The 129,264-nt window shown below is 44.3% G+C and overlaps 2 protein-coding genes across 2 annotated transcripts; one reads left to right on the top strand and one right to left on the bottom strand.

Moving 5' to 3' along the window:
* The first annotated feature begins 7,589 nt into the window (after window positions 1–7,589).
* On the top strand, window positions 7,590–123,179 carry gpatch8 (G patch domain containing 8). The gene is given in 9 exon segments (XM_039739999.1): window positions 7,590–7,696; window positions 42,326–42,400; window positions 57,576–57,648; window positions 96,160–96,227; window positions 98,735–98,821; window positions 108,188–108,331; window positions 113,426–113,556; window positions 118,355–120,423; window positions 120,426–123,179. Coding segments are annotated over 9 exon segments (4,395 nt in total). The 5' UTR covers window positions 7,590–7,651; the 3' UTR covers window positions 122,129–123,179.
* A 267-nt stretch (window positions 123,180–123,446) lies between these two features.
* On the bottom strand, window positions 123,447–126,836 carry gosr2 (golgi SNAP receptor complex member 2). The gene is made up of 6 exons (XM_039740000.1): window positions 126,643–126,836; window positions 125,312–125,376; window positions 124,830–124,938; window positions 124,567–124,699; window positions 124,200–124,340; window positions 123,447–124,093 (listed from the first exon to the last, which is right to left on the bottom strand). Exons 1-6 carry the CDS (start codon window positions 126,669–126,671, stop codon window positions 123,932–123,934), a joined length of 639 nt encoding a protein of 212 aa, XP_039595934.1. The 5' UTR covers window positions 126,672–126,836; the 3' UTR covers window positions 123,447–123,931.
* Between the last annotated feature and the right edge of the window lie 2,428 nt (window positions 126,837–129,264).

Raw genomic sequence — 129,264 nt, 5'->3', positions numbered from 1 at the left:
AGAGTCGAATATCAAAGAAAAAGGACAGGAGGACAGAAAAAAATAAAAAGGGGAACACAAGACCACCATAAAAGAGAAGACAAGAGAGGCATGAAAAGGTTTGGGTTTCCACCCCTTATATTTGGCAGAAAAAAAAAATGTAGTAACCGAGACAAAGAGCCGACTTCCAGGAATATCAGGGAGAGCAAACACGAAGCCACGAGGTTCAAGGGGCTGCTTGTAGAGCTTACAGAGGGAGGGGCAGATCTGGGGAAGGTGGCACCATTGGTTCTCTTCTCTGCACTCAAATGTGGCACTTGGTGCCACGGCTCACCTGCCAAGTTGGTTTGCCTGCCTAAGGTAAAGTCATCCCTGATGGAGGATCGCAGGAATCATCAGGTAGGGGGGTCCTTTCATCGGATTGGCTGGCCCAGCGCTGACTCAGCTGTGGAATGACCAATAGGGGGAGGTGGCTTGATGGCCGAGGTCTCCGGGACTCTAAACAAATCTAAATCATATTATGGGATATCATCTACTGTTAAATTCTGCTACATACTTGTAAATTCTTGTTTTTTTACTGTATTGAGGATTTGTTCTGTTCTGTGTATTGTGTTGTATTGTATGGACCCCCCACTGCACACCCAACCTACCTGGTGAGGGGTCTCTCTTTGAACTGCCTTTCCCGAGGTTTCTTCCATTTTTCCCTACAAGGTTTTTTTGGGAGTTTTTCCTTGTCTTCTCGGAGAGTCAAGGCTGGGGGGCTGTCAAGAGGCAGGGCCTGTTAAAGCCCATTGCGGCACTTCCTGTGTGATTTTGGGCTATACAAAAATAAACTGTATTGTATTGAAGGTTCCCATAATTGTTTTTCTTTCCATTTATATAGCGCTCAGCAATTGCAGGTTAAGGGCCCAACAGAGCAGAGTCACCTTCCAGTTGCCAGTGCAGATCCCTAACCTCAGAGCCACCACTCCGCCTAAGCTCAGTGGCCAGCAAAATGGAGAAATGACCAGGGGCCTCATGAATAAACGGTGCGTATGCACAAAAAAGGTTGCATACGAGCATTTCCACGTTAAAATCGCGATGTATAAAACCTAAACTCGGCGTAAAGCCGCACACATTTCCACGGTAGCTCACACCCTGTCGTATGCAAGTTCTCTGCTTGGTTTTGCAGACTGGCGGCACCCGGCGTCAAAGCAGTGCTACTGTTCCTATGTGGTTTCCCTTTCTTTTTTAGATCCCTGACACAGCTTTATAAATACACTGAAACTAGCCGCATAGTGTTTATTAGTTTAAGGCATCTGACTGTAATTAACTTGTAATAATGATCCACAGAATGGCCAAACTATTCTAAATACCATAGCTGCTTTAGCGTTGTTACTCTCACTGCACCTTCTTCTTCTTCTTCTTTCAGCTGCTCCCATTAGGTGTTGCCACAGCGGATCATCTTTTCTCCATATTCCTCTCACTGCACCACTCAGAGTATTTAAATCACTGTACCTGAGTGTGAATCACAGCAGAAGCTGATTGGAAAGAGAATTATCGGGATACAGCATCAAGCACACACTGCCTCGGCCATGCGCACAGTCTAATTGAACTGCTCCCATACAGCAAACACTTCAGAGCCTTTCCTGTACGGACCTCGCGGTTCACAAAGAGTTTCATCCCAAGAGCTCTAAACACACTCAGTCAGTCCATCTGGTGCTCCTCGTAGACCTGTTGGTACTTAAGTCCAATCACCTCACTGTAAACTTGAGATACAGTTAGAATATTACACAACCTGCGCCACTTTATGATCCGTGTATTTACATATGATGACGAGATCATTTTAAGAGGAAATGCAGCAAAATATGTCTATTATATTATACAGATAAAACTTGAACTTCATTTAAATAATCTGTATTGTTAATAATTAAACATGCCAGGACACGGTGCTGCAGTGCTAGCGAGGATCTGGCACTCCGTTCACGGATTGTTCCTGCCTCGCGTTGTATTCTTGCTGGTGCTGACGCGACACTGGAAGGATAGATGGATAGAATAATTAAACACGTACTACGAAGATATTTCAATGACCCTTAAAAGTTTTGAAGAATCGGCATTCTAAGTTTACAAATGGCTTAACGTCCATTACAGAGCTGATTGTGTGGCGATTGGGTATTTGGAGAAAGAAAAGGAAGGACAGGAATTGGAGGTTAGTACGTTTGAGAGAGACAGGACTGCTGCAATAAAGTATCTCATCGAAGATCGTGCAGCAGAATCTTGTGTGAGACATTAACAATCACTGCGCCACCGTGTGCCCATGTTTAATAACGTGCTTTAACTCCTATCATCATGAAAATGATATCACGTATACATCTCAGTATTGTAATTAGTCAGAGAGCTGTAATATCACGAATGTCATGGATTCTGTGTCCTGTTGGAGGAAGAGAGCCGGTTTAAGAAGCACGTAGTGATTCACACTCATAGAGCACATTGAAGATCAAATACAAAACAAAGCATTTAACGTGTGACTTTAGTTACGATGGGATTTGAGAAACTAGTACATTAAATGATTTTAAGATGAAGTTTATGATGTTCTACTTTAATGACAAACTACATGATTAAAGTGGAAATTTCGAGATTAAAGTTGACATTTTGTGCTTTTTTCCCACTGTGTGCCTATTTTTTTTTCTCTGTGCCCTAATAAGCTTTCATACGACTCTCAGACGGTGGGCTACGACTCACCTTTTCACGGAGACTTTGATATCTGACCACTTCTTATTTATTTCAGGCACTGTGTGGCTTCGTGAACTTCAGCTTTCGAGTTTCTCCAACACTCTATGTCACTCGATCAACTTCCTTTTGCTGTTTATTCCACTGTTTAAACCAACAAATAGTACGTTTTTCTTTGAGTCCATTTGGTATTCTCTGAAATTCTTCTATTCCCACCCTGTACTTTTGCCATTGCCTTTTCACAGAAGGCTGAGCTTAAGGGCTATTTATATTGATTTGCAAATTCAAAGAGGCGTAATTCTGGGAGGAGTTTGGTTGAGACAGCAGGCACGTGCGTTACTTTTCACGCTCTACCGGGATTTATGGAGCAGAAAAACGTGGAAGTTGGCATTCGCACAGATTTATGCATCTGGATTTTTTTGTGCGTAAGCACATTTCTGCTTTTGTCCGTACGCCATGTTATAGTGTGAATTCTGCGCACAGCGTTATGCATGAGGCCCCTGGACACTTCCTAGAGCTACAGTAGCTGTCTGGCCAAACTGACCAATCAGGAGAGAGGAGCTTTGGTAAGACCCAATGGGTCACTCTGGCTGAGCTCCTGTGTGGAGGTGGGAGAAACTTCTAGAAGGACAAGCATCAGCGCAGCACTCCACTGATCGGGGCTTTATGACAGATCGGACAGAACGGAGCAAGAGCGACGTTTGGGGGTGGCAAGTGGGGCAACCGTGCCAGGCCCTGTGCCTAAGGGGGCCCTGCTTTTGAGATCTGCATGTCCTGTTTGAGCAGATTTGTCAAGTTATATTTTGATGAAGTTCACGTGTTATCTTGCAAAAATTTAGCTGAATACTGTAATGAGAAAATCCGGTGTATGTTAACATTATTTTTATTAAATTCGTGTGCAAGTTTATACAGTCCACACATAGCGGTAAAAGCATTTGACATGACCGGCCCATGCCTAGTCTTGGTCAGCCCTAGGCAATGCACACCACTAAGGCCACCTCTGGATCTGTGCCTCCCCTCAGTAAAAGGTACAGGGCAGCCTGTCTGGAGTTGGCCAATGGGCACCTGAAGGACTCTCAGACCGCGAGAAACAACGCCTGGTGGTCCGATGAAACCAAAATTGAACCGCTGGGCCTCCATTCCAAGCATCACGTCTCTTAGCCAGTGAAGAATGGCAGCAGTGGCAGCAGCGTGCCATGGAGATGTTTTTCAGCAACAGGGACTGAGAATAGTCAGCATTGGCGGGAAGCTGAATGGAGCAAAGAGCAAATCTCGCTTGAAGAAGGGGCCTGAGTTCCCTCAAAAGCCAGCATATTGTAATCTTTGTAGTTAGCCAATAAATGGGGTCATTTTGTTTGACTTCTCATTACGTTCATAACGGCTAACATGGCACAACACTGTAGTACTATTGTCATTTTGGTGCTATTTTATCTTTGTTCAAGTTGCTCCTGTTTATTATCTGCTTTGTTGTCAGAGCCTTTGTTATGTTCCTTGTGTTTTGTGGGTGGTTCCCCAAGAGGCGGGACAACCTGCCAATCACTGCCAGGAATTATGGGAGACTCTCTGTATCGATAGGGCAGAGGGCAGTTCATTTCAGATGCACTAGGACAGGGGTCGCCAAGTCCAGTCCTGGAGGACCACCGTGGCTGCAGCTTTTCATTCTAACCCTTTTTTAATGAGTGCCCTGATTGTGCTGCTAATTAACTTCTTGTGAATTCATTTTAATTGAATTGCTTTTCTAAGATTTGTTCCCTTGAATTTCTTCATCGTTCCTCTGAATTTTTCATTTCTTTTCTTAAATGGCACCCAAACAAATGAAATGTGAAGTGAGGGAGCCAACAGAAGACCACCTAAGTGAGGGCCTCAGACTCCAACCAGATGCCTAATGAGGCGCCAATTCTTGTCGTTAATTAAACGCGTTCTTTAATTTCGTGGCTTGTTGCTGCTCTCGTGGTGCATTAGCAGACATTTCTGTAATTGTGGATTTTCTCTTTTCTAAGAGCTGATCGACATTCCTTTCTTTATTTTCAGATATTGTATGATGGGCACCAGTTGTTTTGGCTCATTTTGTATCTCGTTATTGTTTGGCTGCTAATTAAAGAAAAAGAAACAATTAAGGGGTCTGAGTCTTCAAGAACGAGTCAATTAGAATGAATTCAAAAGAAGTTACTTAGCAGCAAAAACGGGTCACTCATTAAGAAAAGGGTGAGAATGAAAACCTGCAACCACGGTGGTCCTCCAGGACTGGACTTGGTGACCCCTGCTCTAGGGAGTTCTTGGCGAGTTTCGGAGTGTTTGCTGTGCCTTATTGTGATTTCTTGATGTTCTCACCTTCTGCTCTGTGTTTTGATCTCATTTAGGAATTGTGATTTAGTCCAATTGGATCACCTTGTATGTTAGGCAACTCCATTATCGCCTGATGCGCTCTACAGAACTTATGCTGCACAAACTTTTGGTGAAAAATAATTCTTTCATTTTTATGAAGATCCTGGATTTTCCTTCTCAATAGCCAGGTTTGGATGGTCTAGTGGCCATTTTTGGAAGTGCTTTTTGAAATTGATGTGCCTTGGGACTCCCAGTCATAAGAGGAGAGCCATCAAGACTGAGAGGTCACACCTCAATAGTGCGGTAGAAGTAAGACATCGTTGGTTGGTAAGTGGCATAGAAGCAATAAGTGTGTGAGCCTTCGTGTGTCTCGAGGACACCGGTACGTTGTTAGTGCCAGGGAGCAAGTCCCTAAGTGGAGCACTATGCAATGACTGGCAGTTGGGCATCACTCATATGTAATTGTGTGAACAGATCTGTGTGTGTGTGTGTGTGTGTGTGTTAATCTTAAGGTGAGAGAGTAGACCAATCTAGTAACAAACATGTTGAGTCTCACCTATCCTTCGATAACATAGTGTGACCAGTAGGGGGCATTGCAGCACCCCAAACCTCAAGAACAACCACGCCACACAGGTCCCGGGTTCAAGTTAAACAGGTTTATTAAGCTACGTACCTAACAACAAGGTCCTTATACGTTGTTCCTTCCCAAATATTTTCTGCTCCTCTCCCTTTCTCTCCCTTATTCCTCCACTCCTCCCAGGCGAGTGTTGTCCAGCTCCTCTCCTGACTCAGACTCACCTTCATCTTAAACCCAGGAGTACTTCCGGTGCTAAGGCATAGCCTACTGGAAACACTTCTGGGTCGAGCGGACGTTCCTGAAATTAGGGGTCACAAATCTGCACAGCACCCTCTGGTGGCACCTCTGGAACACATTAACTCTTTCAGGGCTGATGTTGACTTTTGTCAAAATTCAGGGGTAGAGGACAGTAATGGGCTGTTAACTGTGAAAACTCGCCCTTATGTTTTAGTTCAACTCTGTTTGGTTCAAGGAAAGTTACGTAGCTTTCTTGATTTGACCTCAATTCCCTGTGCATGCAGGAGTAGTGAAGAGCAACCAGCCTCTAAAATGGCATTGACATCTGGCGAGAGACTAAAACAGACGTGCAAAGCAAAATACTCCATGGACTTTTCACATACTGTATTATCGCTGAATCGGACTCTGACTTTTCGGACTCTGAGTTTGATGGAAGTGTTCTGGAGATAGATATCGAAAATGAAAGTGAGGGACCAGCATCGGCCTATCGGTTCCCAGCTGGTCGTGTAGCAGCATGTGCCTAGGAGGACCACCACTTATGATGGCAAGAGATACAAAACATATTGCATCACACTGCGTCTACTACCATTGCCCACCTGCTGTGTGAAGACAAAGAGGTAGCCGGCCCACAGCCACTGCTGCCAAAGATGCCAAACATGTGCCAACAGCCAGTGCAAGTGAATCCAGTGCATTGGGTGCTTTTCAGAAAAAATATTCAGCCCTCGAAGAGTTAAAGCTGTCCCATGGGACTACAGTTCCCAGCATGCCTTGGGGGTGTCCATAGAGGTAGCAGCACCCAGGGATGCTGCCATCTAATGTATCGGAGGAGCATGCAGCTCTGACCAGTTGTCTCCCCGGTACGACTGTCATACTAGCTTCATAGCTGGATATCATTAATTGACCTGACCCTGCTGGGACATCAGCATACCCAGATCCAAACTGGCATCTTCTGCCATCTTCCTGGCTAGGGTAGGGAACACCCTGTCTTTCCTCTTGAGCTTTCAATGGGATGGCCTCCAGTCCAGGTATGGAACCTTGCCCAATTCTGGCTGGAATGCCCCACCCAAATTGTGTCATTCTTTTTACAGTAGACATCACAGTTAAATAAAAGAAAATGAACACACATATTGTGGGCCACATCTTCACACTGTAGGACTATAATTCCACACATCCTTCAATTTTCTGATCTCCTTCCACTTTCAAATCAAAGGCAGTAACCAACCATGGAGGGGACTGCCAGTCAATTGTAGGGCACATCAGCTTACAAGTCCAGTTGCAGGGGTATTATTAAACCCAGCTGCAAGTTTTTGGAATATTGGAGAAAAACTGGCATATCCAAAGACAAAATCCTCACTAAATGGGGAGAATGTGCACGCAAGAGAGTGTCCAGACCAGAATCTGAACCTAGGACTGTGGAGTTGTCTGGTAGCAGGACTAGCACTTGTGCCCCTCGTTTTAAAGTGAAACAATTTAAATATTTTTGTTGTACGTTGCTTGTAACAGCAATAAAGACAATGACATTGAAGGTACTGTACGACAAATAAAGTAATGCCATGCACATTAACTTCTTTTTTTATTGGCTAATACAGTTGTCAATCACTAGTCTCCCGTAGGCTCATTGGCCAGCTCTCCACTTGTGTTTTGATCATTTGCAAAGGCGCAAGGTTTTCTACTAGCGGACTTCAGCGCCAATCAAGGAGTGTGCCTCTCGCTCATTGGTTGAAGGCTCAGACACTACCGTCGGAAGGCGGGGCATTAGGAACTGGCAGGTCGAGCAAGCAAAGGAGGGACGACGACAAGAAGAAGCTGAAGCAAGAAAGGAAAATGGCTGATAGGTTTTCGCGTTTCAACGAAGATCGTGATTTCCAGGTAAAAACGAAAACGGGCAACTGTGCCAAAAGCGATTTTGGTAAACCCGCCGCTGAGTAGGCGGGAGGTGTGGGCGAAAAGGACGACGCCTCGGCTGTAGCGCGAGTTGGCGTTTCAAGCGCTGTTCCTCTCCTTTATAGTGGAGCTTTGGGAAAGGCCTTGTCGCTGCAGAACTGGACAGCTACAGTTCAGCAGCAAATCCTACGCCTGTCCGAGGCCCTGAGACCGCCAGCCACAGTCACACTGTGCGCTCCATCCAGTTGAGATAAAACGCTCCACGCGAGAAGGGGACGAAGAGTCCCCGGCGCGCATAGCCAGGGGGCACCTGGCGCGTCCTCACGTACCATTCGCACGTCTCTCGCGCCTTCGTTTTGTTTGCGGTCACTTGTGTCGACTTGCGTCCCGTGGGTGGGTATGGTAATGCAGCCAAACACCGAGCCTCCGTGTGGATTGCGGGTGTTGCTCCCCGCACGGCACCGGCTTGCCAGATCGTGTCCTGCCTTCTCTTTGCGTCTTGATTTTCAACTCCGCGAGTTCACATCCACACCGTGCTCTGCCATCGATTAAATAAATCAGTCAATCAGTGAATCAATCAATAAATAAATCAAATACAGCAATCGGCAGACACGCCTGGAGGGATTCGTGCACCATCTAAATAACGTAAACGAACTTGAATCTGCGCCTGCCGCTGCATATCTGTGCATTTCTAGCGTGTAGTCTTCGCTGTATTCCTGCGTTACGTCTGTCATAGTCAGGGAGGCCGATTCCTGGTCTCCAACTTCATTGATCAATACTTTGTAAACGTATAATATTTGCATGTAGTGGACATAATCTGCAGAATTTAAAAAAGAGTGCAGCCCTTTTAGTGGTTTTACCAAAAACTCGTCCCTGTGTTTCATTCCCCCATCCTCCGGTGAACTCTTAAGTCCCAATTTGCGGTATCATTTATGATTCAATAGTAAAGATATTGTCATTACATGCATTGTGTTCTTATTAACCGTGTTTTACATTAAGGAGCCTGAACGTGATGTCAAAAACAAATAATTCCTCTCAAAAACAGCAATCTCTTAGGTTTGTGTCCAGGGGAGTGCGGTGATCACAAGATTTAGTCTTTTTAAGAATCCTTAGCCTCTTAGAGTTTGGGATGGCAGCTTTTCTGTTGTCTCTCTTTAATGTTAGAACAAGGAACAATGCAGCTCTGCCTTTCCTTTCCTAATACTGGTGTGCTGATTGTGATCTAACAGGAGTTTGTTTCCTCTGGTTGGTTTCGGACAGGCATTTGTTTGGCAACAAGATGGCATTGGTTTGAATCATTGGTGTCTTTCACTGGAATTTTATTTATTTTTTTTTGTTTGGATGAAAACGATTAGTCAGAAAAGCAGAGTCAATCGAAGAAAAACCTGTGCAGTTATCAAATGTGAGATTTCTGAAAGCATTAAGCGCTACACACATTGTTAACTGACTTAAGAGTGATCACTTAACGTATGAGTGTTTTTCATAACTCATCATTGCTAAAGTGACGTGCCAAATCCTCCGTAATCCACAAAGCGTGCCTCCTTGTTAAGCACCAAGTGCTTCTTGAACTGCCTTTCTCTTGGTCAGCATCATCAGAAAGAACGCATTCATTTCATTTTTTGGCAGTTCTCTGGAAATTTTAGAATATTAAGATTTATACTTGATTTGATGTTCTATTTTTAATGCATACCTGTAGTGACTCCCCAGAGGACGCGTAAAGAACAGCCCATTGCAGCACATTAGCAAACCCAGAGCTTGGTGGAGTAGCCATTACACTCCTGCTTTAACAGAATTAATTTGTTTAGTTTATTGAATTCAAAGCCTGCATTTCCCCGTATTCCTCCTCTAGGGAGATGGGTACTGCCTCCAGTCCTGGCCCCCTCTCTTGAATTCCGCTGCTCGGCGTTTTTATTTCTCTTCTCTGTTTCATCCCACTTTTGTTTCTTCCTGCAGTTGGATGTTAAGCTGCTTGACTCCGTAAACAACAGTACTGTGTCGTCCGTCTCCTCTAGAAGAAGAATAAGCTCTTCTTTAAAATAAATAGAAAGGAGTGTGTTATTATTTCACAGCCATTTTTGCGTTTCTTTTAGAATCTGTAGATGCCCCATTTTGTGAACGTTTATACGCTTTTACGTAATTGTTCAAGTTGTATTTTTGTGTGTACTTGGCTGTTAAGGCTTCTATTTCTATTTAGTTTGTCTCATGGAATCAATAACATGGATATCCTGATAATACGTATAGGAGCAGAGAAGTTTCCAGAATACAAATAAGGTCCTCATGAACTTGAGCAGTGATTTTAAACTTTCACATCAATAATTGGGCAGGAGCAAATCGGCCTGAGAACGACACAAGATCTTGTGACTGCGTAAAGGACGCTGGTAAAGCTGCTTTAGAAGTTCATTCCCCGACTTGTGCCTTTTTCTAATTTTGACTTTCCCTATTAAATGAAGTTCTGTATTTTAATTCATTCTATTTTTATCGTGGTGATGGGATGCATTTTGGTCAGTCATGCAAGTAAGAATGTTGCTGTACTTTGTATATCCAAATGCTGCCACTACTGCCAGGCTAATCAGTTTAAATTACAGAGTAAGAGAGGGCAGTGGAGAATTCAGAGGAAATTAAAAGACGTTGTTCTAAATAGTATAAAATAATCTCACATCTAAATGCATATGAAATGGGTAGAGGTAAAGAGTGAATTGTGTGGAGTAATAAAGGAATAAGCGACAAATGCTGTTTTTCAATACGACGTCTGTAGTGGTGTTAGTTTTCTCTGTCAGTTATTAGAAGCGGGTACAGACAAGACTCGGAAGAAGCACAGTGCCGCCTACTTGCCTTCAGACATGTGTCTCCATCTGCACTACTCTTTAACAGCCCATAAATGGCCCTTTCTGGCTAAAAAGCTTTGTTCTGATTAACTAAACATGTTGGTGAGACGTTGATTTTTCTGGGCTGCGGTGCCATCACATTGGTCTGTTAGTGAAAATTGTCTTTCCTGAGGTTGTCTGCAAATAGCTGAGAGTGTCCGTAAGTCAGTGTGTCCATCTAGGTCATGTAGCTGCATATATTTGTGCAGTTTTATTTCACTCAACAATACTAATTAATAATTCTTTGCATTTATATAGCGCTTTTCTCACTACTCAAAGCGCTCAGCAGTTGTAGGTTAAGGGCCCAACAGAGCAGAGTCCCCTTTTTTTGGCATTCACAGGATTCGAACCGGCAACCTTCCGATTGCCAGTGTAATCACAGAGCAGTTCGCATTTATACACACAAATTGAAAATGTTCAGCTTGGAACTGCAACATTTAAAGAATACAGAAAAGGACTTGTTTGGTATTTTGGTTGCAGAGACAGAAAAAGACTTATTGGCTGCTCTTGCCTGTCTTCACGTTTTAACACTAAGAGTCATGTCACCACTCTGCCACTCAGCCAAGAATTACGTCATTCAGCGAGAGTGTATTTTCAGTCAACATGCGATGCATTTTGCTGAGCAGCTTCTGGGATGGGGCTAACAAAGTAGTAGTTTCTATCCATTCCTAAAATGACAGATGAAGAGGATTTTTGTGGAAACACTCAAAAAAAAGTAGCACCTGTGTTACTTACTTCTGTACATCATAAAGTCGCTTGTTAATCGATAGGATTCATAATTTTAGGAAGCTTACTGTCTGGGTTGTGAACGGCAGTGTCTCTGACCAGAAGGCCCTACAACAGATCGTGCACACTGCATTACAGATCATTGGGACCTGTCTGCCCTCCATTAAAGACGTCTTTATAAAGCAGTGCATCCACAAAGCCCACAGTATTGTGAAGGAACGTTCTCACCGCGTCTTTGTCCCACTTCCGCCTGGCAGAAGGTACAGTAGCATCCAAACCAGGTTTGCCAGCTTGTACCACACCGTCTGCTGCTTGGTGGTTCAGACTCTGGACCCCTCATAGCTTATTTATATGCCTCTTCATACTGTTGTTTTGTATGTTATTATTAGCTGTTTATCTTTTACTAGTTATTTCAATCAAGCTATTTATGTAGCACCTTTCACACATGAAATGTAGCTCAAAGAATAAAAAGAAATAAAACCACAGACTATACAGTAGGCAATCAGAGATGCTGCTAAAAGACATTTATATAAAATAAACTGACAGAGACTAAGGTAATAGGGGCTGTCGAAAATAGATAGATAGATAGATAGATGTGTAACTAAACAGACGCTTTGTGACACAAGGAAGTGATTCAGCTTCTCTAATTGCTACTGGTAGTGTATTTCATAGTTTTGGTGCATAATGCCTAAATTCTGCCTACCCACTATGTTTCTTGTTAGGTCCGAGTATGTGGAGAACCTTAGAATTGAGGGATCTTGGAGAGTAAATAGTAAAATAGTTCAAGATATTACAGTCTGTTCACATTTATTTGTATATAGTTCAATATCGCTCTTTACCTGTCTTGCACTTGTCCTGTGATTTTTATTTATATATATATATATATATATATATATATATATAGGTTATGGACATCCGACCTACGACTTACGAACAGGCCACAGTAACTGCCGCTCCGTCATCTTCGGCCTGGGGACGCTGCAAGCAGTGGCTGGGAGGGGGCGATTTCGCTGCTTGCGCAGTGTAGTGTCCCTCGGGTGGCTCCCGGCTGCAAGCGGTTTCACTGGCCCACCATACACGGCCGCCCAGTTCGTTCTCGGTGGGCGGCTGGTCTTGCTGCAAGCGGTGACCCGGTTGTGGCTGAATGGAGGCTGTTGAGGGTGAGCGGGGCGGCGGGGGGGGTAGCACTGTAGTGTGCATTGGATGGCTGCCTGTTGAATGGGGCGATTCACTACCGCCTTTGGCCGCACCCTGTTCGTTCTCGGTGGGCGGGCGCTGCAGGCAGCATACTGTAGTGGAGGTGACTGTGTGGTGGGCTGGTGATGAACCCCCCCTCGCTGCCCCCATTCATCGTCAATAGCAAGCCTGCTTGTTACGCACATAGCAGGAAGTTGTCTCTTGTCAGTACATCAGACGTGTTGACGACAGGTGCCTTCCTGCTGTGAAAGCGAGTACAGTGCTGTGCAGAAGAGCTCATCTTAACCGTTTGTCTTCACCCTTCAACAATGAAACACAAATCTGATGATACAGTAAAGAAGAGAAAAACCATCACCATGGAAAATAAAGTAGAAATAATAAAAAGGTCAGAGAGACGTGAAACTCCATCATTCATTGGCAGAGCACTTGGTTACAGTCGGTCAACAATAGCATTTATTCAAATAATGGACCTGTTCTGACTTACGTACAAATCTAACTTGAGTACAAACCTACAGTCCCTAACTCGTACGTAACCCGGGGACCGCCTGTATATATTATATTATTATATATATTATATACACACACACACACACACACACACACACACACATATATATATATATATATATATATATAATGTGTGTGTGTGTATAATGTATGTTGTACTGCTGTACTGGGGAATGTCATTTTGTGCCACCTTATGCTGCAATACTTTTTGCGCCAGTTGACTTGACTGACCCTATTTGCAGACCACTAGAAGCAAAGTCCTAATAACGTAAGGCGACATTTTAAGACCAAGGGCTGCAAGGCGAGTTCTTCTCAGTTGTTTTAGTTGCAGTGAAGCCTTGGAGCCCGGTTTTCCTTTCGGTGCCTTGTTTGCCCGTCCCAGGTTTTTAGTCCATTTCCGTTTGTGATGATCTTGTAGACTGCGAGTAGCTTGCTAGGCATATCTGTGTGTGATGATGTCTCATTTGTAGCATTTGTATTTCAGACTCTTCTGTGATGAACATAATAAATATTACAATATGAATAAATACAATATTACAATATTCTGCACCACCACAATGTCAGTTCCTACTGTTTGTTTCTGTATTTTCTTGCTTTGTAATTACAATTTTTATTACTTACATTTGAGTGTAGTCGACTGTGATCAGCCTGGAGGTGATTTGACAGTTTGAATGTTAATTAAGCTGGGCAAATAAATCCTAAAAATAATAAATTCCTAAATATCATTTCTGGTTTCCCAGTGGTGATGGTGTAATTTAGTGGCCGATTTGCTGCTTTATTTTTTTATTTGAAAGGTTTAAGGGAGGAAGTTGTTTGTTCTTGCGTCGGTGCCTTGAGTTAACTAAAACATGGCGCGGTTCAGTTTGGCCTCGGCTCAACTCTGCTGCAGAGGGCTGAATGCCCAAAGTAAGGAAGACGCCTTTCGGAAGTTCTAATTGGATCCTTTCGGCTGCTTCCTTGTTTTCATTCCAACGCCAGTGTAGAAGATTTATATTAAAATGATGAGATATGGCAAAGGTGGACAGTCCACTTCATCTGGTTCTTTAATATGTTGCTGTTGAGTGAAGATAAAATGCAAACTTACGTTGAACTTGAGATGGTTTGTGTAAGTAGCTGAGAGGTGCTTTGGGCAGCACGTTGCTGTGTCATTAATGCATTTACGCTTCTTCTCTACTTGAACCTGCTACAGCGTCAGGCCCTGCCTAGTTAGTGTTTTAGCTTCTTCTTTAAATGTGGAATTTTGTTCCCAACCAGAAGAGCTTCAATGAAGGCATCGTGACCTTGTGGTCTGCTTATAGGGTTACACAAGAGACGAGGCTGCAGTTGAAGGTGGTTTCTCTCTTGGCCCTTTTTGCGCACTCCTCCTGGTTGTCTGAACTGGTTTTGTGCAGTTCTCAGTGTTGGAGTCGCAGAATTTAAACCAAGTGCAGTCTGAGCTAAAGGTGGTGTTCATCATGAGTGTGACACGCCAGTGTGCTGGCAGATGTGAATAATGTAATATAGCACTGAAAAAAATAAATGAGCCATTTTTAATGGTTAGATTGCAATATAAATTAATTGTCGCTGAAGTATCGGAGTACTCTACTCTATCTTGGTGGTGGTTTAAGTATGCATATATTTAACGTGTTTTATAATGTTGGAGCGAGGCTTCCAGACAGGTTCCTGTTCCATGTGTTAGTGGAAAAGCAGCTTCACTCAAATTCTTCATTTGGCTTGAAATCCGATGTCATAGGTGGGCAGCTGATGGTGAAAAATGAGACAGAAACCAGACATGTCTCCGTTTTCTGTGTACTTGCCTTTTGATTCACCACTAGATTGGCTTTTCGATTTTCCTCTTGACCTCTTGTGTCCATAATGTCAGCCTGCACCGACTCACATTTACCTGCTGGTTAGGAAATGTTTTATGCTCAAAGCCTTCCCTTGCTGGAGACTTTTTCTCCGTCGTATGAACATTGCCAAGGAGATTTTGAACAGTAGCTCTAGTTTGCAGCATCGTCCATTTTGTGAGCGTTAACTCTGTGGGGACTTTTGTTGAACAGAAGTGGAGTTAAAGGGTAACGGTAGAAAAGGCATTAAAGATTCCAGCAGAGGTGCACTTCTTACAAGTGGCACGGCAGTCTGATTCCTTCAGCAGAATGTCAAATGAGCAAATGGATTTTGGGCCTGAAGGCCATTTACCTTCTTAGCACGCCATTGTCTCGCACCCTGCCTTGGCTTGGCTGATGTGCATTTTAATTCAGTGGGGCCTTCATTTGATAGCTTATGTATTCAAGGCATTAGAAATGTTAGAGCGATACAATGATTATTTACCTCAGGGATGGAAATACATTGTCTATTTCCCATGTGTAGCTGCTTGACCGAGATGTTAATGAGTGTGTTTCCTTGTGAAATATAAAAGAGTTGGCAGAGGTAAGATTTATAGTTTAGAAGATGGATAATAGCAATCGAGGGCAGTATGGTGGCGCAGAGAGTAGTGCTACTAACCCGGAGATTCGTGGCCTTGAGTTTGAATCCTGCATCCTGATGTTATTTGCTGGAGCTTACAGGGCCTCCTGGGTTTTCCTCCGCAGGGTCGTTTTTTCCTTGCATGTATTTGCTAAGATATTTGGTGAGTTTAAAATGGTCCTGGCAAGGGTTGTTTTGTGCCTCGTTTCCTGCTGCAACCTGAATTTGATTAAGCAGGTCTGAGAATGTTAACCATGATGACAACCAGAAAGAGAAGAAGCTCATAATCTGAAAGTGTCGGCTGAATTGTTTCTTTGATGGACTCAAAAAAAAAAAAAAAAAAAAAAGTGAAGCTCTAAAAGCAGAAATCTCTCAAGTAGCCTACTGATCCTGTCCATTATGCATTTCTGTTGTGACAAGTACTCTTGACCTGAAATTCAACTGGAATATCCTGGACAGACTGAAGGGACCACTGGGCCAGAAGCTGCAAGACCAGCAGGCTGGCTTCCATTAAGATGCACCGATGCATGCCGATCAGACAGCAGCTCTGTGCATCCTAGTCGAACCTGCCACTCGGCATTAGTGTTGCTGACTACAAGAAGATATTTGAGAGTTTGGGCATGGGAGGCCATAGAAGTTTCTATGGTGAGGATGCAAAGTCTGCTTGTGGCTGTGGATTGGGTCATGAAAGAACACTGCCAGCCAAATGGGAAATGAAATCCAGTGGAGGTATTGGAGCCTGAATGACAACCGTGATTTACTGTCCCATAGAGGAAAAGAGGAAGACCTAAACGAAGGTTTATGGATGTGGTGAGAAAGGACATGCAGGTGATGGGTGTGACAGAGCAGGATGACGAGGACAGAAGGATATGGAAGAAGAGGATCTGCTGGGGCAACCCTGACGGGAGCAGCCGAAAGAAGAAGAAGATGAAGAAGCGGACAACAAATGCAGAAGCCTTCAGACCTGCAGACTCACTTCAGGAGCTACTCGGTGTGCAAGGGGAAAGACGGACAGAATTCTAGCCTGACTAGTAGCATCTTTATTTTATTTTATTAATTAGATGAACTGTCACCAGCTACATGAAAATGGGCATTTGAGCAAATGAACAGTAATCATCCAGCATCTTGCAGGAGCACAGTGCCAGTTGTCCCTCTTTCTCTGCTACTGTTCCCATGTTTTAGTGTCCTAATTGTCGTTTATCCCCGAGCCCTTCACATAAACACATAGCAGTGCAGGGTCGATGTTGATTTCCTAGAATTAAAATAAACAAGTGTAAATGAAAGACGACTTGCCTGCAGTGTGTGCCATTCTCCTCCCATTCCCCCAGCTGCTCCGAGCAAGTAGACAGGGCTGGCCTCTTGTCAAAATGCGTTGTTGCCTTGAGCCATTACTGCCTTGTTCAGTTCGAGTTTCAGGGGAGCTTCATGTGAAAGTTGATAAGTGGGAAAGCCACCTGTTGGTTCGGCTGGCCGAGCGCACACGTAACAAAGCACCTTTAGGCGTATGTGCGATCACTTGCTCTCGTGTTTGGGAAATCTGTGATACTGTGGCGAGTTATTTTATTGTTGTCGCCACAGTCTGCTCACGTCCAGTAACAACATATTTTTAAGGGTCATGTGCTGGTTGTTTGCGCCTGTGTGAAGTGCTGTCACTGCATTTCCTCAAAGCAGCGCTAGAGTCGGGGATACTCTGAGCAGAGGTGACTTCTAAGCTAAGCAGCACATTTGCACTTCTCTTCTGTGCTGTATATAGATTCTGTCTGTCAGGAGTTTTGCTTGGTAGTTATCACATTAATATTTTTGCATTTATATTATAGCTAATGTTACTTGTATAATCCACTAGTAAGAAAACTATTTTAAAAAGTATACAATTTTTAGACGAACGTTTTATCGATAGGAAATATGCTTTCAAAAAATACTGTGTTGTAACGTAAAATAAGCACCTGGTGAACAGCAGGGCCTTTGTTATCAGGTGAATTTCACACCAGCATTAACCCATGACATTAAGTCTTCTGTTCCCCTTGCATAATACGAAACTGTCCCATTTTTGCTTACGCATGCAAATATTAGTGGATTTTATTTATTTATTTTTTTTAAAGAAACTAGGGGGCTTTACCCCCCTGCTTGCTTTACTCGCCAACCCCTGGGCAGGCGCTACACACTAGCCTCTTCATGGCTCTGCCACTCTCGTATGGAGATTGTTATTTTCATGGGAATTGTTACATATGCATAATAGAACTAACTATTATACATTACAGAAAGTAATTAACCATATCAAACAGTAAAACGGAATAATTTGAAAGTAAATTATGTTTTATGGTGTGTTAGAGGTATTCGTTACGCAATACGATTTCGTTCTGTTTGGTTTTGAAATTAACATGCAAGTAATTTTTCAACTTACACTTTTACCGCAAAATTTCATGAAAAGTACATTTTTTGAATTCCATTTTTTGTCAATGTCACATTGAATTTTAATTCTGTGTTTGACTTTCATTGTGACAATGCGACATATAACTGCCCGTGATTGAATTTTGTTTCTTTCTCTCTATTAAATAAAACAACTTTTTCAAATGTTTGATTCTGAGATTCGTTCATTGCCTTTGCAAAAGCTATTCTACGGGAAACTTTTAACATTTTAATATGAGTGGCATATCAGGATCTCCTTTGGTGTCTCATGTTAAGATTACCTTTCTTGTCACCTGTTCAAATTTTACACGTCAGAATAGTTCATCCAATTTTCAATGCAGCTCCTCTTATCCCATTACATAGCCCATCACTCGGACATCAATTACTCAATTACATTACGATACGTCCTTCTGTCAACAGTAATTCGGCCGGTGGAAGACCAGACGGTGTTAATGGTTGTCGATATTCTTCATGATATTGTAAGTTGATGATTTCATCTTCCACACCATCACCACCAACTGTTTCAGCAGAGTCTATTGATACAAATTTAACAAATTTGACATTTTTATGTTAATTCATTTCACTTCATCATTTCTCGCTGCTATGATTGCCCGTGTACTCATTTTATCTGTTGATAACCCTTCGTGATGAAATTCTTCAATAACATTTGGACGTAATACGTCTTCTTTGGTTGGGGAGCTTAAAGTGATGAAAATGTTAAAATTGATAAGAGCTGAGAGTGCAGGAACTGAGTCTGACAAAAGCGTTCACACGAATGAGAGGTGAGAGGACCGCGGGCCGTGAACTGGAAATGTGGAGAGGAAGGCGGGACTTGAAAACCTCTCATGACCAAAGTCTCATCTCCTCCCACGATTTTTTATATAATAGAGAGATATAAAGCACTGGTGTCTTTACTGTTAAGCTTATTATTAATCGGTGTGTGAATATTCCATCCCATCTTGAGCTGATATTCATTTAGGTCAGTTGGTCTGTGTTGCCATGCGCCTCGTTGACGGGTGTGAGGGGTTTAATGGTTTACTGCTGGCATTCTGGGATTGGAGTGCAGTGTCTGAGATGCTGCGGTTTGGTGTCTTCACAAGTCTGAATCTGTCAGGCTCAGGTGGCACAGGTGCAGCTTAGATGTGCCTGCATTTCAGTTAAAGGGAAACAAAGAAAATGGACACAGTTTCAGTTTATGCCAACCAAAATGTAAACTTTTAAGTATGCATATTGTCACTATACACTACCAATTTTATTGTGTGTGTTTGTTTATCGTGTACTGCGTTGTTAAACTTACGTGCATAAATATAAGCACAGTTGAGGCAGGTGGAGATGTGAGGACCCAGAGAATGTATAAAGAACAAAAGCTTCAGTCTCCTCGTAGTTCGCTGATAGTTTGTCACCTCGAGTGAGTCTTAATTGTTGTAAAACTGAGGCAAGGAGTGAGAATTGGGAACAGCTCGAAACATAGCTGTTGGCACATGTTCATAGTGCTGCTGTGGTCGTAGCCATTTTCAGATTTACACATCTTCAGTAAGGGCCTACTCCTGGAAACGGAACAGAGCAGCGTAAAAGGAGGCTCTCCGCAAGTGCCGGTATCCCCACCCTGTGTTCATTTCAAGCAGGTTGGACCTCATTTCTCCAAGTCAATAAATAAATAAAGACGCAAGGGATTAGTTCTTTGAACATCAGCAATCGCACTACAACCAGGTTTGGAAAAGATGGTGGAAAATAAAACTCCAAAGTGCAATAAAAACAAGCGGGACAAGTCATAGTTTGTGGGCTGTGGTTCTACAGGGTGGTCCAGATCTAATTATGCAGATCCAGATTGTCTGCATGACTTTGATTTATGTGGAGACGATTACAGTTCGGTGCGAAGATGATTCTTCATGTCGTCCGTTCGCACACTTCTCAATGGTCCGGGATTTTACAGGTGATTTTGTATGTAATAAACTTAAGTTCTAGCGTAATGAAAATTGCATGATTAGATCTGGACCACCCTATATATAACTAACAAGTGGTGCCGTTTGAAAGACATTCTGCGTCATGCTACAAGGATATTAAATCCAACCAATGGCCACCACTGATTGTTAGTCACAAAACACTAATGTGAGTGTACTGCCGAAAGAGGGGGTCACAGGGTGGTGGTATGGGACCACCACAGCCCACGAAAAGAGACCACGACAAGGGTGTTGAAGCAGGCCCAGCACATCTCTGGCTCTGCTCTTCCCCCAGTAGACCCCGACACACTGACGGCTGCAGTTCTTTGAGACCCTGCTCACCCTGGGCACAGGCTGGATTCTGTACTCCACGCTAGCTGGTATCAGCGCTTACTCCTCTTGTTTCAAAATAGTTTTTACCTTCTGCAGTCCGTCTTCTCAATAATGTGCGTCACAGTTAGGGTAAGTAAACTCTATAATAACACACATTAAACATCCCACAATATGCTGCCTGCTAGTACTGGAAGTCTTCTCTATTTGTACTTTCTTGCACCTGTTTTGTTATATTGTACATGTGTGACCTGTATGCACAAAAGAATAAATACAGAATCTTTAATACATCAAAAGGTCAGGCTGCCAGAAAACAAAGAAAGAAGAAAAAAAAAAATAAGACATGAAGGAATATCAGAAACTGCAACCAGGGAAAAAATAAAAACAGTTAAAAGAAAAACTGAAGTCCAGCACAAGCTCTCTTTCCCCACTTTTATTTCAGTATGAAATCAGTGAAGGGCAAATTAAGTAGGCTTGGAAATGCGCAAAGAAAAAATACTGAAAATGAGCAAGAAAGTGAAGAACTGAATGAATATTTCACCCAGTTAGTTAGTGTGAAAAAAAAATATTAAAAATGGGGAGGTGCAAACAGAATCAAACACAAGCTCTGTGCTTAAAACCATGAAAATACAAGAGTCATATGTGATTTATATGCCAAGTGCATTCAAGACACAGCAAACCCCCAGGGCCTGATGGGATTTTTAGCACTAGTGCGGGCAGAAATGAAAGACGACTTTCATAAGCCTTCAGTGAGGCTATTCCAGCAGTCCACACATACTGAAGAACTCCAGTCCACTAGAGGGAGGGAAGGCAGAATGGAGCTCAGTAATTAAGAGATTTCTGTCTTGTGTAAGACTGTGGAAAACGTCATCAGAAATAAAGGAGATGACAACTAAATAACGGCTGGCATGGAAACATCAAGCCACTCTGTTAGGACATTTTACAGTTTACAACATATTTAGTTTTATAAATCCTTTGACACTGAAGGTCAGTTCCGAAGTTCAAAACCCATGATCATCACCGTAAACTCGTACATCAGTTAAATAATTTAGCCTCAAACCCAATTTTACAACTGGAGATAAGGAAAAAGGTTGAGCTGGTTGGTTCAATCCTTCAAACTGTTTTCCTGATGATATTGAATCTGATTGTGGAGTGAAGTTGTTAAATTTGCAAGTGACATCAAAATTGAGAGATAGAAAAATTGGAGTGGTCTCCCCTCGACTTTCTCGTGTACTCTGATATGGGGATGGATTTTTGAGGAGTAAACTGCAAGACAATGGTTATTTTTAAACGATTGTTTTTAACTTCACTCCTCTGTCTGTCTGTTTGGGTCAAATCTTGCAACTGATTTTAAACCCACTTTTGGTGTAGCAAATTTCTTCAGATTTTTCATACATGTTTAGTATTTGACAATACAGTAATCGTCAAGAGCGATGCAATCACTTAACTAATTTCGCCGTAATCGATGGTTATGCGATTCCAATTAACAAACACACCCCAAAGACGGAGAGCAAGTATAGTGAGATATCGGAGCATACGAGTGAGAGATGCGTCGGATCGCCCCCGCTTGCCTCTTCCAGTGAGTGGCGTCGGTAAATCTGCAGGCCGACTTTACTCGTTTACTCATGTGAAGAGTAGCCTTGATGATCACGGTGAGGACGTACTTCCGTAAGCTTGCCGTTGTGTATATATATATTTTTTTTTCACAGCGACCAATTGCTAATCCTATAAGAGTCTGAACAGAAAAATAACGACCAAATATAATTATTTTTAGTATTCAAATAATTTTGCAAAGAAGATGTATCTTTATTTAATATTTAAGATTTAGCTTTTATTTAAAGCTTGAATACTTTTAAATGATGAAAGAAAAATCATTTGCAAAATACTGAAAAACTAAAAAATATATTTAAAAAATTAAGTAAAATGATTTTATTTACTTTAGTTATAAATGCACTAAAAAAGAAAAACAAATTTTTCTTTAACCCCAATTTTCGTGGTTAATAAAATCGTGGGGCACACACAAATGAATTTATTCAAACAATTTTTGAAACTTGTTTAGCATATGAGGAATTACAATTTTTTAAATATATTTTATGATAAAAGTAGCTATTCTGTTAATTGAAAGAATTAATTGTGTGCCCCACTATTTTATTTAGTCACATATAACCACGAAAATTGGGGTTAAAGAAAAATTTGTTTTTCTTTTTTAGTGCATTTATAACTAAAGTAAATCGTTTTACTTACATTTTTTTATAATCTTTACATTAAAGAACCATTAACAACAAATCAAATTGATACTATATGAACAATTATTATAAAAGTAAAGTTGAATAAAAGAGACTCTGCAGCTGCCTGAATGAAAGGTAAAGTGCCACGTCTGGTTAACGGAAATGGCCCAAAGTTGATATAAATCTCCATTTTGTACCTAATACTTGTATGCAAAATTTGGTTGACTGAAGTGAAAGCGTCCTCAAGTTATATTTACACACACACACAGACATAATTCCAAAAATTGAATTTTCAGACTCATGGAAGTCTAAAACGTTGAGATTCATCAAAATCTCAAAATGGAGTTTTTAGTGGATTCCAATGCTTTCCCTACACTTCATATGCGAGAAAGTAAAAAAGGGATTTTCAAAGGCCTAGAACAATCCTCAGACTTCGGCGAATGCTTAGAATTCAAGTGCACAGTGAGACCTGCAGACGAGTGCCGCATTAGCTATAAATACAATATTAAGAGGTTGGCCTACAGGAAACGAAACATCCAAAACATTGAATACAAACTAAACAACTTTAGGCTCAAACTGTAGGTGGCGCTAGTGGGACTTCACCTGGAGTGCTCTGTTATTCCGATCACCACCTCACTAAAAGTCAGAGCAGCTGGGAAACCAAAGAGCAAAGTGCATCTGGGGACTGAACGGCTCGACTGTGGACATCATAGTTTGAAAAGCTGAGGGAATTAAACCTGTTCTGTGTTGAACAAAGAATGCTGTTTGGGGACTTCATTTAGAAGTTCAGAATTCTTACATTTATTGATCTAGTTAACCGAGTAGAATTCCTTTGGTTAAATAAGGAATCGGGAGAGTTCTTAATACAACGGTGTCATGGCCGTTTGAAGCAAACTACCAAGTTATTGAGAGGTTTTGAAAGTTATCTTAATGAAACAACTAAGATATTGGCTCACCAAACCAGCAACACATATGGATTAGATTGCGTTTTTCATTGTCTTCAGCTTCTTTTCCTGGTATCTCATCAGAAGTGGGCTTCTATTCATTTTTCAAAAATAAAACACCTTCTTGAAACTGTACGTTTGCTAGAACATTTCAAAGGGTTGTATGTTTATCCTTCACTTACGTGACTACATGTAGGCTGTTTTAGATTAGATTTGGATAGATGAACGTGATTACTGCCATGGGGAAATGCATACAACAGAAGAAATATAAAAAAAAAAAAAACAAGAATACAGACTCACAGGACAGCTAATACAGTCAATCAATTGATCGATAAGTAAATAAGTTATTTACATATCGATTACCTTGAGTGGAAGTATCAAATTTCCTGATAGCAGTGAACAGAAAAGACCCACAGAGGCGCTTCTTGGCACACCTTTTGAAAGTGAAGAACTTGGACATGGCTTCCTTTTATAGGCTCCAAGTCACCACTGAATTTACTTACCAGCCTCATGAGGAGCACATCTGCCTGTTCTCGGAGGCTTATGGGTCAGCCAGGCAGGCCATCAGGGCTGTGCTTGACGTTAGAACCTCCAGGTAGGACTGACTGATTCTATAGGCCAGCAAGGGTTTTTCTCTCTCTAATGTCACAGTACTCTCTCTTTTTTTTTTTTTTTTTTTAATTTTATTGTAATCATTCCATACAAATATGTCAATGTTTACAAAAAATAGGATTGAAAACAAATCAAACCCCACCCCGTCACAGTGCTCTTTTGTCTCGATGTGACTGAAGTATTTTATTTTCCTTTTGTTTTTCTGTGCTGATATATTGTAAGCTTTACTTTTTTCATGCAGTGCCTTATTATGACTCCCCTGTGAAGTTTGAGTACTTCATGAAAATGGTGTGTTGTGTTGCAGACAGATTACCTCCTAAGAAAGGAAGTCCAAGTGGTGATATTCCTCATCACTCTGTGCAGGTTTAATACTTGACAGACACAGCTGACCCTCCGCCCTCCCCTGCCAAGGTCTATGTTTAGACTGGGATTTTTATGGTCTCTTTCCATTTGTCGTAGCAGTTCTCCAGCCCCAGTGCCACATAATTACAGAAAGTAACTGTGTTTGTTCCTGAAGCGTCTGTGACACAGTAATTACAGTATATTCATACCCTGAAGAGATGTTGCTGGGACATCTTTGTTGTCATTAAAGGAGCTGCGCAGATGCCATGTCTACTGAGCTCTTTGCTGACTCACGAAAGCTGCTATGTTTGAGGACTTTGTGAGTCCTGGAGATACATTGGACTTTTTTAGGCGGAAACCTCCTGCTCCGAGACTGGCTTGTCACATCTGATAGGGTTGGATGTGCTTGGCTCCTCTGCCTCACATTCCCTGCCTGGCTTTTTAAAGAAAGCACTTGGACATGCAATCTGACGGCTTCCTCATTAGCACAGTCATTTTCTCTCTAGGTGCCTTTGAGGCGCAGGATGTGTTTTATTTCGGTGGCGTTAAAGCACAAAATCTGACCCTGTCCCCTTAATTACCGGAAATAGTCCTGGTGGGCTGTGATGCCTGCAGGTTGTTGTTAAACCAAACCTTAAAGCAGAGGTAGATTCTTTATTATAATAAAACTCCTTTGTGGTTTCATTAAATGAGTTTGTTTTTTTGTAAGTTTTGTTTTGTCAGAGTGGTGGCTAAATGAGCAGGTAGGTTAGACGGTTCTTCCTTTAATGTGCAGTCATCCGTCCCTCACCACCCCATGGAAACCATTCCCTCTACAGACGAATAGAATTTATGTGTAATGCTAAACCATATAAAAAATAATATATAATATACTAGCTGTGTAAGCCTGTGTTTTAAAAAGTCTGGGCTCCCAGAAACCATGGATTCTGGCACTTCAATCAATCGCATCGGTTGTTCCTTAGCGGCTAAGCGAGGTTCTCTCTCCTCTGAGGTTTCGTTTTGCCGACGTGCTCACCTCCATTATCTATTAGTGGCTAAGCGAGTTTCTCTTTTCTCTGTGGTTTCACTACGGCGATTCACTTCATGCTGCAGCCTTGCACTTCTGGGCCAGACAGACAGACAGACAGACAGACGCACTTCCATGCATGGACGATTTTATATATATATAAAATAGAGAGAGAGAGAGATCTATATCTACATATCTATATCTATATATATATATATATACTGTAGATATTGTAAAGGCCAGCCCAGACACAGACAGGCATAGGACACAGGTTCAAAGCACACAAGAGTTTTTATTTTTATTTTTCCCTGTGGGAAATGCCTTCCTTGTCGCCACTTGTGAAACACAGATCCCAAAACACAAGCAAACCTCTACACAGTACTCTTCTTCTCCTCTTTCTCATTCTCCTTTTTCCTCCAGCCAAGCTTCTTCTCCCTCCTCCCCTCTCTCTCTCTCTCTCTCTATCTATATCTATATATATATATATATATATATATATATATATATATATATATATATATATATATATATATATATATATATATATATATATATATATATATCTTATATCTATATCTATATATATATATATCTATATATATATATATATATCTATATATATATATCTATAAATATAATATATATATATATATATATAATATATAATAGAGAGAGAGATGTATGGATAGATAGATTAGAGAATTACCACTGAACTGTTTTTTTATTCTTAGTGTCTGATTAGTTTATAACTGTGCTTTTTTTTGTTTTGCCAATTTTAGGTTAAAAATACAGGGCCATCTTGTGTGCCACTGCAGTATCAGCTTACTAATTAAATGGAGGTCAGCCAGTGTCCATTATCTGACTGTTTAGCGGTGACTAATGTGAGAAATGAAGATGTATTATCAGTGCCGCAGCAGCTCAGAGTTCTCTAGGAGCCATGACTTCAAACTCTCACTGATTGTGCCAAGAATCGCAGTCGTACCTGCAGACCATATTGCGTATAACTAAGCACTCTTTATCTCCAGAAGCGACATCACCCACTACATTGGTTTATGATAGCATAGAGTTACACCTCTGATTTCAGTGTCGACCAACACAACTTTAGGTGGGATCATTTTGCTGAATGACGGAGTCTTAAAGGAGCTTTCAGGAGGTTCTGACCTTCTCTTGAGAGTTTGACTTTTACTGACCATCCATCTCTTTGTATTGCAGTCCCACCACTGTCCCTTAGTGGCAGCGTATCTGTACACTGGTCCTTGGTCTGCCTGCTTCAAATGCGTTTTACCAGTGAAGCCTTGAGAACACTGTAGTCAGCCTGTGTCTTCAGTTGGCTGACGTGTCTCAGCTTTATCCCATTTCCCTTAAAGCCCTTCCTCAGTCTGGTCAGTTTTAGAAGGGCCTTTCTCCAGCGCTGCTTCAGTTTATCAAGTACATTTTAGCTTATAGCGCCGAGTTGTTTTTCATTTCAGACATGAAACTTGTTTACTTGTAGTGGCATCTTCTATCCAGATTGGTAAAGTATCACTGTGGCTTCCCCACGTTCACACTATGGGCTCATTTATACTTCACGCTCAGAACACGTACGCGCCAGCATCATGGCTGCCACGCATTCCCAGTGTTCATTTGACGCATCCTCTGAGCTGGTCCTCAGAAATGAACACGACTCGTGTACGAGTTGCAGTACCACCAAGAAGTCGGGTGGGGTTGGCGTGGTGCGCAGTGTGATAAAGGTTGGAATGTGACATCAGAGTCTCTGGTTACTATCTACATGTGACAGAAAGCTGCTTTACGGATCCTATGAGATCGTGGTGTGCGCTTCTATGTTTGATGAATGGTTTGATGTGGTGAAGCAAAATGACGACATAAAGATGTATTTGTGGTGCTTTGATATTCAAGCGTCGCATATTCCCGATCGTAATGACATGACACATTTTAAAACTCTCACATACCATCTTCTGTGCCATTTTTTTTTTTTTGCAGCTTCACAACAGCAACATAGTGTATAGCGCTGTATTTGAGCCACAGAGAAAAACAAAATGAAGGATGCGGTGAAAATGTGTATTTTGTGAGTAAAGTGGAAATTTCGGCTTTAATCTCGAAATATCCATTTTAACCTCGTAGTTTGTTATTAAAGCAGACCGTTGTAAACGTCATCCCAGTTTTTAATCGCTACGAGCGTCTTGGACCTGACAGCAGCGGAAAGCAGCAATAGATGGCCACACAGAACACATTACAGTTACGATATTCCAACTCTCTGCTCATTTAGAATCTTTATTTTTATACCTGATATCACTCTCATGATGAAATGCATTAAAGTATGCATGTTACATTTATAGATAAATTGTTAATTTTGCTCAAATAATGCATAATGTTAATAATTACACACATGGGGGTGACACGGTGGCGAAGCAGTAGCGCTGCTGTCTCGCAGGGAGTCACGTCGCTGGTATTCCTTGCTTGGAGTTTCCATGTTTTCCTGCTGGCTTTCCTTCCAAAGTCATGCAGATTTGGGGATTTGGTGCTGCTAAAATGACTCCAGTGTATGTGAGTGCTTGTATGCACCTTGTGATGAGCTGATGTCTCGTCCAGGGATTGTTTCTGCCTCGTGCCCAATGCTTGCTGTAATGGACACATCCCTGGATTGATGGATTTAATCGTTAAACATCCTTTTAAGAGATATTGCGGTAAGGTGTCCTCAGAGTCTAATGGGTGTTCCAGGCAATTCACAGCACAGCGAAGCCGAACCTGTTCTCACCGTGATGATATCTTGCACTGCCACCTAGTGGATTCCTCCAGATTTACGTAAAGTACGTGTGCAGTATAAACAGTCAAAGGCTAGCGTAGTAGGAGCGGCCGCTGGAGCATGCGTCACATTAAGTATAAGCCTGGCCTAAAGGTGTTCATGTCATATTTTTTTTTGGTCCTCGGAGGTGCTTTAAAAGGTCATATTCATAACTTTTAACAGTTATGAATAACAGTAATATTTTCAAAAAATTTCACTCAGGATTTATAAAAAAAGTCAGGGCACTCACTGAGTCTGCACTCGTTAGGGTCCCTACTAGTGCTGGGCGATATGGAAAAATCCTATATCACGATATGGATTATTTTATATCACAATAACGATATATATCACGATATACCACCCACAATAAAGTACGTTTCCAGTTATTCTCTGAAAAGTTTGACAAAAATATCATTGCATACTTTTTTTTGCAACTTTATTTTGAAGTGACATTTAACTGAACTGTCACAAAACCACAAGATGGGAGTTTCTTTGCGAAAAAGTTTATTTTTATTCTTGATTATCACTTATATAAAGGGTAGAGTATGCATTGCATAGCGACAAGACATTATCATTCTTTTGTCATAGCCTATTTAATGCAATATTTTCTTTAGTAATTGATAAAATTAGGTTAGAAACGATAGAAACGATAGAAGAGAAATAGGACGATAGACACTTTTCTATCGTCCCCACGATATATATCGTCATATCGCCCAGCACCAGTCCCTACTGACCTTTATAGACATGAAGACTCAAGTAAGACCCCTGTTTTAGTTCTCTTTGGCACCAGTGATCCTTCTGCATTGCTACATGGAAGCAATCAATGGGTTGGTGTAGCATTAAGGTGGCTTTCTTCTTATCTGCCCAATAGAAAATTCAAAATGAGCTGTGGTAGCCCTGTATCTTCCACTTCCATCATAAATGATGGCGTACCTCAAGGTTCTGGCCTGGATCCCTTCTTGCTTTCTGTTTGTACCGTGCTACCCTTAGGCTTTATGATCAGATAGCGTGACATTCATTTTCCTTGCTATGCCGACGATCCCACATCTTTATTTAGCTTTGGCCCGTAATAATTCAGGTAGTTGTGCCGTGCTTCATGACTGTATTATTCAACATTAAGAACTGGATGTCTTTTAATTTCCTTCAGCTAAGACAGAAGTGCTTATTATGGGTGATTGACAAAATGCCAATTTGGTTAAAGATTCAATCAATCAATCAACATTTATTTATATAGCACATATTCATACAAAAAAATGTAGCTCAAAGTGCTTTACAAAATGAATAGAAAAATAGAAGACACAATAAAAAATAAACATAAGTCAACATGAATTAACATAGAATAAGTAAGATTCCCTATTTAGCTCTCAACTTTAATACTGTGGCCAGAAGTGTGGTGTTCTATTGGACTCTATTTGAAAGTTAAACTTTGAGTTTCATGTTACAAAAACTGGTTCAGTCTTGTTTTTATCATTTAAGCATTATTGCTAAAGTCAGACTCGTATTGGGTTTCAGGGACAATGAGAAATTAATTGATGCTTTTATTACTTCGCATTACCTGTAACTCCTTGTTCTCAACCCTCAGCAAAACCAGTTTGTCCAGGCTGTAATTGGTGCAGAAGGCTGCGGCCATCAAGACTCCTCGCCAGGTCTAAATGCTCTGCACATATCACCCCTGTTTTAGCTTCATTACATTTGCTACCAGCTAGTTATAGGATCCAGTTTAAGGTCCTACTTTTAACTTGCAAAGCTCTGAATGGTCTGTTAACTCTTTGAGGGCTTTGAGTATTTGTTCCAAAAAAGTCAAGTTTTCTGTAAAGCACACAAAGCAATTGTTTCACACATAAATCAACATAAAACGTCTGTTGCTACGTGCTGTGACTGTTGTTGGCGCATGTTCGGCATCGCAGCAGGTGAGTAACGGTAGCGGTCGCAGTGTGACACAATGTGCTTTTACCTCTTGTCATCATAAGTGGTGGACCTCCCAGGCGAATGCTACACGAAAGCGTTCAGCACCACGATGAGCTGGGGGCCGATCAGATGATGCTGGTACCTCACTTTCAGTTTTTGATATCCATCTCCAGATCACTTACATCAAACTCTTGAGTCCGATAAGTAAGATGCCTGTTCAACTAAATTACGACGAAACGTCCATGGACTATTTTGCTTTGCACATTCACTTTGGTCTCTCGCCAAGTGCCGATGCCATTTCAGAGGTTGTGCAGGGAATTGAGGTGAGATGAGCAAAGCTATGGAACTTCTAGCAAAGAGAGTCCAACTAAAACGTAAGGGCGAGTTTTGTCACAGTTTAGAGCTGATTACCGTCCTCTACCCCCGGATTTTGACAAAAGTCGACAGCAGCCCCTGAAAGATTTAAAGATAATATTGAGCTTTTATCATACAGGTCATCAGACTAGTGCTTTGTTATGGCCCTCAAACTCTGGAATGGCCTCCCTCGACATTAGAACGTCTAATTATATAACTACATTTAAATCTCGATTTTAAAAAACATTATTTTAGACCAGCATTTCTTTCTTGTCAGTTTATTTTTATATCTTTTTATCATGTGTTTCATTTATATATCTGTTTTTTATAATGGTTTGCTGATTGTATTCCCTTTTTGGTTGGTTATCTAATTTTATAGAAAATATTGCATAATTTTTTTTTTTATTCTTCTGTTGGAAAACACTTGGTGCATCTCAGTTAAAACCGTGCTCTAGAAATCAATGATGTTCTCTTGAAAGCCCAGTAGCATAATGCTGTGACTGGCTTTGTGCTGCGTGTCCACATCTGGTGGTCATTTTTACTCCTCACAGCATCCAGTTTTTGTTCTGACCTCTCATTTTCTTTCGATGTGACTTTGCCATCTTCTTCAGAAACCCCCCGATGTTCCATCCAGCTTCACCATTTTATTTATTTACACTTCCTTTAAAATCCTGGGAGTTAACATTGCCACAATATTACACTCTTATTACTTGTTCTAACTTAACTCCCACATATCAGTCTTATTAATTCAGCAGCAAGTGTGAATAACTTTTGAAAAATCTGCTTTAACCCTAGCAATCCGTCTTTGTCTGAGGCAAGGTGAATATGAGTGGGGTTTGTTTTGAACAGATGAGTATCTTTCATTTTGTCATCTGAAAAAGAAAAAAAAAAGTGGGAGAGATAGAAGTTGGTGGGATCATGTACATGACGAGCCACATTAGGACCCGCGCGCAGCCGTGCAACAGGTGACACTTCGGCACCACTCTAGTTTAAATGCCCCCCGAGTTGTCCTTGCAATATGGAGGACTTGCTTGCAGGGTTGGATGAAGGTTAACTGTCATACCCAGGAAGGAGCATTTGCAGGTTAAGGGCCTCGTTCAAAGGCCCAGTGGAGTGGAGTCATTTCTGCCATTTACAGGATTCGAACCGTCAACCTTCTGACTGCCGGTGCGGATCCCTGGCCTCAGGGCCACCTCTCCGCCTATCAGGATAAAGAGTTAAATTCACTTGAGGGAGAAACAAAGTTTCATCCATCCATGACGGTTTACGGAAATTTCGCCTCCATGAGATTTCTCCCCCACCCCAGTAATTTCTAATACCCACACCCAGATGTTTTGAGTGTTGGAAGTTTCTAGAAAAAATAAAGTAAATAATCGTTCTCGGCGTTCAAAACTGACTTTCCTAGTTTAAACATTTTTGTAGCAAAATAATAAAGTTAGCAATAGTGCATCACTTAAATGAAACGCTCTGTAAACATATATACATTTTCATTTCAATTAAATGAATCCAAACAATTTTACAAAAACTAGCCAACCCGCGGCGTACCATACGCCGTATAATCAGGCCGGTTTTTTAATGATTTTTAAGCAGAGGGAGAAATTTAACATTTGAAAAATCGGTAATGTAATAAATCAGCAAGAAAAGCAACATTATAACAATGCACGGAACGAACCAACACACAATCGTTTGTGACTGAAAACTGGCGGACCACCATCGCTCATGTGCCCACCTCCAACTCGTCACTTGAGTCGTTGTCATCTTTGCACAGTCCAGATGCACCTGTGACTCACGTAGACTTTTCGTGTTCCTGCAGGAGCATCTAAGAAGACGCATGCGAATTGCTGTATGTAGTGTGTAAAACAGTTTGCTATGGTGCACGCGGTCGTGCGTTGTAACAGAAAACTCGGTTTTTAAAGACCTTGTGTTTTAACCTCCGTTGTAAAGGATTGTTTTAAGGATCCCATGGGATACCCCTCACAAACCGTTTTACACGCTGCATGTGGCGATTCACCTCCGCGAGAAACACGCCTCTCTGAACAGTCAACGTAGCTCGGAGGTGCCAGGAGTTGGTGGGCGTGGCTCCTTCCCGTGTGCGCCATAGGTATCTGTCTTGTCGGCGGCTCAGTGAATCCACGCTCCTTCTGGTGTGCTTTCCGTGGTTGTCTTGCCTTAGTGAATTTTATATATATAGGTTATCAAATGCCGTTGTGAAAAAACATACATGAAATACAATTACAGTGGTATCGCGGTATACGTCTGCTTTGGAATAAGTCCAACTTGGTATATGTCCTGTTTGGAATACGACTCGCGTGCTAGAACACCGCGCGTGCGCTACCCTTGTTTACCCCTCTCGAGTGTCAGTACGCCAGTTGCTAGCATTCAGTGAACAACCCACACTATGACTCTCTGTGAATTTTCACGTGATTTCGTGTAAATTTGAATTGATTGTTGAAAAGTATGGAGGTGGCATGCATATGCGGGACTTGGCTGCTGCATACCGTATGCCGAGAACGACGGTATCTACGATTGTGAAAAACAAAGACGTCATTAAAAAGTAAAGTGAGGTTACATTTTCATTTATTTCATCAAATTGCTTTTGTATTTATGTATGTTTAGTATTAAGCAGTGTTTAAATTATTTTATATAACCCCATCAATGTATAATATGCCAGTAACAATAGGATTTTTTTTTTTATGGGAACGGATTAATCATTTTCCCTTTATTTCTTATGGGAAAAATTCATTTGGTATACGTCCAGTTTGGTGTAAGTCAAAGGATCTGGAATAAATTAAGGACGTATACCGAGGTACCTCTGTATGTACTAAATTAATATCTTTGTAATTTTAATGTTCACAAAATTAGAACTCAAAGTTGTATGCGATGCCTCTGAGGTAATCAGTTACATTACAATTTTCTAAATTTTGGTCTATTCCTTTGATTCTAGCAGAAATTGGAGCGGGTTGGTCAGTGAATGACTGACTTCTTGTTTCTCTGATTGGCTGGATTACCGGCAGTTAGTTGTGTGATTTCGAAATTATGCAAACCTTGTTGTTTTTTTTAAAGTATCAATGAATCTGTAAATATTTGGGAATATCGTAGCACAAGTTTCCTGAAATCCCCTGTGCCATCCTTCCCTCGTGATTGTTTGTACGTTGCTGATCGTTCAGTTTCCGTTCATAAACATTCCATAATTCAATTGAAAAAATTGGTAAATACCGACCTCTCCGTTGTCATTTTTCAATATATGTCTCTTCAAAGTAGCTTGCAATATAGTGGGGGGGTAATGGAATTACCAGGGGCGAAATGTGGGGGGCAACTTATCCGGACGGCATTCATGACAGCGGCCAAACTCTACCATAAGAGGAAGCCGTGTGTGCAGGATATTCGCGGTGAGAGCTGCACTGCCTGTCCATTTCCTGCTGGATTAGTAAATCAGGCCTTTTAAAGTCCTTTGTTTTCTGCCTGCACAAGTGTTTTTATTGATGAGCAGGACGGACACCTGCTTATTTCGTAAAACATTTAAATCAACTTGGCATTTTTGTGGTCAGAGCAATAAGATGACTGCTTGATTATGTCTTTAGGGTTTGGGTAGTGACACGGCTAGTGGACTTGAGGCTAAACATAAGTTTAAAGCACAGCTGAGCGTTTTATGAGATGTGTGTTTCATTTTGGACACACAGATCTGATTTGTATCAATATATGTGTACGAATTGTTTTAAAATTGTTCCGTTTGTATCGGAAGATAAACAGCCAGTCTCGGTGGCTGTGACTTGTGTATTTATTTTGAATACTTGTCAGTTTCTTCATTTACTTGATTTCCAGGCTGTGAAGTGTGGCGCTCCCACTCTCCCATCACTCCTCCTTTGTTGTCAGCGTTCTGCGTCACAGTGCCCGCCCCATGCCCTTGTTGCTTATTTTTTCTTCTTTGGTGGGAGGAAGAACCTCTTTGGCATGTTATGGAATGGGTACAGCTAATCCTAACTTGTTTTAATAAGTGGGATGTCAGAACACTGTGTATTTGCATTGCATTATAGGTAATGAGAGTGAGAGCTGCTGGCAGGCATTTCCTTTGGGAGTGACGGGGATCGTGTCAGGTTTAAGTTTTGATGCTTTCCATGTAAGGCATGTCGTATTTAAGGATGCCTTTGCAAACATCCTGCCACTCTTCAGTCACTGGATCTGTCACCTCAAATGAATCGCAGAGCGGAACCAATTATAGGATTGCTCCTGAATTTGAAATCTAATTTTTGGCAGTCAATTGAAGTAAAGAACACCAGAAAAAGAACAGAAACGTGCGGGCAACTAAGTAAAGAAACCAACCCACTGCTGCAGTGTGCCTCCCTTTGAAAGTTCACAGCCTCTTAATGGTTCACTTTAGATTGGGATACTGCAGTGACGTTTTAAATAGGAACGTGAACACCGCCATCCTGTATCTTTTACATTGTAGTGTAGTGTCGGCACGACTTCATTTAGGGGTCCGTGCTCAGAGTTGTGACTTGCATACCATTTTTAACCTCCTTGCTACCCACAGCCACAGGAGTCTCACGGTGGTTTTCTGTTTGATGTGATCAAGACTCTTGAGCTGTGACCATTTCCGACGTTAATCATCTGTACTTCAGAGCGCATGCACTCGGTCACAGTGCATGTAAATTGGGGGTTTGGGGGATTTTCAACTTTATTGTGGGTGTATCTCGTAAAATCTCAGATGATGACACTCTTAACCATTTTTATGCTATCAACCACCCTCCCCAACCCACTTTGATAGTTTTCATTTTCCACTTTTTGTCCACTTTGTTCCCACTTCTCACACAAATGTATGTGGAGGGCTTCTAGGTGAATGTTACAGGCAAAAAAAAGAATAAATAATAAGAATTCATCCCTTGGTCTCTTCTAAAACTTTGAGCTGCTAAAACACATTTTGCTGGAACTCCCAGCATATTTGAGTTTCTGCACTTCCTGTAAATGTGAATAAATGTGCATCTCATATCATATCCTGTAAAGGTGAATGGAAAGGCCGTTGGTCCAGATGGCATACCTGTGGAAGCATGGAGGTGTTTAGGAGAGATGGCAGTGGAGTTTTTAACCAGATTGTTTAATGGAATCTTGGAAAGTGAGAGGATGATGAGGAGTGGAGAAGAAGTGGACTGGTGGGCCGATATTTAAGAATAAGGGTGATGTGCAGGATTGCAGTAACTACAGGAGGAATAAAACTGATGAGCCACAGCATGAAGTTATGGGAAAGAGTAGTGGAAGGTCAGTTAAGAAGTGAGGTGATGATGAGTGAGCAGCAGGATGGGGTCATGACAGGAAAGAGCACCACAGATGAGATGTTTGCTCTGAGGATGTTGATGGTGAAGTCAAGAGAAGAGCAGAAGGAGTTGCATTGCGTCTTTGTGGACCTGGAGAAAGAAAATGACAGGGGCCTCGATGGGAGCAACCACCCGGTATCTCATAAACGGAACTGTGTTTAAACTCTATTCAGAAGAGTCCACACCCATTGTAATACGAAGGAAACAAAAATGAGAGAGACGTTATCTCTTCCACCTTTTCACTTCTAATGGTACTCAAAAACATTAATTAATCGAAGCGTACACAGAAGACGCCAAAAAACTCAAGATCTAGGTCTAACGGTATTTGATCTGCGTACGTGATAAGCCGCTGCTATCTCAGAATCTGCAATAAAGTCCTGTCCAATTATTTTAGAAAATAGTTCAGCTGCGAATTTCACTCGGTTTGGACTTTCTCGATTCTCAGGTAGACCTTTGATTCTAATATTATTCCTTTTGCTTCCATCTTCCAAAGCAGCAAGTCTGTCTTCGAGTTTTTTGCATTCGGAGCTGGCAGTTGTTGCTTTTTCTTCAGCACTGGCAGCTAGATTTTTGGCTGATTCAATCCGAGTCGTGAATGTCTCCTTGAGGTCCTCCAGTTGATCAGCAAGTGTGCTCACTTTAGATGATGTTTCCTGAATGTGCTCTTCAATTTTACCCACCATATCTTTAAAGACTGCCTCAAAGCGAATACATATGCGTTCCTCCAAGTCTTTATTATCCTGCTGCCGCTCCTGTCGCAGCTTCTCATTTGCTTTTTCCCTTGCCTTCTCGCTTTTCTTTATCTTTCTTTATCTCTTGCTTGAGCTCAGCGATCATCACCTTCAGTTCAGACAGATCATTTCTGCTTTTGTGCACCGTAGGTGAGGCTGTGGGCTCTATTGCAGCCAGTGTTCACGGCTTGCGTAAAGTAGTTGAGAGCGCGGACTACAAGGCCTTTTCCAGTTTCAGATGATCTTCTCCATTTGGCGAGCTATCGTGACGTGCATCACTCACACTCGTACATTCGCTCCCAACTGGAGACAATGCAGCGGACCGTGGTCCTGAGGGGTCTGGGCTTTCGCCCATCTGATCCAGGTCAGTCTCTGAAAGGCTGTATCTTGAGCTTGAACTTGGGCTTGCCGATCTGAGCTTGGATGTCGCTTTAGTTTTCGTTTCTTTCTGAACCCCTTTCTTGTTGGCCATGTTTATATACGGTGGGTACGGAAAGTACCCTCCTTGAACCGTCACCTTATCGTGGTGAAGGGGTTTGCGTGTCCCAATGATCCTAGGAGCTATGTTGTCCGGGGCTTTATGCCCCTGGTAGGGCCACCCAAGGCAAACTGGTCCTAGGTGAGGGATGAGACAAAGAGCGGTTCAACAAACCTCCAATGAAGAGCAAAACTTTGGACAACGTTTTCCCTTGCCCGACGCTGGTCACCGGGCCCCCTCTGGAGCCAGGCCTGGAGGTGGGGCTCGATGGGGAGCGCCTGGTGGCCGGGCCTGCACCCGTGGGGCTCGGCCGGGCACAGCCCAAAGAGGTAACGTGGGTCCTCCTCCCCATGGGCTCACCACCTATGGGAGGGGCCAAGGAGGTTGGGTGCAGTGTGAGTTGGGTGGTGGCCGAAGGCGGGGACCTTGGCGGTCTGATCCTCGGCTACAGAAACTGGCTCTTGGGACGTGGAATGTCACCTCTCTGAAGGGGAAGGAGCCTGAGCTAGTGCGCGAGGTCGAGAGGTTCCGCTAGATATAGTCGGACTCACCTCGACGCACAGCTTGGACTCTGGAACCGATCTCCTTGAGAGGGGCTGGACTCTCTACCACTCTGGAGTTGCCCCGTGAGGCGCCAGCAGGTGTGGGCATACTTATTGCCCCCACTGAGCCTGTGCATTGGGGTTTACCCCGTGGACAGAGGGTGGCCTCCCTCCGCCGGGTGGGGAAGGGTCCTGACTGTTGTTTGTGCGTATGCCGAACAGCAGTTTGGAGTATCCACCCTTTTGGAGTCTCTGGAGGGTTGCTAGAGGGCATACCTTCTGGGATTCCCTCGTTTTGCTGGGAGACTTCAATGCTCACGGGGCAATGACAGTGAGACCTGGAAGGGCGTGATTGGGAGGAATGGCCCCGATCTGAACCCGAGCGGTGTTTTGTTATTGGACTTCTGTGCTCGCCACGGATTGTCCATAACAACACCATGTTCAAGCATAAGGGTGTTCATATGTGCACTTGGCACCAGGACACCCTAGGCCTCAGGTCGATGATCGACTTTGTGGTCGTGTCCGGACTTGCGCCATATGTCTTGGACACTCGGGTGAAGAGAGGGGCGGAGCTGTCAACTGATCACCACCTGGTGGTGAGTTGGCTTCGATGGTGGGGGAAGATGCCGGTCAGACCTGGTAGGCCCAAACGTGTTGTGAGGGTCTGCTGGGAACGGCTGGCAGAGTCCCCTGTCAGAAGTAGCTTCAACTCCCACCTCCGCAGAACTTCAACCACGCCCCGAGGGAGGTGGGGACATTGAGTCCAATGGGCCATGTTCCGTGCCTCTATTGTTGAGGCGGCTGACCGGAGCTGTGGCCGCAAGGTGGTCGGTGCCTGTCGTGGCGGCAATCCCCAACCCGTTGGTGGACACCGCGTGAGGGATGCCGCAAGCTGAAGAAGGAGTCCTATAGGACTTTTTGTCCTGTGGGTCTCTGGAGGCAGCTGATAGGTACCGCAGGCCAAGCGAACGGCTTGGTTGTTGCTGAGGCAAAACTCGGGCATGGGAGGAGTTTGGAGAGGCCATGGAGAACGACTTTGGACGGCTTCGAGGAGATTCTGGTCCACCGTCCGCGTCTCAGGAGGGGAAGCAGTGCAGTGTCAACACCGTATATGGTGGGGATGGTGCGCTGCTGACCTCACTTCGACGTTAGGGTCGGTGGGAGGAGTACTTCAAGACCTCCTCAATCCCACTAACATGCCTTCCACGAGGAAGCAGAGCCTGGGGACTCTGAGGTGGGCTCTCCCATCTCTGGGACTGAAGTCACCGAGGTGGTCAAAAACTCCTTGGTGGCAGGGCCCGGGGTGGATGAGATACGCCCGAGTTCCTTAAGGCTCTGGATGTTGTAGGACTGTCTTGGTTGACACGCCTCTGCAACATCGCATGGACATCGGGACAGTGCCTCTGGATTGGCAGACCGGGGTGGTGGTCCCCTCTTTAAAAGGGGACCGGAGGGTGTGTTCCAACTATAGAGGGATCACACTCCTCAGCCTCCCTGGAAAAGTCTATTCGGGGTTCTGGAGAGGAGGGTCCGTCGGATAGTCGAACCTCGGATTCAGGAGGAACAGTGTGGTTTTCGTCCTGGTCGCGGAACAGTGGACCAGCTCTTCACCCTTAGCAGAGTCCTGGAGGGTGCATGGGAGTTTGCCCGACCGGTCTACATGTGTTTTGTGGACTTGGAAAAGGCATTCGACCGTGTCCCTCGGGAATCCTGTGGGGGTGCTCGGGAGTATGGGGTACCGGACCCCTGATAAGAGCTGTTCGGTCTCTGTACAACCGTGTCAGAGCTTGGTCCGCATTGCCGGCAGTAAGTCGAGCCCGTTTCCAGTGAGAGTTGGACTCCGCCAGGGCTGCCCTTTGTCACCGATTCTGTTCATAACTTTTATGGACAGAATTTCTAGTCGCAGCCAGGGTGTTGAAGGGGTCCGTTTGGTGGACTCAGGATTGGGTCACTGCTTTTGCAGATGATGTTGTCCTGTTTGCTTCATCAGGCCGTGATCTTCAGCTCTCTCTGGAGTGGTTTGCAGCTGAGATGAGAATCAGCACCTCCAAATCCGAGAGCATGGTCCTCAGCCGGAAAAGGGTGGAGTGCCCTCTCAGGGTTGGGGGAGAGATCCTGCCCCAAGTGGAGGAGTTCAAGTATCTCGGGGTCTTGTTCACAAGTGAGGGAAGAATGGAGCGTGAGATCGACAGGCGGATCGGTGCGGCGTCTTCAGTGATGCGGGCTCTGCATCGGTCTGTCGTGGTAAAAATGGAGCTGAGCCGTAAGGCAAAGCTCTCAATTTACCAGTCGATCTACGCTCCTACCCTCACCTATGGTCATGAGCTATGGGTAGTGACCGAAAGAACGAGATCGCTAATACAAGCGGCTGAAATGAGTTTCCTCCGCAGGGTGTCTGGGCTTTCCCTTAAAGATAGGGTGAGAAGCTCAGTCATCCGGGAGGGGCTCAGAGTAGAGCATCGAGAGGAGTCGGATGAGTTGGCTCGGGCATCTGATCAGGATGCCTCCTGGACGCCTCCCTGGTGAGGTGTTCGGCACGCCCAACCGGGAGGAGGCCCGGGAAGACCCAGGACACGCTGGAGGGACTATGTCTCCGGCTGGCCTGGGAACGCCTTTGGGATTCTCCCGGAAGAGCTGGAAGAAGTGGCCGGGAGAGGGAAGTCTGGGCCTCTCTGCTTAAGCTGCTGCTCCCGCGACCCGACCTCGGATAAGAGGATGGATGGATGGGTACGGAAAGTATTCAGACCCCCTTCAATTTTTCACTCTTTGTTATATTGCAGCCATTTGCTAAAATCATTTAAATTAATTTTTTTTCCTCATTAATGTACACATAGCACCCCATATTGACAGACAGAAAAAAGAATTTTTGAAATTGTTGCAGATTTATTAAAAAAGAAAAACTGAAATATCCCATGGTCCTAAGTATCCAGACCCTTTGAACCCTCAGTATTTAGTAGAAGCCCCCTTTTGAGCTAATACAGCCAGGAGTCGTCTTGGGAAAGATGCAACAAGTTTTTCACACCTGGATTTGGGGGTCCTCTGCCATTCCTCCTTGCAGATCCTCTCCAGTTCTGTCAGGTTGGATGGTAAACGTTGGTGGACAGCCATTTTTAGGTCTCTCCAGAGATGCTCAATTGGGGGGCTCTGGCTGGGCCATTCAAGAACAGTCACAGAGTTGTTGTGAAGCCACTCCTTCGTTAGTTTAGCTGTGTGCTTAGGGTCATTGTCTTGTTGGAAGGTAAACCTTCGGCCCAGTCTGAGGTCCTTAGCACTCTGGAGAAGGTTTCTGTCCAGGATATCCCTGTACTTGGCCGGCTGCATTCATCTTTCCTTCGATTGCAACCAGTCGTCCTGTCCCTGCAGCTGAAAAACACCCCCACAGCATGATGCTGCCACCGCCATGCTTCACTGTGGGGACTGTATTGGACAAGTGATGAGCAGTGCCTGGTTGTCTCCACACATACCGCTTAGAATTAAGGCCAAAACGTTCTATCTTGGTCTCATCAGACCAGAGAATCTTATTTCTCACCGTCTCAGAGTCCTTGAGGTGTCTTTTAGCAAACTCCATGCGGGCTGTCATGTGTCCTGCACTGAGGAGAGGTTTCCGACAGGCCACTCTGCCATAAAGCCCTGACTGGTGGAGGGCTGCAGTGATGGTTGACTTTCTACAACTTTCTCCCATCTCCTGACTGCATCTCTGGAGCTCAGCCAAAGTGATCTTTGGGTTCTTCTTTAACTCTCCCACCAAGGCTCTTCTCCCCCGGTAGCTCAGCTTGGCCGGACGGCCAGCTCTAGGAAGGGTTCTGGTTGTCCCAAACGTCTTCCATTTAAGGATTATGGAGGCCACTGTGCTCTTGGGAACCTTAAGCGCAGGAGAAATTTTTTTGTAACTTGGCCAGATCTGTGCCTTGCCACAATTCTGTCTCTGAGCTCTTCAGGCAGTTCCTTTGACCTCCTGATTCTCATTTGCTCTGACGTGCATTGTGAGCTGTGAGGTCTTATATAGACAGACAGGTGGGTGGCTTTCCTAATCAGTCCAGTCAGTAGAATCAAACACAGCTGGACTCAAATGAAGGTGAGCTCAAGGATGAGCAGAAGAAATGGAAAGCACCGGAGTTAAATATATCACGAGAGTGTCACAGCAAAGGGGCTGAATACTTAGGACCAGGTGAGATTTCAGTTTTTCTTTTTTAATAAATCTGCAACAATTCTTTTTTTTGTCTGTCAATTTGGGGTGCTGTGTGTACATTAATGAGGGAAAAATTAATTTAAATGATTTTAGCAAATGGCTGCAATATAACAAAGAGTGACAAATTGAAGGGGGTCTGAATACTTTCCGTACCCACTGTATGCTTGCATATACTGTAGTAGTGCCCCTCAGGTTGGATAAATACAGGATATCTCAGGATAATAAGCAGATAATATGAAAAATAACACCGCTGCTAGCGGAGCTCCGCTTCAGGCATCCATCTCTCGCAACGGACGAGTAAAGGGAAGTTCTAAACAAGCAAGGATTGCCACCATAGTGATGGATGCCTGAGCATGTTGTCAGTACACGTACTGCTGTCGGACTTTAGCTGAAGTAGGCCGAGTTTGAATCGTCAATCCAGTGTGGAGCTTTTCAAAGACCAGCCAGAGACGTCCCCAGCACAGGCAGGTTCTTTAAGCAGCAGGACATCAAGTATCAGCCATGCACTGCAGACGGGGTTCCTGGATTAGTAAATGATGTTACTGTTATGTGTACACAGTGCGGTGAGGTTACATACAAGTCACTAGTTCTGCTTTTGTTATTTTTCGCCTGGGCTGATGCCGTCACCCACATATTCATAAAGGTGACCCAGGTTCCTCACTAATTCCTATAAAAAAATACGATTAAATGAGGTGCACGTTTGGGCACTGGTCCTCCACGGTTGCATACTGGAAGCGCCACATGAACTGATTGTTTTCTTCTTTTTTTCTGCAGGGAAATCACTTTGATCAGTACGAGGATGGGCAGCTTGAGATCGAGCAGGCGTCATTGGACAAGCCCATTGAATCGGTAAGGTTGCTTCACTTTACATGTGCTCTGCAACTGCGTGCAGGAGTGGATGTTGAGTGCCGTAATGATTAGGGCCCCCTCTGTTTGAGACAGAGAAGTGTGAGTTTGCTTTCTGGGAGGTTGGGTTATGTTTTTCATCTCCTGAAACTAGAAGTCCCCTGAACGGAGACACAAAATGTGTGTTTCTGTGCAAGTGTCCACGAATTGCGATTGAATGTGGCATGTAGTGGCCTACTCTCAATAAAGGTTAGGCAGTGACCCGTGCATAGACATGCATGGTACTGAGGATCTGCGCAGGTGTAGCTCTTTCTTACTGCATTTAGTGCAGGTCTTGTAACCCCCCAGCCATTAAGATGTGTTTCAACAAGCGACACGGCTGGTGTTGCTCCTGTAAGCCCACTCGGGGAGAAGCATTTTGATGACTTTCTAAAAAAAAAAAAAAATAAAATAAAGAGCTGAGATTTGAACATGGAAGTCTACTGGACCACTGTCATTGTGTTGCAGAAGCCCCAGTAAGCAGCTTGTATTAAGAAAACCCGAACCATGATGGTCCCATTTTGGCTTTAGGCTTGACCACTAGACACATTAGTGGTTAGCTGCAAATTCACCCTTTTTCTCCTTTTTGATTACCGTATATACTCGAGTTTAAGTTCTCCCGCTGATTGATTTTATATAAGTTGAATGTGGGAAAACTCCCGCTATTGGTCCAAGAGATTACGATATGCTAACGCCCAACTGAGACAGTAACCACGGACGGGGCACACGGCCTCTTTCTTTTTATGTATTGTGTCTGCGTGACCACACATTAATACCCAAACTATTCTGAAGCAACGATTATCTCACGCCCTCCTACACCTTTATCATAAGGGCCTCTCTTATCTACGATGGAGTGTTCTACCAGAAGAAAATATGGCTTTAGATTAAAAGTCGTTGATGTGGCGAAAGAAATTTGTAACAAAATTCGATGCGTCTGAGAAGCTGATGAGAGATTGGAGGAGGCAAGAAGATGTGTATATATATAAAAAAAAAAAGAAACAAAAATTAAGCGTTGCATTTTTGAACGACCGTACAAGTCTGGGTCTGATTTTCTGGTTGAGTTTTCAGGTTTCAAGACCCGCCTTATACGCGAGTATATACGGTAATTTTATGAATCTTCATAAGTTGAGCATTTTTCAGCTGCTTTGTAGTTAATGAGTTTAATATTCATTTTATCCTTTTTTACTATTTCATTTTATATAAAGCTGCTGAACCTAATCCTAGCAGCAGTGGGCCCAAGTCCTCTTTAATGGGGGTACCCCTGTATTTCGGGGAACACTTCTGCGATCAGTCATACTAATTGAGTTGATGGCGTATTTTCAGATTCCAAAATGCATTCCACAAGAGTAAATGTTCCTGGAGTTGGAGGCACTGGTTTTTAGGGGGGATACCTGAAGACCACTTGGTTTTTATGGAATGAATCTCGACCTCTCTTTGTTATCCATCATTCATAATCTTTCCAATCTAATCCGAGTCAGAAGAGACACGGGTGTGTCTTCTTTGAGTGGATTTGGTTTCTCACTTTGTGTTCAGTTCTGCTTTGTGTTGATCCTAAACATCAGCTGTCTGAAGAGCAGGAAATGAGGCCATTTGTTTTGTTTCATCTGTAAGGAAGGAGTGGGTTTCCTTTAGTTAGTTTCTTCTCTGACTGCAGTCTGCCTCTGAGCGTTTGAATTTCAGTCTCTTGTGCTGTTTGTGAAAGTAAAACAAAAGCCACACATCATCATTAAAAGTCTGATTTCACGCAGGGAGATGACATCTGCACGCAGCTGCATAGTCGATTTTACTACGAGCTGTTCTAACAAAGTAAAAAAACCCGCCTGAGACAGGACCCTAATTGTGGGTTGGTTTCGGAGCCTGTCGCGGACAGTATCATTAAACTGTTGTTTTTGGCAACAGCCTTCGAGATGTAAAAATGAAATGCAACCAAAAAAAAATCACACAGCGCGAGATGCTATCGCTGCTGGAGGCTGTCTCCATTTTTCAGGAACTGCAGGCCCTATAATGTGCTTCCCTTAAGATTAGAAAGGTTCTTCTTTTGGAACAGAATTAATAAAGCAGTGCAAAAACAAATGGAAATAAAATACATCTGGTTCAGGGAAACAAACCTACGTGGTGTTCTGCGGGGTACAAAGAAACAAACGAGCAGTTGTCACTGCCCTTGTCTCTTAAATTACACACCAGCTTGAAGATGTAGTGAAAGCCAGAGTTTAATGTGTCTCGAGGTAGAGTGTGAGGAGAATGGGCCACGTGACTAGCCGGCAGTATCCTAAGACAAGTTAATGGTCCTGGTGAAGTTGACTTTATGATACTTTTATGTGGGCTGGTGATGCTGCGTCACAACAAACTACTTCAAAAACGAATAGAGGAGCGAGAGAAAGAAGTGCAGACTGTCCAAGGGGGCATTGCTGAAGTTTACAAAGTCCCGTCAAGTGTCTTGTGCTGCCCTGTTCTGATTGCCTTGCCCTTTGACCGGTTTGTTTTGCTCAGGTTTATTTTATGTTTGCAGGAGGCCTGTCTGTGTATTTTTATTTTTCCCAGATTTCTTCTTTTCCTCCTTATTGGGTTTAAGTCCAAGATGTAACGAAATGTGTTCTTCTCAATAAATGATTCATTTGAATTGATCCTCACTACGAACCAGAGCAGTGTGTAAACTGTTATAAAAATCTACTTTTACATGACAAGTGACACGGCTCCTGTCTCTCAAACCCTTGCATTTTCATTCCAGCAGTTTCCCAGTTCAAATCCCAGCTCAAAACTTTCAGATTTTTGTGTCTTTGTAGAAGGCCGCTGACGCATATTCCACTCTGGAGACTGAGAATGACACTTGAGTGTTGTCTATGAGTGTGTGTGTGTGTGCGAGTGTGTGTGTGTTTGTGTGTGTGTCTATATGTGCTGTCAGAAATTACCAGTATTGTACACAACTTGGGGTGTTCGCCATTTCTCTCCTGCAGCAAAGTGGCCCCAATTAGCTAAGCAGCCATGACCTGGTTTGTATTGCACGCTCTGCTATCTGTTGCTGTCTCTTAGGGTATCCTGTAATGCTTCTCTCCCTGTCCATCCTCACAGCACAGTGCCGCGGTGTATAGTCCACTCTTTCATCCCATGCTGGCATGGTGCTTGAGCCAAAGCAAATGCATTCTCTAATCCAGCATGTAGATCATATTGCAGGAGGAGTCTCCCAGATGCTAGACCGTCAAGATCATGACTCTGGTTTTGAATACCACCTAAAAAGTGTCATCGAAGAGTGATTTCCACGTAAATATTGTAAGGTTTGGGCAACGACTGGTCATTGGATGTGTCTTAAATATTGGCCACTGAGCTGTGAGTTGTCTCAATAATGCTGGGCTCTTCATGTCGTGAAATGGCTACCAGAAGCAGCAATAAACACGTTTGGTCGGTGACTAATTCACCCACAAGTCAAGCGGGATTCCTGCCTCATAGTGGCATTGACATACTTATAGATGCCAGACAGGATCCTCACTCGGCCTTATCGGTGGGGTTGGTAATTGCCCCGGTGGTGAAACATAACTTAGTTCAAGTGAGTTGTACCTGCTGCCTCCTACACCAGGCAGGGCAGGGCAGGGCAATGCTGTGCTGTGCTGTGCTGCTGGCTAATCTCCCATAATGCCACACTGAGCATCACTTCTGTGTTTGATTGCTCAAACATGTTGCCGTTTCCTTTCAGCCGTACCACCTAGGATGATGGGGTGCAATACCCTTGGGTTGTGCTCATTTACTCCTCTAAGCTGCCAGTTCAGTTCCCTCTCCCACCACACTGTGTCACCCTGTGTAAGTGGCTTAATCTACCCAGTGTAGCATATCCTGAGCTTGTAAACTGCTTTAGATAAGAACATTAGGCCGAATATACAATAGTAATAATTAGTCTGTGCAGGCTTCATTTTTAGAGCTCTTTGCTGAAATGCTGCACTTTTACTAATCCTTTTAGAATCGTATTTCACAGACCCCTTTAGTGCTCGACTGTGACAAGTGGGCGGCTTGCAGTGGGTTCTGATGAGGAGCAGCTGTGACTATGCATTGCACGCTGCCAGCTCCTTAAATGTCACAGCCTACTGAATGAAGTCATGACAGTAATGCACTTCATGCCGGCTCAAAATGTGCAGACTGTATTCAGAAGGAATTCGTCTAAAGACAGAAATCGGCAGTCACTTGCTCAGCACAGTAGCCTGGCTCATGTGGGATTACATAAATGTCATCTTGGAACTGCACTTGTGCCATTTGTCAGGCCATTTTAATCTGCCAGACAGGCCCTGATGTGCCAGTGTGCTGGCTTTAGTCGTATTTGTGCCCGATTTGCTTACAACGCTGCCCACTGAACCATGGAGAGAGTTGTCCGAGATTTCTGCAGGCAAGCGAATGGCCCCACTGAGAACGCTGAAGCCCCCTACTTCAGTGCAGATTTCGTGCTGTTGAATTATTCACTAAGCTCCATATATGTTCTATACATTGGAAGAAATGTGGAGACCAGTGGCCATATATACTCTTATCCTGGACCTTCCGGTGGGGCTGCTGCAGTCATTTACCGAGGTTGTGCTACGATTAGTCATCGAGTGATTCAGAACTCCTGGAAAACCAGAAGGGGGAGAGTGAAGATGTGCATCGAGAAAGTGAAGTTGCCTCGCACTTGTCATGATTTGGATCGACTTGGGAAGCTAAGAAGTGGCCTGGCCTGCCTGCACAGCTCATTAACCCTTGCCCACCTTGTGACCATCTGTAGCTTGAATGTGTCTGCTTGGGCTGGACGAAGGCCGTGGATATCTTCAGGGATATGAAAGCACACATTTAGCCGTTTTATTAAACTCGACTTTGGTCCTCAAACTCTGTCCTGTGGACCCCCTGTGGCTGTAGGTCAGTCTCATAACCACTGAGTTAGTTATTGTCCCTCTCTGACTGGCTTCATTTAATTAGCTACTCTTTTTTTCTTCTCTTATTTTGCATGCAGAGAAGCTTGGCATTGAGATTTTTACATTTATGAGACAATTAGAAATAGTTATAACTTTGTATAATTCTTTTTTTGTCATTTTCCTATTCATTTGCCCTTTTACTGTGTAGTTTCCTCCCTTAATTGTTTAATGACGTCTAACAATGAGTAGAGCAGCTAGTTCAGCGTCAAACCTGCTAACGTGTTCATTAGGAGATAATGGATTAAATAAGCCTGATGATGAAAATCTTATAAACCAAGTTAAATAAATACTGGATTCAACGTGTGCAAATATGACCACATACGTACAAACCAGAAAATAATTAGGCCAAGAGTTCAGTTGAAAAATGGAAAACTGCAGCCACGGTGGGGGTTCCCCATTACTGAGTCTGAGAAGCACTGGTTTATAGTACGAGTTTCCCGTCACTCGAAAGACGATTATTCTCTGTCGATGGAGTCAGGATCTCCTGACGGTGTGTTTATGGCAATAGATGACCGTTTCTCAGAGCATATTTGAAATGACGTCCATATTACTAGGAGCCTGCAGTTTATTCCTGTCTGCAATTTGGGGGAGAGAACGGTGCCCGCTGCTAATGTGATGGTACATTCGGAGAACCTTACAGCCCAGACTGCTGACGATGACCACTGTCTTGCCCGTCCTTCCCCCAGCACTCTTTGAAAGTGGCGTCTACTCCTGCATTATCGTCTCTTTGTGATGTTAAGGGTTTCGCTACAATATGCTGCTAAAGATGCTTAAAGTGGACCCAGTGATACTGTCCTGGCCGTTTAGCCTTAACGTCTTTTTAGCCATTATTTAAAAAAACAAAACAAAACGGGGGACATAATATTTATGTTGGTACGGTTATTGAATTTTCCAGCTCGTCTTTTGGAGAATTAATCTCACTTGAAAGACATTGATGTGATGGCGGCCGCTGCTGCTGTGCCCTGATCTCGGTGTAATTAATCATGGCCCCTGCACCACATGATTTCAGTTCCCTAGCAGTGACTTTCATGCCCCCATGTTCTGTTGAGATGCCTGGCTCATGCCATTTATGTACCCTTGGAGATCTTTGAGGTGCCAGCACTTAAGCCATTTGCTGTTTGCCCATGAGGTCTGGTCAGCTTTCACCTTGTGGGCATCTGCCATTGTTTTACTTCTTGAGCCTCATCTCCACCTCATCCAGCAGGATTTCCTCAACTAAGGATTTGGGCCAAGGGATCCTTCATCAGTACATCGTAGAAGCTGCCATCTTCATTTCATTTATATTTTGGATTTGCCCTCACAGAGCAGTCTATTGTAGCGAGACCCTTTGACCGCTCGTCTGGCCACTCATTGTGTGTCATTTGTAGTCAGCTGTAGGTTGGTGTTCTGTTTTCTTGGGGACCTTTTTACTAACATTCTGCCTTGCATGAATAACCGGGTTACCGTTCACTTCCTTTCGCCTTATGTGGTTTGTCTCGGCCAGCCTCATTTACAGTTCCCTCAGGACCCTCTGAAATGACAGCCCTGTGGAGCAGAGCGCTCCTCTGACACGCCTGATGAGAAGTGGGCCCATTCTGATCGCAGTTCAGCCATGTGCTATTGTAGTTTAACTGAGGAAAGGCACTACCACCTTGGCCATATTTGGGTCTAGTTCCTCAAATCATAAGAAGAAGAAGAAAATCCTCAACTCTGATTGGCCAAGCTCCTTTGGCGAGTCCAGTGTGTGTTTCTTACGCCTGGCTTGGAATGCCAGTCCAGTGCCCAACGTCACCAGGCCATTGCATTGACAAAGCCTTGTGTGAGCTGGTTAACCCGCCAGCAGATGCAGTCCTAAACATTGTTGGGTATCTTTCTGTTTATTGGATGACATGAAATGAGGACATAAATTTAATTTAAAAGAAAAAAATCTTGTGTGTAGTATGTTTGATGTGATGGCATGCGTTGATTAGGGCTTATTTATTTACCAAATTGCAGTAGGATGTTTAATAAAAGGCACCAAGTGAAGGTTACAGTAAAACAACGTGATAGAATTTAGCTTCATTTTTGTCAGAACTTTATTTGAATTTGATCAGTGGGATCTGCTTTAAGTTATAAGAACTGGCCAGTTCACCAGTTTAGTCTAGAAGTTTCTTTGTTCACATCAGACAGCTTGTCCATTGTAGTGAGACCCAGTGCCCACTCCCCTGACCACACATCGCGTGCCATTTGTTGTAATCCTCTTTTGAATTTGCTGCCAAGCAGAGATCGTCGTCAAAGTGTGCAGCTTGCCAGTCTTGCCCCTGGATGTAATAAAATGCTGGATGGTGACCACTGTCTCCTGCCTCCTCTTCCTCACCCATATCAGTTAGTCTGCTCCTATATCACATTCAATATTAGGAGTTTTGAAAGGCTCCCTTTTTACAACGCTGCTACCTGTGCACTTGCTGCCCAAATTGAAACCAAATTAGTGGTGTGACTTTGGATGGCGGCCATACACAAAACCTGCCCCGTTGTTCCATGACCAACTACTTGTGCTTTTGGCCATGATTGGTAAATCTTCCCCCTACCAGACATTAAACCCATCTTGGTATAAGATTTATAGGCACTAAAGCACAAATCAAGTGGGTGTCAGTTTCATGAAAAGAGAAAATAAATTCTGCCACGTTTAACATGGAAATTCCACTGGGTGTTGCTTACTTGTATGTTCCCGTGTTGTTTACATGCCCACAGTTTGCTCTACTGCTGCCCAGCATTTTTTTTGAAGGACTTCCTGTAGCCTCTCACAATGTTGTCCTTCCCGTGCTGCGGGAACGCCATTTCCCCAGGTTCCTTGTAGTACAGCGAGTATTACGTCCCCTGTTGTTGTCGTGTGTGAAGAACGTGTGGCTTTGTGTCATTTGATCCTTTTTAATTTCTGGACTGCCATCTCTTCTGGCGTGTGCCTTCCTTGATACCCGTCTCTGTGGGGTCCTGATCTGTGTGATTGTATGGCGCACACTTTCTTCACCACTGACGGGCCTAGTTTCTTCACACCACTTTATTATATACAGTGGGTATAGAAAAGAACCCCCCTTTGAAATATTCCTCCGTAATGCTTGATTTGGACTACCATGTGCTGTCTTTACTGTGTCTTTTTAGACCAGAGGTGGTCCGCTACCAGACCCTGTCATACTTGCAGTGGGCCCAGTCCAGAGCTTACTTGCCACCATTCCCCACTTCTGTTGCCTGCATCTTTAAGGACCGAGGAATAATTCTTTCATTTGTTACTCCTTTATAGGGACCTCATTGGGGACCAGCTTGTCTGGCCAACTGTTCATTTTAGGACGTGGGTACAGTTGGCACAAGCCTGGCAGACTTTGGAAAGCTTCCAGATGTGCAGCTTGCGTGTGGAGTTTTTTTTTCTCCCCGTGTCCAGGGGCTGTCATTTGACACACAGAGGAACTTGGCAGCATGGTAGGCATCTTTCCGGGTAGAGTTGTTACTGATTCACTTGGTGCTAGGTGGGCAAAATAAAAGATAAAAATTAAAAAAGCTGTTGTGCTGCTTTTCTCCTGAGGTGCTTGTTGCAAGGCTGGCCTGGTGAACCACATTCTTGGTATCGGGGCTAGAAATCTAATTTTTTATTTTCTTTTAATTTGCTTTTCCTTCTGTAATAGTTTAATTTCCTGTCACTTTGTTAGCCGCAAAAATGCATTTGACTTCACTGTTCTTGACTTGTGGATTTTTTGTGTGTGTGTTTTTTGGGTATACTTTATCATTTATTTACATTCTGCTTCTTGCTCTTCTATTTTAGACTTTATTTTATTTATTTATTTTTTTTAATTATGGATTTTCTTTTTGCAAGCAAAGGAAATAAGAAATCTTAAAAGTTCCAACAAAATATCCTCTTCTAGTGCTTGGACACTTTCTTACTTGTGTTACATTTAACTGTTCTTTTGACAGGCCAGTTTTTAACGTCAGGTTCGTATGGAAATGCTTTCAGTCCACTTGCACTGCTATTGGAAACGGCGTACTGCTTCATCTGTCCTCCTCCTTTTCTTTCTTTGTTTTCTTTGTTTTGGTTGGTTGGTTTTTGTTTGCTTGTTTGTTTGTTTGTTTATTTATTTATTTATTTTTTGTTGTGCATTCATTAATGCTGCATAGCCAGCGCAATGTCTCATACTCTGTTTTGCCTGAGCTTGCATTTTCTGCAGAACAGGCCCGTTGCCTGCCCGTCTTCTGCTGTTCTGCTGATGGATATCGTGCTGCTGCTGTTTCCACCGCTGCCATCGCCATTATTAAAGAGAGTCTTGACCACCACCAACTTTAAAGCCTTCCACAACAAAATGTGGAGGAGTCTAAACCAAGCTGGCAGCTTTAATTTGAGTGAGGGTCCCGATGAAGCCTTTGAGTTACTCTTAACCACGGTACACGCTGCTGCCTGGCTTGAATATCTTTATATGTGAAGGCCATGTGGCACACATACATACATACATACATACATTCATACATAGACAGCACTTTATGTGGCCCAAGGGAAAATTTAGCTTTTACAGAAACTGAAGAAATATAGAAATACTAGGGGTTCACCCCGTGCTCACTTCACTTGCCAGCCACTTCACGTCTGTGACGCTAGTATTGTGAAAAGGGGGGCTTTTTTTTTAAACATCCTCTTTGCTCGATCAGCTGCTGCTGTGTCACATGATCTGCATGTCACGCAGCACTTCGAACATTTAAACACCTGTACAGGTGTTGTCCTACTCTTTGTCTTTTATTTCCGGTGCCAGGCGTGTGGTTAAATCTCTTGACACAAAGTCACGTCTCGCTGGATGCGAGTTCTTGATATTTTTTAGTTTATAATTTAAATATGGAATAAGAATCTGAAAATCTAACAACATCACATTAAAGTTCGATAAATTCTGAAAAGAGTAATACCAAACATATATATGTAGGTTTTTAAATAAGCCCAGTTTAAAGCGTGACATAAAAGTGGCACATTAAATCGTTGCACGTTTAGGCTTAGGATATTTTATATATATATATATATAATTTAGAGTAGATGACAAACCTCATAAACACACTCAAGAATTAGTCATGTAGAGTTTCTATTGTACAGCACTCAGCATTTTTGTACAGCAGTTAAAATTGACTGAATTGCATTACAAAAAAAAGAACGAAAATTGAACAAAAACCCAAACGTTTGAACATTCCGAGTTCCAGTGCTGTATACACCACTGTCACTAAACCAGCTGCAGAGCGCAGTTCCCATCACTGATACTGTATGTGGTACAATACACGAGAGATCATTATTAAAATCTGAAAGCTGTGATTGAGCACACCAGTCAGTTCACTAAAGTGTGCCCCCGATTTCTTGGCCCAGATCGCCTTTTTATCTTCCCCTCGAGTAAGTTGACATGCCGCGCAGAACGTTATCGCTGTATTTTTTTTACCCAGGATGTGTCACTGATGCAGTGAGTACAATTCTTGGCAATTATTTAGGCATTTTCCACCTCGTGTGGGTGTATAGGATTGTTTGCAGCAGCGCCGAAGTTTGCGATGTGTAGAAGAGGCGGAGTTTATTGGTATTTGCATATTAAAGTGCATTTCTTCAACATTCCCACAGATGGCCCTACACCAGCTGTAATAGCATTGCAGAGATTCCTGCACCAAATTCTTTGTATCCGTGAAGGTCGAACCTGTTCACTTTGTTTTTCTGTTTCAAATGAATAAAAAAGTACCGTAAATACTCGCAGATAAGTTCTTCCACAGATAAGTCGGGGTTTGATTTTAACCGTATAATTTCCGATGTTTATAATGTTGGTCATATAAGTCGAATGTTTGAAACTCACGCTATTGCTCCAAGAGATTATGATATGCTAACGCCCACGGATCACATGGCCTTTTCTAGGTATTGTGCCTACGTGACCACACAGTAATACCCAAACTATTCCAAAGCAACGTTTGCACTTATTAGTGTATCTCACACTTTCATACTCATTTATCGTAAGAGCATCCCTTATCTGCGAAGGAGCAGTTGATCAGAAGAAAATATGAAGCTGGTTTTAAATTAAAAGTCGTTGAAAGAAATTGGTAACTGCGCTGCTGCAACAAAATTCAATGTGTCTGAAAAACTGATGAGAGATTGGAGGTGGCAAGAAGATGTAAAAAAAAAAAAGTCGCATTTTTGAATGGCTGTATAAGTCGGGGTCTGATTTTTATGATCGATTTTTTTCGGGTTTCAAGACCCGACTTGTATGCGAATATATATGGTACTAGCTGTACCCCATGGCTTCGCCCACATAGTAATAAAACAGGATAAACTTTAAAAATTAATAGACGTTGGCACTGTATCTGATCATGTTCAGCTCTGACGGGAGAGCGTCCCCCACGTGGCCGTGATATGTCTGTCAATCAGCAGCTACCCTCTAAAACACACGTAGCTCTGATCTGTCTCTCTCAAAGATGTCAAACGTTAGTCCTTAAAAATCTGTATTTGATAATGTCTGTTGAACAAGCAGGTATCGCTAGCTAAGCAGAGGCGAGGTGCGTTCCACCACATGGCGACAGGAGAGCGACCCGAACAGAGGCTGGCGAGTGAATGATGAAGGCCCCGCCCCCCCTGCTCTCGGCCCACAGCCACTCTGTTGGATTTGCATAAACACATCGGTACCACAAGTGAACTCTGGTACTTAGCGCGATGAGAGAAGTCGCAAAATCAAATGGAAAGTTCAAGCAAATTATAGAAAACAAGCAGATCTAAATCCGTTAAGTAATTCTCTCGTGAAAAGTGGACAGACAGAACGCATTTGGACCACAACATTTTTGAAACCGTTTCTTAGCGAGCACCTATGGACCAAGGGTAACCTACATTCCAAATTTCAATTCCTTATGGTTTGGGAGATTCTGTGATGAGTGAGTCAGTGCTATTTGGCTTTTATATAAACTGCTCAAAAAAATTAAAGGAACACTTTGAAAACACATCAGATCTCAATGGGAAAAAGAAATCCTCCTGGATATCTATACTGATATAGACTGGGTAATGTGTTAGGAACGAAAGGATGCCACATCGTTTGATGGAAATGAAAATGATCAACCTACAGAGCCCTGAATTCAAAGACGCCCCAAAAATCAGAGTGAAAAATGATGTGGCAGGCTAGTCCATTTTGCCCAAATTGAATTGCAGCAACTCCAAATTGTACGCAGCACTTTGTATGGCCCCTGTGTTCTTGTATACATGCCTGACAACATCGGTGCATGCTTCTAATGAGATGACAGATGGTGTTGTGGGGGATCTCCTCCCAGATCTGGACCAGGGCATCACTGAGCTCCTGGACAGTCTGAGGTGCAACCTGGTGGCATTGGATGGACCAAAACATAATGTCCCAGAGGTGTTCTATTGGATTTAGGTCAGGAAAGTGTGGTGGCCAGTCAATGGTATCAATTCCTTCATCCTCCAGGAACTGCCTGCATACTCTCACCACATGAGGCCAGGAATTGTCGTGCACCAGGAGCCACTGTACCAGCATAGGGTCTGACAATGGGTCCAAGGATTTCATCCTGATACCTAATGGCAGCCAAGGTGCCTTTGTCAAGCCTGTAGCGGTCTGTGTGACCCTCCATGGATATGCCTCCCCAGACAATCATTAACCCACCACCAAACTGCTCATGCTGAATGATGTTACAGGCAGCATAATGTTCTCCATGGCTTCTCCAGACCCTTTCACTTCTGTCACGTGCTCAGGGTGAACCTGCTCTCATCTGTAAAAGCACAGGGCACCAGTGGTGCATCTGCCAATTCTGGTATTCTATGGCTTAATGCCAATCGAGCTGCATGCTGCTGGGCAGTGAGCTCAGGGCCCATTAGAGGACATGGGGCCCTTGGGTCACCCTCATGAAGTCTTTCTGGTTGTTTGGTCAGAGATATTCACACCAGTGGCCTGCTGGAGGTCATTTTGTAGGGCTCTGGCAGTGCTCATCCTGTTCCTCCTTGCCCCAAGGAGCAGATACTGGTCCTGCTGATGGGTTATGGACCTTCTATGGCCCTCTCCAGCTCTCCTAGAGTAACTGCTTGTCTCCTAGAATCTCCTCCATGCCCTTGAGACTGTGCAGGAGACACAGCAAACCTTCTGGCAATGACACGTATTGATGTGCCATCCTGGAGAAGTTGGACTACCTGTGCCAGCTCTGTAGGGTCCAGGTATCGCCTCATGCTACCAGTAGTGACAATGACTGTAGCCAAATGCAAAACTAGTGAAGAAACAGTCAGAAAAGACGAGGAGGGAAAAATGTCAGTGGCCTCCAACTGTTAAACCATTCCTGTTTTGGGGTCATCTCATTGTTGCCCTCTAGTGCATCTGTTGTTAATTTCATTAACACCACGGCAGCTGAAACTGATTAACAACCCCCTGTGCTACTTAACTGACCAGATTAATATCCCATAAGTTTCATTGACTTTATGCTATACTCTGATTAAAAAGTGTTCCTTTAATTCTTTTGAGCAATATATATATATATATACACACACACACACACACTAGAGGGTTGCCCCCACCCCCAAATGGCCATGCATTATTTCCGTTTCAGACGCAAAAAGAATTTTATATATTTAGATATATCGAATTCTAAATGAAATTCATTTTAAAGCAGGAAAAAAAATCCCAGTATTGGGGTCCTAGCAATGCCCACCTCTATTGTTCAAGTTTACATTTTTAAAAAAGGTGCGTTCTTCTCTCCTCATTCTTTTAATTTGCTAAGAATTTCTTTCAAAGAACGAAAAAAGAGGAGGGAAAGCCTTTAATAAGGGGAGGTGGATCACTGATGCAGACTTCATGGCTGTTTTGATCAATTGAGACGCAAGCCTCAGCGTATGACTGTTTGGAAGATGTCACCAAATTTGCTGCCTCATCTTTAACAATTGGCAGAGTTGAGTGTTTGTGTCTGTCCACCAGAACAGCAGGGAGGAACGTGAACCTGTGGGGAAGGAGCTCCTCGGCTCCGCTGGGGTGTAGGGGCAGTTGGCCCGGGGTAAGTATGCTCAAGTGTGGCCTGCTGTTCTGGGTGACGCTGCGCTCGAGTGATGAGACATTTCGCTGACTGCTCTTGAACTCAGCCCCCCGTTGTCTAAACCACGTAGTTCATAGCAATGCCAATGTTCATCCTAACCGAGCTTTTCTGTTAGAGGGTTCGTGACGTACACTGGCTCTCTCTGTGCTTGTGCTCATTTCATTCTTTTTGTTTAGTCGCATTCGTACACTTGTATGTTGAGCTGAGTATATATTTGATCTAACACAACTGTTTAGTTTCTGTTTTCCTTTATGACTTTTTAACCAACAGCTGCATGATGTTACTTTTTATTTCATTTATCTTCCCTCCTCCCCCAAATCCAGCGGAGTCTCGCATGGATTTATTTGATATATTTATTTATTTTTTTCTTTCGTTATTTGCCTCTTTTTTTATTTTAATAATTAGCTTTGCCTTGATTGTGTTTGTGTTGGTACCTAGCGTTGGGGTGGAGCAGGCTGTCATATCTTTGTCAAACAAGTATGAGGTTAGATTGGACCCCCCCTCGCCACCCGACTACAGACCCTCCCCTCATCCCGCACTTTGTCTTTCTCTTCACTTCTTCTGCCCTAGTCAGTTCACCAGAGCACACGAGGCCTCTTCTGTTCTCGTATTTTGGGCGGGTGGGCTTAACCTGCTAGGGAATTGGATTTTTTTGTAGATGACAATCTAGTGAAGGGGAAGCAGAAGGAAACCACTTTTGATAGCGCCCTGCCTCGCCATGCCACCCTTGGCTGTGCCACACAGCTTGTCTCTCTGAAACGATTAGTTCTGACTGTTCCCTCGAGGACGTGAAGTCAGTTTTGATCTGGGTGATGCAACGAGCAGCGGCACAGCATTTATTACACCGAGTGGTTTCCTTCTGCCACCCTGCTCAGCACAGGCCGCATTCCCTCTTTCACTTGTCTACTCTCCTTTGGTTTTCCCTGACATTTTGTCCACTTAAATCAGAACACAGGCTTAAGAATGGAGACCTTGGACTGGAAAGGTAGATGGGTGGATGTATTGAGTTTGTTGTTGGGGGGTAATGGGGGGTGGTTGTCACCTTTTCTGCAGCACTGTCAACTTTCTTTTGCATGCATATATTTTCCATAGTAATGATGTTTCTGCTCCCCGTTTCATGAGATGTTCTACATCTGCACAAAGGGTCTTATTATTGGAATATTTTTGGTTTTCTTCTTTGTTCTGTCCATCAGGATAATATTGGACATCGCTTGCTCCAGAAACATGGCTGGAAGTTGGGCCAGGGACTGGGAAAAACTATGCAAGGTAAGGTTTTTGTCTCTTTGTCTGGTGGATCTGCCTTTCAACCTTGTTTCTGACGTCACATTTGTCTGGCTCTCTCTTGCTGGCTGTACCAGTGTCATTCTAACTTGGCATCCAGCATTGCTCCCAGTTGCCCATGTTGCAGGTTACAGGTGCAGTGGCCTTTGTGTGGTTGGCAGCCCACTGTGAAAGCAGCAGGTTTTATTAGTTCCCATCTGGGCACACTTGAGAGTTCTTTATTTCATTGTAATGTGATGACTTGCGCATTTTCGTGTTCCGGCTCTTAATCTGGGCTTAGTTTAAATCGGAGGAGCTTCGGGTAGCATGACTGGGCAAAATGTTCAAAAAAAAAAAAAGGAAGCCACACCATTCTCTCTGCCTTGTCCTAATTGTGTGAAATTCCTAGTTCAGAGATTTACAGATTGCTGCTTGGAAAGGCTAAATGTTATCTCATCTGAAGAATGCGGTTTATCTCGAGTGATTAGGGCAATTGTCCCATCTAGGTGTGCTTCCTGGTGTCTTTTATATTTCTGCTGGGATAGACTTAGTCCGCTGAGAGGCAGGCCTTGTAATGGAATCAAACAAAGAAGGCTTCCAGTTTACACAACATTTGAAAGTCAAATCCAGTCCCGTATTTAGCCAACCAGTTACCTACAGTCCAGCAAAAAATGCAAAATACAAGCAAATGCTTTGTTTTCTATTTTTAAAGAATATTTTGTTGTGCTCTTGAGAAATTAAACCTCATTGTATATTCTGCATGTGCAAAAAATTACAAACAGACAGGCAGCCAGTTAGAAGATTTGGCAAACCTTTGATGAGAATGTGCCATTCAACCCAGCAGATTTCACCCAAAACAACCTCCGGTCAGGCTGGGAAGGTCCGTAGAGTCCTAGTGTCCATCACATTAGTCAGTCACTTATTGCTGAACTTCTTAATGTTTGTGCAAAACTTAGCAGGTGTAACGAGTTTCAGACTGTGTCCCTGTGATCTCGTTGAGCTCATCTTAAAGTCACCGTCTTGATCCACTGCACTTCAGTCAGGTCTCCCCCTGATCTTTTTTTTGCTTAAACTCTTTTAATCTTTCCTCAATAACTCATCCCCTGTAGCCTTTGACTCGGCCTAGTCGCTCTTCTCTGCCCTTTTTTTAGCACTGCTGTGTCTTTTTTGATAGTCTAGAGCAGGGGTCACCAACTCCAGTCCTGGAGGACCACCGTGGCTGCAGGTTTTCACTTTTCTTAATTAGTGACCTGTTTTTGCTGCTAGTTCACCTCTTTTGTACTCATTTTATTTGACTTGTTCTTGAAGACTCCGTCCCCTTAATTGTTTCTTTTTCCTTAATTAGCAGCCAAACAATAATGAGACACAAAACGAGCGAAAACAACTGGTGGTGTCCAAAGTACAATATCTGAAAATAAGGAAAGATGAAGTTCAATCTGCTCAGGTCCCCAAAACATTTTAACAGTGTGCTCTTAGAAAGAGAAAATCAACAATTTCTGAAATGTCTGCCACGAGAGCAGCGACAAGCCATGGAATTAAAGAACGGGTTTAATTAATGACAAGAATCGGCACCTCGTTAAGCAGCTGGCTGGAGTGAAATTAGTTGGAGTTTGAGGCCCTGACTTAGTTGGTCTTCTGTTGGCTCCCTCACTTCACATTTCATTTCTGTTTGGGTGCTATTTAAGAAAAAAAATGAAGCAATTCAGGGGAACAAATCTTAAAAAAGCAAATCAATTAAAATGAATTCACAAGAAGTTAATTAGCAGCACAAACGGGGCACTCAATTAAAAAAAAAGGGTTCGAATGAAAACCTGCAGCCACGGTGGTCCTCCAGGACTGGACTTGGCGACCCCTGGCCTCGAGAACAAACCTGTGCACAGTCCTGGAGGTGACGCCTCGCTAATGTGTTAGAAAGCCTGAGCTTAACCTCCTTTGACTTGCTTTCCACACATCAAGGCGCTATATAACCTGTTTGTCCTCTTAATACCTTCTGTACGCTGCCTGGAGGTTGATAGTGACGACTCCTCTATGCCTCTCAGGTCCTTCTCAGTATTTTCAAGCATTACAATCTCACGTTTTACTTTGTACATGTAGTACATTACATTTTCTTACTATAAATTTCATGTGCCACTAATCTGCCCAGGCCTGTGTGCTGTCAAAGTCCCTCTGTGATGATTCAATGGATTCTGGACTATTTGCCAGTCCACCTCTTGTGGCATCATCTGCAAGATGGCAATATGACTTAAAAATAATTGTCAGCTGCGCTACAATACCCTACATTTACAGGGCCTACAAAGGTCTTCCTTTGCTGAACGTAATTGTCTAATCATAACCTGTACAAGGGGTGTGTGTTTTTCACCTGAAGCAGTCTTACTCAACGTGCTTAGGTGACTAAAGCAGTGCTAGCTTGTTGACATTGGCCAGCCAGTGAGTGTGACCATCGTAGGATGTCTGATCTTGTGATGTGATTGGTCCTTAAGCACAGTGCACCAATATATATCTAGCAAGGTCTTGTTTGGCATTGCAATATCCAGCCATCTTCCAAAACCCTCTGGACGGGGCACTAGCCCATCACAGGGTGAACACACAGACATTGGGAATTCACCTAACCTGCATGTCTTTGAACTCGGGGAGGAGAACATGCCAATTACATGGAGGGAGCACCCGGGACACAAACACAGACTCCTTACTGCAACCACCTTTCATGGGCAATGTCCATCCATCCAACCCGCTATATCCTAATACAGGGTCATGGGGGGGTCTGCAGGACCCAATCCCAGCCCACACAGGGGTAAGGGTTAAGGTGGGCGCCAGCCCACCGCAGGGCACACACACCCACCAAACACACACTAGGGACAATTTAGGATCAATGCACTTGACCTGCATGTCTTTGGACTGTGGGAGGAAACCCACGCACACATGGGGAGAACATGCAAACTCCACACAGGGAGGACCTGGGAAGTGAAACCTTAAGGGTCTCCTGAATGCGAGGCAGCAGTGCTACCACTGCGTCACCGTACCGCCCCTTCAATCATTCATTTATTGATTCATTCATTCATTTTCCAAGCTCTGCTGTTCTGATATATGGAGCCCAATCCTATCCCCACTCCCCTTGGCATAAGGCAGGAATGGACCCTGTTTGGCACTCCAGTCTATTAGAGGACCCACACACTTACACTGACACCGGGTCTGCTTATAACTGCCAGTGTGCCTAACCTGTATGCCGTTGGGGTGAAACCGTTAACACCTGGAGAAAACTTCATACTTGGAGTGACTGGCATAGAAATTGTTTCAGCTCCCTGACATAATAACGCCATGCTACCCATCAGTCATGTATGTCCAGCCTGCTATATCCTAACACAGGGTTGCGGGGGGTCTGCTGAAGCCAATCCCATGGCACAAGGCAGGAACAAATCCTGGGCATGGTGTCAGCCCACCGCAGGGCACACACACCAGGGACAATTTAGGATCGTCAATGTACCTGACCTGCATGTCTTTGGACTGTGGGAGGAAACCCACGCAGACACGGAGAGAACATACAAACTCCACACACGGAGGACCTGGGAAGTGAAACCCAGGTCTCCTAATTGTGAGGCAGCAGCGCTACCACTGTGCCACCGTGCCGCCTCATTGTAATGTCTTCATAAGTAATTGCACTGAGAAATTTGGCTTCTCTGAAAAAACAAACAAAAAAAAGATTTAAAAACAACTGAATTGGAGCAGATGAATTGAACATTCCTGAGAAATGCAGGACATCTGTTTAGCTTAAATCATGAAGTGATAGTCAAGGGGTGTGTGTGTTGGGCAGGTGGAGGGTCTTCATCATCACATTTGAAGATCAGTGCGGCTCTTGTGCTCTTTTAGCAGCTCAGTGATGGCAGCCTGATCTGCTGTGTGTAGGTGCGCCCGCCATTGTACAGGCTGTGCTGCAACTGTTACAAATGGGAAGTTGCCACAGTGGGTGATGATAGCAAGTGTCGTCTTCAGCAGTGCAGCTGGCAAAGTGTAATCGCAGCAAAGGTTATAGAGCTGTGGCGTGACAGTGTTGGCGTAAAGAGTGTGTGGGTGGTCAGCTGTGGGCTTTGAAGTGGGAAGGTGCCGAGTAGAAACCATTGACCTGCTTTTGTGCCCTGTCACTTTCACTATTTTAATTTATCTGAATGTAGTGTGAAGTCAAGCAAAATGACACATTTTATTCTGTAAAAAGATTACAATTTGCAAGCTTTCGAGGCAACTCAGGCTCAAAGCTTGCAACTCTGGCCCCTTCTGCAGGAAGATGTCTGAGTTGCCTCGAAAGCTTGCAAATTGTAATCTTTTTACAGAATAAAATGTGTCATTTTGCTTGGCTTCTCGCTGCATTCATAACGGCTAACACGGAACAACACACTTGTACTTCAGTGTATCTGAAGAAAGAATAAGTACATCCCAAGCTGAATGTTTGCCTGAATGTGAAAGGAAAAGATTTTCTGCACTTCATGGACAGGACAGGAAGAAACTCCTGACAGTTTTCTTGCATAGCCATTTGAAATGCTGCTGGCACACTTAGTTCAGCCCAGTTGGTGGTAAATGCCTGGGCATCGTCACGTAAAGAGGGTCATCTTCTTATAAGCAGCGTTTTGTCAATCTTGAATATTGAGGTTATAATAACAACAACAGTTTATTTAACACATGGAAGTAATACAAGGAAATGATTTCCACTTTTCTGAAAGTAATTTGACTTGTACGAAGTCCATCGAGCGATGAATTGCTTTTATGTGATGCTTTAAAAAACATCTTAAGGGATCACTTTAGTATTTTTTTAGGTTGTTGTTTCTTCACAATTGGAGTATACCGGGGGGGTGAGGGGGGGTTCTGGTGTTTAGGACCCCTCTGTGATTTTTTAAACATACTTTGTAATTTCTTTTTCTTCGACTTATCTGTAATTTTATATACTGTATACAATTACTCTCAATAAATAACTGATCACAAAAAAACATTGAGTATACATTAATTAGCATTGGGAAATTGGGATCTCGTGTGAAGTATTTTTTTTTTATAAATTAAAAAAAAATACTTTTTAAAAACCACGTTTATATTAATTAAAAAAAAAGGACTAAAAAGTAAAAAACAAGTCACTTGTAATATAAAAGTGTGGGCGCTTTTCATTAATCAATAAAATCTTAGCAAAAGCGGCCACACTTTTATATTACAAGTGACTTGTTTTTTACTTTTTAGTCCTTTTTTTTTAACTTAATATAAACGTGGTTTTTAAGTGTTATATATATATATATATATATATAACATGTTTATATGTGTGTATATGTATATATGTATATGTATATATGTATGTATGTGTATATATATTTCAAACTTTTCAGTCTTTGGTTTGTTTTAGATTTGTAATCAATATTTTAACACTTCCTTTAATATTTCTATCCATTACTAGCGCCATCTATTGGTGAAATCTTTATCTATTCTTCATATTAAAATTTCATTTCTTAATTAACATGGATTAATTGATCAATTAGTGAAACTGATTATTGATTCATGTATTGTCATCTGAAGTGAGTAAGCGTGAAAAATTTCTAGTCATTTGGACAATAGGAAATGGGTTAAATATCGATTACAAGATTTGTACCAGACAACAAACAGGTGACGTTAAAAGAAGTTTGGTAATTAACATTTCTGTTCTTGTGGCTTAAATATGGAGTCTACATGGCATTGGTGATTAAAGAAGCCTTAAACTTACGGAATATGACTTGACTTGATGTTATTTTAGAAGAATTACGTGGACAGGACTGGCAAGCTTTGTTGGGCTGAATGGCCTGTTCTTGTCTAAATTGTCCTCATGTTCTAATGACCACTTTGACGGAGGAGAGATTTCAGTTTTAGAAAACAGCAAAATTAAAATTTTAAATCACTGGAGGTCCTTCAGTCCTTCAGCTCTCGTGAAGCTCTTGCAGTCTAGCAATATAAAATTACTTTTGTTAATGTCTTTCTATTATAAAAGGAAATGTTAGGACAAGACATTCTAGGAGATAATTTCAAGTCCCGCCCCCTATCAAACATTTAGGACCACGCCCACCGTCCAGTCACTTCTCATTCGTGTCAATGCTATTGTCAGGCACAGTTCCTGCGCTCTCTGCTCCAAGAGGGGTTGGAAATAGAAGACAAAAGAGTTGAAGGCAAAGTCGAACGTCCTAAAGAGGTTCAAAAACTTTGGCGTGATACACATGCAGAGCAGTATAGAGATTATGAAGGTACTAAAATTCGAAAGTCTCAAAAAACTTTAAAGATTGCATCAGCAAACAAACGGAAATTATTACTTGGTGAAATAACAGGACAGCGAAAAGAGACCGAATATATGGACACAGGTGATATGATAGAAGTATGTAGATATTGTTTGGCTTTAAACTTTAAGTCGGAGACTTGTCGATCGTCTAATGTGTGTTGCCATCAGGGAAAAGTAGTGTTTCTAAACAATGAAGTGGCGTATCCGCGAGAAATAAAAGATTTGTTGTTTGGTGAAAGTGAAATCCACATACGCAGAGTGCAGGCCGGGGGGTTGGCGAGCGAAGCCCCCTAGTTTCCTCTAACATTAAGAAGAGTGTTGTTACACAAGGCTGGGGTCTTGTCATTCTTTCAGTGTTTAATGATCAGCTACCTTGCACTTTTTTTTCTGCTCTTGTCTATTAAAAGGTAAATTGATTCTTCTGCCTCTTCGTCTCATTTGTTTCTGCTGCTTTAAGCCTTGACATCTTTGAATTTGATGGAAATCCAGGAGCTGAAGTGTTGTGTCCGTTTCATTCCCAAGACTCCGTAATTTCCCAGTGTGCTGAAGTGATCACCTACGTGGTTAGCTCAAAGGTACAGGAATAGAGTGTACCTGGTGGGTGGACATACAGAAAGGACGGACGTTTTTTACAAAATCACAAAATTGTAAATTTTTTCTCACAAAGAGATTTATTGAGAGATTTGAGTTCATATTGAAATATCATTTGACAATTTGTAGGGATGGAAATGCATTATACGCCTTACCGAATGACTATTGAGGCCAAGTTCAGAAGAATGCTTCCGACAGATGGACTTGGACTGCACAGCAGGGCTAGTCGTACGCTTTCCACATTTTCAGGGTTACGTGCCGTTCGTGTAGCCCCCGGCGGTCTTTTGTTCATTAGTCTACCTCGTGTACGAAGTGCTTTAACCCAACGTAGGATAGTGTTACGAGCAGGAGCTGCTTTATTTTGGTGGATATTAAAATGGCAACGAAACTCACGCTGAACTGCGCTAATAGATTGGTTGTTCTTGACAAAACAGTCATACGCAAAAACGCGGTGTTCTATCGTCCACAGCTCCATGGCTTCATCTAAAAAGAAAATAAAAACAAATGCTAAGACTTTCTGAACCTAACGCCACCTACCGCACATCTGTCACTCCACCTAGTGGTGAGTTCTAGCCATTTCAAAGATGTCCGTCCTTTCTGCCTCCCCCTATATAAAGGGGGCTCCATGCTTTGCATGCTATTGTACCTGTCAGGTGCCAGTTGTCACTGATTCAGAAGTGAATGACCCAACCCAGTGGTGTTAAGGTGTTCATACCCTGACCTCCTTTTTGTACTCGTTACGCCACTGCTCTCCAGACGTGTATGCTGGGAAAGAGTCTGATATCGGCCTAAGGAGGCAGTTTCCATTCCTTCAGTGGTGCTTGTGGGGTCTTCAGCATTGTAAAATCATTTCCTGTTCTGAGCAGTCATCTGCTGGGGCCCTCTGCTAATTAAAAGCAGTTGTGCAGCTGCATTTCGCTGCCTTGCTGTGATGTTTCACGTGTTACTGCCCAAGTGTTAGCCACATGCTTGGCCTTGCCTGCTCGTGCCGTAGCCATCTGGCCCTGCTTTATACTCGTGTCTGTTCTCCATTCCTGGACGGTCTCCATCTATTCATGACTTTCAGTTCAGGATTTTTTTTTAGTAATGCTTCAGGCTGTTTTGATATTCGATATGCCAATCTTGTGCCTGTTTTCTTACCAAGCCATTCCTTTTTTACGTTTTCTGCCACTAGGCCTTTTCTTACTTAATATTTGTCATACTTTCTCATTGGATGAATTCTCCCAGACATAGGCTTTAGAGTTTCTCACCTTGTCAATGTCCACACATTTTAGTTACTGCTCAGTTCGAGGCGGCATAGCCACAACTTTGTCATCCATCTTGGCAACCAGTAAAGAACTTTTACTTTTAACTGAGACAACTAGACCTTACATTTCTATAATCAGTTAAATGATTTCTTTATGCTGTTTTATTTTTATGTGTATACTGTACTAGCTGTCCCCTACGGTTCCGCTCACGTAGTAGTGTAACAGAATAGCGAGGAGGGCCCTGCCCGGCTCCCCACTCCTGATGTCGCTCTTCACCCCCCTCCCCTCGGCCTGCAGCCTCTGCCTCAGATTAGCGCGAATATATCGCTTCTGCAAGTGAACTATGGTTCTTGATGAAGTCGCACAATCAACCGGAACGTTCAAGCAAATTCTAGAAAAGAACCCGATCTAAATCCATGAAGTAGTTCTCTCGCTAAGCGGAGGTAAGCTACACGCCCCGAGGCTGGCGCATGAGTGAGGAGGGCCCCTCCCCTCGGCCTGTAGCCTCTGCCTCTTATTAGCGCGAATATATCTATGATTCTTTGTGACGTGTTGCAAAATCAACTGGAATGTTCAAGCAAATTCTAGAAAACAACCCGATCTAAATTTGTGAAGTAGTTCTCTCGTTTGCTAGGTAAACAGAGGTAAGGTATGCCCTGAGGCCTCACACCCTCCCCTTGGCCCGCTGCATGTTTCTCAGATTCACGCAAATAAGTCGGTACCGTAAGCGAACTATAATACTTAGTGCAGTAAGAGAAGTTGCAAAATCAACCGAAACCCAATCTAAGTAGTTCTCTCGTGAAAAGCAGTTTGATTTTAGTTTTATATATATATATTTTTATACATATATACACATATACATACATACATACATACATACATTCATACACATTGGCACATTGAGATACGAGTGCCCTAACATACAAGTTTTTTGAGACATGAGCCATCACTGGGTCGATTTTTGCCTTGAGTTACAAGTCATCAAAGAGCTTGTGGCCGCACATTCCGAGTAACTGACAACGGAGGAGTTGACGGAACTACGGACGCAGCAACATACGGAGGTTCTGCAGGAGATCGGTATTGTATAGGAGCCAGAGGCGGAGGAAGTTCTCTTCAAGTGAGAGAAAGGCAATGTGGGAAAAAGTTTCGGACTATATTGAAAAAAAACACCCTGAAAAAGTTGCAACTGCTCGTGCAGTGGCGCTATTTAATGACACTTGCCTAACTAATTTCAGAAACATTCTAAAAGGGAGGAAGAAACAAAGCTCCTTGGACAAGTTTCTATTAAAACGCCCTGCGAATGAAAGTGACAAAAGTGTGGCAAAAAAGAAAAAAAAAACTAGTGAAGAAGAAAATTAAGTTAAGCAAAAGTGAAGTGAAGGAAAAAAACATTACAATACGCTGATCAGCTCCGCCAACATCGGTTTATTTCTTTAGATTCTCTTTTATGTATTAGATTTTATTTTGTTTGTATACAATATTTGTTCATTATAAATACATTTCTCTTATGTTGAAAACATTTAACAAAAAATTTGGGTGTTTTTTGGGGGCTGGCACGTGTTAATCTCATTTCATTTAATTTCAATGGAGAAAATTGATTTGATATACAGTACAAGCATTTTGACTTATGAGCTTGATCATGGAATGAATTAAACTCGTATCTCAAGGTACCACTGTGTGTGTGTGTGTGTGTGTGTATGTATATATATGTAATTTGACACTAGAACATCACGTGGCACACACAGACGCAGTATTGCATGATTGGCTAAAAATGTTCGAGTGCTTCAGTGATACCGCTGGACGGCCGAGTATAGTAAGTCAGTGTTGGTTCGAGCAGATAACAGTAAGTTTGGTTGGTTTTTAGAACATTGCTTTGGTGGGGCGTACTTTCCAAGACATCGTCAACTGACTTAAACCCTTCGACAGCTCCGGAACCGTAAGTAATTTAGAACGTATCGGCATTTGATTGGTACGTCTGACATCTATTGGCAAACTGAGTAATGATGGCTGGGCATTAACAATGGTCATCTCAGATCTACAATGACCACAGCAACATAATTATGACTCCGTCTCTGATTAGAGTCGTACAATATGGTTTGTTTTGAAAATTTGTTTGCCAGTAAAAATCAAATGAGGTGCGCCGAAGAGCTGAGTTCACATCTCGCAGCCCCGTTTAAACAGGAAGCTCTTCATGACATCGGCCCAAAAGGTCTGTTTAGAGCACAGATCAGTGCCATGATGACAAAATCATTTCAAGGACTTAAAAAAACAAATAATTCTTTGCAGAGAAAGTATGGATTTCACAAACATAGAATTTGTAGCTCGATTCGATCGGCTCCCAGTCACTACCCAGCCCCGTCTTCACAAAATTTGGTAGGCGCCTTCCCTGCGCTAACCGAAACCGATGTACATAGTTATTTCTATGGTATGACGCCACTGTCAGCCATATTGAACTTTCCAACGTCACTAATTCTCCAACTTCCCGTGTAGGTAGAAGGCTGAAATTTGGAAGGCTCATTCCTTACGGCTTACTTACAAAAGTTAAGCAGGTTTAATTTCGAAATTCTATGCATAACGGTGAACAACGTCTGCCATGTTGAACTTTCTTATTTATAGCCCCATCTTCACGAAATTTGGTAGGCAGCTTCCCGCGCTAACCAAAACCAATGTAATGCATACTTATTTCGGTGGTATGACGCCACTGTCAGCCATATTGAACTTTCCAATGTCACTAATTCTCCAAATTCCCGTATAGGTAGAAGACTGAAATTTGGTACTTATTTTGGTGGTATAATGCCACTGTCGGACGCCATATTAATCTTTTCAACAGTCTTTGTTACTTATGGGCCCATCTTCAAGAAATTTGGTACGCGGGTTCCCAACGCTAACTGAATCCTACTTATGTACATATATATGTCCATAGCCTGCAGCTCGGTCACCGTGTGAGGCGGCATTGGGTCCCCCATCCCAACGCCTCCCACATTGTTGGCTGCCTGCCTATACAGTATAAGGCCGTCCGTCGCTCCAGTCTCTTCATTCCCTTCCTTGCTTCGCCAGAGGATTCACGTCTCCCTGCTGATAACTGCAGCCTTTTTATTTAATCTACGGCTTCTCCGCTGTTTTATTGTTCGTTTATTACGATTATAGTTATTGTTTAGGTATTTTAGACTTACTTTACATTGTTCTGGTCCCCATTTCCTTTATCATTCCAACTGTACCCCCATTAATATGTCTATCGAGGTGATCACCATCGATCAAAGAACTGTCACTTACTGAGTGGTTTCCATGCAGGAGATGGCACCTACCTTTTCCATTCTCTTTGTTACATATTGCACGGCCATATCAGGCTCACTCTTGATATCTGGAGGAACATTGTGTCTTATGTATTGAATGACTGGCACAGGTTCAAGGTGTGGACTGATGACCGTACAGGAGATAATTAGACTACACAGGAGCACTAGAAGAGTGAAATACTTAAGCCCTTCACCTATGGATCTGCATGTGAGTTGATGGCTGCCGCTGAATTGTTTGGTTGTCACTTTGAAGTTTACTGAAATGGCCAAATATTTTACACCTTTCGACAACCGCCAATGCCTCTTAAACATCTTAGATTGACAGGTGACGATTTGAGTAGTGGACACTTTGATGTTTATGAATGTTTAAACTCTCCAAAGCTGGATGTGAAGTTATCGATGAAACCGGTTGTACAGTATACTTACAATGCTTGACAAATGCCGAATGTCACTTCAACACAAGTCCTACAAATACTGTCGTCATTGAAACAAACCATGAAACTCAAACCAATTATGACAGCAGCAATCCAAGCTGTGAGATTTGAGACAAGATTACTGTTCACATGGCCGACTGTACGTTACATGCTCAGAGTAAGCTCAGCGCACAGCTTGGTCAGATTACAACCGGAGGGCCGAACTCACAATGTGGAATACAAAGAGATCCTTAACAAATAATTATTGGTATGTTTTCCCTCAGTTTAAAAAGGTTTAATTTTCTTCTTAATAACTTAAGGCAGTACTTCGCCGCTGCAAAGCGCTGGTATTTTGCTATATATATATATAGATATAGTGTGTGTGTGTGTGTGTATGTCCATCCATCCATCCTCTTCCGCTTATCCGAGGTCGGGTCGCGGGGGCAGCAGCTTAAGCAGAGAGACCCAGACTTCCCTCTCCCCGGCCACTTCTTCCAGCTCTTCCGGAGAATCCCAAAGCTTCCCAGGCCAGCCGGGAGACATAGTCCCTCCAGCGTGTCCTGGGTCTTCCCCGGGGCCTCCTCCCGTTTGGACGTGCCCGGAACACCTCACCAGGGAGGCGTCCAGGAGGCATCCTGATCAGATGCCCGAGCCACCTCATCTGACTCCTCTCAATGCGGAGGAGCAGCGGCTCTACTCTGAGCTTCTCACCCTATCTTTAAGGGAAAGCCCAGACACCCTGCGGAGGAAACTCATTTCAGCCGCTTGTATTCGCGATCTCGTTCTTTCGGTCACTACCCATAGCTCATGACCATAGGTGAGGGTAGGAGCGTAGATCGACTGGTAAATTGAGAGCTTTGCCTTACGGCTCAGCTCCTTTTCACCACGACAGACCGATGCAGAGCCCGCATCACTGCGGATGCCGCACCGATCCGCCTGTCGATCTCACGCTCCATTCTTCCCTCACTTGTGAACAAGACCCCGAGATACTTGAACTCCTCCACTTGGGGCAGGATCTCTCCCCCAACCCTAAGAGGGCACTCCACCCTTTTCCGCTGAGGACCATGCTCTCGGATTTGGAGGTGCTGATTCTCATCCCAGCCGCTTCACACTCAGCTGCGAACCGATCCAGAGAGAGCTGAAGATCACGGCCTGATGAAGCAAACAGGACAACATCATCTGCAAAAGCAGTGACCCAATCCTGAGTCCACCAAACCGACCCCTTCAACACCCTGGTTGCGCTTAGAAATTCTGTCCATAAAAGTTATGAACAGAATCGGTGACAAAGGGCAGCCCTGGCGGAGTCCAACTCTCACTGGAAACGGGCTCGACTTACTGCGGCAATGCGGACCAAGCTCTGACACCGTTGTACAGAGACCTAACAGCTCTTATCAGGGGTCCGTACCCCATACTCCCGAGCACCCCCACAGGATTCCCGAGGGACACGGTCAATGCCTTTCCAAGTCCACAAAACACATGTAGACCGGTCGGGCAAACTCCCATGCACCCTCCAGGACTCTGCTAAGGGTGAAGAGCTGGTCCACTGTTCCGCGACCAGGACTAAAACCACACTGTTCCTCCTGAATCCGAGGTTCACTATCCGACGGACCCTCCTCTCCAGAACCCCGAATAGACTTTTCCAGGGAGGCTGAGGAGTGTGATCCCTCTATAGTTGGAACACACCCTCCGTCCCCTTTTAAAGAGGGGACCACCACCCCGGTCTGCCAATCCAGAGGCACTGTCCCTCGATGTCCATGCGATGTTGCAGAGACGTGTCAACCAAGACAGTCCTACAACATCCAGAGCCTTAAGGAACTCCGGGCGATCTCATCCACCCCGGGCCCTGCCACCAAGGAGTTTTTGACCACCTCGGTGACTTCAGTCCCAGAGATGGGAGAGCCCACCTCAGAGTCCCCAGGCTCTGCTTCCTCATTGGAAGGCATGTTAGTGGGATTGAGGAGGTCTTCAAGTACTCCTCCCACCGACCCACAACGTCCCGAAGTCGAGGTCAGCAGCGCACCATCCCCACCATATACGGTGTTGACACTGCACTGCTTCCCTCCTGAGACGCCGGACGGTGGACCAGAATCTCCTCGGCCGTCCAAAGTCGCTCTCCATGGCCTCCAAACTCCTCCCATGCCCGAAGTTTTGCCTCAGCAACAACCGGCCGCTTCGCTTGGCCTGCCGGTACCTATCAGCTGCCTCCAGAGACCCACAGGACAAAAAGTCCTATAGGACTCCTTCTTCAGCTTGACGGCATCCTCACCGCCGTGTCCACCAACGGGTTCGGGATTGCCGCCACGACAGGCACCACCACCTTGCGCCACAGCTCCGTCAGCCGCCTCAACAATAGAGGCACGGAACATGGCCCATTCGACTCAATGTCCCCACCTCCCTCGGACGGGTTGAAGTTCTGCCGGAGGTGGGAGTTGAAGCTACTTCTGACAGGGACTCTGCCAGCCGCTCCCAGCAGACCCTCACAACACGCTTGGGCCTACCAGGTCTGACCGCATCTTCCCCACCATCGGCCAACTCACCACCAGGTGGTGATCAGTTGACAGCTCGCCCCTCTCTTCACCCGAAAGTGTCCAAGACATATGGCCGCAAGTCCACGACACACCACAAAGTCGATCATCGACCTGAGGCCTAGGGTGTCCTGGTGCCAAGTGCACATATGAACACCCTTATGCTTGAACATGGTGTTCGTTATGGACAATCCATGACGAGCACAGAAGTCCAATAACAAAACACCGCCGGGTTCAGATCGGGGCCATTCCTCCCAATCACGCCCTTCCAGGTCTCACTGTCATTGCCCACGTGAGCATTGAAGTCTCCCAGCAAAACGAGGGAATCCCCAGAAGGTATGCCCTCTAGCAACCCTCCAGAGACTCCAAAAGGGTGGATACTCCAAACTGCTGTTCGCGCGATGCACAAACAACAGTCAGGACCCTTCCCCACCCGGCGGAGGGAGGCCACCCTCTCGCCCACCGGGTAAACCCCAATGCACAGGCTCCAAGTCGGGGCAATAAGTATGCCCACACCTGCTCGGCGCCTCACACGGGGCAACTCCAGAGTGGTAGAGAGTCCAGCCCCTCTCAAGGAGATTGGTTCCAGAGTCCAAGCTGTGCGTCGAGGTGAGTCCGACTATATCTAGCCGAACCTCTCACCTCGCGCACTAGCTCAGGCTCCTTCCCTTCAGAGAGGTGACATTCCACGCCCCAAGAGCCAGTTTCTGTAGCCGAGGATCAGACCGCCAAGGTCCCTGCCTTCGGCCACCACCCTAACTCACACTGCACCCAAACCTCCTTGGCCCCTCCCATAGGTGGTGAGCCCATGGGGAGGAGGACCCACGCTACCTCTTCGGCTGTGCCCGCCGAGCCCCATGGGTGCAGGCCCGCCACCAGGCGCCGCCATCGAGCCCCACCTCCAGGCCTGGCTCCAGAGGGGCCCGTGACCAGCGTCCGGCAAGGGAAAACGTTGTCCAAAGTTTTATTCTTCATTGGAGGTTTGTTGAACCGCTCTTTGTCTCATCCCTCACCTAGGACCAGTTTGCCTTGGGTGGTTCTACCAGGCATAAAGCCCCGGACAACATAGCTCCTAGGATCATTGGGACACGCAAACCCCTCCACCACGATAAGGTGACGGTTCAAGGAGGAGGTGTGTGTATATATATATATATATATATATATATATATATATATATATATATATATATATATATAGATATATATAGATATATATATATATATATATAGATATATATATATAGATATAGATATATATATATAGATATAGATATATATAGATATACAGATAGATATAGATATACAGTATATATATATAATGTGTGTGTATGTATGTATGTGTGTATATATATATATATATATATATATATATATATATATATATATGACAGCAACACTCATATAACAGTGACAAAACAATTACATTGACAGTCATGTTCCGTTATTTTCAAAATGTTTCCTTTAATTTTCATTACTTCTTTAACACACTACTTCTCAAGTGCTGGTATTTTGCTAGTATATATTATATGTATATTATATATATATATATATATATATATATATATATATATATATATATATATATATAATATATATGTATATTATTTATTTATATATATTATATTTATATAATATATATATATATATATTATATTTATATATATATATATATATATATATATATATATATATAAATAAATATAAAAATTAAGTTTGAGATGCTGGGAGTAGGACATGTAACCCTAGGCGTGGTGGGCATCACATTTCTCTTTGCACCCTTCACCGTAACCCCTTATTGAGCCAACAGCAATACACTGCCAAGTAGTGCATCTTGACTCCAATTCAAGATAAATGTGCTGCTGGAATCGTCCCCTCAAATCTGAATATAAAACCCATCCAATTGAAAGGCTTTGTGGCCTGACTATAGTGTAGCTGTGAAACATAAGGGGGTCAGCTTCTAGCCATTGTGCCCCAGCCATATCTATTAAAAGCGGCCCCCTCTCTGCTAGTAGAGCACTTTTGCTGCCCCCTGTACTCCTCACGTCCCTTCCTTTTTATTTTTCCGTTTTCCCACTGTTGTTTACTCGCCCTCCTTGGCATCAGATTGTTTGTTTGTTTTTTAGCCTCTCCTCTTTTCTCTTCATTTCGCCTTTTTTGAAGTATAGTCACGGCCAGCGTTGCTGAGTTGTAGTGACGGGGTGCAGCTGGAGTGCTGCCTCTGTAGATTTGCCATCTTGTTGTGGTTTCTCTCATATGATTCATTCACACTTGATGCCTCTGAATTGCCTTGTTGTGAAGGAGTGTGTGTTTAGTGATGTCTCGGCTGGTCTGCCTCTAACCAGTTTGTATTCTCAAGTCCAGTCCTTTTTACTTTTCCATTTAGTCCATTCATTTTCATGGAAAACTAGAGCTCCTAGAGGAAGATGCATTAAAGTTTGGCTTCCCCAAAGAGAAACTGCTTTTAGGCTCTGACTTTCACTCCTTTACCCTTATGAGAGGGTGGGCCTGTGAACAGCTGGTTCATCTGACCAGGGGCATACAGCGATGTAGAGAGAGAGAGAGCGATCCTACAAATGCCTCCGAGTGTCTCCAGCTCCGCACAGCGAACAAAGCACATGTCAAGGTCGGGGCCTTGCCTTGATTTATGACTCCAGCATATTGCCAATGAAGGAGTGGGTAGGGGTGTACAGAAAGCGACAGTGAGCTGGATGAGACCCCACAGGATACAGTTGAGCAAGTGCCTGTCCCACAGTAGAGTGGCATGTTTTATTTGCAAACCAGTTTCTTTGTGCTGGGCCCAAGATGGCCTTTGTGAGACGCTTTGAGTCATGTGGTATAAAATTTCTTTGTGTTGTGTGTGTTGCCTATTGATCAGTGCTCTTAATCTGAATTATTAATATCCAGTGTGTCTCGCGTTTCAAATGGCTGCTGCAGTCCGCTTAGGTTACTTTCTACTGTATCATAAAAATCCCAAGGGCTGATCATAATACTCTACCACCTGACGTCAGCTGGTGCCTCTCACCCTTTTGTCCTCTGAGGTGCTCCGAGCCTTCATTTTAGTTTTTGTTTTCAGTGAATTTTTAAAATGCAGGTTATTGAAAGAAGCTGAATGCCAAAGCAAATCATTTGAAGAAGATTAGAGACCTGATCTGCTAGAGAAATTAACAAAATACTTCACATGGTGTTTGTAAGACATCTCACAAAATATAAGGCAACTCTCGGACTTCAAAAAATTATCAATAAGAAGAAAGTGTGACGATTCTCTCTCAGTGGACGCAGAGGCTTCTGAAAAGAAAGAGCAGTTGCTGTAGCTTATTAAAGTCCGCATTTGTGTTCAAGTGGCAGCTATAAGAGTGGTTTGAGACGTCAACACAGACCCTGCCAAGTGTTCAATGACGAAAGGGGGGCTGACAACGTGTACATAGACTGACAGAGCCAAAGGCTGCTGGTGTGTGACATGGAGTGCATCATGGCAGGTTAAAAATGACGACAACTGGCAAAATGTGTGCACATTTTTGAAAATCCTTATGGTTCAGACATAGTGAGTGCCATTGTTCTCTTTACTACGGGTAAGAGAGAGCACAGGATTTAGAGGCTTTCTGTAAAAGGCATAGCTTAGCAAGCTGCACTGCAAGAAAGCTGGCCATCTTCTTCCATCTAGGAGTGACTTGAAGAGCCTGAAACACTCGATGATTTCTGCTCCATAGGAAGACGGCAGACAAAGAGCAGTTAGAACATTGGAGACGAGAACGGGCCATTCAGCCCAACAAAGCTCACCAGTCCTATCTAAAATCACATCAAGTTGAGTTTTGAAGACCCCCTAAAGTCCTCCTGTCCATCACACTACTTGGTCTCTTGTTATTCCAAGTGTCTATCCTTCCTAAGCTTCCTAATGTTTGTGTGAAATTTCCCCTTCACTGTGTCCCCGTGTTCTTGATGAACTTATTTTAAAATAACTGTCTCGACCCACTGCACTAATTCCCTTCATCATTTTAAACACTTCAGTCAGGTCTCCTCTTCATCTTCCTTTGTTTAAACTGCAAAGGCTCTGCTCTTCCAATCTTTCCTCATAATTCAACCTCTGTAGCCCTGAATCAGCCTCGTTGCTCTTCTCTGGACCTTCTCTTGTGCTGCTATGTATTTATTGAGACCACAGCTGCCCACAGGACTCCAGATGAGGCCTCACCAGTGCTTTATAAAGCCTAAGCAGAACCTCCTGTGACTTGCACTCCACACATCAAGGCGCTATATAACCTGACATTCTGTTAGCCTTCTTAATGGCTTCTCAACACTGTCGTGAAGTTGATAGCTTAGAGTCCGCTATGACTCCTAAATCCTCCTCATAAGGTGGACTGTCGATGTTCAGACCACCCATTGTGTATTCAAACCTCACATTTTTACTTTCTGTGTGTAATTCTTTACATTTACTGACATAAAATGTCATCGTCCACAAATCTGCCCGTGCCTGTCTGCTGTCCAAGTCCTTCTGTGATGATTTAACAGATTCCAAATGATCTGCTAATTTACCTATCTTGGTATCATCTGCCAACTTAACCAGCTTGTTCCTTATATTCCTATCTAAATTATTTATAGATATTACAGATAGCAGCAGCCCCAGCACTGCCCCCTGCTGGTCACCACTCTTAGCGTCACCCAATTCTGATGAGGTTCCTCACACCAGCACCCTCTGCTTCCTGTGTCTGAGCCAATTCTGCCCCCACCTACACTCCACACCCTGAACTGCCATTTCCACCCTCTCATGTGGCACCTTATCAAATGCTTTCTGATGGGCCAGATCAATCGTCTCATCTGCTCCTCTCTGGTCGTCTCCTTTTGTTGCCTCCTCATAGAATTCCAGCCTGTTGGTAAAACACGGCCTCCCTCTTGTGACCCCACGCTGACTGTCCTGTCCTTGCCATGTGTTGCTCAATCTTGTCCTTAATAATTCCTTCCATTCATTTTCCTGTGATGGAGCACCTAAATGTCTCTTATCGAGAGTGGAGATGTGATCATTGAAAGTTAAGTGTGTGTGTCGGAGATAGCATTTCAAATTATGGGAGGATTCAAGTAGCAGAGGCATTGGTGCCTTCACACTTGGGGAGTCAGTCAGTAAGACCAAGAGATGGGCTCTTCTGACTTGGAGGATTCATGAGGTTTGATGTTCCTGCCACTCAGTCAGCTCTCTTCTCTTCTGTAATTGGACTTTTTTTGTGTGTTGCCATGTGGACCACTAGGCTTCTGCCAACAGTATTTGTATTTGTTGCATTTCATCTAGATTGTTTTTTTTTTTTTTTTTTTGAGCCGAGTTGTCTAAATGATAGTGTCTTGCTAAAATACTCAAAAAAACAGGTCATTGTAACAAAAAAATGGAACTCTCTTGCTTGTTTCAGGGTCTTTGTGAGCACTAAATGAATAGTCTTACCTTTTATATAATGCTTTTGTACAAGTCGCCACTTACAATCCGAGTACATTCATGCATTTTGTAAAGCCCTTCAGTAAAGGAGCATCCTTTTGTGTCTAAAAAAAATGAGCGGATAGGAGCCATTCTGTTGGAAATCTTGTAAAGTACCATGGAAACTGGGGCGACTGGCACAATAAATCACCTCGGCTGATGACAGACCCCCATTACATGTGGTCAGGTTAAAAGACCCACACAAACCACGCCAGAGATTCCTTTTGTCCCAGAATTTTAATAAGGAATATTGGAAGTCACTCATATTTTAGAGGTGTGAGTTTTTCTGTATGTAGGTAAACATCACAAGTTGTGTACAAGTATTGTTCTTAAATGAAAATATGTAAATATGTCAGAATTTTTGTGTAAATGTAAACCTCTGTTTTATTGTTGTCTATTTTGGATACCGCAGCGAAGGCAAATGTCAATTTTATTTACACATTTAAAACAACAGAGGCATGCTGTGGCCAAAGTGCTTTACAATAATAGAATAAAAGAAAAACATACAATTAATATAAATAACATAAATAGAAATAAAATAAATAGAAGTAATGTTACATAATCACAATGAGGAAGCCATCAGTATTACTGAAGGTCACGGAATGCAAGTGAATAGAAATGAGTCTTTAATCTCGTTTTGAGTTGTAGACGACTCCTTTATGTCCCACAGATGAGGTGCCACAGTCCTGTCTGTCCCCCCTATTTTGACACTCGGTACGAGGGACAACAACAGACAACTGACCAGAAGATCTAGGCACTCTGGATGGCTGGTGTAAAGCACACAATTCAGATAAATAGAGCCCGTGTAAAGATTTAAAAACTGGCAACAAGATTTTAAAAATCAATTTGAAAACTGACGGGCAGCAGCCAGTGTAAAGAAGCTCATACTGGAGAAACAGAGTCAGACTTTCTTGCCCCAACCAGAAAGCGAGCGGCAGCATTCTGGACCAACTGTAACCTGCGTATCAAATGTCATATTTTCTTGTGTAAAGGCAAAAAAATAAAAATCTTAAACAATTTATTACTTGCATTTAAAAAAAAATGTCTGCGGTTATCTCTCCAGTAGGGAGCAGAGTGTGCGGACCTGGTGTGTGATCACGAGTGTGTGCACATTAGGAATTCTAGCCTCAGTGCTGAAGTGTTGTTTGAGCATGAGTTTAAACCAAAAGATGTTATTCATTGCAGGATTATCTCTTAATTTCCGATTACAAGACCTGACGTTAGCTTGCTGGGAGACGTTTTGTTTCGTTAGACACAAGGTGCGCTGCGAGCAGGACAGAACCCTTCACCATGAAGGTTGCATGCTAATCGAGTCAAAATGTGAAGTCCCTGCCTTGTGCCTCATCTTGCCGGGATCGGCTGTGGTGCTCTACCATAAATTGGGCTACACAGGCAGGAAGGTTTATGGAGGGAAGAGTTTCTACTTTAGAGCTACACACCGTGTGCAGCACTTTAGTCAAAGAGTTAAACATAAAAAAAATAAAAAACCTAAATATCTCACTTTGCATGATTGATCCGAATTGCCCATGTGGCACTTACAGACGGTATATAAAATTACGCTGTCAACACGTATCTTACACCGTATCATGAACGTCGGATCTCTCCGCGTCAGCAAAGTTTCTGAAAAGTCTGAACCAACATCATCATCATCATTTATTTCTTTACCACATTTTTCATGCTCTATTCTTACAAAGAGTGCAAGGTAAACCTGACTCATTGGACAAACGCATGCATGTTTGAAGTTGTCGCTAGTATTGTTTGCTGCTCTTTCCCCCCTTCCTGTCAGTCGTAATCAATATGTCGGAGCAGGAGGTACAAAGTAGCGTCGTGCAGAGGATTATTATTAAACGTTTCACAGATGAAGGAGTCGTTCCATCTCAGATTTGGGATGAGCGTCTCTCTCCGTCTACAGTGTATGAGTGGTACAAATCATTCAGAGGGGTACTATCATGTCTTCAGTCCACTTGAGGAATTTTTAGGAGGGATGAAATTCAAGTTGAATGAGAAGTTTATTGACACTGTGCAAGAACTTATGCTCTTCTGGGATTAAGAAGCTTCCTGAGTGCTGGAACAAGTGGATTGCAGTGACAGCAGACTGCGTAGAGAAATAGTGTGCAAGTCATTTGATTGTATTAGAACATTAAGAACATCAGAACACTCTGGACGAGATCAGGCCATTCAGTCCAACAAAGCTTGCCAGTCCTGTCCACTTATTTCTTCCAAACTCCTGTCCACTACACTACTTGGTCTCTTATTCCAAGTGTCTATCATTCTTTATGTAAAGAAAAACTTCCTAATGTTTGTGTGAAATTTCCCCTTCACAAGTTTCCAACTGTGTCCCCGTGTTCTTGATGGCCTCATTTTAAAGTCACCATCTCGAGCCACTGGACTAAATCCCTTCATCATTTTAAACACTTCAGTCAGGTCTCCTCTTCATCACTGTGAAGGCTCAGCTCTTTTAATCTTTCCTCATCACTCATCCCCTGTTGACCTGAAATCAGCCTCGTCGCTCTTCTCTGGACCTTCTCTAGTGCTGCTATGTCTTTATGGAGACCCAAACTGTACACAAGACTCCAGATGAGGCCTCACCAGTGTGTTATAAAGCTTTAGTGTCACCTCCTGTGACTTGTACTCCACACATCAAGGCGCTATATAATCTGACAGTCTGTTAGCCTTCTTAATGGCTTCTGAACTCTGTTGGGAAGTTGATAGTTTAGAGTCCATTGCGACTCCTAAATCCTTCTCATAAGGTGGACACTCAATTTTGAGACCCCCATTGTATATTCAGACCTCACATTTTTACTTATGTGTAAATTTTTACATTTACTGACATTAACAAATCTGCCCAAGCCTGTCTGCTGTCCAGGTCCCTCCGTGATGATATAACAGATTCCAAATTATCTGCTAATCCACCTATCTTGGTATCATCTGTAAACATAACCAGCTTATTGCTTATATTCCTATCTAAATCATTTATATTTATTAAATATTAAAATTCAATAAATAAAGTGCAGCTCATAAATTCCCGTTTATATTTGAACGCCCCTCATAGTTACAAGAAAAGAGAAATGAATTAAATTAGGCAAGAATAAAAAAAAATTAATATGAGCTTACATAACAGATATACAATTCGTAGAAAAGTAGTCCTAATGTATAGTCTCTAAACACGAGTCCGATAGTAAGTTCAGCTGGCAGGGATCACCGGAGAAAGAAAAAAAAAAATAAAACACCCCAAACAAACCAAAATCTGCAGGAGTTCAAGTGGGACTTAAAGACCTGCCAGCCTCCACTTGGCATTCTGCCTAACACAAGTGGTCTCAAGTCACTCCTCAGTGTTTCCACGCCTCGACCCAGAGGATCCACTGCAGTGGGTCTCGTGGACAGCTGGGGGACTCGACTTCAATGGAGCTTCACGTGGGCCTGCACAGTGCCTCGGTCAGGTGGCAGCAGCGGCACATGAAACTGGAAAAGAAAAGTAAACCCTGAAGAATAACATCATTCTTTACATGTATAGGAGTACAACAAACATCTAGCTACAAAAAAAAGCCAAAATTTAAAAAATCTTGTTTTTGGGAATTTTTTTTTTTTATGTTCACAATGTAGATAGATAGATAGATACTTTATTAATCCCAAGAGGAAATTCCCATACTCCAACAGCAGCATACTGAGAAAGAACAATATTAAATTAAAGAGTGATGACAATGCAGGTATAACAGACAATAACTTTGTGTAATGTTAACGTTTACCCCCCCGAGTCGCATAGTGTGGGGTCTCCTCAGTCTGTCAGTGGAGCAGGATGGTGACAGCAGTCTGTCGCTGAAGCTGCTCCTCTGTCTTGAGATGATCCTGTTCAGTGGATTCTCCATGATTGACAGGAAGCCTGCTCAGCGCCCGTCGCTCTGCCACGGATATGCCACAGTATTAATCAGATGTATCTTTATTGTTAAAATATTCCATGTTTTTAGTGCACGACAGCAGAAGGCTGCCTCACCAGGTCTTTTATGCTGGGCTCTTGGAATAATAAGAAGACCACCATTAGAAGATTTAAGGTTCCAACTTGGAATGTAGAGGGGCAAGCACTGCAACGTATAGGAAGGAGCAGATGATTTAGAACTTTCTGTACCATTAGTAGCATTTTAAAGTCCATAGGTAACGTAACAACGCTAAACCTGGAGAGATGTGCCCAGATTTGTCTTTTTCTGGTTCTGCTCCATTCTGCACTCATCGCTGCCGATCGATGTCTGTCTTGGGTTGTCAGTCCAGTTAGGAGTGTGTTACAGTAATCTGGTTGACTAAAAGCAAAAAAAGCGTGAGTTAACTTCCTAATTGCATCTTGCATTTAAAACTTTTGTTAAGATGGCTGTGGGTGTCCCTTTTGTGAGTTGTGACACGTCCACTGAATGTAATTAGCTGACATGCTGGACGTTTTTGTTTGCTAAGACTCTTTATAGACTTCCTTAGTTGCTTTGACGTGACGAACCGCATTTAATGGGCTCTTTATGTAAACGAAGAATACATCTGAGGAGTGGAAAGGCTCATCGCGCAATCAGCTTGACATCTCTCATTCCCGGCAAGTCTTTGTTTCCCAGAGTAGTTGGAGGCCAGGAAGAAAGGCAAAGATTTGCACAGCATCCGCTCCCTGGGAAATGTGAAGAATATGTGAACATCTGACTGGTGGGCAGACCAGTCTCTAGAGGATAAAAATCAAGAAGAGGAAGCGGCACTAGGGAGAGACGCTTGTATGATGCAAATTTTCCGTGTTCCCTTCTGTAGCCTACGGAGCAGCTAATGGCGAGGCACATTTCCATGTAATGTTGGCTCCGTTCCATTTGTCAGTATTATGAGGGAATGTTCTGTAGGCACCATATATAGCCTCATCTCCGTGTAGACCGTGCACTTCAGGATGGTGTCTGTGAGGTTATTGGGGGGTTGCTGGTATGCAGAATTGCTCTCTGCTTAGATGGAAAGCATTCAGCTCTGTTTACACGTCACACTGGGAGTAATGGCAGGGCATGGCCTGGCAGAGGTGGCATTTGCTCTCACCCTTTTCTGTCTATGACTCCTCCGAGTTTGTGCGCTTGAACCAGTTGATTACATAAAACCACCCATTGCAGCGTGAAGCGCTGATCTCAAGTCTTGCTCTGTGTCCAGACCCGGCAGAGGTGAAGATGTTGTGCGCCATACACACCCACCCACCCAAATCTGCTGGTTTGCTTTCATACGCTTATATAAAAAGCTCCACTAATACTGTAGAGAAGTGTTGCATCACATGAATCTGTGAAGTCTTTGCTTTAATTGGGACACAAGGTCAGATGAATCCAAACCAAGCTGAGAAAGGCGATTAACGAATGTCTGGATTCAAGTAGCAGAATGCAGTTTGTCATTATAATTTATCATCATCTTGTGTGTCAAATCCAAGGACACTGTGTCTTCATTCTTGTCAATGAATGAATTCTTTTGAATGGCATGGAGGTTAAAGGATGAGACGTAAATGTGCCACGTATAAGGTGTCTGGTGGCAATGCAGAACTGAATGTGAATGTATACAGTGCAGTTGGGCCCGAGGGATGGTGGTGAGGTTGGGCGCTGTTAGCTCTGTGTAGCTGAGGCCTGCGGCCACTTGGGTATCCATTGCCATGAACACAGCCCAAGTGCATGGCACAGATCCTGGCAGCTCCTGCCCTCCTTCTGCACTCCTGCCTGCCTTCCTCTTGTGCTGTGACAGTGACATTTGTGTACAGGTGACTGGCTGGCTGGCTGGCTCTTTACGTTGGCGACACGAGGACATTGGCCAAGTGAGTACCAGTCCATCACATGTTCACAGCCTGACGTGCCCTTTTATGAGCTGGCATGTCGTGTGCCTAAGGGTAGGGGAGCGTCAATTTGTAGGATCTTGAAATTCAGATTTCAAGAGCCCCGTGATCTATCAGTGGGCATACATTTTAGGCACTTGTACATCTGTCTTGTCGTTTGTCTTGCTAAATACAGCGTTGGGCCCAGACTGCTCATGTCAGAGTTGTCTTTTAATTAGTTTCTATTTCTGTACTGTCTGTTCACTTTCAGTTCAGGTTTGTAATCTTTTGACCATTTCTGTTTGAGTTTTTATCGTCGTTGACATGTGTCCGTATTTACTTTGAGGGAATAATCTTACTTCAAGTGTCATTGTAGTTGAAACCAAGGGCCAGCAGGCTGACCTCCTCCATTGCACCGGAATTGTACCAACATGCAGTAGTTCTTCTTTCTGCTATTGTCGCCTATCGAGTTCTCATCTGAACGTTTTCTAAAATGTCTCACATGATTTGTGGCGGTGACCATCTGTTCACTTTGAAACTTTTGTCGTGTGCTTTAGAGTGTCGAGTGAAGGTGGGCAGAGGTTCTTGTAAACGGCTGGACCTGCGCACATTGGCCCCTCTGATTGTTGATCAGTGAGGTGAACAGGCAGCGGCCATAAAACTGAAGTGTGTTGACCGATGCGGCCTCTTTAAGCTGTGCCACCTTTGGTAGGTTTCTGTTTTTCCCTCCTGTTCGTCCACAGCCCCTTCATGAACATCTTTGTCAAGGCAGGTTTAGTGTGTTTATGAATTCACTGGGCTGCCACAAACCCGACCACCTCATCCTCAGATACACACTTAATGAACTCGTAGGCCGTACGTTTTCAACGTGTGTTAGTGGCTTGCTGCCGACTTTTATGTTCATAAAGCTACGCAGACACGTAGTGATAAAGGAGGGATGGCTGGCAGAAGCGACATTCTCGCTAAGAGCTGGCTTGGTGCAGGAAGAACTTACACGAATCTGTGCACTTTACCTAGTTTCACTGTATACAGTTATTCCTATATAATATTCTGAATATTTTATTCGTTTCAGACTGGACATTGAAATTTGTTCATCATAACGGCACATTTTATTTAATAAACTATTCAGGCATAAATCAATCAATCAATCACTCATTCACAAAGCTGAACAGATTTAATGAGTGTTAATTAGTATTCCCTAATTTGAATAATTTATTTTGTCTTTTTTCTCTTTCTTCATCATGTAAAGCACTTTGAGCTCCATTCTTTGTATGAAAATGTGCGACAGAAATAAAGGTTGTTGTTGTAATTAAGAAGACGGTTAGAATGAAAACCTGCAGTCACGGCAGCCCTCCAGGACTGGAGGTGGACACCCCTGATTTAAGGTAAAAGGAAAGATTTAAAAAAAAAAAAATCTCGGATCTCTTTACCGCGGTGGGCTGGCACCCTGCCCGGGGTTTGTTTCCTGCCTTGTGCCCTGTGTTGACTGGGATTGGCTCCAGCAGACCCCCCGGTGACCCTGTAGTTAGGATATAGCGGGTTGGATAACGGATGGATGGATGGATCTCTTTAACATTTCAGTCTGCCCTCCTCCTGCCAGAGTGAACACTTTGTCTCGTTCCTAGAACAACAATTTGAAAAATGGCAAAAATTGACAATTTGAAATTAAAGAATATAAAGAGAACAGAGCAGAGCAGTCCGTCAGTCAGCCGGTATAGCAAGTGCGGCCCATCACTGGGCAGATCTACTCAGATATTCACCTGGCATCATGTAGTGTGTTGGTTGTGAGAAGAAACACCAAGACCACCTGGGGAACCTCACAAACAGGAACAAATAAAAAAAAGGAGCAGACGAGTACAGAGCAGTCCGTTTTTATACCACTAAGAAGAGTAACCAAGACTATAATATACTGTACAGGTTAAAAACAAAAAAAACAAATGAGATAAACGGGACTGGCAACGGGGTAACGGACTCTGGGGACACCCCATGCAGAGCTTCTCAGCAGGCACAGAGCCGAGGGGTGACGGCCTTTTTACTTTGCCTGTGTCACTCCTCTGTTTCCTTTGTATTTTTTTTTCCTTTACCATTCTATTAGTTTGCATGTCCTTATCTCGCAGTCCAAGTTCACAGCGCCCTCCCTAGTAACTGAAATGTTCGCTTTAGTGATACACATCAATATTCTCAGACCTCCTCCCCAAATGTACATTATGACCTTTATCAGCTGATTAAGGACCGAGACATGGCTACGGTAAAGAGTAAAAGAATTAAGTGAAATGCAAGTTAAATAATATTCCTTCTTAAATGAAACAAGAGATACAACTTTGAAAACCACAGATAGACTGGCATTGTATGTGGGGGTCTGTGAATTTACCCAGTCTGCCATTTCTGTTCCATCTAAACTCCTGCACTTCATGGATTGTGCTTGCTGCAAAAAACTGTCTTGTGGGGTTTGTAGTGAAGGGTCCTGCATAAGGGGCACCAAAGCTGCGTTCCAGGAGAGCCCAGCAGTGCCACCTACAGGCAGACAGAGCGACCTTGAATTTTCTTGTCACAGAGCTGCCTTTTCCTGGAGCTTCATTTTCGCTCCGAGGCTGGGAGTGCGTTGGGGGCAGCAGGTTGCTTCTGGTGGGCTTGAAATTCTCGTGTGCTGATTGTAAGACATGCTGACTGCAGTGAAAGCCACTTTATAGCACGGGCTTGGTTGTTAAATCACCACTTTTAACGAGTCCTACCTGTTGGAGCAGTTGCTGGATGGTGGCCAGTGCCAGTTCATTTCCTTGTGTTTTGTCGGGGCTCTGGGTACACGGTTGCTGTGACAGTTTGAGAGACACTTTGGGCTGCCAACCCAACAATGGCTACCAGCAGAGCCTGCTGATTTGTGCTGCTTGTGGTGTGTGGTGGGCCGGGCTCACTTTGTGCCATTGTGCTGCTCCCTTGGGGCCCGGCCTGGCTTCAGCGTGAGCCCCCTGGGTGCCTTCAGGACAGATGCTGGTGTCCTAGACCCTGGAGAGGAGTGCCTGCTGTCTAGCCACCTAAGAAGCCCTGTATGTTCCTCATTGTTCCTGCTTAACCAATTGGTATTTCTTTTTTACAGCATTATGATCCTGGCCATGTTGTGGTGATGGTAAACTTAGTGGTAATTTTTATTTTTCCCAGATTGAATTCTCCTTTTTTGTCATCAGTGCACCAATTTAATAGCCTCAAATTCTATCTCTGTTGTAGCCTTCATTCTGCTGCTTGGTCTTTTATTTGTTCTGTTTTTTTTTTTTGTTTTTATTTTCTTGTTAATTTGTTTAATGCACACTTGTCTGATCCTTTTTTTCCATTTGAGCGGGTAATGCTAAGAGGGATATTGCTGTTTGTGTTTCAAAGTGCCAATCAGTTGAAAAGTCAAATTTCTAATACTGTCTGCCCCAGATCTCCCTCTTTCCCCACCCACTGTTTCAATGGGCACCTCGACCGGCAAACCATGCACGAAAAATGTTGGGGGGTCATGGGCGTGGGGGGCGCTGTGCTGAAGTTCGTTGAGGTTTGACCTTCACAGCAGGCCCGGAGACCAGAGATGGGGTAGACGTCCATGGCACACACTTGTCTGGCCACTGCGTGAAACACAGGGAGGGCAGGAGGGGACACCTTCAGCGTCTGGAGCGCGGATGTCGAACTGCAGGACCGGAGGGCCGCAGTGGCTGCAGGTTTTTATTTTAACCCTTTTCCTAATCAGTGATCAGGTTTCACTGCTAATTGTAAACCCTGTTTTTAAGGATTCAGTCCTCTGAATTGATTCTTTTCATCATTAAATGGTAGCCAAACAGAAATGAGACATAAAACGACCAAGTAAATTGGGGCTTCAGACTCCAACCAGTTTCACTCCAACCAACCTCTTAATGAGAAGCCGATTCTTGCTGTTAATTAAACCTGTTCTGTAATTCCACATCTTGTTGTTGCTCTCATTCTGCTACGGCAGACATTTCCAAAACTGTCGATTTTCTGTTTTTTCTAAGACCACCACCATCATGTTTTGGTGGCCTCGGAGATCGACCTCACCGAGACCCTCACTTTTCTTTATTTCCACTTATTGTGTGATGGGCACAGGTGAGCTGCTGGTCATGTGGCAGCGGCTCGTTTTGTGTCTCGTTATTGTTTGGCTGCTAATTAAGAAAAAAGAAACAACACGAGGTGGAGTCAAGTGAATTAAAACTAAAGCAAAAGAAGGGAATTAGCGGCCAAAATTAGGATGAAAACCTGCAGCCACTGCGGCCCTCCAGGACTGGAGTTCGACACCCCTGGTAGAGCATCCATAGCAGATACATAGCAGACTAGTCTGTCTCCGCTTCTGCTGTTAGCTTTGCGAGAAAGGACGACGGAGATGGAGATACTGGAGCGGGAGGAACTTCAACAACCATCTCATGTAATCATCAAATGTAACTCGTCTGTCTGTCTGTCCCATCTGCCTTGGGCTTGCAGCATCAGCCACGTGCCTTAAAGGGTAAATCTGGTGTTTTTTAAGTCTGTTGTTGTATTTACTTATTTTTCACTGTCTTGGTTTGTGTTATGAGTGCTACATGAACTTGAATTCTAAAGTGAAGCATTAAAAAAGAAAAATACAACGCCACCTGTTACATTTTATAATGGAGGTAAAGGGTACTTGAGGTCCCAACATGAAAACAAGCATAAAAAAACTTGCCATTTGTCCAGCCAGAAGTGTTATCAAGTATTGTTCTGCGTCTTAAGACTAGATTGATTGATAGAAAGGGAAAGGTACTACATGATAGATACTTTATTAATCCCCAGGGGGGAAAAAAAATAATCACATTTTTAACCCTTAAACTGCTGGAACTGGCAATAGTTCGTTCCCAGTGCAATTTGCCAGCATGCCGGAGCCGAGTATATTCAGTGAAACAAATTCACTGACCTCCGAGATCGGCTGCAGTCGGTTCACAATTTGCCAGCCCACCGACGCCGATCAGTCCGTGCCGTACATTCATTGAGCAGCCAGCTCGTGACCACTGGCGCCCCCTGCAGCATCACTGACCCTGAGATTCAGCCGCTGCCCTAGACTGGCCCGCCAGCTTCAGCGTTGGCCTCTTGCGTGCAGTTGGCTCGGTGATTTACTGAATTTCGTCACTTGCACCTTGTACATATTGTCTACATATTGTTACACAAATTATTTTTAGTTTTTACAGTTCATTGGCAGTGTGTAAAAAAAAAAAAAAAAAAAAAAAAAAAAAAAAGGCAGTAATTGTGATGCTGTTTGCATGCAAAAAAATGTGTTCCATTAAAATTGCACTTTTTCTTTGTGAATTGTGATGTTTACTAAAAAAACTGTTGCAAAAAAAGTATTTGGCGTCTCAGGAGTGCACTAACTCCCCAAGTGTGTGGCAGTTTAAGAGTTAAACAGCGTATCCACATTTTAGGAAGGACAAAGGCAAAAAGCAACCCTTTTTATGTTAGAGTTAGCCATTTTAAAAGGAAACTGGCTGTGTGCTTCTCTTCACTGCTCATCTTCCTCCTCCTCGAAGCCCTTCTGGTCCTGGGGCTGTGGCTTCATCTCCAAGTGCTGCTGTTGACGTTGTTGAGTGTTGATGCCCATATGGAAGCTGCTGTCCCTGTTCTGTAAAGAACTACAGAAAAATCACTGAAGCTTAACGTCACTTAGTCTTTCACTATATGGATGTTTAGTCCTCTGAGTCCAATAAAAAAAAAAAATATCGATGTTTCCTGCAGTCGTCAGTATCATTATTAACATTTGTGTGCATTAATAGTCTAGCGAGAGAAAGGTGGAGCACGCGTGTAGCATACAGACAAGCGACAAGAACTGAACAGACAGTTCAGGCACATATTTAGTTGTGATGTGTTTGAAGTTTAGCAGGTTTGCTGGCGATGCTTTAACTTTGGCTGAGCTGTCATTCCTGCCTGACGGACCTCGAGTCTGCATGGAGTCTGCACGTTCTCCCCGTGTTCTTTATGGATTGCTTGGTATCGGTGAGTGTCAGTGAGTTCACTTACTTAGAGAAACATTGTCGTCCTCCGTATCCTCAGCATAAACTGGTATTTCTTTTTTGGAAAAACTCAGCCGCACTGCTTTTTCCTTGTTCTTAAAAAAGAAACGAATAACTCGTAATGTATATGGGGCATATTTTACAGTTTCTGCACAGGTCTGTGTTGTTGGAGTCATATCGAGTATATATGTTGTGGCAAAGGCGTTATGTAGGCGCCCGACCCGACACAGACTGACAACGGAGGCACGTGTAAAAATAAAACGGATTTTGTTTTTTCCTTCAGCTGAAGCCACGTCTTCCCTGTGTCCCTCAGCTCTAGCACAGTCCCACAAACACCAAACAAAAAACACCGACATACAGTCTTCCTCCACTCCTCCCAGGCAGCTTCGTCATCGTCCTCGAGTAGTGGCTGCTGGCTCCTCTCATAGCCCACCCAGAAGTGACCTCATTCAGGCCGCACTTCCGGGTGTCGCAGCATTGCAGCTCCCCTTGGCGGTGGCCACGGAGCCCAACAGGGCTGAGCTCAGCTGCTCCACAATTGTGGCCCCAGTGCAAGCCAAGGGGGGCTGCCACCAAGCGTTCTGGGGGACATAGTGTGCAGCCCATGGCTGTTCAGTGCCAGAGATCTGTCCCGGCCGGCCGTCCGCCACAAAGTGTATGACTTACTGTATATTGATAATGGCTAACTAACTAATATAAAGCGAGAGTGAAATAACGCATCATAAACCTAACGATAATCACCAACTAACAATGTCATCCTGCTCCTTACTGTAGATGCTGTTTCTGAACACCCTACATTACCTTTAGATAATTTTTTTTTTTCCTTAATTATAAGTTTCTTCCAATAAAGTCCTGTTACTTATCACTAGCCCACTATGGCGTTGTTGCAGGGTCCTTTATGAAGTCCAGCATTCAGTAAAATAAATGACTCTAGAATGCAGCGATTACCAGTCGGAACTAACAAAAGTAATTAGACCTTACGTGGCTGTCTCGGCAGCATCTTTGTAGAAAACTCCAGAATGCTTCCATCTTAGGCGCTCCTGCGATACGCCATGTGACATTTACAGAGCGTACAGGACACCGCATTCTTTGGCCTGTGCTTATTAGAAGTCCACGGTCTGTTACACAAAGGAGCTGCAGGTGAAGTAGGCCCGGCCGTATTGATCTCTTGAGCGATGGGAAAAACGGGATGCGTCGACGTATTCCACGCCATCCAGTGTATTTAAATGATCGGGCTGTAACAGCACTAATTGACATGCATTTAAAAAAAAAAAATGAAATGTTTATAAAAATGGAATGCAGTGCCTTGAGCATGGGAAAGGCGCTATATAAATAAAATATTATTATTATTAAGCAGTTCACTTCAGATTTATTGTCAGGTGTATAGAAGCACAAAAAAAAAAAAAAACCAAACCCCTTAAGCACATTTCACTAAAGCGGGTGCCACATTAGACGACTTTTCCGCAGTTTTCAGTCGTGGCCTTCATTTGTATAATCTTAGCCAGTTGGAGGTAGTCGGCGGTGCGCTGCTGTGAGCCTGTCCGCCATATGTGACGCACCTAAAGTCCAGCGAGTCAATGTGAATTTCCCCTTGGGATTAATAAAGTCTATCTATCTAATCTGCAACTGGCTAGGATAGAATCAGACAGGCTTGACCCCCTCTTTGGTCGGAGTGTGTGCAGGAGGAGTGACCCCTGTCCACAATTTACAATGCACAGAATATGGTGACGAGGGATAAAGAACACGCGTGTCTTAAACCACACAAACAGATAAGAAGCTCTTCAGTCTGATGCTTCATTTTACATATCATAGCAGAATGGAACAAAGAATTCAATTCACTGCAGCTGTTAATCCTTCATAAAGTGCCACTTCATCAGGCGACACGTTATTGGCTGTCAGAAACGGGCAAGGACGACTGCACTGGAAGGTCAACGCTTGGTCGGGAAATGTGACAATGGCTGCAATCTGAAATGGCGCAGTGACAAAACCAGGTACTGCCATCAGTAAATCTGATGGGCCCCATGACCAAAAAGTCGCGTAATGCAATATCGGCTTAACGAGCCTGAAGCCACCACGCCGTGTGAATGTGGCGCTGCAGGCTGTATAAAGTAATTGGCAAAATAGGAGGTGCCATGTAAAAATAACATAACCGTATGACCTGAGCGTAGAGCGGCTGTCTTTGTTACAACCATGGAAGAAACAGACTGGCAGAGAAAAAGTAGCCTAATGTGTGGTCTGCAGCTTTGGACAAACGTCACCCATGGTGGCCGCTGTGAACAAGATGCGTATCCTTAACTCAACAAGATGGTACCAGGAATCTGTGGGGAAAAAGAATGTATTGAAGGTTGTTGGTGCCAGCACGCCTCAGAAACACGGAAGGCTGCTTGTTCTTAAACTGAAAGCTTTGCTGCTTCGTAGTGGAATCATTTTTAAGGCTCTTATTTTCACATTGGGACGTCAGTATCCTTAACCTCCATTATAGCCACAAATACAGGCCAGTGTTTTTTGTTTTTTTTTTTTTGGAATATATAAATAAAAAATAGCTTCACTTTAGAATGTAATTTTATGTGGCACATTCTTAAATAACTTTGACTTGAAAACTGCCAAAGGTATTCTTTAAGGTACTTTGTTCCGGCCCTTTCCTGCATTTAACACCATTTTGGCCAAAGGCATTCCCAGCTTACGCCACCAGTGCGAATGTGCTGCTAGTTCGGCTGCACTCCTTCTACGTGATGTGGCCTTTCTGTGCAGGATGAAATAGTAAGCAGTGGGAATCGATGGTGAAAAATACTTGCGTCTTGCATTTCCTGGATCCTTGGCTGGCACTTTCCTTGGTGACACTTAATGCTGTGGCCATTGCATTTCAGTAGGTGGAAGGATGCCAGGTGAGTTTGGGTGGCAGCCAGCAGGAGAATGTGGCTTGAATTTTAAAGCGGGCTCTGCCATCTTTTTTTTTTTTTTTTTTATTTTATTTTATTAAAACGTCATTCCTTCAGGGGTGGGTGCTGCTCCGATTGAAGATGCCGAGGCACTGCTGTGGAGGTCATCCTTCACAACCACAAGGACATTTAGTACACAACTCCCGGAGTGATATCCTGCCTTTACTTATATCATTGGGCTTCCCGCCACCAAATTGCCCCTTGGGTGGGCTGCAGATTTCACCGCAGGAGTCGGAGGAGCTGACACTTGGTGTAACGCTGCCTCCCTCCCGTTCACATCTTTGTGCAGCGTTGTCCTCTTGCAGCCATCTTTTTATTTGCTCCTGTCCAAAGCCGCATTTCTTCTTTTTAAGTAAATTAGATTGGCTTTTGGAGTTTGCCTTTGCCGCATGCTCTCTAGCTCTCTCATGGCTTTAGCCCAAGGGTATAAACGGGAACTGAATTAAAATGATCGCCAAAGTTAAAACAACAAAAAAAAAAAAACAACCAACCAAAACCTAAATGAAGCCGGTACTGTGTTTTACTGTACTGTAAACAAATTGCCGTTTGTGTTTTAATTTTGTGTCCCTTGTGTGTTGTGCCTTTTGTTTAAAGGAGCCCCCCTCTCTCCCACCCCCCGCCCCCTTCGAGCACAGGTAAGTATGAGCCGTGCACTCGCATCACGGCGAGCCCATGGGCCGTGATGACCACTTGCTGCCGTAGTGACGTGCTTGTCTACTCCCTCCTTTTTTTATTTTGCTTTGTTTGGCTGGTTATGAGTGGATTAAACAATATGTATCAATCTCCAAACATAGTCTGATTAGTGGAAAGTTAATTTTCTTCTCGGCTAGTCCTTTTCACAGCTTGCTGATGACAGAGTTTATGGTCTAGTTAGGCGTTCCGGTGCTCGGTGCCCGTCACTGTGGATGTGCTGTCCCTTCATGTGGTGTTTGGCAGTACTTGAACCCTCCTGGTGTCTTTCTGCTGTTCCTGAAACTCCATGACTGTAACAGTCCATCGAAAAAGGGGAAGAGCAGCAGTCATGTGCCCACCAAACTATAAACTTGCTATTTTCTATCCCAGCGTACTTTGTTTTAGAGCAGGGGTGGATGGCCTCGGTGGCGGCAGGTTTTCGTTCCAACCCAATTGCTTAAGAAGAAGTGTTTATTGCTCAAGTAACACTTCTGCTTCCTTTTAGTTGCCTCTCGTGTTAAGATTTTGAGCCCTTATGGCTTGTTTTAGTCTTAAACAGGCGTATTTATTCGTTTTTTAATTGCTCCTTATCAGGGCTGTGGAGTCGGTAGATCAATCTGTCCTCTTCGACTCCTCTGTGTTTAATATGCTAAAGTATTTTCCACGTTGGTTAAAAGAAGGCAACATCCACGTCGTCCTTTAACCACAGAACTACTGGCTAGGAAGCGGACTCTCTACCGTGTTGGCCAGTTTGAACGCCTGAACACCCATCAGGCCACAGCACACACCTCCACCATTACACTTGTTAAACACATTAGATCTGAAGTCAAACGGAGAGACTTTATGTAATGTACCATAATCCAGATTACAACGACCCCGACTCCAAACTTTTCTCCAACTGCTCGACTCGCACTCCACAGCCCTGCTCCTTAATAGCAATAAGATGCAAATGACAAAAGAAAGCAGCATTTCTCCATTTAGCTTGTTTCCATTTACACCCCTGTGTGTGTTTTTCATGCACTATTTGATTTAATTAAATACTTGGAAGGAAAGTGAAGCACTGAGAATTACTCATCTGTTTTAGAATTCAAATCACTTGGATGATATCCTTAGGAAGGAAAAAAAAACATCTAGGATATGAGAATGACTTGACATGGCAGACTTAAAGCACTAACAAGCCATGAAATGAAGTCATTGACGAGGATTTGTTTTTTAATTAAGCAACTGGGTTGGAACAAAAACCTGCAGCCACTGTGGCCCTCCAGGACTGGCTTTGCCCGCCTTGTTTTAGAACCAATAGAAACAGACAGAGTGCTGCTCTTTTAAATTGCTTAATGAATAAACGGGCATCCAGGCCTTTCATGGCTCGAGTGTTGCGCTGCATAGAATGCCAAGGGAAGGGAAGGGGACTCGTCATTTGCTGTGTAGCTTGGCCTTATCAAATGACGAATTGTGCACATATGGCATGAAGGTTTCTCATATTAACACTACTTTGAACCCAGCATTCTTCTGCAGTATAATAAAATGAAGCGTTACAGTTACTCGCTTGGGGTTACAACCAAACCTTCTCGTCATGGGCAGCTGAGACAGCAGTGTGTCCCCACACACGTTTTTTTTTTGGGAACTAAATATGAGAAGGCTAACAGGAGTCGCCTGGCCTCCAGGTGCGCATCTGGGTTCTCATTTAAAACGTTTTGCTTGAAGATATGCATACACCAAAAACAAATCTGATTCATAAAAGCCGACGCACACATTTTTATGCAACTCGTGTTTATAAATTACAGTCATCTCGTAAATATGCATTCGTGAGCACATCTCAAACCCGACCTGGCTGACCCACCTAAAACAACCGATGTAATGAATTAGTAGATCAGGTCTTAAGAAAAACAAGAGGGTTCAACCAGTTACCACCAGCATGTCAGCCCGCCCCATACAGTACCATCACGTCTGCTAAAGCTGCATAAATGAATTATGGGTTGACCCAGGCCACTGAGCCATGGTGTTTGTCGCTCACATTTTAGTATCACAGGTGACTTGTACATTAGTGGAATGACACTGTTGATGGTTAACAAAAGTAGCTTCATGTTTCCTGGTTGTACTTGTCACAGTAAGAGTGCAGTCGGTTGCTCTGATTACATCAGGATAACCGGACATGGCTGCAAATTGTCTTTTTATGTTGGCAAAAATGTGCACACACACACACCCAATGAAAACTGGATTTAGTGCTTCACTGGTCATTTAATTGGCTTCCAGCATAGTGGGCATGATGAAGTGAAGTTTGGCTGAAATATTCCTGACCTGCCTGCCAGTTCCCTGAGAAGTGACAACAAGTAACCGATGTAAACTGACGAAAAACCAAAAAATACGCAACATTGGCCCTCTTAAAAGGGAACTAAAAAAAGAACCCGTGCATCACGTGCTCATTTTGAGCCTCTTTTTGTGCATATGCAGCTTTCCACTCAAATGTCGGGATATAAAAAAAGAAAACGTGACAGGGGTGCGTGCGTATTTATATGGCAACTGTAACCCATCCTCCGTATGCGACATTTTGGAGTTCTTATAAATCTGACCGCAGGTGAACACCACTCCAGGCCTAGCTAGAGGAGTTCCAGGTGAGGATTAATTAGATTTATTTAGATCCGTTGTGTTTTTGAAGTGAGACATTGCTTACTGGCCAGTACTCTTTTAAATTATGGGTCAGAAGGATTTCCTTTCCTCTCTCCTGGTTTTAGAGGAGAGGCCACTACTCATTTAAAGCAAGACTGTTGTGTGTCTTGTCTGCTCATGGAGTCGTAGTGCCATCCCTGAAGTAGCATACTCTCTCCTGAATAGCTTTGGGGTAACCTGCATGTCCTCAGTGCATGTCATCTAAAAGTCTTCTTGGCGGACTTTACTCTTAACACACCCACACACCCCCCAGCTTAAACTGGGTTTGGTTTATTTTAACATTAATTGTAACTCCTTGACACTTTACGTTGACTATGTACAGGCTGGAAATTTCCTTTGTTTTATAAAACGTCATACTGAAATTATGCCACCACTTTCGAAACACAAGCTGCATGTGAAGGAAGCACTGCCGCATTTGGTGGTCCAGGAAATTTGGGATATGTGAGGGTCAGGGTTGGGGCTGCTAACTGGCTGAAGGGAAGACCCGAGATCCTGAGATCGATACCTGTTTGCAAGCTGTGAGAATGACTTGTGTTTGGTTCACTGTAGCTTTTTGGTCTCTGCACTCCAAGGCAAGATCTCTAACCCAAGTGTCTGTGCTCCAAGCATACTGTCTGCTGACCGCTGACCTCTGCCATGTCTTTCTCTTACTTCCAGGGAGGACCGATCCCATCCCTATTATCCTCAAGTACGATGTCATGGGAGTGGGGCGTATGGAGATGGAGGTAGGTGTCAGACAACAGGCAGCTTCAGTGCCACCACGAGCGTCTGTGTCTTTGAGCAGCCATGCTTGTCATTTTTTTTTTTTGTTTGTTTTTAGTTTTGCAATCTGCTGCTCAAGGGCCACAGAGGAAGCTGCTGTATGTTTCACCTATATTAGGCTATTTTCTTTCCTCTAATAAAAATCCTTTCCTGGCCTCTCTGTTTCAAAATCTATCAAGTTAATTTAAAATTGGAGTGAAACTGGAATTCTTCAGTGCCTCAGTGTGGACCATATTTTTGTTCTTGTCATACATTTTAACCAAAAGCAGTTTCGGACATTTTGTGATTTCCACATGCTTAGCCATCTTATTTCCTACAGTTGTGCTTGAAAGTTTGCCAGCCCTTTAGAATTTTTTATATTTCTGCATAAATAAGACCTAAAACATCATCAGATTTTCACTCAAGTCCTAAAAGTAGATAAAGAGAAACCAGTTAAACAAATGAGACAAAATTATTATACTTGGTCATTTATTTATTGAGGAAAATGATCGAATATTACATATTAGTGAGTATGTGAACCTTTTGCTTTCAGTATCTGGTGTGACAGCCCCCTCCCCCCCCAAATAACTGCAACTAAATGTTTCCGGTAACTTCTGATCATTCCTGCACACCACCATTCCTCCGTACAGAACAGCTTCAACTCTGGGATGTTGGTGGGTTTCCTCACATGAACTGCTCGCTTCAGGTCCTTCCACAACATTGTGATTGGATTAAAGTCAGGACTTTGACTTGGCCATTCCAGAACATTCACTTTATTCTTCTTTAACCTTCTTTGGTAGAACGACTTTGTGTGCTGAGGGTCGTTGTCTTGCTGCATGACCCACCTTCTCTTGAGATTCAGTTCATGGACAGATACAGATGTCCTGACATTTTCTTTTAGAATTCTCTGATATCATTCAGAATTCATTGTTCCACCAATGAAGGCAAGCCGTCCTGGCCCAGATGCAGCACAGCAGGCCCAAACCATGATACCACCACCATGTTTCACAGATGGGATGAGGTTCTTATGCTGGAATGCAGTGTTTTCCTTTCTCCAAACCGAACGCTTTTCATTTAAACCATAAAGTTCTATTTTGGTCTCATTCGTCCACAAAACATTCTTCCAGTAGCCTTCTGGTTTGTCCACGTGATCTTTAGCAAACTGCAGACGAGCAGCAATGTTTTTTAACCCTGCCACGCACACCATTGTTGTTGAGTGTTCTCCTGATGATGGACTCATGAACATGAATATTAGCCAATGTGAGGGAGGCCTTCAGTTGCTTAGAAGTTACCCTGGGGTCCTTTGTGACCTTGTCGACTATTACACGTGTGCCTTGCTCTTGGAGTGATCTTTATTGGCCGACCACTCCTGGGGAGGGTCACAATGGTCTTGAATTTCCTCCATTTCTACCCAATCTGTCTGACTGTGGATTGGTGGAGTCCAAACTCTTTAGAGATGGTTTGGTAACCTTTTCCAGCCTGATGAGCATCAACAACTCTTTTTGTGAGGTCCTCAGAAATCTCCTTTGTTCGTGCCATGATACACTTCTACAAACATGTGTGGTGAAGAGCAGACTTTGATAGATCCTGTTCTTTAAATAACACAGGGTGCCCACTCACACCTGATTGGCATCCCATTGACTCAAATTTCACCTTCAAACTAACTGCTAATCCTTGAGGTTCACATACTTTTGCCACTCACTAATATGTAATATTCCATCATTTTCCTTAATAAATAAATGACCAAGTATAATATTTTTGTCTCATTTGTTTAACTGGTTTCTCTTTATCTACTTTTAGGACTTGAGTGAAAATCTGATGATGTTTTAGGTCATATTTATGCAGAAATATAAAAAATTCTAAAGGGTTCACAAACTTTCAAGCATATCTGTGAGTCAGCTTTGCATTTATGCCTTGTTTCATTACTGTATGATGTGGTATCATAAATGTCCCCACGTGGAGCACTCTGAAATAGTCCTAACAATGTCGGGATTTAATAATACGCAGAGGTAGTGATGTCACACGAACAGTTGTCACCTGCTATTTGTGGTGTGAAAACTTACCTTCTATCTGGGGAAAAATAAACCCACTTATTTGTAACACATTTGAAAAGCACCCATCACTGCAGACATTAAGAACCTCGGCCTTGATGAGACAATTATTTGGTATATTTGACATAGACATGTTAGCATGAATTGTTGGTTTGTGCCCAAGGTATTAGGCTTGATGGAGCAGAATGAAAACAAGTAAGGTGTCAATATCCACTTAATCAACAGGGGAGACATGAAATAAGCTACCTTTCATAAGGCACTCAATCTCTGCAAATACAATTTGGAAGGTAAGAAGCTCTGCTAATATTAGGAGGATAAGGTGGTCAGTGCTGGAGGTGTTTTTGGTCACAATCCACACATCAGGTGTCAGTGTGGGTAAAAATGTCCAAGATGAGGCCTTTCGGGCCAGAGTCTAACCAAGTGTCTTTAACTCGTTTCAGATGGATTATGCAGAGGACTGTACAGAGAAGAGACGAGTGCTGGAAGTGGAAAAGGAGGACACAGAGGAGCTTAGACAAAAATACAAGGTAACTGTCATGGATGTAGAGAGCCTGATTAGAGGATTCATTTTAGAAAACATGAACACTTCTGTAGCTTGGTGACAGAAGAGAGGCCAGACTGCCATGCCTGAAATGCAGTGGAAGTGTGCAGTTTAAGCAGTTCAATGAGTACACTTTCAGGAGTACACGCAGAGCATTGGTGCTGCTTTTGCAAAGTGACTGGCCAAGTGACAGAGCAAAACCTTGGTGGCATTTGGTCCCAGGTGCCAAATATTATCCTAAGTCTGTGACTCCTGGTGGAGATTACGAGCTTTAATGCTAAACTGTCAGTGATCATTTGTGAGGTGCAATGTGTGTGTGTCTAAACTTTAAGGGAGCAGACATTAAGCAGAAGAGATGAAGTTCATCAGACATGTCTTTCTAAAATATTAACCATGTAGCATAAAGGATTAAATATGTAGAAGGGAAGTGTGACAGTGGTGTGATCTACAGTAAGAGTGACGGAGGTGGGATTACATCAGGGATCAGCTCTGAGCCCTTATTTATAATGGTGATGGACAAGTTGACAGATTAGTTTAGACAGGAGAGTCCCCATGGACTATGATGTTTGTTGATGACATTGTGATCTGCAGCGATAGTAGGGAGCAGGTCGAGGAGACCATGGAGAGGTGGAGATCTGCTGTAGAGAGGAATGAAGGTCAGTAGGACCACCACGACAGAATACTTGTATGTGAATGAGAGGGAGGTCAGTGGGATGGTGAGGATGAGGAAGTAGAGTTGATGAAGGTGGATGAGTTTAAATACTTAGGATCAACAATACAGAGTAACAGGGAGTGTAGAAGAGAAGTGAAAAGAGAGTGCAGGCAGGATGGAGTGGCTGGAGTGATTTGTGAGAGACGCATATGAGCAAGAGTGAAAGGGAAGGTCTACAGTATGGTAGTGAGGCCAGCTATGTTATATGGGCTGGAGATGGTAGCACCGGAGACCGAGCTGGAGGTGGCAAAGTTAAAGATGCTAAGATTTGCATTTGGTGTGACGAGGGTGGACAGGATTAGAAATGAGGACATTAGAGGGTCAGCTCAGGTTGGACGGTTGGGAGTCAAAGTCAGAGAGGTGAGATTGCGTTGATTTGGACATGTGCAGAGGAGAGATGCTGAGGATATTGGGAGAAGGATGCTAAGGATAGAGCTACCAGGGAAAAAGGAAAAGAGGAAGGACAAAGAGAAGGTTTATGGATGTGGTGAGAGAGGACATGCAGGTGATGGGTGTAACAGAACAAGATGATGAGGACAGGAAGAGATGGAAATAGATGATCTGCTGTATTGACTCTTAACGAAAGAAGCGTTAAGGATTAAATGTCAGTAGTTTGAAATTATAAATCTAAAAACTAAAAGGAGTCCCTTTTAATTTATAGCCTTTAGAGCGACACTTGGCACCAGGCAGTCAGTGTGTCTAATAGTGCAGGCCACTTCTCACCAGCCATCCACCTTACTCCCCAAACATTTATGGGCATAACTAGAGTTATATATACTTATTAATTTATGTTGCAGATACCAGCTATGTTCTTCTAGGAAATTTAAAGGCAGATCGAAATCTGTTGGGAGCCAGCTGCATTAGAATAAGCATATAACTAAAATGAAATGTTGCTTAACTAAAGATCTTGTCTTTATTTGAGTTATATAACATTCTTATTTAATTGGGGATACATGCTTGAAACGTTTTCATAGCACCACCTTCTTCTTGCAACATCAACGTGTTACTCCATTATGAGTGTTTTGTCTTAGTTGCTCTACTTTTCCGCTTTTGTATTATTAATGTATAGTCTTTGTCAGAAGGCCTCAGATCTCACAGACTCACCACTGTTTATCAGTTATTGTACTTTATAAAGTCTCCAAACCTTTCCTTCTCCATTTATGCCCTCGGGCAATTAGGTGTAGTAAAAGACAAGCAGGAGTTCAGTTGCACTTTAAATAATGTATTATTGATAATATTCAGAAATAATAACAATATGCAGAGTACAAGTGAATATTGGGAACCATACAACCCAATAAACGGTGATGTGTAGTTTCAGGCGACACTCAGACTTGTTAGTTATTTTAAATGTCGCGAGTTAAGGCACCATTTGTGGTCAACTTTCTTCAGAACAGGCCGCATGCCCATCTCCATATGGCTGCCAAGCTGTGCTCTTCATTGTGTTGTCCTTTTCACTTCATGGTGTGTGAGATGCTCCTTCATCAGTTGGTAAAAGAGAGAGGGAGGGGTAAAGTAAGGAAATGTATAGATTTTCTGTCCACACCCTACAGCCAATAGGGTGTCGTGGTACTTCATGGCTTCTGATCCAAGCCAATTCCAAAGAGCCACACTTCAGACCAATGGGGCACAGAATACTTTTTGTTAAGGTGAAGCTTGCCAGCTAGGTAGTTGGCCTCCAAGCGGGGGCCGACTGAGAGGGTCCTGCAGAGGATCACTTGCCAGGCTGGTTTGAAGCACTTCCCCCAACCCTGTCGTAAAATTACAAAGAGACTCTGTCCTAAAAGGGGGGTCTTAACCACCTAACCATTGCTGTTCTTCCCAATGATAGACATTAGTGATATATGTTTCAAACAAGGGCATATAAAATATTTATCAACTTGTATACAAAATCTCACACCACAGCAATAAGTGTTTCAGATCTCCATAGATTTACATTCCCCAAATGACCACTCTCACTTCTTCACCCCAAAATGTTAGCACTCATCGGTGACCCACGAGTGAGTTGGCTGAGAATTCCAAAGCATTAACCTGGCGCGCTTGTTTTAGTGTTGCCTCCCTCGTGGCCTTTTTTAATTTTGGCACTAATTCATGTACCCATTTGCTGAAAAGTATGCTATTTTTGTAACATAAAAAAGCAGCTCCAGGTCATTCAAGTCAGCTCCAGTTTATTTTAGATGTGTTTAGTGTTTTTCATGGAGCACAGGCCCAGCGCACGGTAAAACTTTGTCAATTAGTATCATCACTGAAACGTGGCCAGTTGACACTGTAAGACAGAAAAGCAAAAACTCCACTGGAGAAAATGAACTTCTTGGGGTGCCCAAGATTGGCCGTAATACAAAATCTGCAAAAAGTCCGACATAGTGAGAGTACCCAAGACCAAAGACACCTGGAATGCCCACTGCTACTGGACATTAACACCTAAAGGGTGCCAGGACCACTACAGTAATGACAGTTGAATGGAAAGTGAGTAAATGGAAAAGCAGAGGAAGTTCTTATTGAGAGTCAGCCATTTGTTCAGAAAGAGAAAGCTTAGTGGTGAGGACAAAGAGCAGTAAACCACAAGTCAGAAAGAAGAAGAAAAAGAAGAAGCACAAGGTTCTGGTTTAAAAAAAGAAATAGGAAGTGCCTCTCAATGGTTGTGCAGTATCTATCAAGAAGCAGGTTAGAAGAGAGAGGGCCGTAGAGGCTTTACAAGACGGCAGTATGCTGGTGGCTGGGATGATGGGACGGGCACAGGGCACATCGCTGCTTGCCTTCTCAGTTGCTGTTTGAGAATCACTGATCTCCGTAGAGAATGTCTCCTCACCTCGCTGGATTGGCACACCTACATTCATTGAAATTGAGAGAAACTAAGAGTTGTGGGTCAACCTAACCAGCGTGCTGACATACAATAAAACTTCCGTCCAAAATCAAAACCTGTACTCTATAAGCAAGTCGTTTCCAACACAAATCTAACAGAATTTAGGTGTCGTAATAAGCGGGCGATTAGTTGTTTCTGTTTTAATAGTTTAGACACAGCCTGTCGTGTGCACAATGATAAAATAACAGCAATAACAATACACTTGTAAATTGTAAAAAGGAGCTCCATGCGGGGTTGCTTCATATCTTAATGCTGGAATATTTACCTGCAGTCTGAAACCCATGTTTGTAAGCAGGTTCAAAAAGTAGATGGGCAGAATTATTCAGCATTAAAATCGTGTTGCATTTCAAATCTTCCTCAGCCTTGCATCTCCAATGCAGTGTCTCTTAATGAGGCAGAGTATTGTTTGGCAGCACGAGGTCAACAACAGAAACTCTCCCAAGGATGCAGAGCAGCTAACATCTTTGTGATAAAGCCATACGTTTTGCGAAGCTCCGAGTCTCGAGCCATTGAGTAAATTAAGAACATTCCAGTTTGGAGGTGAGGAATGAGGTGTGCCCCGCAACTGGAATGACTACTCCCATGGGCAAAACAAAGTCCCCACCCTTGCCTGTTTTTGTGAGTGGATTCTTCGAACTTTAATGCTGTAAAAATACACTGCAAAACGCCAAGTGACTATTCCCAAGCACTTGTAACATTTATCACTTGAACTCGACCTGTGTCAAGCATGCCTGCCAAACGTGTTGTACTTGCACATGGACGTTTGGCAGTACAGATGGGGTTACGTTCCTAGACCACCCGGGAATTTTGAATGTGGTCAAAAAATGCCTATAAATGGCCATTTTTCTAGTTTAAACCCTAAATATGCCCCCAAAACACTTTAATTACCCTAAAAAAATAAGAATGTAAAAGTAAACCTATCTACTGTACAGTACTGTGCTGCTGTGTCTCCCGCAGTGCTAGAATGTAAAATACCAATGTTGCCGCTATATGTCTGTAATTCGTGCAATTGCGTTTTCTTTGGTATAAGTAGGGTAAATACATAATCATTTAATTTAATAAAAATACAGTAAAATGTACAGGTACTCACCAATAATGAAAGATAATGATTGAAGATGATGATGGTGAATTAGCTGTGCAGTACGATGAAGGTACGTAATGAAGATAATGACTGCACAGGAAAGCAGAGGATTTACAGCTCCTCGGGTGGCTACTGCGGCATAACTTTTTAGTTCCCAGAGCAAATCCAGTAGTTCAACCTTCTCCTAGAGTGTCTTAAACTTCTTATGGCGCTTCGGTTCATTGCCAGAAGCCTTAGAAGGTTCAGGGCGTTTGGGCAGCATCTTAGGGCTTTAAGAAGAACAAAACAAAAAACGCAAGAACACTCCGCAAAACACTCGAGATAAACTGTTATGATGGGGGAATGCTGAGCTGCATCTGCCGGAGATGCGTCACAGGGCAGCAGCCAATCAGCAGCAAGGATAAATGACTAACACTCTCAGATTGGCTACTTCCACCATCCCAAGCCACGTTTTCCTGTACGGTGCTTTGTGTTCTCTCTATAGTACAGCATTGCCATAAAAAAATTGCGGAGGATATTTGCGGTTTCCGCTAACAATTATTAGTTAGATTCTAAAGAAAAATCCGCAAACGACTGAGGCCACAAACTCTGAAGCACGACTTCGCAGGGATTTACTGTATTCTAACTCCATTAGGCTGGAATTGGGAATGTGGCCCTTACTTCACCACCCAAAGCCTACAACAATCTAAAAAATGTCTTTTCTATTGCAAACACCGACCCAAGGTATTTATAAAGAAGAAAAACTCAACTGCATGTTTCTTGGTATAGGCATGTTAAGTGACCACTTCAGAGTCACGTAGTGAATTTGTGGTGAAGATTAAACCAGCAGCTTTGGGATGTAAAGTTTAAATCCTTCAGCCACCACACCACACCACACCGTCAGGACTAGAACTGCTGATCTTCTTTTTGGTGATGTTACGCCATTACAGTTCTTTATATTCCTTGCTTTGCATCCCAATAAATATAAGTTATCACCAATATACTAACAACCCAATTGTGCTTCACTCAATCAGAATGTGGAACCACTGTAGGAAGTATTTTAAGACAGGGAAGCTTTTATATGTGGCACCTCTACACGAGAACCACCTTTATCCACCCTCTCAAACATATTTAGTTTTTAATGCCGGGAAAACATTTGGGATTAAATCACTTACAATAAAATTAATTAAAAAAAAAATCACTTAAGAGGTCTGTACATAGACAACGTCTTTGCATCCCACAAACAATTACACTCCAAATTTATCCTTCCAGCAACACATTTCTTTCACTACCTTCAAATTTAAAATTTTGTTAAACAGAACCTGCCCGTTTTCCCTCACCTTCCATCTACCTCTATGCCGAAAAAAATATTGCTCAGTCTTGAGGACTCGGACAGCATTTCTGTAATTTGTAAGACTATTTTACAAGCCCTCCCTTTCAAAGATCCAGGAAAACAGTGGGAAACGGATCTGTCACTCAACATTTCAGTAAAGGAGTGGAAAGTAGCAATGCAGAGAATTCACTCGGAACTCCATATGCACAAAGCATAGAATTATTCAACTCAAAGTTATATATCGAGCACATCTCTCTCGTTTAAAGGTTTCCACAGCGAGATCCAACCTGCAAACGCTGCTATCAAGTCCCTGTCTCACTGGATCACATGTTTTGGGCCTGCACAAATTGACATCATTTTGGACCAAAATCTTGAAATGCCTTTCAGACAGCCTTGGTGTCCCAATCCCTCCTAATCCATTAACAGCTGTGTTTGGTGGGCTCACATAGGGGCTTAAAGTGGAGAAGGACAAATAAACTGGAATGGCCTTTACTACATTACTGGCATGTAGACTTACCTCGTTCAACTAGAAGAATCCTAACTCTCTTATTCGAAGTCAGTGGGTCACTGATGTTCTATACTGTTTGAAACTGGAAAAAATCAAATCTGCACATAGAGGATCTGTATAAAACTTTATAAAAAAAACCCGGCAGGGTCTGATCAGTGACATTTTAGAATAAGCATTTAAATTGAAGAATCAGGTTTTCTCCCCTCTTTTACTCCATTTATCTATGTACTTATTTTTACTTACACTTCTGGCCTGGCTCTCTTTCTCCTGGGTGGGGGTTGATTTGTTTCTAACCTTTTTTTTCTTTTTTTTTTTTTGTAAAACTTGAGTTATTTGTATGGAATGCTATTTCATTTTAATAAAATTAAAAGTTCAGGTTGATCTCTCCAGAAGGCACTGTGCTCTCTTCATCCTTGTGGCTGCCTTACCTTGCCTTGTGAAGCAAGTGGGATACTCCTGGCACCTTCTTGGTTTGAGGCTATACAGGATCCAGAATTACACACAGACCACAGTGCTTCCCGTCGTGTACCGGTTTGTTGCCTGTTCTACTTCTCGGGTACCCAGCACACATGTACACGCACCAGGATCCTGTGGCACCTTGTTCAGGGCTTTTCCCACTGCCAGTGTAATTCCTCCCTTCTGGCACTTGTAGCTCTTGCTGGTGTTAAACCAAAGTTAGTGACCCATTCACTCAATCCAGATGTTTTTATATTCCTCAGGTTGCTGTATCTGTAATCAGTAGGCATAAGAAGATGAATTCTCACTTGACAATGTTTTCTTAATTGCTTTCTAAGATAAAAAGTTATATATTAGACGCATATCAGGCCAAACAGTTTGTGACAGATAGGGGGCGCTGTCGTCCCCTTGAACCCTCAGATCAGACACCAGATAAAAGTCCAAATGTTGACTTTATTACAATTATAATGTGCACAAAGCACCCTCTACTCCACTATATTCATAAACAATACACAATAATAAATCAACACAATAATCCTCCTCTCCCAGGCGCGTTGTTCCCTTCTTCCCAACTCAGCTCACCCGTCTGGGATTTCCCACAGTTCCTTTATAGTTCGTGACCCGGAAGTGCTTCTGATCCCTCAGTCCATGTGATTATCCAGCACTTCCGGGTCAGGTGAAAACTCCTTTTCTTTAACCCGGATGCACGTCGTTTCTTCTGTCCCTGTGACTGCGACGTACTTCCGAGATGTATTGAAAATATAAGTCTCTGGGTCTCCCTGCAGCGGCCCCGACGTTATCCAGCAGGGCTGTGCATTAAGACTTCACATACCATGATGCCGTGCTGGAATTCGGGGATATCTCCACGTTGCAGGGCTCCATCTGGCGGCTTGGGGGTATTGGCCGGGATGGACTACCTGATTTGTTTTACCTGAATAAAGTTATCAAAAGAAAAGACTTTGCTAGCACTGCTGCCTTCTGATTTCTTCAGTTCCTCTACGCTACACAAGCATTTCCCCCATGAAGTATCGATTGATCGCTGTGAACGCCCGCACATGAACAACAAGCATTTCCCTCGTGGAGTTTTGTGAGCACAGCTGCACGTCCGTTCCAGACTGCTGCACAAGACGGGGCAGTGAGCGGCCGTTCAAAGGTGCTCCATGGCACCCTGAAGAAAGTGCTCAAATATCACTTTGTGGTACTTCATACTGGCAGTGAAAGTATGCGTACCGGTGCCCCACACTGGACCCAGATTGGCTCGGTTACAGTGACTTGTATGCTTTGGCATACGGCTTGATTACTGTAATGCTCTGTTTACAGGTTTGAGCAAGTTGTCTCTCTCACGACTTCAGTTAGTTTAAAATGCAGCTGCCAGGCTCCTATCTTGCGCTATCTCACCCCCATTTTGGCTCCCAGTGTTTTAAACAATTCATTTTAAAGTTTTGGTGCTTACTTTCAGAGCTTTGCATGGACAAGCTCCTGAGTACCTAACCAGCCTGCTCCGACGCCATACAGCTTGCCGGAGTCCAAGATCTGGGCAACAGGGCCTTCTCGTTGTCCCACACACCCGGCTAGAAACTCGTGGGGATTGTGCCTTTCAGTCTGTGGCACCGAGACTATGGAATAGCCTGCCTTGTGCTCTGCATGGAGTCGAGTCTGCTGATTCTTTTAAAAAACAACTAAAAACATTTTTTTTTAATCAGCGCTGAATAGTTCCAGTTTGTTTATTTGCTGTTTTTATTGGTTTTGTTTTAACTGTTGTATTTGTACTGGATTTGCTGTTCAGTGCTCTGTGACCTTTTGTCTGTGAAGGGCGCTATAAAAATAAAACTGCTACTACTTTGTGGTCAACATGCAGTCAATTTGATCCACAGCTCCATTTGGTTGTAGAGTAGGTCGGCACACGACTAGATTTGATTGCTCATAACCTGTTCTGGGGCTGGAAGATTTGATTGTCCTGACCTGCTTGACCACAAATGGCCACTGTGTCCTTAAGTCAGTTTTTTGGTTCTGAAGTATATGAACAAAGTCGTATTGGAATTTAAACTGCTCCCGTCTCTGTGACTGTGTTCTGCAATGCAACACTTGGACTGCTGACTTTTCAAGGCTGGAGCACTTGAGGATCACCCCCTGGTTCTTGGCTGGCCCATTTCCTAAATCAGAGGTGCTTCAGACTTGTATCACCTCCTCCATTGATCCAAAGGCTTCAGTTGGCTTCCCCTTCTTACCTCTGAGCTCACAGAGTTCTTTTCCTGTGTGGTTCTCATTAGTATCTGTATATTTTACAGACTACCTCCACTGTTTTGATAAAGAGGTTTTTATTTATTTGTTTTGTTTCTTTGCTTTTCCTTATGCTGATCTTTTTGCTCACTTAAATCTTTCTATTTCACCCTGATGATTAATATCTTTTTTCTGTCTTGTAGGACTTTGCGGAGAAAGAAAAAGCCATCGCCAAAGCTCTAGAAGACATGAGAGCAAACTTCTACTGCGAGCTCTGTGACAAGCAATACCAAAAACACCAAGAGTTTGACAACCACATCAATTCCTATGACCACGCTCACAAACAGGTAGGAGAGCGACTGGGATGAGACAGACAGCTGTTATGTACTGTATGTGCGTGTGTTGTGCACGTGATTTCACAGTAGTAGTAGTAGTAGTATGAAGTACGCTTGGGTGTCTGATTTTCCTCTTGGCTACATTTCTGCAGTTACCAAAAAGGATGATTGCTAAAGGTTACGTCTCACTGGTCTGTGCATTTCTCATTTAGGTGGCACTCAGGTAGTATACATGAAGCACATGTCACTATAAGGGCAGCAAGGGGAGTGAAAAGACCTGTGAGGAAATGGCTCAGGCAAACCAAACCTCTCCTCTCCTCCACTAACTGTTGGTCAGAAGCAGGGCCTCCCTTTGTCTCTGATTGGCCATGTGGACACATTCTTAGCTTGTCATCCTTTAAGTAAAACCTTGCATTGGGAATGCACAACTTTGTCACATAGGGGCTGCTGTTAGAACATTAAAACAGTTTAGACAAGAACAGGCCATTCACCCCAGTAAAACTTGCCTCGTGGGTATAGAAAAGAATCCCCCCCTTTGAAATATTCCCTTTTTTTTTTTTTTTTGCTTTACAGCCTTAAATGAAAACACAAACTTAATATTTCTTCCCAGCTTTACTTACTCAGTGACACCTCTAACATCCAAGTGAAAGACATCACAGCAACAGTTCAGAAAAATTATATAAAAAATCAAAAACAAGACCTACTGAGATTAATAAAGGATCACCCCCCATGTCATTTTGTTGTCCCCATTTTGCTTTAATAACATTTATTTCTATAGCACATTTTCATACAAACAGTAGCTCAAAGTGCTTTACATAATAAAGAATAGAAAAATAAAAGACACAATAAGAAAACAAAATAAATCAACATTAATTAACATCGAATAAGAGTAAGGTTCAATGGCCAGGGTGGACAGAAAAAACAAAAAAAACTCCAGACGGCTGGAGAAAAAATAAAATCTGTAGGGATTCCAGACCACGAGACCGCCTGACCAGTCCCCTCTGGACATTCTACCTAACATAAATGAAACAGTCCTCTTTGGATTTAGGGTTCTCACGGAAGGGCTTGATGATGATGATGGTCACGTAGACTTCTGCCTTTTAATCCATCCATCATTGTTGGAGCATCATGAAGCTTTGAGTAGGTGGAGGTGGCGCAAACCGGAAAAAGAATCAGAAAAGAGAGTAGGGGTCAGTACGGATTTTAGAGCCACCATGAATAGTTATTATGATGAATTGAACATATAGAGTATCAGGATTAAGTTAAATTACGTTAAAGTGAAGTTATAGAAAGGCCATGTTACAGTAATGTGTTTTCAGCCGTGTTTTAAACTGCTCTACTGTATCAGCCTGGTGAATTCCTATCGGCAGGCTATTCCAGATTTAAGGTGCATAACAGCAGAAGGCCGCCTGCCCGCCTCACCACTTCTTTTAAGTTTTGTTCTTGGAATTCTAAGGAGACACTCATTTGAGGATCTGAGGTTACGATTTGGAATATAAGGTGTCAGACATTCCGATATATAAGATGGGGCAGATTATTTAAGGCTTTATAAACCATAAGCAGAATTTTAAAGTCAATCCTGAATGACACCGGCAACCAGTGTAGTGACATTAAAACTGGAGAAATGTATTCGGATTTTCTTTTCCTAGTTAGGATTCTAGTAGCTGCATTCTGCACTCGTTGCAAACGATTTATAACAGCCTTGACTCTGTTGATTCTTCTCTCTCAGCTTTGCACACCTAGATTGTGTAATATCTGCCCAATTACACTTTAACTGTTCAAGTTCGGTCACATTGGGTGGTGAGTGTTGGTGGTCTGCTATCTTCAGATCTTTCCACAGATTTAGGTCTGGGCTCTGACTGGCCACACCAGGACATTCACTTTTTTCTCTTTCAGTCACCGTGTGATCAGTTTTGCTGTGTGCTTCAGGTCGTCGTCGTGGTGTTGAACGGTGAACTTTCTGCCCATCTTCACCTTTCTGGCAGAGGGTAGCAGGTTTTCCTACAGAATTTGATGGTATTTTGCCCCATTCCATTTTTCCTTCTACCCTAACAAGAGCCCCAGGCCCCCGACAACAGGATGCTGCCCCCTCCATGCTGTACTGTAGGTATGGTGTGTTGTGGGTGGTGAGCTGCATTGGTGTACCATTTGATTTTGAGGCCAAATAGTTTGATTTTGGTCTCATCTGACCAGAAGACCTTTTTCCACTTGGCATCAGAATCTTCAAGGTGCATTCTGGGAAAGCTCAAATGAGCCTTCATGTGGCCTTTCTTGAGAAGTGTGACCCTCCTGAACAAGCCACAGTGGTGGAGCGCTTGAGAAATTGTTGTCACATGCACACCATTAATGACCACTCTGTGCCATCAAATCCTGTAACTCCTTCAAAGTGGCCATTGGCCTCTCGGTAGCCTCTCTTACCAGTGTCCTCCTTGCTCTTCATCGAGTTTGGAGGGTCCAGGGAGGTCCTAGTAGTACCAAACTCTTCTTTCGATGGACTTTACTGAGCTCCTTGGGACTGATAAAGCCTTTGAGATCTCCTGTCTTCTGTCCGTCCACAACTCTGTCCCTGAGATCTTTTGAAGGTGGCCTGCCGCCCGTAGTCAGTTGTTTGCTGTCAGTTGCTCTACTAAGCAGGGGAATGAATGGGCCAGGAACAGCTTCACTAATCACACTCATTACAATGAGCACAGGTGGGAGGAAGCCAGTAACCGTAATGGGAATGGTGGGCACTGACCCCTGATAGAGTTTGGGGGGGTTTTGGGGCCTTTATTAATCTCAAGATTTCTTGTTTTTGATTTTTTTTAATTCTTCTGAACTGTAGCTGTGATGTCTTTCACTTGGATGTTAGAGATTGCATTGAGTAAGTAAAGCTGGAAAAAATATTAGTTTGTGTGTTTACATTTAAGTCTGTAAAGCAAAAAAAGGGGATATTTCGAAGGGGGGTCTCTAATTCCTCCAACATAACATTAAGTCTAGTTTTGAAGGTCCCTAACGTCCTGCTCTCCACCACACTATATGGTCACTCATTCCATGTGTTTGTGGTTCCGTGTGTGAAGAAAAACCTCCTAACCTCAGAATAAGCCCCCTGTTATGTTGCTATGTCTCGTCTCGGTTAGTTTGTCAAGTACTAGTGGCGTGTAGAGAGTACAGTACATCTGACCAGCATGAAGCAGGGTGGATGGAAATGTGGAGGTACTTGAAGCCATAAGCACAAAGTACAGTCAGCACCTCAGAAATGTGGCACAGCAGGGCTGACCTGTAAACTCTGGCTTACCAAGTCACGCCAAGCACTCAAGCTTTCTGAAGGCATCGTGATTTTTATAAGCTTCCTTGGCTCAACAAATCTGCAAAATTAAGAACAATGGTAGTAACTGATAATCGATTAAAAATTGATTCTAACTAATAACTGGTTTTGATGCTACGTTCTTAGTGACTAAGAAAAGAGCAGCTAGTCTTAATGTTGTGTTAGATTTTGTCTCTTCACTGTGAATGGTCGATTTTCTAACCTTGTCATGTAAGTTGTGTGCCAAAACTCTGAAATTCACTTAATTATGTTGACCTATTTTAGAACGTTTTGGATAAAAGAGTCTGCTAAGTAAATAAATGTAATAATGCAGGCCTCATACCGACGGTGTCATTTCCTTCTAGAAATCGGGTATCAATGGCTTATCGAGCAGACAGTGCTGGCTAACAAACAGAACCAGTTATGTCAAGTAGGCACATATGAATACAACAATATAAAACCAAACAGAGCATACTGACCACTCATTCACCAGTCTGTAAGAGAGACTCCTTGCCTAAGGTGTTTGATTGTACCGATGGGGACTCGTCTTTGTGATGTTGGCACTGCCACATACTCACCTGGTCCTAATTATTGCAGCTCAAAGACATTGGGGCCTCCTGTCCCTGCTTTTCCAGATATCTCTACCTGTACTGCTGTCCACGTCTCACCAAAGCACACGGAAACGTCACATAGCTTTAAAAATGTGAAGAAATTTGACACGTCTGGACCAGTGGGTCAAAATGGATGCAAAGTCTGCAGTCAAAATGAACACACTAACCAAGCGTGAATCTTTTACCTGTTTCGTATTTTTGTCAGCTTTAACTGTGGTTCATTACAACAATCCAAACATAGGTGCCGAAGTGCTGCTATTCTCCATTTCCTCTTTACACAGAATCCAAGATGCGTATGCTGTTTTACAAACACATGACTAACGCAACCCTAACAACACGGATGTCAGTACTCAAGTATACACATCAATACAGTAATAACCGTAAACCGTAGCTTTGTTACAACCCGTTTTCAGATAAAATGCAGGAGTCATCTGGTTTATGGGGCTGCCTTATTCTGGGTTGGCGTGAGGAGCTGCTGTGGCTCTTCAGACTGTGCTGGTTGTGCAGTGCCACCATCAAACACTAGCCGCTCTTCCCGTGCTCCCACGTGTCCCCAGTCTCCTTAGTTATTCCTTCATCTTTAAAGTGGGGAGGACCACTAAATACAGTTGGGTTCACCCCACCTGCTAGTGGACACTCAACCTTGCACCTGTATAGAGACACAAAGTTACTTCACCTTTAGCACTGGCCATTTTTCGGCATGTCGTTTGAAGAGTGGGAGTTTGCAATGAGAAAAAGTGGGTGTGATGCTGTAAATAGCCCAAAAGTGGTACAAACTACACTTTTATCTGAGATAACAACATTCTGAAATCCAATTCAGGATCGTGACAGCTTTGGACAGGGCGCTAGTCCACAGGAGGACTCGCTCACTTCACTCACTCGCCATGTGCATCTCTGGTGATATGGAGAACGCCACACAGATAATGGCTGGCGAATGCTGGATCTGTGAAGCACCATTGCTTGCCATTGTGCTTTGTTGTAAATACCGCTGGCCAAATTATCATGATAAGGGTCACCATCCATATCATCTACACTAGTGAATGCTTCCACCAGAAATCCATGCATCTCCCTTTAAAAATGCCTGTGAGCTACGCAAGAGTATCTTTGGACAAAGTAACTAGATTCCGCTTAAAAATAAAAACCTTGTCGTGTTTCACTATTTTACACCTCTCTTTTGTAACCACATTGACCTCCATATTTCTGTTTCTCTAGCGTCTAAAGGAGCTGAAACAGCGTGAATTTGCCAGGAATGTTTCATCTCGGTCACGCCGAGATGAGAAGAAACAGGAAAAAGCACTGAGACGGCTGCATGAGCTGGCGGAGCAGAGGAAGCAGACCGACAGGTGAGTGTGGCAAATTGTTTTGGCTGATGTCACTCTCTTCCTGGCATGGTGAGGTTTTACATGAGGCTCGACTAGATTTCCTAGGATTTTATGGTAGATCTTCATACAGCATGCCACAGCAGTCACAAGCTGAACACACAAGACCCTGTATGACCAGGGACATAATTTGAAAACTAACAGGTAGCATTGTTACTAACTCTGGACTTCTTCATGGAGATGAACAACCCAACAGCAGTCCATGACCAGCCGTGCTTACTTGAGAAAGGTGAGGAGTTTGCATTTACACAGGTCATGCAGTCCCATTTACCTCCTTTGACATACAAAGACGCCCCAGGAAAACTGTGTATCCGTGAAGTTAGAATGTGTAGCATGGAGTTCTCTGATAGCAAGTCTTAAGTGACTTTCTTGTCTGAGAACCGCTTCCAGGTCTCCTCTTGGTCTGCATTTGTTTCTCATTTGTGGAGCACATCCAGTTACGTTGTGTAAAACTTATTCTAAGTCCAGGGCTTTAGATGTACAGTACAATTCCTCTTAACTGGCCTCTCATTAATCGGCCTGTTAAAATAAAATAAAGTTTTAAAAAAAAAAATTTCATCCGGAGTTGTTCTTTATATTCTGAGTATGTACGTCCTTCTTTCCTCTGCTCCTGTGCTCAGAGTGATTTCCATTTACATATTCATTTATGAATTTTCCACGCTGCCTTCTTCTTTTTACCTGGCGCCTCCCCTGCTTCTCCCATCGGGTTTCGCAGCAGGGGAGTCGCCCTACCTGCAGGTGCAGCTGCCTTCCACACTGGTCCGGCAGCCCTCTGATCCCTGGACCGAGACTTGGGTTCTTTTCCCAGCGGCCAGGGCACTCGCGCTGAGGCTAAACCAGCCCAAAGCCTCCACGACTGCCGCTGCCTTTCGACGGTCAGTTGTCTTCAATACTGGTCACTCCAGCTCTGAGATCGCTCAGCTGGAGTGACCGCTTTCTTCAGCCCCACCGAGTTTCGGCCAAACACTCATCTGCAGGGGTTCACCTCCCAGCTGTGCCTGCCTTTGCTCCATCGAATCTGCTCTCTCGCTCTCCTGCACCATCTTTCCTCCACCTGCTTCCTTTCTCCTTTAACCTCCCGTTCTTTCCTGTTCTCCCCGTAGCCGCCTCGCGCTTCTATTAATCACGGGGATGTGGATCAGATGTGGCAATTAGCAGCTCCCAGGAACAAGTCGGATGCGGATGACTCCTCACCTGTGCACTTAAGCTAGGATCGCCCGCATCACGAATTCTGCAGGAACCAATCGGCCGCACATAACACGCCCCCTCGCTAAGCCGCAAGTGCGGCGGTTATTTATTTAAAAAGTGGCCTTTTTGACTTACAACAACAACAACATTTATTTATATAGCACATTTTCATACAAACAGTAGCTCAAAGTGCTTTACATATTAAAGAATAGAAAAATGAAAGACATAATTATAAAACAAAATAAATCAACATTAACATCGAATAAGAGTAAGGTTCAATGGCCAGGGGGGACCGAAAAAAAAAAAACTCCAGACGGCTGGAGAAAAAATAAAATCTGTAGGGATTCCAGACCATGAGACCGCCCAGTCCCCTCTGGGCATTCTACCTAACATAAATGAAACAGTCCTCTTTGGATTTAGGGTTCTCACGGAAGGGCTTGATGATGATGATGGTCACGTAGACTTCTTCCTTTTAATCCGTCCATCATTGTTGGAGCATCATGAAGCTTTGAGTAGGTGGAGGTGGCGCAGGCCACCACCACAAAGAAACCGGAAAAAGAAACAGAAAAGAGAGTAGGGGTCAGTACCGATTTTAGAGCCACCATGAATAGTTATTATGAGGAAATTGAACATATAGAGTATCAGGATTAAGTTAAATTACGATTAAAATGAAGTTATAAAAAGGCCATGTTAAAGTAACGTGTGTTCAGCCGTGTTTTAAAGTGCTCTACAGTATCAGCCTGGCGAATTCCTATTGGCAGGCTATTCCAGATTTTAGGTGCATAACAGCAGAAGGCCGCCTCACCACTTCTTTTAAGTTTTGTTCTTGGAATTCTAAGGAGACACTCATTTGAGGATCTGAGGTTACGATTTGGAATATAAGGTGTCAGACATTCCGATATATAAGATGGGGCGAGATTATTCAAGGCTTTATAAACTTGAGCTGTGGACCCGCTACACCACACTGTCCAGTCGTTGTATGAGAAAATAACCCGTGTGCGAAATCGTGGATGAAGCCTTGTGGATATGGTTTATTCAGGAACGTCAGAGAGGTGCAGCACATACTTAGGGAGTTATGTCCAGAATTCTGCAGCTCACATCGTCACTCGAACCTCATCTATTCACCATATTACTCCGTTCTTGCAGCAGCTTCATTGGCTCCTGATTAAGTTTCAGATTGATTTTAAAATTCTGCTATTAACATTCCTAACCTCGCCCCTCCATATCTGTCTGACCTTCTTCATGTAGCCTTAGATCCTCTTCCTCCATCCACCTGACCGTCCCTCTCGCCCGTCTTACCTCAGTTCAGCCGTTCTGCTCCCAAGCTACCTACTGAGCTCAGAAATATCGAATCCTTTTCAACCTTTACATGTAAACTTAAAACGCATCTGTTTAAAATGGCTTTCTTTATGATTGCAGTGGCTTGGTTTGGTTTTCATTTTTATATCTTCTGTTTTTTCTGATGTTTTAAGTTGTTTATAATGTGTCTTTTTATGTATTTATTGTTTGTTCGGTGTCCTTGAGTTCTCAGAAAGGCGCCTTGTATGAATAATGTATATTAGTATTATTCTTATACCTTAGAAATATTTTTCTACATGAAAATAGGTATGCGTCGGATTAACCGGCCAAAACTGCAACCGGCCATGGGGCAGTCCCGAGGTGGCCGGTTATGAGGGATTGTACTGTAAAAGGAAATTATAAGCATACAAGAGTCTTTCAGGGAAAGTCCACTTAACCCACTGTAGCCTGTTAGTTCATCGACTACGTGGTACTCACTCCCTGGAAATGGAGGTCTTTTAACTAGAAGTCATTTATCTCCCTGCCTCAGTAGGTGAAGGAAAATGTGCAGTGTGCTTGTTTTAATGGTGAATGTCAGTGCATGTGGCCAAAAGGAGCCCACGGAGAAGTCCATATATCGTCTTCAGCCCAACAAAAGGCGTTCGTTCTATAGGGAGATTCACTCAAAAGTGGTCCTGAATATTCTGTTGTAACTCCCGTTAGGATCAAGCAATCTGAACCAAAAGAATCCCCTCTCTACCTTGTCATACGTGTAATCGATTGCATTACATGCGATGCTGGAAGTGGTTTCCGTTTTATGTCAGACACACTTTGAAGCGGCGCTCCATGTTCCTGAATGTATCGGCAAGGGTCTCGGGTGGGGAATAGCAGCAATTTCACATTGGATGTTTTCCTTCAAATCTTCCACACTGCCAGGCTTGTTCTGATGGACTTTTTCTTTAAACAAACCCCAAAAGAAGAAGTCTGGTGGTGTCTGATCCGGCGACTGTGGTGGCCAAAGCCCCTTTGAAATGACCTTGTTGCCAAAGGAGGACTCCATTTCTGCCATGCTCCTTGCCCAATGTGTGACAAGTCGCTCCATTTTGCTGGAAGTCACCTTCCATTGACTCGCGATCATTCAATTGATTCTGATGTCACTTAAATGAATTGGTGACCCAATAGGTTCGCACCGTGAAGACTGGCAGCTCAATGCTGTACACCACCATCCTGATGAGAGGTCGAGTGACTCAGTGAAGGTGTGTACGGGCGGGATGCACCCAGAAGTTGCAAACGACTGTCCAACGCCTACCTCATCCCGGCTCGTTTGAAGCTCGATATACTGAGAAGCACATTACACGTTGTTTCGTTCAGGTCGCGTCGTCCTAGTGAGAGTCATTACAGAATATTTGGGGCCTCTTTCGAGTGAACCTCCCTGCATCATTCATCCATTGGCAGACTTCCTACATTCTTAAAAGGCTTAATAAGACACAACTATACATGTTCTCATAAATTATAAAGCCCCTCCAGGAGAAACTGTGTTTCTAGAGCTTAAAAGCTTGTTATGTCAAGTGGCTGCGTTCAGACGGTAGTGGCCAGGCGTGTAGAGTCAGAGTTATAGATAGATAGATAGATAGCGTAGTAGGCAGGATTGGGTAGGCAGATAGATAGATAGAGTGAAAGGCGCTATATGATAGATAGATAGATACTCACTCACTCCCTGAGGAAATTACTCCAGCAGCAGCATACTGATAATAAGTAAAAAAAAAAACAAAACCAATATTAAATTAAAGAGTTGGGGGGCCTCAAAAGTCTGAAGTGCTTTTGTAAGCAGGACCTCCACCTCCACTGCCCTTTTCTGAATTGAGATTTTAAGAGAACTTTATAAAATGGCCAGCTAATTAAATGAGACCAGTTAGATGGAAAATGAGTCACTGATTATAAAACTGACTGGGACAGAAAGCTGCAGCCATGGAGGTGTCTTTGAGGACCACCGCTATGTGAGATGATGGCGAGGGTCGTACTTTACAATGCTATGTATCAATACACCCAAACATTACAGAATAATAACGGGGCCCATGAAAGCTACGGTTCAAAACTAAAGCTGGAGGGGCAGAGTTGTACTCTTTAAACTTTCTTCAGTAACTCTACAAGCCTGGTGGTACATTGATTGGCACAGCTAGTCTAGTGCCCCTAACACAATTCTGTGCCAAATCAGGATTTGCAGCCCCACAGGCTCCTTGTGTCTGTGCCCACTCTGTGTGTGTTGCCTCATTTTGCCTTTTGTTTGTCTCCTCAGCAGCACGCCTGGCAGTGGTCCGATGTTCAGAGCCCTGACAGTAGCAGCGGATGAGGAGAACAGTGAGGATGGAAGCTCCTACACGGATGGAGTTACCTGCCTTCTTGGGGAGAAAATTCTTGCTGAAGATGGCCCCACTCCCAACTGCAGTCCGCCCTCCAGTGAGGCTTCATCCAAACCTGCCAATGCTATAGCTGCTAGCACGCAGCTCTCCTTGAATGCCAGCCTGTTGCCCAAGGTGGGGGTCTCTTTCTCCTTTGCTAAAAAGGCTCCCATTAAACTGGAGACAGCAGCTTCTGTTTTCAAAGATTTGGGGGAGGAGGTGTCTGTAGAAGAAGGCCAGAAGGATGAGGGCAAGGCGGCCAGCGACCCCATTCCAGTCGTGAGCACCTCCGACTCAGAGAGCCCCAGTGCATCCCAGCTGAAGCCCGTTGGAAGTGAGGATGAGCAGCAAGACGCCGAAGGAGGAACCCTTGCTTCCACGCTAACAAAACTGAAGATGATGATGAAGAAAGAAGAAGGCTACAGTCAGCAGGAGCCACAGTACTACCACTACATGCCTCCGGCTCACTGCAAGGTCAAGCCCAACTTTCAGTTCATGCTTTTCATGAAAGCCTCGGACCAGAGTAGCTGTCCTCTGCTTGACGAAACCAGCAAGCTCCCCAAAGAGATGGACGAAGCAGGCGATGGAGGGCAGAAGACGGTATCCCCCAAACAGCCAGACGTTCAAGTCGAAGAAACATGCAAGGAGAGCAGTGACGCAGAGAAGCCGCAGCAACCACCAGCACAGTCCAAGGCCAACAACGGCAAGAGCAAAGAGGTGGGCAGCTCCTCAAAAGCACAGGCCTCTCAGGCCTCTCAGGCCGCTCAGGCCTCTCAGGCCGCTCAGGCCTCTCAGGCCTCTGACAAGCAGCCGGCCACCAAAAGCGAGCAGGCCGATGGTCCACGACGTTCCCTGGGGCCCTTCTTCCCGGTACTGAGTAAAGACGAGAGCACCACCCTGCAGTGGCCTTCTGAGCTCCTTGAATTCACCAGCGCCCAGCCCTCTCTGTCGTACAGCTGTAACCCTCTTTACTTTGACTTTAAGCTTTCGAGAAACAAAGATGGCAGAGCAAAGCAAAATGCCGAGAAGGCTGCTGCCACCACCGAACAGCCTGCTGCCCTGAACGCTGACAAGGAGGGCCAAGGACCCAGTGAGCCCAGTCCAGTGACAAAGAAAGACAAGGCGACCAAGGCCCACAAGGCCAAAAAAAAAAAAAAGCACAAAAAGTCGTCCAAACGGCTCAGCCGGAAAGAGCGCAATGGCGAAAAGGAGAAAGGCGCGGTAGCGGGGACATCGGAAACCGCAGCCAGCGAAAAGTCCAAAAAGAAGAAGAAACGCAAGCGGAAGAAAAGCAAGAGCAGAGCGTCTGAGGAGCGGGAAAACAGCAGCCAGGCAGGTGGGGCGGCAGAGACGGCCGAGGTAAGTGAAGGGGCCAAAAGGAAGCGCCCCCTTCAGGAGGAGTCCCAGAAGGCCACAGGCGGAGAGCAGTCGGCCTCACCCGACCGGCACAGCAGTGCAAAGCGGCACCGGACAGACGGGGCCGAGGCTACGACATCCTCTGCTCTGAGGAAGCCCTCGTCCAGCCCTGCCCGGCGCAGCCGAAGCCGTCGGCCCAGCAGTGAGGAAGACGAAAGTGAGGATGGCCAGCACCAGCGTCGAAAAGCATCATCCCGGCCAGCCCACCGCCGACGGCATCACAGTGGGGCCTACGACTCGGAGCGCTCGCGGAGCCGGTCTTCGCGCAGAGGTGGTCGCCGCCACGGCCGACGGGCCTCGTCCCACAGCCGTTCCTACTCCAGCAGCTCCGAACACTCGTCCGACAGGAGCAGTCCCTACAGCAGCCACAGGGGGCGCAGTTATTCGGACAGCTACAGCGACTACAGTGAACGGTCGCGCCAGCGCCGCTGGTCCAAGCACTCTCCCACCTCCGACTCCGACTACGAACGCTCCCATCGTGGAGGGCGCCGCTCCCGCAGGCGCAGGTACTCGTCGTCGGAGGAATCCAGCCGGTCGAGAAGCAATAGTCGTGGCGGAGCAGCCGCCGCAGGCGCAGCAGCCACCAACGCAGCTCGTGCAGCAGCAGCCGCAGCCCCAGCTGGAAGCGCAGCCGCAGCAGCTACAGCCGTAGCTCGGGGAGCCGCTCCCGCCGCTCGTCCAGCTCCACCAAAGGGTCTTCCCGAGGGGGCCACCACCACCGAGACAGCTCAGCCGATCGCCCAGAAGGTCGCAGAAGGGACTTCAACCGCTCCAAAATTTACCGATCACAGTCCCCTCAGAGTTCGTCCCGCACCCAGGCATCTAAGAAGGAGAGCAGCGGCACCGTGAGTAGCGGAGCTACAGACGCCGCCGAGCCCAGCAGTCTGGAGGAGAGGAACTCGCTCACGGCACGGCTGCTTCTCGAGAAGGTGCAGTCTCGCAAGGGGCCAGATGAGGGCGCCACCACCTCTACAAAGGCGGGCATCAAGCTGAAGAACCCACCACAGGGCTACTTTGGACCCAAACTGCCTCCCTCGCTGGGGAACAAAGCCGTCTTGCCACTCTTTGGAAAGCTCCCAGTCGTGAAGAAGCCTGTGCTGCGACGGCCGGAGGAGACCGGCCCGGAAAAGGCAGAGGAGGTGGAGGCTCCCGAAGCGGCACCCATCGAGACGGTCATCGTGGAGCCCATCCGTGAATTTCCACCGCCACCCCCTCCTCTGCCGCCTCCACAACTGGAAGAAAACGGACAGGCACCTGAGGAGGAAGTGCCGGTTGAAGAGCCACCGGCCGCCGCCGCCCCCGAGGCTCCTGCCTGCCTCTTCCAGCCCGAGCCCGCCCTGCTCATGCCACCCTTCTCGTGTGAGGCTGCAGAAGTCCCTGACAAGCCCCTGCCACCAGAGCTCCAGGCCTTCCCTGGCTACGTGGACGCAGAGGAGCCCGAAGCCGAAGACGAGTCGTCCCTGGCACCGCTGGAGAGCCAGCCTATCACCTTCACGCCCGAGGAAATGGAAAAGTACAGCAAGCTGCAGCAGGCGGCCCAGCAGCACATTCAGCAGCAGCTGCTCGCCAAGCAAGTCAAGAGCTTCCCCGCTGCTGCTGCTGCCGCGCTGCCGCCGCTGCCAATCTGGCCCAAGCACCTGCCCTCCAGCCCCTGCATATCCAACAGCCCCCTGCGGCGGCAAGTGCCACCTCGATCACTACCGTGCAGCATGCCATCTTGCAGCATCACGCGGCCGCAGCCGCCGCCATTGGCATCCACCCACACCCTCACCATCCTCACCCCCAGCAGCTGGCGCAAGTACACCACATCCCTCAGCACCACCTCACACCGATATCCCTGTCACCCCTCGGCCATTCACTTATCCCTGCCCACCCGGCGGCGTTCCTGTCCAGCCATCCCATTCATATCATCCCCGCCTCCGCTTTCCACCATACCCCTTTGGCACTGCACCATGTGCCACACGCGGCCCTCTACCCCACCCTCTTCACTCCCCGGCCCACGGCAGCGGCTGCAGCAGCTGCCCTCCATCTGCACCCCCTCCTGCACCCGATCTTCTCGGGCCAAGACCTGCAGCACCCCCCAAACCACGGCTCCTGAGGCGAGGCAAGGCGGGAGTTGCGTGCAAGAAGAGCCCCATGGGACTGAGAGTACCTGCTGCGATGCGGGTGAGAGAGAGAGAGAGAGAGAGAGAGAGGGCGGGCGAGCAGGCCTGCAGGCGTGCCACCACTTTGGCCTTGGGTGTTGTCATTTTTAACATTTTTAGGTGTGTATGTATATACACTTGTACATATACACGTGTATATATGCATAATTTTTTTTGTTGTTGATGGCCAAAGTGTGGCCTTGGGGCTGTCGGGCAGTTAGGACGTGGGCTCGCTGACCGATGGAGGGACGGAACTGACCGACCATGCGAGAATGGAGCTCGGGTTTCCAGCATAGCTACCAAATATTGGGAAAGCCGAGTGACTCCTGCTGTACAAAGTGTAAAGGCGCTGAGGCGCACGCGTGTGTGAATTTTCTTTCTTCAATTGAACAGAATAACAAAGCAGAGCTTAGAAGCATCCGGAGACGCAGCCTTCACTGTGGCGTCCTCTCCCTGCAGAGCCGTTGAGCGGCCCACTGCACGGGGCTTCTGAAACGTTCAGGCGGGGCGGGGCAAGGCGCGGCCCACCTGGAACTGGCCAGTCTGGCTAGGTAGGTGAAGTCAAACCTTCAAGGTCGGACTTGTGCTTTATGTCCTTTTAACTCCCCCCACTAATAAAAGCAGACCCTCGCTAGGAGCTCAGGTGTGGTGATTGGGAAGCAGCCTGGTGCTCGAGTTTAGCGCCTTTAGAGCTTGCCAGAGGTCAGCCATTGACGGTGCCCTCTAGCTGCTGATGATGATGGGTTTTTTGTTCCTCTCTCTAACACTTGATGAACCCATTTTGTAAAAATCATCATCTGCTTTGAAGGGGCTGCTCCTGGCCTGCCATGTCACACGCATGGTCACCGTGCTCATCTTCAAAAGAAAGGCAGCAAGTGCGACACAAGCGAGTCTCAACTTCGTGTGCCCAGCTTGCTCTTCTGTTGTTCCCCTGAAGCTCCATACTGCCTGTTCTGGGGGCTACGGGCCGGGACTCTGCAACTCACCTCGTTTTTATTTATTTTTGTTTGATTTTTGGGGGGCTGCAGTCGCCAAAGCAATGGAGCTCTGCAGTGCGAGGACTGGAGGATGGAACTTGCACGTTTTTATTTCACTTTCACACAGATGGTATATTACTGTAAAATAGAAATCCTTTATAATAAAATGATTTACAAAAAAAAAATAAAGCGCGTGCTTCCTGGCCTATCGAGTGGCCTTTGGGGGGCTCACTCGGGCCCTTGATCTTTGATGTCATGTTTGGGGGTCTTCTCTTGGGGCACACGGTGAGCATGTTGTAGAAATAGAGAAGTTGGGACACAAGGAATGGCTAAAGGTGGAAAAATGCCAGGGTGGTCTTGATGACTTGACCTCCCCCCCACCCCCCTTTTCACACTTTGCTTTTGATGCAGGTGGTGGATGGCAGAAATATGACAATGCGGGCACCATAAGCTCCACAAATCTCGAGCTGCGGTCACTTTTTATTAACAATGGCACAGTTCACACATTCAGGAGTCAAATGTACAACAAAGCAGCATAGAGTCCCCTGAACGTCAAGTGACAAACCTGCTCCTGTCCACATTCTGGTGTAGCGCAGGAGTCAGAAGTGAAGTGGTACAGTAGAAGGGGGTCAAGGGTGCAGCGGCGGGCAGACAGTCAAGGTAGCCTCATGAAGTTGGATGTCGCAGATCTCGACAAATAAACCAGAACACCGGGCCTCGTGCGACAGGCTGCAAGCAGACATTTACTGTCACATTGACGGGTCGACTTCACGACGACTCCTTGTCCTCACCTAGGCAGAGGGGACCCTGAGGAGACGCCCTGGGCAGTGCAGCTTGCCCCCAGATCCTCAAAAGGTACCCCCTACCCTGCCCCCCCCATACAAACATATGTAAGACATTTTGACAACTTCCATTAGTCCAGAGCTGATTCAGGCTCTCAGGTGAGGTACTTGACGACCAAGACCATGACGATGCAGGTGACCACCATGCCCCCTATCAGGAGGAACTTGTCTTGGAATGCCCGTTTCTCAATGAGCTGCATGACCGTGTTTGAGAGGCCCAGCATGTTGGCCACGTCCAGCATCTTCTTGTGGGCTCCCTGCAAAGAGAAGAGGGGCACATGAGCAACACAAACACACCCATGCCAAGGTACTCATAAACTCACAAATACTCAGCTGTTGCCATTAAATGCCATCACTGCCCACCTTAAGGGTGTTCCTCTGCTCACGAAGACCATCCAGGATGCTGCTGCCGCTGCCCAGCAGGTCATCAATGCCTCGATGGGCGTTGTGCAAAGAGGTGTTGATTTGGAGGGTATCATCTATGGGGATGGAGGTGTCTGCGTCCTGTTGGGAGGAGAAACACCGATGGATATTCTCAAGATGCCAGCAACTGGCACTCAGTAACAGACCACCACATCCATCTTACAAACGGTTAGGGCCACAAAAGATGAAAGATTACTGGGGCAAAGGCCACAAAGCAGGAACTACACAAAACGGCACACCAGTCCATTATATTCACCCAAACACACGGCTTCAAAACTCAAGAGGGCACGGTGCCCATGCCACTCACATTAGTGGTGAATGTTCTGGCCATGAGCTCTTCCCTCTCCTGCTCCTGGGCCTCGCGTGCGTAGCGTCGGTGCTGGAAGTTGCGTAGGCCCGTCTGCAGGTGCTGGACGTCATACTTGAGCTGATCGACCCGCCTGGCAGAACAAAGAGGGAGGGAGGGGTGTCTTGAAGTAGACCCTCATAACATAACAGCCGCCCCCTAGCCTGACAATTACATAACAACTCACAGTGCAGTACCCCCAAATAATCAGCCCTGGCACTTACAGCTTGGCATTCTGCCTCCTGTTGGGCGGCTCCTTACTGGCAAGGATCTCCAGTCTCTCCAGGCTGCTGAAGATTTGGTCGATTCGGGCCTGAAGCTCGTTCTCCACCACTACAAAGAAAAAAGGGGGGGCACAATTAAACGCAGCTGCCAGGTGGGGTTCTGGGCACAAGAAAGAGAAAGGAGCTGTAACACAATCCCCCCACGTACACCCGCGTCCTTAATGAAGCCCACCCCACCCCGTAGACCAATCACATTCCAGAGGAAGACACTACAGCCACATCCTCAAAAAAAAAAAAAAATGAAAGGGCACTCGCTAGAAGAACGAAACCCTCAAGTTCTCCTGCACCGTATGGGGCCTGGCTCTTGGGTGCCAACTCCCAGACCTTTAATCCAAGTAGCTGGCATGACGTGCCACAGGGGGTTCATTATTCTTGATTGACAGGCCAAGTCACCATCTTTCCACCTATCAGCGTCTACTCACGATGTACTGACTGCCGGTCTGCGGTCTCCAGGCGGCCCATGTTGGACTGCACCTCCTGGATCTGCCTGTAAAAGAAGAGAAACACGGGATTTAGTGTGAATGTCCCACAACCACCAGTGGCGCCATCCTGCAAAGTGTCCACACCATGGGGTGCCCGAAATGGACGCGGAGGAGAGTCGGGGCACAAAACTAAACGTCTCTCTCTGCATTAACAGCCCTGTTCTGGGTCCACCTGGGTTGGGTGGTTGCCCCCCAAAAGTTTGATGGTGTTGGAGCACAAGTTTTATGATCAGAGGCCTTTATGGACACCATAATTTGCATCTTACAATACGTAAGGGGGACAGTGACCTAATCTAACTGGAGGTCACAGTGGTGACACGATTTATGTTCATTTTGAAAGGACTCTCTTTTAGTCAACTGTTAGATAGTTGCAAGCTTATTGGACTGAATGGCTGCGGTACCAATAATGCCAATCAAACAGAGGAGCCAACATGGGGGAACTGGCACAGAAAGACAAGTGGGGTGGCTCAGGCTCCTAAAGATGTTATTATGACAATAACAGAAAAAAGCAGCAGCGAGGTCCGTGGTTTGTGTCCCTGCCAGTTGGCACTTCAGGTAGTCTGTTGGTGGGCCATTCTCGTGCCAAGGTCTGGGCCACTGCAAGTGTCTTGTGAGACTCTACAAGTGGCATGCTGGCCCTGGGTGGGTCACTGAGGCTGGCCATCAGGCCTCTGTCTTTCATACAGTGGGTATGGCAGTGAAACCTCCTTGTTTGGGGCACCTCTTTGGCATCACAAGTTACTCTTACTTAATTCGGCCCGTGGGGCTGCTCGCCCGTTCCCATCTGAACTGAGCCTCCTGGCCGCAGACCTGCGTTTATAGACGCGGTTCGAGGTTAAAGGGCGGAGCCTGCGACGGATGTCCAGATCTGACTTCTAATTGGCTGCCTTGTGACAACCGGACTTCCTACCCCATAAACTCAAGTAACGGACTTGGCTCTATAGGGGACTGTGGTGGCGAAGTGACCGGCCATCCGCCCTCGGCCCCTGTGCAGGTTTACCGCTACGTGCTGACCGGAAGGCTCGTATAATCTCGCCTGATTTCGTCCAGGGTCCACGTCAGCGTGCAAAGTTAAAGTCCAACATTACACGCCATATACGAACGGTCGGCGTTCTGAAGAAGGACCTTCCCACGACACGACACGACACACGGGGTAACATCCAGCGGCTTCCCTCCACCCGTACCGCGCATTCAGTGGCAGTGCGGCTCGAGCTTTACAGCTACGGCGGCTACCCCAGCACTCCGCTTCACCACGTCCCGCACACACTTACTTGTTGGTCTGGTGGTACAAAGTATCCATTGGTCCTGGTGAAGCGCCTGCCAGAGATACGGCGAACAAAAAATAAATAATAACAAATCAACAAACGTGAAGAATGGCAGCCTGTGAGATGAAAGCGAATCTCGACCGCCAGCGGGAAGAGCGCACAGAGACTGAGCAACACGTCATCAGCGCAGAGCGCGAGGACCTCACGGGGCTGACCGCCGTGCCGCCTGATCGAAATGAACACAAACAGAACACTTGGAGACGGACGGCAGGGGGCGCTGAGAGCGCATAAAACAGCAGGCCGTGGCACCGGCGCGTGTAATTCGAGAAATTCATTCATCGGTCAGCCAGCCATCCAACCGCCCAACAATTTTTCTTAACCCGCTTATCCAGGGCCAATTGAAGCAGGCATAGAGTGCAAGGCAGGAGCAGTCACTGGACGGGAAGCCAGACGATTTCAGTGGCATTGGTATTTCCCCTGATATATTATGCTAAGCCACTGATTATATACTTTTTTACTTATAGGCTATGTCAACAAACTCGAAACCACAAGGAGAAACCCAACTACCCTCACTAACAGTGACAAAACCCCGAGGGGTCAGCACCAGCTCTTCGCAACATTGTGTGTATTTGGGTGAATTAGAGACCATCCTCTGCTGCAAAAGTAGGTCAGTGGACACCCGGCTATGAAAAATGCCAACCATAGAGTGAGGAAAAACAAGACATCGACAAGGGGGCTAAGACCAAGGCTAAGATACCACCAAATCCAAGAAGCACCCTGGGCACATTATTTAAGATGGTTAGTTCAATTCAGCACATTGTGAACACTCTGGGCCTTCACTGAACTGGGCACAACTCAGAATGACATGAATGGGACGGGTACAAATATGAGATTTCTGCAAGTACATTGAGTGCAGCAAGGTGGCACAGCGCTTCACCCAGTTAAGCCATGCCAGTTGGGATTGGGCTCAACATACTCACTCACAGTAGGCTTATAGACACAGCTGGCACACCTTCACCCAGAATGAAAGGCCCATGGGCACACGGGCAGAGGTGCCAACCCAGCTGATGAAGTGAAGCAGTGTACTGAATGAGGGAGGGAGGTACAGGGAAGAAGGCCCATTGACAGAGACGAAGATATAAAATGGGAGAGAAAACGGAGGAGTACAGGGAGAAAGAAATGAAATGGGTGAATAAGTACAGGGTGCAAGAAGAGACAATTGGGAGAAAACGGGAAAGGAAGAGTACAGGAGAAAGGGACGAAGAGGGAGAAAACAAAGAAAAAAGGACAATTAAAGGTTATGCAGGACATGTCCGATAGAAGGAAAGGGAGGGACGGGTGAAGGAAGAAAGGGGAGGAGTTACATGCAGGGAGCAAATGTGAAAGGGCATGGGAGGAGTAAAGGGAGAGCAAATGCCAAGGTGATTAGTGAAGGGGAGAGAAAGAGGAGTACAAGGAGTGACAAGAGTAAGAGTAGGGAGGAGTACAGGAAAACGACAAAGCAGAGGACTGGAAGAACAGAGAACCCTAGAAAAAGGAGTGGAATGGAGGAGTAAAGGGAGACGATTCACGACACACGAACGAAGAGTACAAAATAGAAGCGGGTGAAGGTGGACGTGATGGATAAAAACGGGAGGAGAAAAAGGGAGATGGAATGTGATAGGAGGAGGAGTACAGGGGGAGAAATCTGACCAATGAGAGGACACCGTGTGGTCATCTAATAGCTCAGCCGTCTCATCAGGAGGCTTCTGAAAGGATGTCGGAGTTCCTTCTTCAATCAGAGGGCACAACAAGGGGGCAATGGGGTAAAGAGTCGGAGAGGGGCAGGGAAGGAGTACAGGGAAGAAGGCACATTAAAAGAGGGGATCCGATAAAATGAAGAGAGGGGCACAGGGAAAATAAAGAAGAGGGAACAGGAAGAAGTACAGGGAGAAAGAAATGAAATCACAGGAGTGGACAGTAAAGAGGAGTAAAAGGGAGGAGAACAGGAAAAAGGGGTGAGAGAAGAAGGAGAAGATGAACAAAAAAAAAGAAAGATTAAAGGGAGGGTGTGGGCCAGAAGAAAAGAGAGGGAGGAGAAGTGCGCATGTCGGGGCAGAAAGACAAAAGCCATTGGAGGAGTAAAGGGAGAGCAAAAGACGAGTGAAGTGACAGGAGGAGGAGTGCAGGGCAGGAAGTGAAGGGCAACAACAGGAGCCCCCTCAGGTGAGGCCCCCCGTCACAATTCAGTCGGTGAATGTGGGGGGCGGCGTGGCCCCCTCTCGTTACCTGCCTTCAGCGGTGTAACGTGATCCGGCGGCTGTCACGGCGAGCAGCAAAACATTTCACTTTGCAGCAAAACACGCGCAGCTAAAGTTACAGGGCCTGCGGGCGCGCGGCTGGCTGATCGGCCCGCGCCGCTGCTCACCTGGGGATGTTAGTTCCAGCTTGCCTGCTCCCTGCGTGCGTGTCGTGAAGCAGCTGGGGGGGGGCAACAAGGGTGATGCACCCATCACATGCCACGCGGGCACCTTACCTACCTCAGCCTCCCAGCTGTGGTGTGGGCAGATCACATCAAGCTCAGTGCTGCCACCTCCTGGGCTCTGAGGTAATGCAGTAGATGGCAGCAGTGATCTGTGGGGTGCCCAG

Source organism: Polypterus senegalus, chromosome 17, assembly GCF_016835505.1.
Source record: "Polypterus senegalus isolate Bchr_013 chromosome 17, ASM1683550v1, whole genome shotgun sequence".
Taxonomy (NCBI): Eukaryota; Metazoa; Chordata; class Cladistia; order Polypteriformes; family Polypteridae; genus Polypterus; species Polypterus senegalus.
Note: the sequence above shows the minus strand (reverse complement) of the source record. Positions and strands in the feature narration are given on the sequence as shown.

What these genes read in the sequence shown, in the direction of transcription:
- gosr2 (XM_039740000.1), bottom strand. Translation starts at nt 126,671, where the DNA reads ATGGATACTTTGTACCACCAGACCAACAA. An exon ending in AGGAGGCAGAATGCCAAGCT is followed by an intron (nt 124,700 to 124,829) that starts GTAAGTGCCAGG and finishes TTGTTCTGCCAG; the next exon opens with GCGGGTCGATCAGCTCAAGT. An exon ending in CCAGAACATTCACCACTAAT is followed by an intron (nt 124,341 to 124,566) that starts GTGAGTGGCATG and finishes TCCTCCCAACAG; the next exon opens with GACGCAGACACCTCCATCCC.